Genomic DNA, 114,929 nt, shown 5'->3' with positions numbered 1-114,929 from the left:
TTTACACATATGAATATTACACCCTCCACCACTCTTGGCCCAGTAGAATTCAAGGAGCTTGGTAAGATGACTGTGCAGGCCTTCATAAAATGTCTTCTTGAGGTCCACAGGCACCAGTCTCATGAACTCCAGAGCAACCTGTTTGAAGAGCATAACATACCAGGACATTAATTTTAGGGACAAGATGTCTTAAGGGGGTGACTAATCTGCCAGTGGACCAAAACAATATGCCAGGGCACGAAGGCCATCAAGCATAATAGCCAATTACATTGCTAAAAAACTCAAACACTTGTTAAAAAACCCTATAAATCTTCTTTGGGATCGGTGTCCCTTCCACGGGATGATTGAGCTAACGTAGGCTAATGCGATTAGCATGAGGTTGTAAGTAACAAGAACATTTCCCAGGACATAGACATATCTGATATTGGCAGAAAGCTTACATTCTTGTTAATCTAACTGCACTGTCCAATTTACAGTAGCTATTACAGTGAAAGAATACCATGCCATTGTTTGATATCTGATGTTTGACTAGCAAGTCCCCGAATACAACCACAATAGTAAAATAAACTGATAACAGTGCATTACCACCAGATCTAATAGTAATTGTAACTATAAGCATAGGTACAGTAGCAACAGTTGGCTGTTGTAGCTAACTACTGTTATGCAGGTTATCAAACAAATGACAAGTTAGTTAGTTAGTCAGCAAGTTGGCGCCGTGTGTGCTGCTAGCTAGAGCGGTACTATTTAACAGCGTGATAACAGCAAGCTTAGCTACAATTATACTACAGTACACATAGCAGAATTGCACAAGTGATCTGATTTCAACTGATATAGTAAAATACTATTTGCCAAACACCTGATTTTCTTTCTTAATTTAACCAAATTACCATTTTAACATGGTGTGTGTGCGGTGCTAACCAGCTAGCTAGCATGTAACATAATGGCTAATGCCCTTGCTATTCTTGTGCTGAAAAGTTATCATTATTCTTATAAAGGGAACTTGTTAACTTACCCAATAAATATTTATACCGTGTAGGTTTTCTAAGTAGGTAAATAGCATGCTAGTGGTTGTATTGTTTTAAAGGAGATACTCACATTTTGCCAAGCTACTCACTCCTGCTTGGAAAGATGTTGAATGCAGTTGAGGAGTTGCCGAAGCACGGTCTTGATCAAGCCACTTCCTGAAATGCGCCGCCACCTATAAATTACCACTGAATTCTAAAATAAATTGTACTAGTATGACACTTTTGTTTAAGAATTAATTGATTACTAGAATTACAAGGAGAAAGTGCTAAACCAAATTAAGTTTGATCTATATCCCCTATCAATCAACGCTCTTATCCAGAGCGACTTACAGTTAGTCTTACAGGAATAAGGAATAGGCCTACTTGGTAAGCAAGCAGCTTGGCCTTAGTTACACATGTGTAGACCTTCATGAGGTAAAATCCTGTAACCCTCAGCTAACACAATATGAACCCATACAATTGGCACAGTTCATGCTATGTGGCTCCATATTCTTTAACATGTGCTGCAGTGGTGTCAGAAATGAGAAAATGAGATATTGCATGTGACTTTTGCCCTCAGAGACAAAAAAATGAATTTATTGGCTGCAAGGAATATGGGGGAAGTCACTCCAGCAAAGTTACACCAATCAAATTCCATTTAAAACAAACCATCCACAAAATGACAATTGTTGGCACCCAATAGGGATTCTAACTTATGAAAAAATGAACAGTATTATGGCCTTCCATGGCTCCCTTCAACTGGGGTATAAAAATAAGGCCTTTTTCATCAATCACTATGTGGAAAGGCAAAAACACTCACAAATTCAAAATAAAAAAATAGCTTCCACTATTTAACAATGGGTACACTATTCGGGCTATAATTAAGAAGTTCAAACCCAGGCTCAAACCCACACCACAGGACATGTGCACCGGAGGCAGTTGCACAGACCACTGATTTGACTTCTTGGTTCTGACTTAAAAGTTAAATAAGCACATAGGTCTTAGCCAATTTAACTTAATTTTGTAAGTTAAGTTAATGTACAGATTTGTAGTTAACCTGACTTGACATTTAAAGTCAAGACAACTTTTGTCTTCATTTAGTTAATTTGACTTATTGGATCTAATTTGAAAGTTGAGGGACTTATAAAATCAAGTTGAATCGGCTAAGACAATGTAATGACTTGTAGTTATTATAACTTGCCATTTTTCGTCAACACCACTAGGATCGTGTTTTAGTTTATTTGACTTATTAGTTCTGATTTGAAAGTTGACTGAGCAAATTGTTCTTTGCTAACTGAACTCAATTTTTTTTTACAGCTTTTGTTGAGTTGAAGTCAACTTAACATGATTTGTCAAATCAACACATTTTTCACATTTAGTTGACTTGAATAGATGAAATAAGTTATTTTAACTTAATCCCCAAAACTTTTTTTTACAGTGTAGTTAAATAAAGGTAAAAAAAAGAAATATGTAATATGTGGTAGCATCATCACGCATTAAGGTACATGATTTTGTGTTGCATGGATCTATATGGTTGTCATTTTTAACAGTTTCTTATCCAGGCAATAAGATCACACCAATTCAAAGTCCTTAACAAATAATTAGACTGATGACTGCGTACGCATCTCAAATGGCACCTAATTCCCTATATAGTGCCTATGGGCCCTGGTCAAAAGTAGTGCACTATAAAGGGATTAGGGTGACATTTGGGACTGTATGTCCAGGTAGAGGGTTCATGTTTGTTAAGCTCAAAATGTCTTCAGAAAATATTCATATACCATACAACTAACTTGGGTATGTTTGTGAAGGAATAGGGGAGGCTTTGGTGCACTTTTTGTTCATAGTGTGTGCACTCATGGAGGATAGTTTATGTTATCCTGATGAGGACAGAGGGCGCTGTTGTCACTTTGGGGGAAAAACGTGCCCAATTTAAACGGCCTCGTACTCAATTCTTGCTCGTACAATATGCATATTATTATTACTATTGGATAGAAAACACTCTCTAGTTTCTAAAACTGTTTGAATTATATCTGTGAGTGAAACAGAACTCATTTGGCACAAACTTCCTGACCAGGAAGTGGAAAATCTGAAATCGATGCTCTCTTCTGGGTCCTGCCTATAAATGGGCATGAGACCTATTAGTATACATGCACGTCATACACCTTCCCCTGGATGTCAAGATGCAGTGAGAGAAGAAATTGAGTGTTTATCTTGGTCTGAGATGGAATACGTCCTCTTGGAATGACGTGTCACCGATTTCTGGTTTTCAGGAAGGCGCGAGGAGGACAGTGGGATTGCCTTTTGAAAAGCTGTCGTTATAGGCGACTACTATCTCCGGCTTTGATTTTATTTGATACATGTGACCATATTATCGTAAAGTATGTTTTTTCAATATAGTTTTATTAGATTTTTGAAATTTATTCGGGACGTTAGGCGTGTTGCGTTGTGTGCCTTTGTTCAGAAAGGAGAGCTTCGAGCCACTTGGCCAGTGTGCTTGCTAATTCAAGAGGGAAAAACGATGTTCTAAATCCAAACAACGACTGTTCTGGACAAAGGACCCCTTGTCCAACATTCTGATGGAAGATCACCAAAAGTAGGACCCATTTATGATGTTATTTCATATATCTGTCGAACTGTGTACTAGTAGTTTTGCGCCCAGGTTTTGGCCACTCTCTCGCTATAACATAAGCCTTATGTCGTAATGAAGATATTTTTAGAATTCTAACACTGCGATTGCATTAAGAACTAGTGTATCTATCATTTCCTATACAACATGTATTTTTTTGTAATGTTTATGAATAGCTATTTGGTCAGAATAGGTGAGAGTCTAATAGAAATATCCGCACATTCTGGGAAAAAGAGGCTACGTTAGCATAATGGATAACCACTGATTTCAGCTCTAAATATGCACATTTTCGAACAAAACATAAGTGTATGTATAACCTGATGTTATAGGACTGTCATCTGAGGAAGGTTTATGAAGGTTAGTGAAAATTAATATCTTTTGCTGGTTTATTCGCTAACGCTAACGTGCCTATTGCTATCGCTAACGTGCCTTGATGAATGAATGCGGAAGTGTGGTAGGCTATTGTAGTAAGCTAATATAATGCTATATTGTGTTTTCGCTGTAAAACACTTAAAAAATCGGAAATATTGGCTGGATTCACAAGATGCTTGTCTTTCATTTGCTGTACATGATGCATTTTTCAGAAATGCTTTATGATGAGTATTTAGGTATTCCACGTTGGTCTCTATAATTACTCTGGCTGCTTCGATGCTATTTTTGACGGTAGCTGTGATGGTAGCTGCAATGTAAAACTGATTTATACCTCAAAGATGCACATTTTTCGAACAAAACATAGATTTATTGTGTAACATGTTATAAGACTGTCATCTGATGAAGTTGTTTCTTGGTTAGTTTGGTTGGTTCTTGGTTAGTTAGGTTGGCTTTGTGCATGCTACCTGTGCTGTGAAAAATGTCTGTCCTTCTTTGTATTTGGTGGTGAGCTAACATAAATATACGTGCTGTTTTCGCTGTAAAACATTTAAAAAATCGGACATGTTGACTGGATGGAACTGTTAATGTGTGAAAGTTAAATATTTCTAAAAAATATTTTTTGAATTTCGCGCTCTGCCTTTTCAGTGGAATGTGGGAGGAGTCCCGCTAGCGGAACGCCTGGGCCAGAGAGGTTATGATACATTATCAAGAGGGAGGAGGAGAATGAAGAGAAGAAGCGGCAAGAAGAAGAGGGAAAAGGTGATGGAGGGGAAATGAGAGGAAGATGGGTCTATTTGGGTCTGGTAAGGAAAGAGGTAAGAGGGAGGAGGAGAAGGAGTATTACCTGTTTAGGGCTATTGAGGGCTGGTGCTGCCCAAGACTGTTGGAAAAGCATTCCAGGTGAATCTGATTGAGAGAATGCCAGGAGTGTGCAAAGCTGTCATCAAGTCAAAGGGTGGCTACTTCGAAGAATCTCAAATATAAAATATATTTTTGATTTGTTTAACACTTTTTGGGATATTACATGATTCCATATGTGTTATTTCATAGTTTTGATGTCTTCACTATTATTATACAATGTAGAAAATAGTAAAAATAAAGAAAAACCCTTGAATGAGTAGGAGACCCACTTATCCATACAGCCCAAATATTCCTTCTACATGACCCGTAACTGTAGATAACTTTGACCCAGTCCTCGTTAGCGCGACTGTATAATTAATCACCATGACGGCACTAACAAGGCCAACTGACTCTGGGATGCATGGCCTTCTAATCACTGTCAACAGTGTTACCATGGAAACATAATTGTCTGTCTGCCCTCGATTTGCTCGCTCACTCTGGTCACCTCACCTCTCTACCCAAATTCCCCCCCACCTGGAGATGTAATGGAGTATGATGATGATACCATTCACTACCACTGTTTTGATGACATCATCACCCTGACCCTCCAAAAGTTGTCCTGGCCTTTGACCAATGAGGGCTCGGTCTTATTCCACTGAGCCACTCAGGATAAGAACCAGGTTGCGGCTGTAAATACACACGGTAAGGATTACATAAAACAGAGTTGTGAACTGACCGGCAGTTCACTGTGGTGACTGACAGCGTGTGGCTTTTAGTTGTGTAAGGATCTAATGAAACAGACATACACTGTCTGAAGACCACACACACTATAAATACTACAAAACTATGTGGATTCCCTCTTCACGACTGTCTTGGTGTGTTTGGAACATGATAGTTCGTTGATGTGGACACCAAGGAACTTGAAACTCTCGACCCGCTCCACTGCATCGCCGTCGATGTTAATGGGAGCCTGTTCGGCTGTCTTTTTCCTGTAGTCCACAATCAGCTCCTTTGTCCTGCTCACATTGAGGGAGAGGTTGTTGTCCTGGCACCACACTGCCAGGTCTCTGACCTCCTTCTTATAGGCTGTCTCATCGTTTTCGGTGATCACGATTGCGTGGCCAAAAATGACTCCAACACCATCATTAAGTTTGCTGACACTGTTGTGTCGTCAGCAATCTTAATGATGGTGTTGGAGTCATTTTTGGCCACGCAATCGTGGCTGAACAGGGAGTACAGGAGGGGACTAAGTACACAACCCTGAGGGACCCCAGTGTTGAGGATCAGCGTGGGAAACATGTTGTTGCCTACCCTTACCACCTGGGGGTGGCCCGTCAAGTCCAGGATCCTGTTGCAGAGGGAGGTGTTTAGTCCCAGGGTCCTTAGCTTAGTGATGAGCTTCGTGGGCACTATGGTGTTGAACGCTGAGCTGTAGTCAATTAACAGCACTCTCACATAGGTGTTTCTTTTGTCCAGGTGATGAAAGGGCAGTGTGGAGTGTGATTGAGATTGCGTCATCTGTTTTGTGGCTTTGTCTGTTCAGACCCTCTGGGATGAATACACTTGGTTTAAGCTTTCATAGTGTCCCTGTCGAGTTCTGACTCTGATATTTAAAGCCTAACAGTTGGCGCTGCGAGCAGGGTTCACCACGATTTACAGTCCTACTAAAGATTCTGAATCAGTGAACAGGAGCCGGCACCAGAAACAAGGTAACCTGGTTTAGGAACTCTGCCTATCACTCATTCTGAAATCTTGGGGAGATTAGAGTCACAGGCTGAACCACTTACAGGATACGGACATAGAAATCTTGAGCTTATTCAGTAGTCCCATTGTATTACGACTGGTCGTAGCTTTGTGGTAGATGGTAAGTCCCGGAAGGTAAGCCTGAACAGGTTGGTACCTGTAGATGGTAAGTCCTAGGGGGTAAATCCTGAGTGGGTTGGTTCCTGCTAGTACCATAAAGTATAGGGTAAGGCCTGGACGGTAAGCCCGAGCAGGTTAGTACCTGCAAAGGGTAAGTCCTAGGGGGTAAGTCACGGACGGGGTTTGTTCCCTGCTAAACCTGTAACGAGAGGGTGAAAGTCTCAGACGCAGTGGCTGTGAGGCAGTATAGTGTGTGTGTGGATGGATGGATAAAGTGTCATGCTTGTGTACTTGGAAAAAAGTTTGCCTGTAAATTCTGAAGGAGAGCCACATTCAGGGTTAAAAGAAAAGCAATCAGACATTTGAACGCCGTTTGATTTGGGTGTATTAGCCGTAGCAAAAAAAGAGAGGTTGGTTTTATGACTTGTTGGGGAAGGGAACCATGACAGATTATGTGGAAGTAGGAAGACAAGTGTGAATAATTTTGGTAATGTGTGTTATCAACAACAACGATATTTGAGGCGCAACACTGGAATAAGACATTAGCTCATCCATATTCTCCAGTAATGCATTTGCAGATGCTATGTATTGATTCTAATACAAGGTATTAAGTGCCGTGACCGATAAAAGGCACAAATATCATAACTATTCTCCGGGGGAAGTGGGTAGTGCTACCTTGGAAAATAGTTCATTAAAAGTTGTGTATTATAGACGGGAGTGAAGATATCTAAAACACCCTGGACACCGTCGGGAGAGGTTTCAGAATAATAACTATTGAAACTGTGACAGACGGCCCCAATTCTCCCTGTAAAGCGTGGCTGCGCTGAAAGAAGTGCACGCGCATTCCACCAATTCGGTTTGAATATGGGAACAATTGAGCAAACTGGATAAAATTGGGCAGCATTTCCCTGCTGACAGAAAATTCCAATCAAATAAAGAACTTAGATGCTGTTGTGGTATGGCACAATGACATCAATGAGAAATCACAAGCTCCATATACAAGTGTTTTGATGTTGACGTTTTATCAACAGAAGAGTATAACCGATAAAAACTAAATTAGATGTCTTCAGCTGAAAAAGACTGGGTACGTGAGTACATTGATAGAATGTGTACGTCGGCTCTGATGGCAGGTTTGAAGCCTGTGATCAAAACGGCAATTGCGGGGGTAGTGGATGAAATAGAGCAGAATGCTGTGAGAGTGGAATATATCTCCGGTCACTTCGCAGACGTGCGAGTGGTTAATGCGGCCACAGTGGAAGTCATTAACAGGGGTCTAAGTGACTGAGGTAGGAAAAAGAAACAGAGGAAAGGGTAGCAAACCAGTGCTAAGGCACAGGGGGTTAGCTCCCTGTTTTAGACGTGGGGCTATCGGTCATTGGAAGAATGAGTGTAGACCTGCAATGTTGACCACTGCACCCGCTGCATTCGGGGGTATGCTGACATGCAAGCCTTTGCATCTTTGTCAAAACAACAGCATCATACACTCCTGAAAGTAGCGGGACAGGGAACATTCACATAGTTGTGTATGGCCTCGGTTCGATCGATAGTGGTTCATGGAGGATACAGTTTGTATGTGAAGGGAGACGTAGGAACCCACGTTTCAAAAAAACGTTTTAATATATGCCTGGGTTCAAATATCGCGGATGTCTTATGAAAAACTGAATGAATTTGCTACAGGAAAAAGTATTTTGGGTTGAAGAATCTAGGCAAAATGCCAGGGGGATGGATTCTAAAGAGGCAACAAAGTAAAATTCACTGGCCAAACACTCCTTGCAAACTCAGAAAACTTTGGGGTGGTTTTAATCTCATGAGACATTTTATGTTGTCTTATTCTGAAAAAGATTTTTAGAGTGGACGATAGGGAGGAGGATTCATGAGAAATTATCATTAGGGTTACAAAACCTAAAATTAAGTTTTAAAATGTTTAGTTCAAGAACATTATGGTACGGTGGTTATGGACAATCATGGGGAAAGAGACCAGTGAACAGTTAGACTCGGTGGCGAGATAATGTTGCCGTGTCTAAGGGTAGTAGATGCTAAATAAAGGATACATAAATCATGGGGTGGATTCAAACATTTAATGATGGGAGTAAGGACAGTGGATTTATCATGGTTGGTTTATAATTAATACTTTTGGATTGCTGATTAAGATGTAGCATAGTAAATGCTAATGAAATGTACACTTTCTTTTCCAGAAGAGGAGGGGGTTTCATTATCTCTCGTTGCAATGTTCCCTGAGACTGTGGTCTTGGGGAGAGCAGTTAGTGATATTCAGCAGTTTTAAGTATAAATGTATCTGGATTAGGCCATAAACAGTTCCCAGATAAGTAAGGCCTGTTCATTGGGTGTTTTTGACCTACGGTTTACCACACCCACACCAGCATGCACACACAACTCACCAGGTATGAATATTTGTTATTGGTGTTAATACCGTGGGGTTAATTGTGTGGGGTCTTTTCAATTAGGTTTAAAATTGGGTAGGCAGTGAGATGGAAATGTTTTAAATGGTTTCTGAAGGACAGGGAAAGAAAAGGGAAAGGAAATATTTAATGGTGTCGAATGCCCTGTATCCTGACTTTCTGGTGAGGCTTGATCAATCTCACTAGAAATGATCGAAATAGGTGGGATTTAATAATAAAATGAATGAGAAACACCTATTTTTCCATTACTTTATGAGATATTATTATTTCCTTATGGGTTATCAAGAGTTGTAATTCTAAGTTGATTGCTTATTTGAATCTGTTTTATTTTTTATTTAACATGTTGTTTTTGAATCATGTGTTCGAAGGGAAAATTACCAGTTCCCTGGGGTTATGGTCTTTGGGTAAATATACAAATGTACTTTGTTGAGTCTGTATATAGAAGGAAATATATATGTTAATAAGGGATGACAGTTACTCCAAATGGATTGTGATATGTGTATTGCTGATTTCGTTTTTGTCTTTGTTTCGATACAAATTTCACCAGATTGGGTCTGCTGGATTGTTGGGATTCCCCCTTGGGTTGGGGTACTAACTCCCTGATCTGGTAACTCTTCGGAGACGTCGGCAGGTAAATAAGGGAGTATGAATCAATTTTGAAAATGGTTTCAATAGTAACAGTGTGTTGTTATACTCTTTGACATGTCTTAGAGATAATGGTATTAATAAAATTGAGAATATAATAATTCATCATAATGGATGGTCTGGATTTCCAAATTAAGAAGCGTCTTAAACTGATTGTTTTGGCAAATGTGACATCAGATGTTATCTTATTGCATGAAAGAGATAATTGGACCGAACAGTGTGTGAACCTAAAAACCCTCCCTAACCGGCTGAAGAAAGAACCAAGGCGTTCAATGCGACAGTGACTTTTCACACTCCTATCTGTAACCTGGATACGGGCGGCAGGAGTGCACCATGAGTCCTGAGACCACGCATGTGGAGTGAGTATGGAGAGAGATAACATTCAAACTTCTCTCATGCTCCTGGTGTACTGGTGGGAGAAATGGACCAGACAGAATAGTGGTAGGGCTCAGGTGAGAGACTTGTGTATGTGGGAAAAACAGATTACTTTATATGTGACCTCATTCAGGAAACTAGGCGTATGTCGCAATTCACGACTTCACAGGAGAGCCTTTTGAACATAATTTTTTTTAAATCAAAATGCGCACTTTCATTTGCCTTAATATCAAACTTGTATGTCATCTGTAAATACAATGGTTAAATTATGAGCCTAGTTGATTTAGCCACAGAGAAAGATGGCAACCTTCCCGCTAGCCATGATTGGCTGAGATAATGAGTAGGCTGGACATGCCGAGAGATGAGTTTGGATTGGTCTGCAGTGTTGCATCTTGTGTCTATAAAATGAGCTGCTCGTAATGCCTAGATAGTCCAATCTACTATATCTTTAAAAAGTTTATTTTGAAAAATATAACTTTAGACATGGAGAACTGCAAATATGTTGCTACTGCTCTCAATAACATTGCTGCCCTGAATTTATCAGGCGCTATCATCAAAGGTCAGTGGGAAAAAGTTGTGATGATAGGCTACTTTCTGGGCGATGATCGTGCCATGCAATGCTGACTCTCTCACTCTGAAAATAACACATTTTGATCAGTGGAACACAACCGGCCAAACAAGCTGTACCAACAAAACGGAAACGACACAGGACGTCTTATTTAATGAAAGGAGGTGCAGTCTGTCGTGAAGCTTTCATCCATGTATACGGGTAAGAGTCTAGCTACAGTTTCAGATATTATAAGTTTCTAATGTTGTCAGAAAGTTGTTTTCACTGCAAGCTAAAGCTTTCTGGTAGCTAGCCAGCTGGAGTTCGATGGCTGGCTTGCTAATTAACAATGAACCTAACGTTATTTGGTTAACTTTAGCTTGCTATGACAATCAGTTTTGTATTGCTAGTGACGTTACTCTATGGATTGGGATAATATTTAATATTTTAGCTTGCTAGTTAACGTGACATGTCTAAACAAAAAAAACGATTTAAAGCTTGCCGTTAGCTAGCTAATGTCAGCTGAGGTTAGGTGGCTGGCTTGCTAGCTAAAATTAACTTATGTGAATGAAGTGTGGGTAACGTTAGTGTAGTTTTCTCAGAATGGCATTTCACATTGCTAGGTATAGCCTAATGTTAGCTAGCTAACTAGCTAATATTGAACCTATTGTCATAGCTAGCTAAAGTTAACCAATCTGTTTGTATTGCTAGTTAAAGTTTGCTGTTAGCTAGCCAGCTGACGTTAGACGTTCTGTAATAGTCACAGACATGATTCAAACAGTTTTAGAAACTTCAGAGTGTTTTCTATCCAAATCTACTAATAATATGCATATCTTAGTTTCTGGGCATGAGTAGCAGGCAGTTAAATTTGGGCACGCTTTTCATCCAAAATTCAAAATGCTGCCCCCTATCCTAGAGAAGTTTTAGCATAAATATTCAATAATGTTCCAACCGGAGAAATCCTTTGTCTTCAGAAATGCAATGGAACGCAAGATAACTCTCACGTGAACGCGCATGGTCAGCGCATGGTCAGCTCATGGCAGATCTTACTCAATCCCCTCTCATTCGGCCCCCCTTCACAGTAGAAGCATCAAACAAGGTTCTAAAGACTGTTGACATCTAGTGGAAGCCTTAGGAAGTGCAACATGACCAATATCCCACTGTATCTTCTATAGGGAATGAGTTGAAAAACGACCAGCCTCAGATTTCCCACTTCCTGGTTGGATTCTTTTTCAGGTTTTTGCCTGCCATATGAGTTCTGGCAGTCTGACTGACCAATCTGGATTTGGAGGATGCCAGGAGAACGCTACCTGTTGGAATCCAGTAGGCTGCTCCAGCCGTAGACAACATTACATACATAAAAAATGATCGAGGATAAAAACACATTAAAGTCCGAATTCTGTTATACTCACAGACATCATTCAAACAGTTTTAGAATCTTCAGAGTGCTTTCTATCCAAATCTACTAATAATATGCATATATTAGCAACTGGGCCTGGGTAGCAGGCAGTTTACTCTGGGCACCTTATTCAACCAAGCTACTCAATACTGCCCCCAGCCATTAGAAGTTAAATATTTATATTGTACATATTCTATGTTAAGTTTTATCGAGCTCGCTAGCTAGGGTACCTATTGTAACTGGTGGTACTTGGGACAGTGTTTGAATGAGTTTCCATGTGCTCGCGCACATGCCTGAGATCTGTGACTGCGGCAAGGGCTAATATATTGTGCGTTGTCTCTTCGTGCGCAGGTATGTCTTTTATTTTGTCCGAATTATGTTTTATATAATTTTACTTGTATTGTATTGTGTGCTGTTGTGCACTGAATGTGTGCACGCAGCACCTGTCATTTCTTTTTGGGCTCTCTCTTGCCTGACCTTCAGTTAGTGAGGTGCCTTAGAGCTGTGACTGCGCCAAGGGCTAACATATTGTGAGTTGTCTCTTTGTGCGCAGGACAAATAAAAATCCAACAAGCAGACCTCCAGTTGTGGCAGTGTCCTCTATAAATTATACAAGGTGAGGGGAAAACTGAAAACTAGCTGTTATTGGCAGAGGTTTGGAACTCTCTTATTGGTCTGATAACTAATTTACTGCCTGGGGATGTCACCAAACTAGAATTCCACAGGCAAATCAAGCTTTTGACTGCACTGGGCCTTTAAAACGTCACTCCACCCTGCCTCAGATAGTTAGTAGCAGAACCATCTATTTGGTTAGTAGCATCAGAAGGGGTTTTAAGCCTAGTCATTGGGTGCAAGGTTTAGAACACAGATATATTCTAAATGGAATATATAAATGTAACAGTATAACTTTAGTACCGTCCCCTCGCCCCGACACGGGCGCGAACCAGGGACCCTCTGCACACATCAACAACTGACACCCACGAAGCGTCGTTACCCATCGCTCCACAAAAGCCGCGGCCCTTGCAGAGCAAGGTGCAACCCTACTTCTAGGTTTCAGAGCAAGTGACGTAACTGATTGAAATGCTACTAGCGCGTACCCGCTAACTAGCTAGCCATTTCACATCCGTTACACTCACCCCCCTTTCAACCTCCTCCTTTTCCGCAGCAACCAGTGATCCGGGTCAACAGCATCAATGTAACAGTATAACTTTAATCCGTCCCCTCGCCCATACCCGGGCTCGAACCAGGGACCCTCTGCACACATCAACAACGGTCGCCCACGAAGCGTCGTTACCCATCGCTCCACAAAGGCCACGGCCCTTGCAGAGCAAGGGGCAACACTACTTCTAGGTTTCAGAGCAAATGACGTAACTGATTGAAATGCTACTAGCGCGTACCCGCTAACTAGCTAGCCATTTCACATCCGTTACACTCACCCCCCTTTCAACCTCCTCCTTTTCCGCAGCAACCAGTGATCCGGGTCAACAGCATCAATGTAACAGTATAACTTTAGTACGTCCCCTCGCCCCGACCTCGGGCGCGAACCAGGGACCTTCTGCACACATCAACAACTGACACCCACGAAGCATCGTTACCCATCGCTCCACAAAAGCCGCGGCCCTTGCAGAGCAAGGTGCAACCCTACTTCTAGGTTTCAGAGCAAGTGACGTAACTGATTGAAATGCTACTAGCGCGTACCCGCTAACTAGCTAGCCATTTCACATCCGTTACATAAAGATTGAATGTAGAACACAATGATTCTTTACTGTTCTTTATGGCAGATATATATTGCTGTCTGATGAAGACAACGCATCTGTATCGTTTCGTAATGTTATGCCTTCATGAACAAGCCTTCTTTTTTTGTATGTAATGTAAATTTAAAGGCAGAATTAGGAATTTACATGGATATATATATATACAGTTGAAGTCGGAAGTTTACATACACTTAGGTTGGAGTCATTAAAACTCGTTTTTCAACCACTCCAAAAATTGAATAACAAACTATAGTTTTGGCAAGTCAGTTAGGACATCTACTTTGTGCATGACACAAGTAATTTTTCCAACAATTGTTTACAGACAGATTATTTCACTTATAATTCACTGTATATATATATATATATATATATAGTACCAGTCAAATGTTTGGACACTACTCATTCAAAGGTTTTTCTTTATTTTTACTATTTCGTACAGAAAGGAATGCCTTCAACTGAAATGTGTCTTCTGCATTTAATCCAAGCCCTCTGAATGAGATTCTTCAAAGTAACCACCTTTGCCTTGATGACAGCTTTGCACACTCTTGCCATTCTCTCAAACAGTTTCATGAGGTAGTCACTGGAATGCATTTCAATTAACAGGTGTGCCTTGTTAAAAGTTAATTTGTGGAATTTCTTTCCTTCCTTAATGGTTTGTTTTAGGGTAAGGAGTTAGGTTTAGGGTTAAGGCTAAGGTTAGGGTTATGTTATGGGTTAGGGTTATGGTATGGTTTACCATTAGGGGTTAGGGAAAACAGTATTTTAAATTGAAATTTATTTTACGTCCCCACGAGGATAGAAGAGCATAACGTGTGTGTGTGCCTGCGTGCGTGCATTTGTGTGTGTGTGTGTGTGTTGAATGTCTGTATACGGTAGAGTATATATATGGTCACAGAGAGCTCCTGCCATAGGCTTGCTGACTGTGCTTATCTCTTTGTCACGTCTGGGCTACTGCTAGCATCAGCAGAAACACACACACATTGATTTATACACATTCTAGGAGCAGAAGCCCTCCACACAAAACAACACACACACACACACATTGATTTATACACATTTAGGAGCAGACACCCTACACACACACACACACACACACACACACACACACACACACACACACACACACACACACTGATTTATACACATACTAGGAGAAGAGGCCCTCCACACAAAACATCACACACACACACACACACACACACACACACAAACACACACACACACACACACACACACACACACACACACACACACACACACACACACACACACACACACACATTGATTTATACACATACTAGGAGCAGAGGCCCTCCACACAAAACAACACACACACACACACATTGATTTATACACATACAAGGAGCAGAGGCCCTCCACACAAAACATCACACACACACACACACATTGATTTATACATATACTAGGAGCAGAGGCCCTCCACACAAAACATCACACACACACACACACATTGATTTATACACATACTAGGAGCAGAGGCCCTCCACACAAAACAACACACACACACACACACATTGATTTGTTCACATACTAGGAGCAGAGGCCCTCCACACACACACACACACACACACACACACACACACACACACACACACACACACACACACACACACACACACACACACACACACACACACACACACACACACACACACACACACACACACACACACACACGGAGAGAGAGAGGCCTGGGCAATGTGCTGACGTCAGTAAGCTGTTCCCTACATGTTCATTATTTGCTGAGGAGTGAAGTGAATGGATGCCGTAGCCTCTGTTAGATGTTTAGCATTGTACAGCCCTACCAGTCTCTCTCAATGCTGTTTTTTTTCTGTCTCTGCCTATTTGCTTTAGCAGCACAATTAAATACATAGAGAGTTAGAATAGGCTTTAGCATGCTACCATAGCACAGTCCTTTCTGCTCTCCCATTGTACCAGACAGAGCATGCCTGCCCTGCCTACGTATGGACGGGCAATACTGTAACGTACATGGAAATAATGGCAACGCCACAATTCATGTTCATTTAGATTCATTGTAAAAAACAAAAGGAAAAGGAGCTGAAATGGAAAATGCCTCAGGCATATTAGAAACTATTTCAAGACACAGTCCGTTATCGCTTATAGCACATCAGTGAATTTACTTAGAAGGACAGACAAATGTACATACACAAGCATGTAGACAAGAACAAAACATATCTAGGAAGAATCTTGCAGTTAGTGCTTTTTGAGGTCGATTCGGTTTTGGTTCCATTATTTTTTTAAATTAACGTTTTCATTTTTAACATTAAAATGCACTATACATTATGTGGGTTGAGTGCTGTAACAACACTGAATAAAACAATTAATACTATCACTTATTAACCATAAGTTATTCACTTTTCACATTTCCTTACTTTAATCAAATATTTGTATTATTTGATGACTTTATTATTTACATTCAAGTCATCGTTTCATCTCTAAAGAGTTGCTGCCTGCAACTGAAATGTTGATGGCCTATCATTAGGTACATCTTAACTATACTGTACACTATTTTACATCACAAACCAATGAACAAGGCTTCTGTAAACAGTAAGCAACATAATTGACAACGCTCTTCTGAATGTTGCTGCAGAGGAGGACAGATCTGTATCCATGGCTCGAAGAGTTCTTCTTTTTCATAACTTTTTCTCTTTTATACGACCCCCACAGCTGACATTTTATTTAATCATGGTCCATTCACATGGTCCGTTCATGCTGCCAATCAGAAATAACCAACCAATACCACAACAGTGCCAGTCTTTGCCAATGCATAGATCTGACTCTATCATCAGTGTGATGCAACAGAAACCGGGATTCGTCGGACCAGGCAATGTTTTTCAACTCCTCATTGTCCAGTTTTGGTGATCGCGTGCCCACTGGAACCGCTTCTTGTTGTTTTTAGCTGAAAGGAGTGGGACCCGGTGTGGTCATCTGCTGCAATAGCCCATCCTTGACAAGGACAAACAAGTTATGCGTTCCGAGATGCCTTTCTGCCAACCACTGTTGTACTGCTCTGTTATTTGCCCATGTGTGGCCCGCGTCTTAGCTTGCACGATTCTTGCGTCTCTCATCAGCGATCTGTTATCGCACAGAGGACTGAGGACGGGATGTTTTTTGTTTGTCACACCATTCTCTGTAAACCTTAGACACTGTCGTGCGTGAAAAGCCCAGGAAGCCAGACGTTTCTGAGATACTGGCACCGGCGCGCCTGGTACATTAGGTCATACCACGCTCAAATTCACTTAGGTCACTCGTTTTGCCCATTCTAACGTTCAATCGAACAGTAACTGAATGCCTCGATGCCTGTCTGCCTGCTTTATATAGCAAGCTAAGGCCATGTGACAGTCTGTAGGAGCTAATCACTGGGTGGTGTACCTAATAAACTAGCCACTGAGTGTTTTGTCCAAGTGTTTTGGTAACCAGTTTATAATATCAATAAGGTACATACAGCTAAGGGCTTTATCCAGGCACGACGTAAATCAAAGCCACGTGCCTAAGTACAGCTCTTAGCCATGGCCAATATATAACACCCCCTTTGGGTCTAATTGCTTAATTATATCCTATACAGTAGGTGTGTTTGTTTCACTGTATGTACAGGGTGTGAATTATGTTTATGTGTCTATATTGGTGTCTGTGTGTCTCTGTATGTCTGTGTTCCTGTGTGAACACCAGGTTTCTCTCTGTGAGCAAATGTGTGTGTGTGTGTGTGCGTATGTGTACACGGGCCAATGTAAAGACGTGCATTCATTATTTGTCAGTCTCTGTGTGTGTGTGTGTGTGTGTGTGTGTGTGTGTGTGTGTGTGTGTGTGTGTGTGTGTGTGTGTGTGTGTGTGTGTGTGTGTGTGTGTGTGTGTGTGTGTGTGTGTGTGTGTGTGTGTGTGTGTCAGGAAGGCTCAGGCCCAGTAACAATGGATCCCAAAGCAAAGTGCTGACAGTGAAGTAGGTGTGGCCGACCCCCTAGCTCCGAAGGTGTGTATATATACCCACACACACACCTCCCTGGCAGAGCGCTTAGTGGAACCCTACGAAACACACAGCTTACGTTTTAGGTAGGTTTATGTTTATCTAATAGATTTCATTTACTCCTATGTTTGGATAGGTCTGATCTGATGGGCCTTGGCACATAGCTTTATGTTTATCAAATAGTGATGAACCACAAAGTTATTTCATTGGAGATTCTCCATTGAGCATGTTTTTTTGAAAACGTAAGGCTTGATCTGGGTCCCGGAAACCGGCCCATAGATTTCTATTTGTCTGTGTGCTAGAGCTTCGCAGGGCTATTAGAACAGGGGACTATAAAATAATGTTTCCCAAATGATGGGTCTGGAACCAGTGGTGACTGGGAGTTGTTAGACTGTTAGTAGCAGGATAAGTTTTTTTCTCTTATCTTGTTTGGAGGATTAGAATACTATTTTTTGAAAGGCTTCAGTTTAGGTGGAATGGTATAGAATAGTCTGAGAACCATTGAGGACCGGGAGCTTCAGTGCAGAGGTATGACTGGTCATCATGCATAGATCACTCTGTTTGTTTAAAAGAGCTTACCAGGGCTTTGGTAGAGCAGCAGATGAACAGGGAGAACCTGGTGTATAGAACTGGTCAGGCGTCCTGCACATGTCTGTCTGAGGCTTTACCACAAGGTTCATTGAACTGTGTTGTTCTGTAGTTACTGGTCAGGGGACCAGTATGGGCCATTCACTGGGAGCTTCAAGGCAGGGTGGGATTTCTTGGTGTAGGCATAAAAAATGTTTTGGTCAAGAATTAACTTCATTATTTATATGTTCAGTTAATATCTCCCTCTGTATCCCTCTCTCCTATCTCTCTCTCTCCATTTCAGCACTGAGACAGAAGGACATAATGGCTCTGACCAACCCAATGAACCCTGTGAACCCCATGCCCATGGGCCCATGGAAGATCACAGTGTACGACCAGGAGTACTTCCAGGGAAAGCGTGTGGAGTTCACCGCCTGCTGCCAGAACATCATGGAGTGTGGCATGGAGAACATCCGCTCCCTGAAGATCGAGTGTGGAGCGTAAGTAGTCCCAAAACTTTTCCCAAAACATGGAAGACTTAGGAGGCTTTTCCAGCAGGCTAACATGAGCCAATGTGGGCACTGACTAATCTTTCTCTCTCTCCTTAGTCATCTCTTCTGTAATTTCTCTCTTTCTTTCTCTCTCCCCTACCTTCCTTTCTTTCTCCCTACATCGCCCTCTCTGTCATTACATCTCTCTCCATCACTGTTTCCCTCTTTCCATCTCCCTTTCTCTCCCTCCATCATTCCCTCCCTGTATCCCTCCTTTTGCCTCCCTCTAGCTGGGTTGGGTATGAGCACTCCAGTTTCTGTGGCCAGCAGTTTGTCCTGGAGAAGGGAGACTACCCCCGTTTTGAGGCCTACAGCGGCAGCAACTCCTACCGTATCGAGAGGATGATCTCGTTCAGACCCATCTGCTCCGCTGTGAGCCCTTAAATGCATCCATTATGGCACCTTATTCCCTATATACTGCACTACTTTTGACCAGGGCCCTTAGGGCTCTGGTCAAAAGTAGTAGCCTATATAGGGAATATTACAACATACAATACTGTCCCATCCCACATTATCATGGATCATCACATTACTATCATTATCAACATTATCTACAATGCATCAAATCACATTGTATTACCTTTTACTATAACAACTCAAGACAACATAACATTCTATGTCATTATCATGCAAAGGTTACCATATTATTCACATTGCATAATATTGTATAACCTTATGATGCACTCAATTATCAACAACAATACATGAAATACTATAATAATGTAAACTGCTGCTTAAAATGTCTCTCTCTTCATCCCTTCTCTCTATCTCTCTCTCTCTCTCTCTCTCAGAGCCACAAGGAGTCCCGTATGACCATCTATGAGAAGGAGAACATGATTGGTCGCCAGTTTGAGATGTGTGATGACTACCCCTCCCTGCAGGCCATGGGCTGGTTCAACAACGAGGTTGGATCCATGCACATCCAGAGCGGAGCGTAAGTACTAATGCCATGACATGGACATTGCCACTTCACGCTAAATATACTACCACTGCTACTTCTGCTATTACTACAAGTGCACAATTGCAGCTGAACCATCTATTCACTCAGCTTTAACTACAACTGAAATACTACTACTACTCTACTACTACTTGTACTACTACTACTAGTACACTACTGACACAGACTAATCTCTACTGCTAATAATAACTGCTTCTTCTACTGCTACTACTACTAGTACACTACTGACACAGACCAATCTCTACTGCTAATAATAACTGCTTCTACTACTGCTACTACTAGTAGTACACTACTGACACAGACCAATCTCTACTGCTAATAATAACTGATTCTACTACTGCTACTACTAGTAGTACACTACTGACACAGACTAATCTCTACTGCTAATAATAACTGATTCTACTACTGCTACTACTACTAGTAGTACACTACTGACACAGACCAATCTCTACTGCTAATAATAACTGATTCTACTACTGCTACTACTAGTAGTACACTACTGACACAGACTAATCTCTACTGCTAATAATAACTGATTCTACTAATGCTACTACTACTAGTACACTACTGACACAGACCAATCTCTACTGCTAATAATAACTGCTTCTACTACTGCTACTACTAGTAGTACACTACTGACACAGACCAATCTCTACTGCTAATAATAACTGATTCTACTACTGCTACTACTAGTAGTACACTACTGACACAGACCAATCTCTACTGCTAATAATAACTGATTCTACTACTGCTACTACTAGTAGTACACTACTGACACAGACTAATCTCTACTGCTAATAATAACTGATTCTACTACTGCTACTACTACTAGTAGTACACTACTGACACAGACCAATCTCTACTGCTAATAATAACTGATTCTACTACTGCTACTACTAGTAGTACACTACTGACACAGACTAATCTCTACTGCTAATAATAACTGATTCTACTAATGCTACTACTACTAGTACACTACTGACACAGACCAATCTCTACTGCTAATAATAACTGATTCTACTACTGCTACTACTACTAGTAGTACACTACTGACACAGACCAATCTCTACTATAATCATAACTGTTACTTCTGCTACTACTACTAGTACACTACTGACACAGACTAATCTCTACTGCTAATAATAACTGCTTCTACTACTGCTACTACTACTAGTACACTACTGACACAGACCGACCTCTACTACTAATAATGACTGTTACTACTACTACTGTTACTACTACTAGTACACTACTGACACAGACCGACCTCTACTACTAATAATGACTGTTACTACTACTACTGTTACTACTACTAGTACACTACTGACACAGACCAATCTCTACTGCTAATAATAACTGTTACTCCTACTACTAGTACACTACTGACACAGACCGACCTCTACTACTAATAATGACTGTTACTACTACTACTGCTACTACTACTAGTACACTACTGACACAGACAAATCTCTACTAATAATAATAACTGTTACTTCTACTACTGCTACTACTACTAGTACACTACTGACACAGACCGACATCTACTACTAATACTGACTGTTACTACTACTACTGCTACTACTACTAGTACACTACTGACACAGACAAATCTCTACTAATAATAATAACTGTTACTACTACAACACTACTACTACAACAACAACACTACAACTACTACTACAGCACTACTAAAACACTACTACTACTACTAATAATAATAATAATAATACGATAACACTACTACTACTAATACTTCTACACTAATACTACCACTACACTACTACTACTACTACTACTACTACTACTACTACTGCTACACTACTACTACTACTTCAACTACAACACTACTACTACTGACTACACTACTATTACTACTACTACACTAAAACCAATACTACTACTACTACTACTACTGCACTACTACTACACTAACACCAATACTACTACTACTACTACTACTACTGCACTACTACTACACTAACACCAATACTACTACTACTACTGCAACTACTGCACTACTACTACTACAACATTAATACCAATACGACTACTACTACTACGTCTGCACTACTACTACTGCAACACTAATACCAATACTACTACTACTACTACTTCTGCACTACTACTACTGCAACACTAATACCAATACTACTACTACCACTACTACTGCACTACTACTACTACTACACCACTAATACCAATACTACTACTACAACTACTACTTCTGCACTACTACTACTACAACACTAATACCAATACCACTACTACTTCTACTGCACTACTACAGCTGGCCAACCTTTACTCTATCATTTCAAACCTGAAGCTGCCACTCCAATAATACACTACACTGTAATAATTTTTACACTTTTATTGCCTGCAATACTCTGTCCTATTGCCAAGTTGATTCTCATCCTCATTCCCATGGCCCACTCTGACTTACCTCACAGTAACAGTGTATCTGATTGACCTGTTCTCTTCTCTCCCTCTAGCTTCGTGTGCTACCAGTTCCCCGGCTACCGTGGCCACCAGTACATCATGGAGTGTGACTGCCACGGAGGAGAGTACAAGTGTTACCGTGAGTTTGGCTCCCACGCCCAGACCCCTCAGATCCAGTCCATCAGGAGGATTCAGCACTGAGCAGGAAACACCTTCTTCATCCCTCCTCCACTCCTCCTCTTCTTCTACTTCCTACTCCTCATCCCTCTCTTCTCTCCCCTCTCCTACTACTCCACCTTCTCTCCCTCGCCCATCCTGGTTCCGCTGGTCCAGCTAGTCCAGGCAGGATTGCGGGCCGGGCCTCAGGTGCTTACCGGCGAAGTCACATGTTCACGGCACTTATTTTTTTAAACCATCATGAAAAACCAAAGGAAGAACGAATTGAAAGACAGAGGGAATGACAGAGATGAGAGAAAGAGTAATGAATCCTCGACACCTCCCGGAGGCTGGAACGCCAAACCTTTTTTGCTCCTCTTCGTCCACGACATCATCATTATCATCAGCTTCTTCTTCATCATCATCATCACTATTGCCTGTCACTGTAGTTGTGATGGTAAAACATTGTATGAGACTGACGAATAAAGAGAACAAGCAAAAGAAAGAGAGAGAAACGAGACAACGACTGGCTTGTAGTTGTGTAACTGTGTTTGTTTGTCCTGCACTTCCCACCCACACACACAGATATGGGGGAAAGAGGCTAGAGACAGATGAGGCTTGGACATGGGAATATAGTACCGTGATAAACAGAGTTTATAGACCATATGGCCAAGCACTTATTCATTCACCTGCTTGAGGGTAACTGGGGGGAACTGCGCAGGTGCAAGTGAGAAAGGACTCACTTGCCGGGTAGCAAACCCTGTTCTCTTGGTTTGGGGAACCATTGCATCGAGGACACTGTGTGGAGTGGCGGGGAGCCAAACTCTGCTGTTTCGGTATAGCATGCAGTTATAGCTGAGAGTATTGCTGTTTGGACAGTGCCCGAAGAAATGTGTGTTCATTTACGTACGGACAGAGTATTGAGCACTTACTGTAGGGCTGAAGAGTACCGCTATATGTAACGTAGCTTGGCTTATGCTGAAGATGTGTGAGTGCAGGTTTCGGTCAGTAGAAGCTGCTGAGGGGAGGGTTGGTCATAATAATGGCTGGAATGGCATCATGTATTTGATACCATTCCACTAATTCCGCTCCAGCCATTACCAATTAGGGTGCCATCAACCTCCTGTGGATTGGGCAGGTTACTTTCTAAATGTAATCTGTTACAGTTAGTAGTTACCTGTCCAAAATTGTAGTCAGTAACGTTACATTTGAATTACCCAAACTCAGTAATGTCATCTAATTCCTTTCAGATTACTTTCCCCTTAAGCGGCATTAGAAGACAAAAATGAATATTACCAATTGAATGACATCTATTTCAATATAAATCAATGTTAGAGTTTATATGGCCATAAATGGATGTTGCATTTTACTTCAAGGGTTATGTAGGCTTCTAAACCTTTGCTTTCTACTTCAATACAGATAATACAATGATTAGGCTAAATATATTTACATTAAAAACCAATGTCTTTCAGATTTCCAGTCATTCCAAATAATTAAATACCCCTTGGTCTTCAAGATTAGGTGTCAAAAACCCTCTCTCTATCATGACACTAGGCGAGACCCCAATGCAGACACAGGAGGCAGATGGTTGGAGTTTAAGATGTTGAATAAATCCAAAAGGGAATAATCAAGAAAATGGTCGTGGACAGGCAAAAGGTCATAACCAGATCAGAGTTCAGGAGGTACAGAGTGGCAGGCAGGTTCGAGGTCAGGGCAGGCAGAATGGTCAGGCAGGCGGGTACAGAGTCCAGAACAGGCAAGGGTCAAAACCGGGATGACTAATGGCAATCCGGGATGACAATCGGGATGACAATCACCACCTTCCGGAGACACCTGAAACCCCACCTCTTTAAGGAATACCTAGGATAGGATAAAGTAATCCTTCTAACCCCCCCCCCCTTAAAAGATTTAGATGCACTATTGTAAAGTGGTTGTTCCACTGGATATCATAAGGTGAATGCACCAATTTGTAAGTCGCTCTGGATAAGAGGGTCTGCTAAATGACTTAAATGTAAATGTAAATGTACTAAAAAAAGGAGAAAAGGCAAAGCAGGAAAATGGGAAAACCGCTGGTAGGCTTGGACATACAAGACAAACTGGCACAGAGTGACAGGAAACACAGGGATAAATACACTGGGGAAAACAAGCGACACCTGGAGGGGGTGGAGACAATAACGAGCACAGGTGAAACAGATCAGGGTGTGACACTCTCCTTAACCCTCTCTCTGGCCCTGGGAGAGACACAGACTTTGAGGCCTTTTACTGCTGAGATAGGCTACCATACCCCGCTTCAACCTGACCCCATTGTCCAGTTGCAGAGGCCACTTCACCTCTGTGTTAGGGACCAGGTTGCCAACTCAGTCAAATCAAATATTATTTGTCACATACACATGGTTAGCAGATGTTAATGCGAGTGTAGCGAAATGCTTGTGCTTCTAGTTCCGACAATGCAGTAATAACCAACGAGTAATCTAACCTAACAATTCCACAACTACTACCTTATACACGCAAGTGTAAAGGGATAAAGAGTATGTACATAAAGGTATATGAATGAGTGATGGTACAGAACGGCATAGGCAAGATGCAGTAGATGGTATCGAGTACAGTATATACCTATGAGATGAGTAATGTAGGGTATGTAAACATAAAAGTGCATAGTTTAAAGTGGCGAGTGATACATGTATTACATAAAGATGGCAAGATGCAGTAGATGATATAGAGTACAGTATATACAGTGGGGCAAAAAAGTATTTAGTCAGCCACCAATTGTGCAAGTTCTCCCACTTAAAAAGATGAGAGAGGCCTGTAATTTTCATCATAGGTACACTTCAACTATGACAGACAAAATGAGAAAGAAAAATCCAGAAAATCACATTGTAGGATTTTTAATGAATTTATTTGCAAATGATGGTGGAAAATAAGTATTTGGTCAATAACAAAAGTTTATCTCAATACTTTGTTATATACCCTTTGTTGGCAATGACAGAGGTCAAACGTTTTCTGTAAGTCTTCACAAGGTTTTCACACACTGTTGCTGGTATTTTGGCCCATTCCTCCATGCAGATCTCCTCTAGAGCAGTGATGTTTTGGGGCTGTTGCTGGGCAACACGGACTTTCAACTCCCTCCAAAGATTTTCTATGGGGTTGAGATCTGGAGACTGGCTAGGCCACTCCAGGACCTTGAAATGCTTCTTACGAAGCCACTCCTTCGTTGCCCGGGCGATGTGTTTGGGATCATTGTCATGCTGAAAGACCAAGCCACGTTTCATCTTCAATGCCCTTGCTGATAGAAGGAGGTTTTCACTCAAAATCTCACGATACATGGCCACATTCATTCTTTCCTTTACACGGATCAGTCGCCCTGGTCCCTTTGCAGAAAAACAACCCCAAAGCATGATGTTTCCACCCCCATGCTTCACAGTAGGTATGGTGTTCTTTGGATGCAACTCAGCATTCTTTGTCCTCCAAACACGACGAGTTGAGTTTTTACCAAAAAGTTCTATTTTGGTTTCATCTGACCATATGACATTCTCCCAATCTTCTTCTGGACCATCCAAATGCTCTCTAGCAAACTTCAGACGGGCCTGGACATGTACTGGCTTAAGCAGGGGGACACGTCTGGCACTGCAGGATTTGAGTCCCTGGCGGCGTAGTGTGTTACTGATGGTAGGCTTTGTTACTTTGGTCCCAGCTCTCTGCAGGTCATTCACTAGGTCCCCCCATGTTCTGGGATTTTTGCTCACCGTTCTTGTGATCATTTTGACCCCACGGGGTGAGATCTTGCGTGGAGCCCCAGATCGAGGGAGATTATGAGTGGTAATGTATGTCTTCCATTTCCTAATAATTGCTCCCACAGTTGATTTCTTCAAACCAAGCTGCTTACCTATTGCAGATTCAGTCTTCCCAGCCTGGTGCAGGTCTATAATTTTGTTTCTGGTGTCCTTTGACAGCTCTTTGGTCTTGGCCATAGTGGAGTTTGGAGTGTGACTGTTTGAGGTTGTGGACAGGTGTCTTTTATACTGATAACAAGTTCAAACAGGTGCCATTAATACAGGTAACGAGTGGAGGACAGAGGAGCCTCTTAAAGAAGAAGTTACAGGTCTGTGAGAGCCAGAAATCTTGCTTGTTTGTAGGTGACCAAATACTTATTTTCCACCATAATTTGCAAATAAATTCATAAAAAATCCTACAATGTGATTTTCTGGATTTTTTTTTCTCATTTTGTATGTCATGGTTGAAGTGTACCTATGATGAAAATTACAGGCCTCCCTTATATTTTTAAGTGGGAGAACTTGCACAATTGGTGGCTGACTAAATACTTTTTTGCCCCACTACAACATTCAACACCAATACTCCCATCTGAGAGAATTAAAAGAGAATCTGCGGAAAGAGGAGATCATCATGCATATTGACTTTGCAGAGAACTCAGGGTCGCAACTTTCACTGGGGATGGTGGGGACATGTCCCCCTCACATTCTGAAATTGCATTTTTGTCACCTCCAGTTTTATCATTTGAATGTGATACAAAATGAGCAACAGTGTGCTTTAGGACCATGCAAACATCTCCGAGCGGGCAGGTAGGCTGTTTGGAGTGTTTATCCGACTGGATAAAACAAATTATAATAATTATCCCCCCCCCCCACTTCTAAAACCAAAGTTGTGCCACTGAGAGAACTACCTGTGTAAATACACCAGTGAAATCCAGGCAGTTCACGTTGGTGATTCTCACATACAGGTGACCCTCCACACCTGTGTTGGACATACCACAAATGATACCGTTTCACTTTGCTCACTGAGCTCTTCTATGCGGATGACCCTTCTGCAATCTGGGCTCATCTCTCAAAAACACTGGCCTACTTCCTTGAGCTCTGCCCACTTCAGAACAAGGGTGAGGAAACAGACCACTAAGACAAAGGACACTGGCATCGTGAGGACAACCAGAGTGTTACACCCTGTAACCAGAGAAGTGCGTCATCCGAGAAGCCGAAATGGTCCATGCAGAGACCCCCATCGGAGACCTTCTACACGTAATTACATCATTATATTCTGACCAACAAGAGACCGGCAGTTCGGGGCAAGGTTAGGGTTAAAATAAGCATAGCTGACAAATGCACCCAAATGTATATTTCTCTCGTGTACTTTCTCTCTCTCTCTCTTTTGAATCCTCATTTTGGGTAACACGTGTCAAGTTCTAGTCAATGGCCTAGACTGTGTTTATGTGTATCTTATATTATCATTTTAGCTTGCTAGTAAATAAATAATCAACTAAATTGGTGTGGTACGGACTCATTGGTGGGACTCGGGTGTAATGGGTGCGTGTTGGTGGCAGGGAAGTCAGGCGCAGGAGAACAAACTTGGTATAAACGGAGTCGTTTAATAAGTGCTAACAAAACTCCAAAAACTAAAATATATAAAATAACAAAAGTGGGTTCAAAACCCGTCGCACACCAACACATAACTTGCACAACACATACAATCAAACAATCTCCGACAAGGACATGAGGGGAAACAGAGGATTAAATACACAACATGTAATTGATGGGATTGGAACCAGGTGTGAAGGAAGACAAGACAAAACCAATGGAAAATGAAAAATGGATCAGTGATGGCTAGAAGGTCGGTGACGTCGACCGCCAAACATCGCCCGAACAAGGAGAGGGACCGACTTCGGCGGAAGTCGTGACAGTACCCCCCCCCCCCCCCTGATGTGCGGCAGGTCGTCCACCGACCTCGGGGACGACCCGGAGGGAGAGGCGCAGGGCGATCCGGATGGAGATGGTGGAAATCTCGCAGCATAGAAGGATCCAACACGTCTTCCACCGGAACCCAGCATCTCTCCTCCGGACCATACCCCTCCCAGTCCACGAGGTACTGAAGGCCCCTCGCCCGACGTCTGTCGGATGCACTGCAGTACTTAATGCAGCTGGTGGCCACACCAGATACTGACTGTTACTTTTGATTTTAACCCTCCCCCTTGTTCAGGGACACATTATTCAATTTCTGTTAGTCACATATCTGTGGAACTTGTTCAGTTTCTGTCTCAGTTGTTGAATCTTGTTATGTTCATACAAATATTTACACATGTTAAGTTTGCTGAAAATAAACGCAGTTGACAACGTTTCTTTTTTTGCTGAGTTTATAACTTGTAGCTTTTTTTCCAAAGTACATTCGGTTCCCAGAGCATAAACCCTGTTCTATCCTGCAGCACGAGTACAGGACATTGCAAGGCTGCTTCGGACCGTTCTACGACAGCTGCTGTTAGCTGACGCTGTCGTAGTCCATGTGGGGTCAAACGACATTAGGAAGGCTAGCTCGATACTGCTGTAAATAGATTTTAAAGAACTGATTCTAGCTCTGAAAGATAAAAAGAAAATACCAATCATTTCCGGTCCGATACCATTGTTGGTCCACGAGTGTGAAAGATTCAGCAGGTTACAGGCATTACATACTTGGCTACAAGATTACTGTAGCTCTGTTGAAATAACTTTAATAGATAACTTTGACACATTCTGGAAGCAGAAGATGCTCTACAGGAATGATGGAGTCCATCGAAATCATCTTGGCTCCGGGACACTGTCCACACATTTCAAGGCTGCTTTGAGAAAATTACTTATCAATGACCCAAGCCCAGCTCAAATAACCCCTACCATTGTGTTGCTGAGTAGTCGTAAAGCAGCAGCAAATGTACATTATCCCAGGTGCGTTGGAAGTCACAATGTAAGTAATCTAATTTATGTCCCTCTAACTCTCCTGAATGCCTCTGTTGATCCTACAGCTATTGTATACTGTATATATTTTGGTATGTGAACAGTCAGTGTGTTTGACCTGACGAAGATCCGTTTCAGAATGAAACGTTGTCAATAAAGCAGTGAATTTGGAGCTTTAACAGTGTGCGGACCGTCTTGTTCTATATAGGCTCACGACCCTCACCTAAAGCTCATTCTTGTGGAAAGTTGCAATACACCACCAAGTGCAAACAGTCAGTATCTGGATATCCTGTTGTCAACAGAGAGGTATATTTTATGGGTGGCCTTAAAACTTCTTTGGGATAGGGGGCGCTATTTTCACTTTGGGAAAAAATTGTGCCCAATTTAAACGGCCTCGTACTCAATTCTTGCTCGTACAATATGCATATTATTATTACTATTGGATAGAAAACACTCTCTAGTTTCTAAAACCGTTTGAATTATATCTGTGAGTAAAACAGAACTCATTTTGCAGCAAACTTCCTATCAGGAAGTGAAAAATCTGAAATCGAGGCTCTGTTCCAGGGCCTTCCTATTAATTTGCCTGAAATCTATGGATCTACATGCACTGCATACGCCTTCCACTAGATGTCAACAGGCAGTGAGAGGTGGAATGGGGTGTCTAGCTTGATCTGAGGCCGAACAAGAGCTTTTGGAATGACGTGACCAGAATTTTCATAGTCTTGGAAGGCGCGAGAAGGGACCCCAGATTGTGTTCTGAAAAGCTTTCGGTATATCTCCGGCTCTGATTTTATTTGATATATGTGTTAAAAACATCATAAAGTAGTTATTTTAAAACGAGTTATATCAGTTTATTGAACGTTTATTGCGATTTTCGGCATTTTCTTTTCTTTGCGTTATGTGAAGTTGGGCACGTTTGCGCCATATGGCTAGCTTTGGTTGCTAATTCGACAGGAGAAGAGGACATTCTACAACCAAACAACGATTATTCTGGACAAAGGACAACTTGTACAGCATTCTGATGGAAGATCATCAAAAGTACGAACCATTTATGATGTTATTTCGTATTTCTGTTGAAAATGTTTAGTCATATTTTCCGCCCTCAATGCGGGGGCCGTCTCGCTATAACGTAAGCTGTATGTCGTACTAAAGTTATTTTAAAAATCTAACACAGCGGTTGCATTAACCTGTTTGGGCTGCAGGGGCAGTATTGAGTAGCCAGATAAAAGGTGCCCATTTCAAACGGCCTCGTACTCAATTCTTGCTCGTACAATATGCATATTATTATTACTATTGGATAGAAAACACTCTCTAGTTTCTAAAACCGTTTGAATTATATCTGTGAGTAAAACAGAACTCATTTGGTACAAACTTCCTGACCAGGAAGTGGAAAATCTGAAATCGATGCTCTCTTCTAGGTCCTGCCTATAAATGGGCATGATACGTATTAGTATACATGCACGTCATACACCTTCCCCTGGATGTCAAGAGGCTGTGAGAGAAGAAATGGAGTGTTTATCTTGGTCTGAGTTGGAATAAATCGTCTTGGAATGACGTGTCACCCATTTCCTGTTTTCAGGAAGGCGCGAGGTTGGACCTGGAATTGCCTTCTGAAAAGCTTTCGTTACAGGCGATTACTATCTCCGGCTTTGATTTTATTTGATACATGTGACAATATCATCGTAAAGTATGTTTTTTCAATATAGTTTTATTAGATTTTTGAAATTTATTCGGGACGTTAGGCGTGTTGCGTTGTGTGCCTTTGTTCAGAAAGGAGAGCTTCGCGCCACTTGGCTAGTGCGCTTGCTAATTCAAGAGGGAAAAAGGACGTTCTAAATCCAAACAACGATTGTTCTTGACAAAGGACACCTTGTACAACATTCTGATGGAAGATCAGCAAAAGTAGGACCCATTTTATGATGCTATTTCATATATCTGTCGAACTGTGTACTATTAGTTTTGCGCCCAGGTTTTGGGCACTCGGTCGCCATAACGTAAGCCTTATGTCGTAATGAAGTTATTTTTAGAATTCTAACACGGCGATTGCATTAAGAACTAGTGTATCTATCATTTCCTATACAACATGTATTTTTTAGTTATGTTTATGAATAGCTATTTGGTCAGAATATGTGTGTCAGAAAAAGTGTCAGAAAAAAATCCGGACGTTGTGGGAAAAAGTAGCTACGTTAGCACAATGTATAACCACTGATTTCAGCTCTAAATATGCACATTTTCGAACAAAACATAAGTGTATGTATAACCTGATGTTATAGGACTGTCATCTGATGAAGCATATCAAGGTTAGTCAAAAATTATATATCTTTTACTGGTTTGTTACGATCGCTAACTTTTGCTGCTGGGAAATGGCTTGTGTTTCTGGCTATTGTGGTAAGCTAATATAACGCTATATTGTGTTTTTGCTGTAAAACACTTAATAAATCGGAAATATTGGCTGGAATCACAAGATGCCTGTCTTTCATTTGCTGTACACTATGTATTCTTCAGAAATGTTTTATGATGAGTATTTAGGTATTTGACGTTGGTGTCTGTAATTATTCTGTCTGCTTTCGGTGCAATTTCTGATTGTAGCTGCAATGTAAACTATGATTTATACCTGAAATATGCACATTTTTCGAACAAAACATAGATTTATTGAATAACATGTTATAAGACTGTCATCTGATGAAGTTGTTTGTTGGTTAGTTTGGTTGGTTCTTGGTTAGTTAGGTTGGCTTTGTGCATGCTACCTGTGCTGTGAAAAATGTCTGTCCTTTTTTGTATTTGGTGGTGAGCTAACATAAATATACGTGCTGTTTTCGCTGTAAAACATTTTAAAAATCGGACATGTTGGCTGGATTCACAAGATGTGTACCTTTCATTTGCTGTATTGGACTTATTAATGTGTGAAAGTTAAATATTTCTAAAAAATATATTTAGAATTTCGCGCCCTGCACTTGAAGTGGCTGTTGTCATATTGTGGGCGGCCTCGGGCTTGCAGCCAGAAGAAGATAACTCGGTTTAAAATAACAACATTATGATGTCTTTAACACCTATATCGAATAAAATCAGAGCCGGATATATCTAAGGCCTATAACGGGAGCTTTCCAGAACGCCATCCTGAGGTCTGTCTTGCGTCATGGCGAATGTTGAAAAGACTGCACCCCACGTTCTAAGACCCTTTATATGGCCTCAGATCTGCCTAGCAACTCCATTCCAATTCTCACTATTTGCTGACATCTAGGGGAAGGCGTATGCAGTGCATGTCGACCAATAGAAGACATGCAAATTAATAAACTGACCCCAGAACAGCCTGCCTGATTTCAGATTTCTCACTTCCTCACAGGAAGTTTGCTCCAACTTGAGTTCTGTTTTACTCACAGATATAATTCAAACGGTTTTAGAAACTAGAGAGTGTTTTCTATCCAATAGTAATAATAATATGCATATTGTACGAGCAAGAATTGAGTACGAGGCCGTTTAATTTGGGAACAAAATTTTTACAAAGTGAAAACAGCACCCCCTATTGAGAAAAGGTTCAGCACTATCAACAAGGCAGGTCCTACAAGCCCTATTTTTGTCACACCTGGACTACTGTTCAGTAGTGTGGTCTGAAAATTTCAATTGTCTCAGAACAGGGCAGCACGGCTGGCCCGTAAATGTACACGGAGAGCTAACATTAATAGAATGCATGTCAATCTCTCATGGCTCAAAGTAGAGGAGATCACTACTTTTTTTGTATGAAGTTTTGACATGCTGAATGCATGAGCTGTCTGTTTAAACTACTAGCACACAGCTTGGACAGCCATGCATACCCCACAAGACATGCAACCATAGGTCTCTTCACAATCCCCAAGTCCAGAACAGACTATGGGAGGCACACAGTACTACATAGAGCCATGACTACATGGAACTCTATTCCACAACAGGTAACTGATGCAAGCAGTATAATCTGATTTAAAAAACAGATAAAAATACACCTTATGGAACAGCGGAGACTGTGAAGAGACACACACAGGCACAAACACACGCACATACTCATTCCAGACCATCTCAATTTGGTTGAGGTCAGGGGATTGTGGAGGCCAGGTCATCTGATGCAGCACTCCATACAGCCTGGAGGTGTGTTGGATCATTGTCCTGTTGAAAAACAAATGGTAGTCCAACTAAGCCCAAACCAGATGGGATGGCGTATCGCTGAGGAATGCTGTGGTAGCCATGCTGGGTAAGTGTGCCTTGAATTCTAAATAAACCACAGACAGTGTCACCAGCAAAGCACCCCCACACCATAACACCTCCTTTTCCATGCTTTACCCATGCGAAGATCATCCGTTCATCCAAAAGAGAAGGTGGTTGGAACCAAAAACCTCAAATTTGAACTCCAGACCAAAGTACAAATTTCCACCGGTCTATTGTCCATTGCTCGTGTTTCTTGACCCAAGCAAGTCTCTTCTTCTTATTGGTGTTATTTAGTAGTGGTTTCTTTGCAGCAATTCGACCATGAAGGCCTGATTCACACAGTTTCCTCTGAACAGTTGATGTTGAGATGTGTCTGTTACTTGAATTCTGTGAAACATTTATTTGGGCTGCAATTTCTGAGGCTGGTAACTCTAATGAACTTATCCTCTACAGCAGAGGTAACTGTGTCTTCCATTCCTGTGGCGGGCCTCATGAGAGCCAATATCTTCATAGCTCTTGATAGTTTTATAACTGCACTTGAAGAAACTTTCAAGGTTCTTGAAATGTTCCATATTGACTGACCTTCATGTCTTAAAGTAATGATGGACTGTTGTTTCTCTTTGCTTATTTGAGCTTTTCTTGCCATAATATGGACTTGGTCGGCTATCTTCTGTATACCCCCCTACCTTGTCACAACACAACTGAGAGGCTCAAACGCATTAAGAAGGAAAGAAATTCCACAAATGATTAACCTTTAACCTCTCTAGGATATGTGGGACGGTAGCGTCTCACCTCGTCAACAGCCAGTGAAACTGCAGGGCGCCAAATTCAAAACAACAGAAATCCCATAATTAAAATTCCTCAAACATACAAGTATTATAGAACATTTTAAAGATACGCTTGTTGTAAATCCAGCCACAGTGTCCGATTTCAAAAAGGCTTTACGAAAAAAGCACACCAAACGATTATGTTAGGTCAGAGCTAAGTCACAGAAAAACAGCCATTTTCCCAGCCAAAGAGAGGAGTCACAAAAAGCAGAAATATAGATAAAATGAATCACTAACCTTTGATGATCTTCATCAGATGACAGTCATAGGACTTCATGTTACACAATACATGTATGTCTTGTTCGGTAAAGTTCATATTTATATCCAAAAATCTGAGTTTACATTGGCGCGTCATGTTCAGTAGTTCCAAAACATCCGGTGATTTTGCAGAGAGCCACATCAATTTACAGAAATACTCATAATAAACATTGCTAAAAGATACAACTGTTATGCATGAAATTTTAGATCCACTTCTCCTTAATGCAACCACTGTGTCAGATTTCAAAAAAACTTTACGGAAAAAGCACACCATGCAATAATCTGAGTACAGCGCTCACAGACCAACACAACCCAAACAGATATCCACCATGTTGTGTAGTCAACAGAAGTCAGAAATAGCATTATAAATATTCACTAACCTTTGATGATCTTCATCAGAATGCACTCCCAGGAATCCCAGTTCAACAGTGTTTGTTTTGTTCGATGAAGTCCATCATTTATGTCCAAATACCTCCTTTTTGTTTGCGCGTTTAGCCCAGTAATCAAAATTCATGACGCGCGATCACTAGGTGCAGACGAAAACTCAAAAAGTTCCGTTACAGTCCATAGAAACATGTCAAACGATGTATAGAATCAATCTTTAGGATGTTTTTAACATAAATCTTCAATAATGTTCCAACCAGAGAATTCCTTTGTCTTCAGAAATGCAATGGAACGCAAGCTAACTATCACGTGAACGCTCATGGTCAGCTCGTGGCTCTCTGGCAGACCTCTGACTCAATCCCCTCTCATTCGCCCCCACCTCACAGTAGAAGCCTCAAACAAGGTTCTAAAGACTGTTGACATCTAGTGGAAGCCTTAGGAAGTGCAATATGACCCCATTTCCACTGTATCTTGGATAAGCAAAGAGTTGAAAAACTACAAACCTCAGATTTCCCACTTCCTGGTTGGATTATTTCTCAGGTTTTTGCCCTGCCACATGAGTTCTGTTATACTCACAGACATCATTCAAACAGTTTTAGAAACGTCAGAGTGTTTTCTATCCAAATCTACTAATAATATGCATATCCTAGCATCTGTGCCTGGGTAGCAGGCAGTTTACTCTGGGCACGCTTTTCATCCGGACGTGAAAATACTGCCCCCTACCCTAGAGAAGTTAAAAAGACACACCAGTTAATTGAAATGCATTCCAGGTGACTACCTCATGAAACTGGAAAGCTGTCATCAAGGCAAAGGGTGGCTATTTAAAGAATCTCAAAAATAAAATATATTTCCATTTCTTTAACACTTTTTTGGTTACTACATGATTCCATATGTGTTATTTCATAGTTTTGATGTCTTCACTATTATTCTACAATGTAGAAAATAGTAAAAAATAAAGAAAAACCTTTGAGTCGGTGTTCTAAAACTTTTGACCGGTAGTGTAAGGGAATATAAAGTGTATACAGTAATCTGTAAAATTGTTTTTGTTTAAAGTTTGGACTCCCTAGTAGCGCAGCGGTCTAAGGCCCTGCATCTCAGTGCAAGAGGTGTCACTACAGTCCCTTGTTCAAATCCAGGCTGAATGACATCTGGCCATGATTGGGAGTCCCATAGGACAGTGCACAATTGGCCCAGTGTCGTCTGGTTTTGGCTGGGGTAGGCCGTCATTGTACATAAGAATTTGTTCTTAACTGACTTTCCTAGTTAAATAAAGGTTAAACAAAGACAAACCAACATGCTAAACCAACAAAAAAGAATAACATAGGGAGAGGTTTTTTTCTGATAAGTGATACTTCATGGCCATGGTACTCCTTGATGTACCTTTATCAATCAATCAATAAAATGTATTTGTAAAGCCCTTTTTACATCAGCCGATGTCACAAAGTGCTATACAGTACTGAGTTTGGGAAATCCTGGTCTAGAATAATCTAGATATAGGAACTCCAAAGCCGTCCTCCATGCAATGTAAGGCTTTGCTTTCCATAGGGATTGCACTACCGGGCATTCCCACAGTGCATGTAGGACAATTCCTGGTTCTCCCTTACATCGCTAACACACATCATCTTGTGAAAAACTCATTCTATGTAACCTAAGGTGAGTAAAATAAAATCTCTGAAAAACTTTCAACTGCATACTTTTTCCCTGGGCTTCTCTGACATTTTGTCCAATATTTGAAATAATATACAGCGAAGTACAGTGCTTAATTTGAGCCGATCAACACCAACAAATTCACTGTTTGCAATGTAAAAATTTGAATAAAGCAATTAGAGTTAATTCAAGACGACTCCTCTGCAATTCTCCTGGCTGCCCCCTAAAAAACATAATGTGAAAACAGTGCCTGATATTCTAACATTGATTTGTGATGGGCTGCTCCAGGTGTATGGTTTGCACAACATTGTATGCAGCCCATATAGACCAACAAGTGGCTATTGCTGTGGTGAGAGAAGCGCGCCTGTATATCTCACAGAACTAGAATGAGATGCACTTTCTATTATCTTTCTCCCTCTCTCTACTCTGATAGACATGCGTCTGCAACTCATCTCTCCAGCGTTGCACTTCATAATACATTTCCTTAAAGGCTCATAGCCACGGGAAGGTTGCTGAAGATTCCACAGCACCCCTGATAAATTCAGATACATTTTCCAAAGTCATAGAATTACTGCTGTCTGTTCAGAAATAAATGAAATAACTGTACAGCAGGAGTAGGCCTATAATTTAACTACAGTCGCTGGAAAACACAGGCTGGAAAGCAAATTAATCCTGCTGAGAAGAGAAGACTAATCTGTCTTTAGGCTGCCATGTTATCAACTTCCACATAAACGCATTGAGCGAACAGCATTGTGAGAGTTAAGCTTTTGGCACGAGCGCATTGGCCATTGCTGGAGCTGCGCATCATTGTTAGTCAAACTGGAGAGCTTTTTTAGGACTATAATTTCCTCATACAGTGCCTTGCAAAAGTATTCATCCCCATTGGCAGTTTTCCTATTTTGTTGCATTACAACCTGTCATTTAAATTGATTTTTATTTGGATTTCATGTCAAGGACATACAGAAAATAGTCCAAATTGGTGAATTGAAATGAAAAAAATTACTTGTTTCAATAAATTTAAAATTTAAAATTAAAATGAAAAGTGGTGCGTGCATATGTATTCACCACCTTTGCTATGAAGCCCCTAAATAAGATCTGGTGCAACCAATTACCTTCAGAAGTCACATAATTCGTTTTTTTAAGTCCACCTGTGTGCAATCTAAGTGTCACATGATCTCAGTATATATACACCTGTTCTGAAAGGCTCCAGAGTCTGCAACACCACTAAGCAAGGGGCACCACTAAGCAAGGGGCACCACCAAGCAAGCGACACCATGAAGACCAAGGAGCTCTCCAAACCGTTCAGGGACAAAGTTGTGGAGAAGTACAGATCAGGGTGGGGTTACAAAAAAAAAATTATGTGGAAATTCTTGAGGGAAACCTGTTTCAGTCTTCCAGAGATTCGAGACGGGGACAGAGGTTCACCTTCCAGCAGGACAATGACCCTAAGCATATTGCTAAAGCAACTCTCGAGTGATTTAAGGGGAAACATTTAAATGTCTTGGAATGGCCTAGTCAATGCCCAGACCTCAATCCAATTGAGAATCTGTGGTATGACTTAAAGATTGCTGTACACCAGCGGAACCCATCCAACTTGAAGGCGCTGGAACAGTTTTGCCTTGAAGAATGGGCAAAAATCCCAATGGCTAGATGTGCCAAGCTTATAGCCCAAGAGACTTGCATCTGTAATTGCTGCAAAAGGTGGCTCTACAAAGTATTGCATTTGGGGGGAGTGAATAGTTATGCACGCTCAAATTTTCTGTTTTTTTGTCTTATTTCTTGTTTGTTTCACAATAAAAAATATGTTGCAAACTTTGCCAAAACATTTCAAAGTACTTTTGTAATACAACTTAAGGTATTTGTAAACGTTAATAATCGATCAAATTGAAGACGGGTCTATCTGTTTTCAATACAGGAGATCAACAAACTAACGCTACTTTTTTAGTCTTGCGCAACTCTCAAACAGTACACATGATGTTGCACTGCTTCCTGATGGCCTTCTTCTTCATTCTGTTATACTTACAGATATGATTCCAACAGTTTTAGAAACTTCAGAGTGTTTTCTATCCAAATCTACTAATAATATGCATATCTTATATTCTGGGGATGAGTAGAAGGAAGTTGAAATTGGGCACGCTATTTTTCCAAAAGTGAAAACTCTGCCCCCTATCCTAGAGAAGTTTAAAAAAGATTCTGCTAAAGTCTCCAGTCATCTAAAATGAAAAGCATTTTTTTTTTTATTCCCAAACCCTAGGTTACAAACAAATTTCCCCATGTGTGCAACTTCTGCAAGCACCTCTCTCTACTTTACTACTCTATGCCAGTATGCAAAAGCAATGATAATGATTGCAATGCTTTATTGTAAAAGTTTTTTAAAAAATATGCGTTACGGTACCTCGGAGCCCCTCTCGGGCTCACATTCTGTTCTGACACCTCCCAATTTACAAATTAAGCACTGCATGATTTCTTATTTATTTTACATTATAAATACAGTTCCAAAATGTTCACATCATTATTCACTTTTAAAAGCATTTTGAAACGTAACAAATCTGATTGTACTTTGACATTGCACCACCTAATGTTGACACACAGCTTTTAAAGTGTACATACTATATCTCCATACATAATTATCACACAATTTATACTTATTTCCAATTTCTTCAAATGACAAAATACCTCACTCTTGTGCAAGACTCCCAGGGTATAAACCCTTTCTCTTACCAATTTCCCCCAAACTATTGACTTCTTCCCATCCCAAATAGTGGGATTATATCAGACAGAAGCATCTTTGTCTATGGGGAGACTCTTTGATCCTTTTATGTATTGACAACCAACCACACTGACCTAGAGTGGCGTAGAATTATACTGATGCCCTTCATTAAATATATGTCATTGGTTCTTTTTTGGAATAGACCCTGTAATGGTCCAAAAGTATATGCCAAACTTCTCTCCATCGTAACCAAGCTCTCCTCTCCCTCCTCTCTCCTCCAGTGCATAGCCAGTCTGGATAGCTCGAAAGCCATACTGTAAATGTCTACATCTCGGTGTCCTAACCCTCCTTTTTCTTTAGGGGCATGTATTTTCTGTGGTAGATGTGCCACCTTTGCCTTTTATATGTAAACTACTTGATCTGATAACTGATTAGTTGGTCTGGCCACCAGACTGTTGCTGATTGGTGATGTCTCAGAGACCACTACTGCATGTTTATTTAACACCAATAGGGGGCATGCTCTCCTCTTCCTCCTCCTCCTCCTCCCTGACATTTTTCATCTCTCATTCATTTCATTTCTTCCCTCTTCTCTCTCCCTTTCCTCTCCTCTCCATCCACATAATTGTCCTTCTCTCTCTTGCTCTTTGTCTTCCTCTCTGTGTTTTTCTTCCTCCTAGCCTCTCTCTCTCTCTCTCTCTCTCTCGGGATCCCAGTCCTAAGTGCCTTCTCCAGTAAATCAAACCACAAAGCGTACATTCAGCGAGAGTGGCTGACTGACGTCTTCAACTTCAAAACTGGTTGAAAATACGTCTTCTGAATCAGTTTTGCTCACTGGGCTGTGGCTGAGCTTCCGACAGAAAGATGGAGCTAAAGGGAGAGAGGAGGAGATGGATGGGGAGATGGAACAAGAGACAATGAACAAGAGAGATAGATGGGGGAAAGGAAGAGAGAGAGAGAGATAGAGATTACCAGAGTAAAGAGAAAGATGCAGATGGTAGGAGAAACGGTGGAAGGATAAGGGAGAGTCTTGGTGTGAAACAGAAAGTTGAGATGTAAAACTGAGATAATTGCTTAAAAGCCTTAATGCAGGAAGTCCATCGGTGTCAGCTTCCAGTAAAATGAGGAAAAAGAGGGAGGAGGGGAGGGAGAGAATGAGAGAGAGGAAGGTAAAGTGGGAGTGAGACAGGGATATAAATGGTAAGACAGAAGAGGAATAAGAGAGAGAGCTAAAGAGAGGAAGATTAAGAGCAGAGTGAAGTAGTATTGATTTGTGTATGGCCCTGTAGGATCCCTCCTTCTCAATGAATGTGCATCCCATATGGCACCCTATTCCCTATGGGTCCTGGTCAAAAGCAGTGCACTATATAGGGAATGTGTTCCCATGTGGGATACATCTCAGCTCAGCCTCCTGACTGAAGGCATCTCCTATCTGTTTGCCTGTCTGTCTATCCTGAACCACAACCACTCAATCAGTTTGGCTCGTGAGCAGAAACTGGCCCCCAGGCTAGTAAGAGAGCAGAAACAGACTGGCCCCCAGGCTGGGATGGGTCTAGAGATTATGTACATGTATTTTGTTTATATGGTGGTTCACAGGAAAATTCCAAGAGCTACTAGTGAGTCATAGCCCTAAATGCATAGGAACCCGAACCAGTCACTTTTAAATGTATCTCTCTCAGTTTAGGTCTCCAGTGTTAGTCAATCAATCAATCAAATGTATTTATAAAGCCCCTTTTACATCAGCAGTTGTCACAAAGTGCTTATATAGAAGCCCTGCAACAACAAAAAACAAAGAGCAGGCAATGCAGATGTAGAAGCACAGTGGCTAGTAAAAACTCCCTAGACAGGTAGGAACATAGGAAATAACCTAAAGGAACCAGGCTCCGAGGGGTAGCCAGTCCACTTCTGGCTGTGTCGGGTGGAGATTATAATAGTACATGGCCATTAAGCCCATATCGTTCTTCAAGATGTTCAAACATTCCTAAATGACCATCAGGGTCAAATAATAATACCAGTGGTTGTAGAGGGTGCAACAGGTCAGCACCTCAGGAGTACATGTCAGTTGGCTTTTCAAAGCTAAGCATTCAGAGGTTGAGACAGCAGGTGCAAAAGACAGAGAAAGAGAGAGAAAGAGGGACAGCATCGGAGAATGACAGTCCCAGTAGAGAGAGGCGAGCCGGCCAGGCAGAGACAGGTGGTTCATCACTCCAGTGCCTCGCCGTTCACATTTGCACCCCTGGGCCAGACTACACTCAATCATAGGATCTACTGAGAGGATGAGTCTTCAGTAAAGACTGAAAAGTTGAGACCGAGTCCACATCTCTGACATGGATCGGCAGACCATTCCATAAACATTTAGCAGAAAGTTCTGCCTCCAGCTGTTTACTTAGAAATTCTAGGAACCATAAGGAGGCTTGCATGTGACCGTAGCATACGTGTAGGTATGTATGGCAGGACCAAATCGGAGAGATAGGTAGAAGCAGGTCCATGTAATGCCTTGTAGGTTAGAAGTAAAACCTTGAAATCAGCCCAAGTCTGGAGAGTACAGCATTGCAGTAGTCTAATCTTGAAGTGACAAAAGCATGTATTCGTTTCTCTGCATAATATTTTGACAAAACGTTTCTGATTTTTGCAATGTCATGAAGGTGGAAAAAAGCTTATTTTCAAATATGTGTTATAGGTTTGGTCAGGGTGTGATTTGGGTGGGCATTCTATGTTCCTTTTTCTATGATTTGTATTTCTGTATTTGTATTTCTGTGTGTTTGGTGTGGTTCTCAATCAGAGGCAGCTGTCTATCGTTGTGTCTGATTTTATTTGTGGGTAGTTATTTTCTGTTTTGTGTTTCTGCACCTGACAGGACTGTTTCGGTTTTTGTTCATTTTCTCTTTGTTATTAGTGTTCAGTTGAAATAAAAGCATGAACACTTATCATGCTGCGCTTTGGTCCACACCTTCTTCAACTGGAGCGCCAAGTCTAGGTCCAAGAGGCTTCGAAACAGCTTCTACCCCCAAACCAAAAGACTCCTCAACAGCTAGTTAAATGGCTACCCAGACTATTTGTATCTTCTACGCTGCTGCTACTCTCTGTCATTATCTATTCATAGTCCTTTTAATAACACTACCTACGTGTACATATTACCTCGACACCGGTGCCCCCGCACATTGACTCTGTATCGGTACCCCCTGTATATAGCCCACTATTGATATTTACTGCTGCTCTTTAATTATTTGTTATTCTTATCTCTTACTTTTTTGGTATTTTCTTAAAACTGCATTGTTGGTTAAGGGTTGTAAGTAAGCATTTCACTGTAAGGTGTACACCTGTTGTATTCGGTGCATGTGACAAATAACATTTGATTTGATTATATTTAATGAATTTATTTAAATTGATTAATTTCTGTAAATGAACAGTAACTCAACTGAAGCAATGGTGCCCTTGGTGACCTCTGACTGTTTCTGTCACGCCCTGACCTTAGAGAGCCTTGTTATGTCTCTATTTGATTTGGTCAGGGTGTGATTTGGGGTGGGCATTCTATGTTTTTGTTTTCTATGATTTTGTATTTCTATGTTTTGGCCGGGTATGGTTCTCAATCAGGGACAGCTGTCTATTGTTGTCTCTGATTGGGAACCATACCTAGGTAGCCCTTTTCCCTCCTTTCTGTGTGGGAAGTTAACATTGTTAGTGGCACTATAGCTCTGTTTAGCTTCACAGGCTTTTTCTTCGTTTTCTTGTTTTGTTGGCGACATTTACTCAAATAAAAGAAAATGTACGCTGACCACGCTGCACCTTGGTCTCCTTTCGACGACGGCCGTGACAGTTTCATCCTAACTTCGTTGGTGCCAACGTGGATGACAATATCCCTCTAATCTCGACACTCACCAGTTTTAGTCTCAGCCAGTACCATTTTAAGAATAGCCTAGCGGTGCTCAAACTAGGGGTTGCGACTCCATGTGGAGTCGCCTAAAAATAAAATGGGATCATAGGAAAATTTCAAAAATCTTGAAAAAAATATATACTGTACATTCCATTCTGAAGTATTCAGACCCATTGACTTTTTCCACATTTTGCTACATTATAGCCTTATTCTAAAATGTATAAAATAAAATAAAATCCCTCATCAATCGACACACAATACCCCATAATGACTTAGCCAAAACAGTTTTTTAAATGTTTTGATAATTTATTAAACATAAAAAACAGAAATACCTTATTAACATAAGTATTCAGACCCTTTGCTATGAAACTCAAAATTGAGCTCAGGTGCATCCTGTTTCCATTGATCATCCTTGAGATGTTTCTACAACTTGACTGCAGTCCACCTATGGTATGTTCAGTTGATTGGACTTGATTTGGAAAGTCACATGCCTGTCTATATAAGGTCCCACAGTTGACAGTGCATATCAGAGCAAAAACCAAGCCATGAGGTCGAAGGAATTGTCCTTAGAGCTCCGAGACAGGATTGTGTCAAGGCACAGATCTGGGGAATGGTACCAACATTTTTTTGCCATATAGAAGGTCCACAAGAATACAGTGGACTCCATCATTCTTAAATGGAAGAAGTATGGAACCACCAAGACTCTTTCTAGAGCCAAACTGAGCAATCCGGTGAGAAGAGCCTTGGTCAGGGAGGAGACCAAGAACCCGATGGTCACTCTTACAGAGTTCCTCTGTGGAGATGGGAGAATCTTCCAGAAAGACAACCATCTCTGCAGCAATCCAACAATCAGGCCTTTATGGTAGAGTAGCCAGAAGGAAGCCACTGCTCAGGAAAAGGTACATGACAGCCCGCTTGGAGATTGTCAAAATGCATCTCAAGACTATCAGACCATGAGAAACAAGCTTCTCTGTTCTGATGAAATCAAGATTGAACTTTTTGGCCTGAATGCCAAGCGTCAGATCTGGAGGAAACCTGGCACCATCCCTACGGTGAAGCATGGTGGTGGCAGCTTCATGCTGTGGGGATGTTCTTCATCGGCAAGGACTGGAAGACTAGTCAGGATAGAGGGAAAGATGAACGGAGGAAAGTACAGAAAGGTCCTTGATGAAAACCTGCACCAGAGCGCTCAGGAGCTCTGACTGGGGTGAAGGTTCACCTTCCACCAGGACAACGACCCCAAGCACACAGCCAAGACAATACTGGAATGTCCTTGAGTGGCCCAGCCAGATCCCGGACTTGAACCCGATCGAACATCTCTGGAGAGACCTGAAAATAGCGGTACAGCGACGCTCCACATCCAACCTGACAGAGCTTGAGAGGATCTGCAGAGAAGAATGTGAGAAACTCCCCAAATAGAGGTGTGCCAAGCTTGTAGCGTCATACCCAAGAAGACTAGGCTGTAAAACATGCCAAAGGTGCTTCAACAAAGTACTCAGTAAAGTGTCTGAATACTTATGTAAATGTGATATAAACATTTACATTTTGTTTTACAAATGCGCAAACATTTCTGATAACCTGTTTTAGCTTTGTCATATGGAGTTTTATGCATAGATTGATGAAGGATTTAATTTTTTTCCATTTTAGAATAAGGCTGTAACTTAACAAAATGTGTAGAAAGTCAACGGGTCTGAATACTTTCCAAACGCACTGTATACATGTATATTATAATATCGTCTTTGTATCTCAAAATCATTATGTGGTTAGCCTTAAAAATCTGAATGAAAATTATTAAATTCTAAAAGATACATTTAAACCAGAGAGCAGCATTAGATCATAGGAAAAGGCTGCACTTGCCCGTTGCACTTAAATCATTCCCATAGTGAATGGCTAGGCCTTCTACGCTATGAAACCACACACTACTACAGAGACATGATATTACCGGACGAAATTGATATGGTGAAAACAATGTGTGCAGAGGCACAGAAACTCACATGAATACCTTTGTAAGATATTACTGTAAAACAAATAATTGATGCTATAGCAAGCAATCAAGAGGAAACTGACCGAAATTCTCACAAACCCAGCTTATGCTTTCCAAATGGACGTTAGCTGTGAGGGCTAAGATGTATTGACTTTTGTTCGCTATACATGTTGGGGAACGTTATTCACGTTGACATACTGTACTGATGAGTGAAGGACAATGGCGCCAGATGAGACGGTTGCCGTTTTAGAGCTCCTAACTAATTGTGCTATTGTGTGTTTTTTCACGTTATTTGTAACTTATTTTGTACATAACATTTCTGACCGAAAAGAGCTTCTGGATATCAGAACAGCCATTATTCACCTCATACTGGACAATTATTTTTTTCTTTAACAAGTCAGACTCAAAGGATTTACTTCAGACACCGGATAAGGCCAAAATCCCCGTCATTCGCATGAAGAAGAGACGGAGATATAGGGGTCGTACGTTGGGGTGCCTTGTCAGAATCCGACGGCGAGGGGATCACGTGACCCTTGAACAAGATGAACCAAGGTGGGCCACCAAAAAGTCCAGGGTCCGACGGGAGCCAGGATGGCAGGCCAATCGATGGGAATGAGCCCATTCCAGAACCAAGGAACGGGCAAAGTTCAGGACCCCCCCCCCCCCCCCCGGGTCTCTATACCCCAGATGAGTGCAGCCACGAGACGAGAGGTAGGGAGGATGGTCTCGGGGTCCGATGGTGTAGTAGTGAGGCAATAGAGGCGTGACAGCGCATCCGGCTTTAAAGCACTCACCTTGGAAGAGGTAGTGCTGACAGGGAGGAATCCCAGGTGCTGTAGCCCCGGATGAACCGGCGGTAAAAATTGGCGATCCCCAGGAAGCATTGCACTCTGGAGGTGGGTTGCGGCCAATCCACCACCGCTCTCAGTTTTTCAAGATCCATCTGGATGTTGTCTGCAGCTATGATGTACCCCAGGAAGGAGATTGTGGAGCGATGGAATTCGCATTTTTCCGCTTTGACATACAGCTGGTTCTCCAGAAGACGCTGGAGGACTTGCCTGTCATGGAGGACATGTTCTTGTGCTGAGTGGGAAAACACGAAGATATCATCAAGGTAGACGAATATGAACCGGTTCAACATGTCCCAGAGAACGTTGTTTACCAGGGTCTGGAACACAGCAGGAGCATTAGTCAGTCCGAACGGCATCACCAGGTATTCGTAGTGCCCGCTAGCTATATTAAAGGCGGTCTTCCACTCATCCCTTTACCGGATCTGTACCATAAGATAGGCGTTCCATGGGTCCAACTTGGTGAAGATGGTAGCCCCTGGAGATGCTTGAATGCCGAGGCAATGAGTGACAGGGAATAAAGCCACCCCCGAGCCTGGTGTAGTGCACGGGAGAAGGTTGATGGCGCAGTTAAAAGGCTGATGCGGAGGAAGTGCGATGGCATGGGCCATGCTGAAAACCTCCCAGAGGTCATAGTATTCCGGCGTAGAAGTCCGGGGCTTTTCCCAAGCCTGCAGGAAGACGTTCCGGGGCAGGCAGCGCCAACTTCAGGCAATGCCCATGGCAAAACGGGCTCCACCCCAGGATAGAACCAGTAGCCCAGTCGATCAGGGGATTGTGCCTCTGGAGCCAGGAAAACCCCAAAACCAAGGGTGCATGAGGGGATGCGATGGGCAGGAACTACATATACTCACTGTGATTACCCGACACTCTCAGGTTAATGGGATAAGTGGTGTGGGTGACTCTGCCAATAAAGCGCCAATCCAACGCTTTGCCATTCATGGGAATGGAGAGGGGTTGTATGGGGATTCCCAGCTTTGACACCAGGGTAGCGTCCATAAAGCTCTCGCCGGCCCCACAGTCTATGACTAACCGGAGAGATTCGGGCCGGTCACACCACAAAAGGGTAGCATGGAGAGGGGTATGAGCAATGGAAGATGGGAAACTCCCCGTATGGCTCACCAGCGTACTCGTACTAGTACCTACTTGATGATCCTGGTTCTTTAATGGGCAGGTAGAATAAAAAATGTCCCATAGCTCCACAATACAGACAGCTCTGGGTGTTAAGTCAGCGTAAGCGCTCAGCAGGAGACAATCTAGCCCTGCCCAGTTGCATGACCTAAGAGACTTTGGCCAACATCAGATCCACTTGGAAATATAGGCTTCAGGGATATCTGGGATTCCTTGGACGCGAAGTGGAATTCGAGGACGAACGTAGCCGCCCATTTATCCAGATGGTCAAGGTTATGAGGGAGTCGAGGTCCAGGGGCAGCTCCCCGGCTGCGAGCTCATCTTTAATCCCCTCCGACAACCCGTGAAGGAACACGTCGAACAGGGCTTCTGGGTTCCAGGCACTCAGCCGCCAACGTGCAAAATCCACCGCATAGTCAGCCACACTACGGGAATCCTGACGTAGATGGAGCAGCTTACAAGCAGCCTCTCTCCTGGACAACGGAGAATCGAACACTTTCCGTACCTCCACCACAAACTCTTCCAATCTGAGGCAAATGGTGGATTGTTGCTCCCACACCGCCATAGCCCAGGCAAGAGCCCTACCGGACATCAGCATTATCACGTGCGCTGTCTTTGAGCGAGCCGAGGGAAATTAAGAGGGCTGCAGCTCAAAGATGAGAGAACACTGGGAGAGGAACGCCGGCAGGATCCAGGATCTCCAGTGTAGCGCTCTGGAGGAGGTAAGCAGGGTTTTTGGGAAGCCGGGGTAGATTGGGGAGAAATGCCGCTGGTAGTGGGATAATTGACAGTCAGGGGGGTTACTGTAGCGGCTGGCTGCCTCACAGACAATCCACGGAATTGCACCAATAATTTGTTGAAAGCACGGTCCTGGCGTTCTGGCAAGGTCTGGAATCCTTCCATAAGACCTTGAAGTAACTCCTTGTGTCTTCCAATGGTGGCTCCCTGGGAGGAGACGGCGTTGCGGAGCTGTTCTGAATCTGCTATGTCAGTCATGGCCAGTTCGTACTATCACGACTCAGGATATGACCTAGATGCGGATAGTACAGTTCTCAGATTATTTATTAGAGACACGGGGCAGGCAAAGGACCGGTCGAGGGCAGGCAGAGGTTCGTGATCAGATCAGAGTCAGGCAGGTACAGGACGGCAGGCAGGCTCGGGGTCAGGGCAGGCAGAATAGTCAGAACCGGGAAAAACTAGGAAACATAACTAGAGAAACAGGAAGGCGGAAAAGATCGCTGGTAAGACAAGGCGAACTGTCAACAGACAATCAGAGAACACAGGTATAAATACACAGGGGATAATGGGAAGATGGGCGACACCTGGAGGGGGGTGGAGACAAGCACAAAGACAGGTGAGACAGATCAGGGTGTGACACTATTGGGCATCAGAACAGCGGTAACTCAACAGTATTACCAGCATTACGACCAGGAATACGACTTCCCCGAAGCGGATCCTTTGTTCGCACCACCCAGGGCAATTGAACTGACTCTAGAGGCCGACCCAAAACAACGCCGGCAGAGAAGAGGTAGTCGGAGCGGTCTTCTAGTCAGACTTAGGAGGCGCTTACAACACCCACCTCTTCCGAGTATATTACTCGCTAATGTTCAGTCCCTGGATAACAAGGTGGACGAGTTCAGGGTAAGGGTTTCTTTTCAAAAAAACATCAGAGATTGTAACATACTCTGTTTCACGGAAACATGGCTCTCCCGGGATATACTGTCGGAGTCGGTCCAGCCATCTGGATTCTCAGTCCATCGCGCCGACAGGAATACACATCTCTCCGGGAAGAAGAAGGGCGGGGGTGTATGTTTCATGATTAACGACTCTTGGGGTAATTGTAATAACATACAGGAACTCAAGTCCTTTTGTTCACCCGAACTAGAATATCTCCCAATCAAATGCAGAACGCATTATCTCCTAAGGGAATTCTCTTCTGTTATTGTCACAGCTGTGTAAATCCCCCCTCAAGCCGATATCACGACAGCCCTCAAGGAACTTCCCGCAAACTGGAAACCATATATCCTGAGGCTGCATATGTTGTAGCGAGAGATTTTAACAATCCAAATTTGAGGAAAATTCTATCAGCTTCCTAAATTCTATCAGCATATCAACTGTAACACTCGCGCTGGAAAAACACTAAACCATTGCTCCCACCCTCCTTTCGGCAACTCTGACCACAACCCGTGTTAAAGACTAATCAACACTTGTCTGACCAATTCTTGAGAATAGCACAGTGCCACCAACGCGGCCAGCTACCAAGGACATTTAAACGTGTTAACCCTCGCAAGGCTGCTTGGAGGACTCGTCATCCCTAGCCACGTCTTCAAAGCATTGGCAGACCAGCTTGCTGGTGTGTTTATAGACATATTCAATCTCTTCCTGTCCCAGTCTGCTGTCCCCACATGTTTCAAGATAGCCACCATTGTCCATGTTCCCAAGAATGCAAAGGTAACTGAACGAAATGATTATCGCCCCGTAGCACTCACTTCTGTCATCCTGAAGTGCTTTGACAGACGAGTCAAGGATCATATCACCTCCACCTTACCTGCCACCCTAGACCCACTCCAATTTGCTTACTGCCCCAATACGTTCACAGACGATGCAATCGCCATCACACTGCACAATGCCCTATTCCATCTGGACAAGAGGAATACCTATGAAAGAATGCTGTTCATTGACTGTAGCTCAGCATTCAACACCATAGTAAACTTCGAGCTCATCATTAAGCTTGAGGCCCTGGGTCTGAACCCTGCCCTGTGCAATTGGGTCCTGGACTTCCTGACGGCCGCCCCCAGATGGTGAAGGTAGGAAACAATACCTACACTTTGCTGATCCTCAATACTGGGGCCCCACAACGGTGTGTTCTCAGCCTCTCCTGTACTCCATGTTCACCCATGACTGCGTGGCCTTGCGAATAACACAATCATCAAGTTTACAGACAACACAACAATAGTAGGTTTTATTACCAACAACGATGAGACAGCCTACAGGGAGGAGGTGAGGGTTCTGGGAGTGTGGTGCCAGGAAAATAACCTCTCACTCAACGTCAACAAAACAAAGGAGATGATCATGGACTTCAGGAAACAGCATAGGGAGCACCCCCCGATCCACATTGATGGGACACCAGTGGAGAATGTGGAAAGTTTTAAGTTCCTTAGCATACACATCACCAACAAACTTTGGCTTGTCACCTAAAACCCTCAAACTTTTATAGATGCACAATTGAGAGCATCCTGTCGGGCTGTATGACCGCCTGGTACGGCAACTGCACCGCCCACAACCGCAGGGCTCTCCAGAGGGTGGTGCGGTCTGCGCAACGCATCACCAGGGGTAAACTACTTGCCCTCCAGGACACCTACAGCACCCGATGTCACAGGAAGGCAAAAAAGATCATCAAGGACAACAACCACCCAAGCCACTGCCTGTTCACCCCGCTATCATCCAGAAGGCGAGGTCAGTACAGGTGCATCAAAGCTGGGCCTGAGAGACTGAAAAACAGCTTCTATCTCAAGGATCAGACTGTTAAATAGCCATCACTAATACAAAGAGGCTGCAGCCTACATACACAGACTTGAAATAGTTGGCCACTATAATAAATGGAACACTGGTCACTTTAATAATGTCACTTTAATAATGTTTACATATCTTGCATTACTCATCTCATATGTACAGTTGAAGTCGGAAGTTTACATACACCTTAGCCAAATGCACTCAGTTTTTCAATATTCCTGACATTTAATCCTAGTAAAAATCCCTGTCTTAAGTCAGTTAGGATCACCTCTTTATTTTAAGAATGTGAAATGTCAGAATAATAGTGGAGAGAATGATTTATTTCAGGTTTGATTTTTTTATCACATTCCCAGTGGGTCAGAAGTTTACATACACTCAATTAGTATTTGGTAGCATTGCCTTTAAATTGTTTAACTTGGGTCAAACGTTTCGGGTAGCCTTCCACAAGCTTCCCACAATAAGTTGGGTGATTTTTGGCCCATTCCTCCTGACAGAGCTGGTGTAACTGAGTCAGGTTTGAAGGCTTCCTTGCTCGCACACGCTTTTTCAGTTCTGACCTCACATTTTCTATAGGATTGAGATCAGGGATTCATGATGGCCACTCCAATACCTTGACTTTGTTGTCCTTCAGTCATTTTGCCACAACTTTGAAAGTATGCTTGGGGTCATTGTCCATTTGGAAGACCCATTTGTGACCAAGCTTTAACTTCCTGACTGATGTCATGAGATGTTGCTTCAATATATCCACATTATTTCCATTCTCATGATGCAATCTATTTTGTGAAGTGCACCAGTCCCTCCTGCAGCAAAGCACTCCCACAACATGATGCTGCCACCCCCGTGCTTCACGGTAGGGATGGTGTTCTTTGGCTTGCAAGCCTCCCCCTTTTTCCTCTAAACATACCGATGGTCATTATGGCCAAACAGTTCTATTTTTATTTCATCAGACCAGAGGACATTTCTCCAAAAAGTACAATCTTTGTCCCCATGTGCAGTTGCAAACCATAGTCTGGCTTTTTTATGGCGGTTTTGGAGTAGTGGTTTCTTCCTTGCTTCGCTGCATTTCAGGTTATGCCGACATAGAACTCGTTTTACTGTGGATATAGATACTTTTGTACCTGTTTTCTTCCAGCATCTTCACAAGGTCCTTTGCTGTTGTTCTGGGATTGATTTGCACTTTTCGCACCAAAGTACTTTCATCTCTAGGAGACAGAACGCATCTCCTTCCTGAGCGGTATGACGGCTGCATGGTCCCACAGTGTTTATACTTGCGTATTATTGTTTGTACAGATGAACGTGGTACCTTCAGGCGTTTGGAAGTTGCTCCCAAGGATGAACCATACTTGTGGAGGTCTACAATTTTTTTGTGAGGTCTTGGCTGATTTCTTTTGATTTTCCCATGATGTCAAGCAAAGAGGCACTGAGTTTGAAGGTAGGCCTTGACATACATCCACAGGTACACCTCCAATTGACTCAAATTATGTCAATTAGCCTATCAGAAGCTTCTAAAGCCATGACATAATTTTCGAAGCTGTTTAAAGGCACAGTCAACTTAGTGTATGTAAACTTCTGACCCACTGGAATTGTGATACAGTGAATTATAAGTTAACTTCTTCTGGCTGCAAGCCCGAGGTCGGTACACTTATGACAACAGCCAGCTCAAGTGCAGGGTGCGAAATTCAAAATATATTTTTTAGAAATATTTAACTTTCACACATTAACAAGTCCAATACAGCATTTGAAAGATAAACATCTTGTGAATCCAGCCAACATGTCCGATTTTTAAAATGTTTTACAGTGAAAACACCACGTATATTTATGTTAGCTCACCACCAAATACAAAAAAGGACAGACATTTTTCACAGCACAGGTAGCATGCACAAAACCAACCTAACTAACCAAGAACCAACCAAACTAACCAAGAAACAACTTCATCAGATGACAGTCTTATAACATGTTATTCAATAAATCTATGTTTTGTTCGAAAAATGTGCATATTTGAGCTATAAATCAGTTTTACATTGCAGCTACCATCACAGCTACCGTCAGAAATGGCACCGAAGCAGCCAGAGTAATTACAGACACCAACGTCAAATACCTAAATACTCATCATAAAACATTTCTGAAAAATACATGGTGTACAGCAAATGAAAGACAGGCATCTTGTGATTCCAGCCAATATTTCCGATTTCTTAAGTGTTTTACAGCGAAAACACAATATAGCATTATATTAGCTTACCACAATAGCCAGAAACACAAGCCATTCCCCAGCAGCAAAGGTTAGCGATCATAACAAACCAGCAAAAGATATATAATTTTTGACTAACCTTGATAAGCTTCATCAGATGACAGTCCTATAACATCAAGTTATACATACACTTATGTTTTGTTCGAAAATGTGCATATTTAGAGCTGAAATCAGTGGTTATACATTGTGCTAATGTAGCATCTTTTTCCCACAACGTCCGGATATTTTTCTGACACTCACATATTCTGACCAAATAACTATTCATAAACATAACTAAAAAATACATGTTGTATAGGAAATGATAGATACACTAGTTCTTAATGCAATCGCCGTGTTAGAATTCTAAAAATAACTTCATTACGATATGCAGCTTACGTTATGGCGAGAGCGTGCCCAAAACCTGGCCGCAAACTACTAGTACACATGTACGACAGATATATGAAATAACATCATAAAATGGGTCCTACTTTTGATGATCTTCCATCAGAATGTTGTACAAGGGGTCCTTTGTCCAGAACAATCGTTGTTTGGATTTAGAATGTCCTCTTCTCCAGTCAATTAGCACGGAAAGCTAAGCAAGTGGCGCGAAGCTCTCCTTCCTGAACATACGCAGACAAAGCAACACGCCTAACGTCCCGAAAAAAATTCAATAATCTAATAAAACTATATTGAAAAAACATACTTTACGATGATATTGTCACATGTATCAAATAAAATCAAAGCCGGAGATATTAGTCGTCTATAACGACAGCTGTACAGAAGGCAAAACCAGGTCCCTTCACGCGCTCTCCAGAAAACAGGAAACTGGTGACACGTCATACAAAGAGCTTTTATTCGACCCCAGATCAAGTTATACACTCCATTTCTTCTCTCACTGCCTGTCGACATCTAGTGGAAGACGTATGAAGTGCATGTATACTGATATATATATCAAGGACATTTATAGGCAGGCCCTAGAACAGAGCATCGATTTCAGATTTTCCACTTCCTGTCAGGAAGTTTGCTGCAAAATGAGTTCTGTTTTACTCACAGATATAATTCAAACGGTTTTAGAAACTAGAGAGTGTTTTCTATCCAATAGTAATAATAATATGCTTATTGTACGAGCAAGAATTGAGTACGAGGCCGTTTGAAATGGGCACCTTTTATCCGGCTACTCAATACTGCCCCTGTAGCCAGAAGAAGTTAAATAATCTGTCTGTAAACAATTGTTGGAAAAATGTCTTGTGTCACGCACAAAGTAGATGTCCTAACCGACTTGCCAAAACTATAGTTTGTTAACAAGACATTTGTGGAGTGGTTGAAAAACGAGTTTTAATGACTCCAACCTAAGTGAATGTAAACTTCCAACTTCAACTGTAGCCTGTCGATTAAGACACATTTACAGACCTAACAAGAGCCTCAGTGTGTCAATTCTATGTCTATGGTTATGACCGCTTATTCCTGTTGATATTCTGTTTTAATAATAACAAACAACTTATCCTATAGATCCCTCTTAGGGATTCGCTCCATCATTTCTGTTTTATTTAGTCCAAACGATTAGGCCTATGTCCTTTGGGCGATGTATTTGTAGGCTGGGCTATTGATTATATTTTATCCCTCTTTTTTCCTGTGGTCTCGGCACCGGCGCTACGTTGTCACTTACTTAATGCGGGGCGGAGAGGATGATCGTTTACATTTTTTTCTTTTGTGGGGGGAGACGTCGTGCGTCCCGTTTTTCGGAACACAGAATTGGGACTGAGCGTGGGGTTTACAGATCCAACAGGATATGTCGAATTGTTTGGGAACTCGGCTGGGGTGTTCAGAGATTGTTCTTTTACGTACACAGTTTATTTTTGTTTTATATGATCGCAGCTGTAACTATTATCCACCTATACCCAGAGATGACTTGCACTAGAGTTCGATTACTGTTCGATGACGTTGACTAGTACCTTAAATCTACTGCCATGGGCTAGGTCATGCAATAAACGGAAAAAGATACTACGTGCTCTCAAAAAAGAAAAAGCAGACCTAGGGCTATTACAAGAGACACACCTCTGTGATGCCGAACATGCTAAACCCCGCAGAGCTTGGGTGGGACAGGTGTATTTCTATTTTTCAAATCAAACAGTAGAGGCACAGCCATACTTATTCATAAGCATCTTCCATTCATAATTGAAAAACATATCTGATCCGGAGGGGAGATTTATTTTGATAACTGGGTCACTGTATGGGCAACCAATTACTATCTTAAACATATATGCCCCTAACACAGATACTCCTGCTTTCATGTTGAAAATGATAACCCTGTTCAATGAGCATTGTGTTTCCTTTGAAGTGCTGGCTGGAGATTTTAATTGTACCCTCAACCAAACCCTGGACAAATCATCTCAAGTCCCCACCACAAACCCTATATCCATAACACCTACTCTCGTATAGATTACATTTTTATCCCAAAGATATTCATAAACTATGCCACTTGTACAATCGGACTCATAGCACTTTCAGATCACGCCTTTGTCCAACTCCGCTTTGAACTCTGTAAAAACAAGTTCAAAGAGCTGGAAATTCAATACCTCCATGTTATGTAATTAAGCATTCCATACATTGGTTACTACATGGATAGACAACTACACACAAGACAACAAAGACTCTCCTGTTTCTCTGGCCACAATGTGGGATGCTGCCAAAGCCACACTAAGAGGTCATCTAATTGCCAATGCTTCCTCTAAGAAAAAAGCAATGGAAGCACACAGGATAGATCTTGAGAGGGAGCTGGAACGTTGTGAAAAAGCACATAAACAATCCCCAGACAGCGCCTCCTGGAGTCAACTTAAAGCAGCCAAAGCCAAACTAAACTTGGACTATACTCGGGAGATAAAAAATTAAAATAGCAATAGGCCTAGTAGATTGCTTGCTTACCAATTTAAAAAAAGAGCAGTCAGAGCGTATAATCATGGCCATCCGAACAGCAGATGACAATGTCACATATGATCCAAATAAAATAAATATAACTTTTCATGATTTTTACTGCAAACGATATACTTCTGAGTGAAAACATACGGAGGCAGAACTCCGTTCCTTCCTAGAGGGAATCTCGCTACCTAAACTATCAGAGACCGACCAAGAAGATCTCAACTCCCCCTTCACTCCTGAGGAGGTCCTGGAGGCAATTATCTCCATGCCACCTAACAAGTCCCCAGGCCCAGATGGATTCCCCAGAGAGTTCTACAAAGCTTTTTGGCCCCAGCTCAGCCCTACTTTCATGCCAATGCTGGCTGATTTTTGCAAACACTGAGCTCTCCCAGACTCTATGTAAACAACCTGCATTACAGTGTTGTTAAATCGGAGCTCTCCCAGACTCTATGTACACAGCTCGCATTACAGTGTTGCTCAAAAAAGACAAGGACCCTCTATCCTGCTCGTCCTTCCAGCCAATAAGCTTGTTGGATTTCTACTACAAAATAATTACCATATTGCTCTCCAAAAGACTAAACACTCTTCTTCCCAAAATAATAAAAGCAGACCAAACTGGATTTTTTTTAGAGACAGTTACTCTTCTGATAACATTGTCCGTCTTTTTGATATTATAGATCAAGTAAACGCACAGAAGACCCCTTCAATACCTTGGGATCTTTGTCACACCAGGTCTGAATTGCCTTTTCAAGGAAAATTATCTCCCACTCCTGGATCGAATCAAGAATGATCTCTGAACCTGGATCTCCCTCCCAATCAGCTTATACGTATGAAAATCCTCCCTAGATTGAACTATTTAATTCAGATGCTCCCATGCTATCTCCCAGTTTCTTTCTTCAAAACAACCAACCAAAGCATCACCAAATGTTTTTTGGGCAATACAAAAACCTAGGATCAAGTTCTCCACTCTATCGAAACCTGCATCTGAGGGTGGTCTTGCTCTTCCCTGCCTTCAATTGTACTACTGGTCTGCCCAAATCCGCAACATGCTAACATGGATCACAGACTAGACTCAATGTGGATTCAGAGAGAGGCCCAATCCTGTGGTTCATTGCCCCTAAGCTCAGTGAAGTGGGAAACATAGCCAAAACCTTTGTGATTTACAGCACCCTACTAGCATGGAAGGACTGTAAGAAATACCTTGGCTTTTCCTCCCAAATATGCTCTCACTCGCCTATAGTATGCAACCCAGACTTGCCAAAAGCCCTGAATGATTCCAACTTTAATCTTTGGCATACTCTAGGGATCAGGACCTATTCACACCTGTTTCATCAGAAAACAACTACACTGAAATCCTTTCAAGAGCTCTGCAGTGAATTCAATGCGCCAAGATCCATTAAAAAAATATATATATCTTCAAACTAGACACGTAATTTCCTCATTCACTTCCAAGGAGAGGCTTAGAGCTCAGCTGAATGAAGTTCAGACCTTTCTTGCTACAGCACAATCTCCTATATCTATAGACTCCTTTCTGAGAATGTGGACCTTTACTTCTTTAAAAATAATCTAGGAAAGGGACATTTATCTGACTATCAGTAATGAGTTATGGGCGGATGTTTGCGACAGGGTATATTGCTCCTCTACTAATGTAAAAATGAAAGAATCGAATTATACATTTTTGTACACATTTCATTACACCCCACACTACATAGAATGAATACATGTACCTATATGCATGTATTTTGGAGTTGTAGAGAGATTTCCAGATTTTGGCAATCTATACATACTGCTGCATAGAAAATATTAGATGTACAGTTTGATATGACAGGACTTTGTTCTTGATCCAGAAAGAGAAAATGTGTTCATGACTGTCACATACTTTGCTAGGAAATGTAGTTCCTTACTGTGGGCTTCTAATTATTCTCCTACATTTAAAATGTGGATTGACCAGATTGTTGACTTTCTCCCTCTTGAAAAGCTCACTTATGACCTCTGCAAGAGACAGCCCAAGTTTGATAGACTCTACTCAACTATATTTCAAATTGGACAGAGTGAGGGGGGTGATTAGCATAATGAGTGTATACAGTATATATGTTGTGTAAGGTGCTATAAAAAACGAATTATTTGCTTGTTGTCTCAGGTAAGGCTGGAAATAGCTAACAGGAACACTGATAGTGCTGCTGCAAGTTTGTTTGTTTTGTTTGACATTTTATTTTATTTTATAATTTATGTCTGCCACATCTGTGAATCTGGAATGTGTTTTGTTGGTCGATTGAAAAACAATCAAACTTAGTAAAACTTTAAATTGAAAAAAAAAGAGAATCTTATGGCAAGTGGGTAACCTGCATATACCATCAGTCCTATTAGCCAACGTGCAAACATTGGATACTAAACTGGATGATCTCCGATCAAGATTATCCTACAAACAGGATATTAAAAACTGTAATATCTATGGTTCACAGAGTTGTGGCTGAACGATGACATGGATAACATACAGCAGGCTGGGTTTTCCGTGCATCGGCAAGATAGAACGGCTGCCTCCGGTAAGACAAGGGGTGGCGGTCTGTGTGTATTTGTCAGTAACAGCTGGTGCACAAAATCTAATATTAATGCAGTCTCAAGGTTTTGCTCGCCTGAGGTAGAGTATCATGATAAGCTGTAGACTCCATCTATGGCCTTTCCCCCACAAAAAGAGCTTTATTACAGACAGAAATACTCCTCACCATATACTCCTCACCACCCCGCGTCATTTTAATTATGACAATTGCATAATTGTGTTGTGTGACAAAACTGCACATTTTAGAGTGGCCTTTGATTGTCACCAGCACAAGGTGCACCTGTGTAATGGTCATGTTTAATCAGCTTCTTGATATGCCACACCTGTCAGGTCGATGGATTATCTTGATAAAGGCTAAAATGCTCACTACCAGGGATGTAAACAAATTCATGCACACAATTTGAGAGAAATAAGCTCTTTTGCGTATGGAACATTTCTGGGATCTTTTATTTCAGCTCATGAAACATGAGACCAACACTTTATGTTTATATTTTTGTTCTGTGTACATCAAACCATATACACTGTGTGTTACCTGTTCGGAAAGCGGAGCTATGGGATCAGAGCATGACAATGTTCTATTTCATACCCGAGGCTTGGTGGTTATCATATTGGAAAGATTTTTCGCATTGACAGGGAAACTGTTGTCATTCACAATGGATGTAAAAAAAAAAAAAAAGAGACTTGGTTTACGTTCTGTCTGTAATGAAAAGAAAATGTGTCTCCTTGCCTTTGTAACAGAAATATTTGGGAAACAACAGAACGAACTGAATGCAATCATGCATGGGAAATACAAAAACATTCTACAGATGAGTGACAAATCAGTGGATTCAGAGGAAATATTTCTTATTGGAGAGAGTCTTTCAAAAGCGAACCATGCTCCCTTCCCTCGGCTGTGCATGTTTATAACAGAAAACAGCATCAATTTGCAACTTTTCAGGGAAGTCAGGAACCAATATACACAGTCAGTTAGGAAAGCTAAGGCTAGCTTTTTCAAACAGAAATTGAGCATTAATTCCAAAAAGTTTTGGGACACTGTAAAGTCCATGGAGAATAAGAGCACCTCCTCCCTGCTGGGAGTGCAGTGCAGCTGCCCACTGCACTGAGGCTAGGAAACAATGTCACCACCAATAAATCTACGATAATCGATCATTTCAATAAGCATTTTTCTACAGCTGGCCATGCTTCCATCTGGCTACACCTACCCCGGCCAACAGCTCTGCACCCCCTGCAGAAACTTGCCCAAGCACCCCCCGCTTCTCCTTCACCCAAATCCAGACAGCTGATGTTCTGAAAGAGCTGCAAAATCTGGATCCCTACAAATCAGCTGGGCTAGACAATCTGGGCCCTCTCCTTCTAAAATTATCTGCCAAAATTGTTGCAACCCCTATTACTAGCCTGTTCAACCTCTCTTTCGTATTGTCTGAGATCCCCAAAGATTGGAAAGCTGCCACGGTCACCCCCCTCTTCAAAGGGGGAGACACTCTAGACCCAAACTGTTATAGACCTATATCCATCATGCCCTGCCTTTTCTAAAACCTTCGAAAGCCAAGTTCACAAACAGATTACCGACCATTTCGAATCCCACCGTACCTTCTCCACGTTGCAATCTGGTTTCCGAGCTGGTCATGGGTGCACCTCAGCCACAATCAAGGTCCAAAACGATATCATAACCGCCATCGATAAAAGACAGTAGTGTGAAGCCGTCTTCATCGACCTGGCCAAGGCTTTCGACTCAGTCAATCATCACATTCTTATCGGCAGACTCAATAGCCTTGGATTCTCAAATGACTGCCTCGTCTGGTTCACCAACTACTTCTCAGATAGAATTCAGTGTGTCAAATTGGAGGGCCTATTGTCCGGACCTCTGGCAGTCTCTTGGGGGGCCTGTGTTAACAAACATCTATGGGGGGGCTGTGTTAACAAACCTCCAAACCAGCGACAATGCCATTCAATACTTCTTCCGTGGCCTACAACTGCTTTTAAATGTTAGTAAAACTAAATACATGCTCTTCAACCGATTGCTGCCCGCACCCACCCGCCCGACTAGCATTACTAATCTGGACGGTTCTGACTTAGAATATGTGGACAACTACAAATACCTAGGTGTCTGGTTAGACTGTAAACTCTCCTTCCAGACCCACATTAAGCATCTCCAATCCAAAATTAAATCTATAATCGGCTTTCTATTTTGCAACAAAGCCTCCTTCACTCATGCTGCCAAACATACCCTCGTCCTTGACTTCGGCGATGTCATTTACAAAATAACCTCCAACACTCTACTCAGCAAACTGGATGTAGTCTGTCACAGTGCCATCCGTTTTGTCACCAAAGCCCCTTATATTACCCACCACTGCGACCTGTATGCTCTCGTTGGCTGGCCCTCGCTACATATTCGTCGCCAAACCCACTGGTTCCAGGTCATCTATAACTCTTTGCAAGTTAAAGCACAGCCTAATCTGAGTTTACTGGTCACCATAGCAACACCCACCCGTAGCACGCGCTCCAACAGGTACATTTCACTGGTCATCCCCAAACCCAACACTTCCTTTGGCCGCTTTTCCTTCCAGTTCTCTGCTGCCAATGACTGGAACAAATTGCAAAAAATCACTGAAGCTTGAGACTTATAGCTCCCTCTCTAACTTTAAGCATCAGCTGTCAGAGCAGCTTACCAATCACTGTACCTGTACACAGCCAATCTGTAAATAGCATACCCAACTACCTCATCCCCATATTGTTATTTATCTTCTTGCTCTTTAGCACCCCAGTATCTCTACTTGCACATCATCATCTGCACATCGATCACTCCACTGTTCATCTTGTGAATAGGGGGGCGCTATTTTCACTTTGGAAAAAATTGTGCCCAAATTAAACGGCCTCGTACTCTGTTCTAGATCATACAATATGCATATTATTATTACTATTGGATAGAAAACACTCTGAAGTTTCTAAAACCGTTTGAATTATATCTGTGAGTAAAACAGAACTCATTTTGCAGCAAACTTCCTGACAGGAAGTGGAAAATCTGAAATCGATGCTCTGTTCTAGGGGCTGCCTATAAATGTCCTTGATATTTATTAGAATACATGCACTTCATACGTCTTCCACTAGATGTCGACAGGCAGTGAGAGAAGAAATGGAGTGTATAACTTGATCTGGGGTCGAATAAAAGCTCTTTGTATGACGTGTCACCAGTTTCCTGTTTTCTGGAGAGCGCGTGAAGGGACCTGGTTTTGCCTTCTGATAAGCTGTCGTTATAGATGACTAATATGACCTCCCGGGTGGCGCAGTGGTCTAGGGCACTGCATCGCAGTGCTAGCTGCGCCACCAGAGTCTCTGGGTTCGCGCCCAGGCTGGGCTGGGTTCGCGCCCAGGCTCTGTCGCAGCCGGCCGCAACCGGGAGGTCCGCACAATTGGCATAGCGTCGTCCGGGTTAGGGAGGGTTTGGCCGGTAGGGATATCCTTGTCTCAGTATGTAAAATGTAATAAAAATGTATGCACTCTACTGTAAGTCGCTCTGGATAAGAGCGTCTGCTAAATGACTAAAATGTAAATGTAATATCTCCGGATTTGATACATGTGACAATATCATCGTAAAGTATGTTTTTTCAATATAGTTTTATTAGATTATTGAAATTTATTCGGGACGTTAGGCGTGTTGCGTTGTGTGCCTTTGTTCAGGAAGGAGAGCGTCGCGCTACTTTGCTAGCTTTCCGTGCTAATTGACTGGAGAAGAGGACATTCTAAATCCAAACAACGATTGTTCTGGACAAAGGACCCCTTGTACAACATTCTGATGGAAGATCGTCAAAAGTAGGACCCATTTTATGATGTTATTTCATATATCTGTCGAACATGTTGTACTAGTAGTTTGCGGCCAGGTTTTGGGCACGCTCTCGCCATAACGTAAACTGCATATCGTAATGAAGTTATTTTTAGAATTCTAACACGGCGATTGCATTAAGAACTAGTGTATCTATCATTTCCTATACAACATGTATTTTTTAGTAACGTTTATGTATAGTTATTTGTTCAGAATAGTTGAGTGTCATAAAAATATCCGCACATTCTGGGAAAAAGATGCTACGTTAGCACAATGTATAACCACTGATTTCAGCTCTAAATATGCACATTTTCGAACAAAACATAAGTGTATGTATAACCTGATGTTATAGGACTGTCATCTGATGAAGCTTATCAAGGTTAGTCAAAAATTATATATCTTTTGCTGGTTTGTTACGATCGCTAACTTTTGCTGCTGGGGAATGGCTTGTGTTTCTGGCTATTGTGGTAAGCTAATATAATGCTATATTGTGTTTTCGCTGTAAAACACTTAAGAAATCGGAAATATTGGCTGGAATCACAAGATGCCTGTCTTTCATTTGCTGTACACCATGTATTTTTCAGAAATGTTTTATGATGAGTATATAGGTACTTGACGTTGGTGTCTGTAATTACTCTGGCTGCTTCGGTGCCATTTCTGACGGTAGCTGTGATGGTAGCTGCAATGTAAAACTGATTTATAGCTCAAATATGCACATTTTTCGAACAAAACATAGATTTATTGAATAACATGTTATAAGACTGTCATCTGATGAAGTTGTTTCTTGGTTAGTTTGGTTGGTTCTTGGTTAGTTAGGTTGGTTTTGTGCATGCTACCTGTGCTGTGAAAAATGTCTGTCCTTTTTTGTATTTGGTGGTGAGCTAACATAAATATACGTGGTGTTTTCGCTGTAAAACATTTAAAGAATCGGACATGTTGGCTGGATTCACAAGATGTTTATCTTTCAAATGCTGTATTGGACTTGTTAATGTGTGAAAGTTAAATATTTCTAAAAAATATATTTTGAATTTCGCGCCCTGCACTTGAGCTGGCTGTTATCATATTGTGCCCGACCTCGGGCTTGCAGCCAAAAGAAGTTAAAACTCGTTTTTCAATCACTGCACAAATGTCTTGTTAACAAACTATAGTTTTGGCAAGTCGGTTAGGACATCTACTTTGTGCATGACACAAGTAATTGCATGACACAAGTAACAGAAACATTATTTCACTTATAATTCACTGTATCACAATTCCAGTGGGTCAGAAGTTTACATACACTAAGTTGACAGTGCCTTTAAACAGCTTGGAAAACTCCAGAAAATGATGTGATAGCTTTAGAAGCTTCTGATAGGCTAATTGACATCATTTGAGTCAATTAGATGTGCACCTGTGGATGTATTTCAAGGCCTACCTTCAAATTCAGTGCCTCTGTTTGACGTCATGGGAAAATCAAAAGATATCAGCAAAGACCTCAGAAAAAAATGTAGACCTCCACAAGTCTGGTTCATCCTTGGGAGCAATTTCCAAACGCCTGAAGGTACCACGTTCATGTACCTTGTGAAGATGCTGGAGGAAACAGGTACAAAAGTATCTATATCCACAGTAAAACGAGTCCTACATCGACATAACCTGAAAGGCCGCTCAGCAAGGAAGAAGCCACTGCTCCAAAACCGCCATAAAAAAGCCAGACTACGGTTTGTTACTGCACATGGGGACAAAGATCGTACTTTTTGGAGAAATATCCTCTGGTCTGATGAAAGAAAAATAGAACTGTTTGGCCATATTGACCATTGTTATGTTTGGAGGAAAAAGGGGGAGGCTTGCAAGCCAAAGAACACCATCCCAACCGTGAAGCACTTTTTATTTTATTTTATTTGAGTAACTACTGCCTTTGCAGCAGCTAATGGAGATCCTTAATACCACACCGGCTCCGACGGAGAGGTGTAGAGACAGACGGAGAGGTGGGCGAGAGTGCCAAGATGAAGAAGAAGAGTACTGTAGTAATACTAGTACTGTAGTATGTACTAATATCCTTCATAAAAACAAATACAAATAACATGACGCAAGCCACCATTATGCTTGAAAATATGAAGAGTGGTACTCAGCAATGTTTTGTATTGGATTTTCCCCAGCCAAACCACTTTGTATTCAGGTCAAAAAGTGAATTACTTTGTCAAATGTTTTGCAGTATTACTTTCGTGCCTTGTTGCAAACAGGATGAATGTTTTGGAATATTATTCATTCTGTACAAGCTTCCTTCTTTTCACTCTGTCAATTAGGTTGTGGAGTAACCACAATATTGTTAATAATCCATCCTCATCTATCACAGCCATTAAACTCTGTAACGGTTTTAAAGTCACCATTGTTCACATGGTGAAATCCCTGAGTGTTTTCTTCCTGTCCGGCAAGTGAGTTAGGAAGGACACCTGTATCTTTGTAGTGACTGGGTGTATTGATACACCATCCAAAGTGTAATTAATGACTTCGATATGCTCAAAGGGATATTCAAGTTCTGCTTTTTTTTTTACACACACACACACACTAATAGGTGCCCTTCTTTGTGAGGCATTGGAAAACCTCCTTGGGTTTGTGATTGAATCTGTGTTTGAAATTCACTGCTCGACTGAGGGACCGTATAGATAATTGTGTGGGATACAGAGATGAGGTAGTAATTCAACAATCATGTTAAACACTATTAATGCACACAGAGTGAGTACATGCAACTTGTTATGTGACTTTTTTAGCAAATGTTTACTCTTGAACTTATTTAGACTTTCCATGACAAAGGGGTTGAATACTTATTGACTCAGACATTTAAACTTAATTTTTAATTAATTTGTCAAAATAAAAAAACATTATTCAATTTTACATGAGGTATTATTGTTTGTAGGCCTGTGTCCAAAACAATCTACATTCAATACATTTCAAATTAAGGCTGTAATTTTTATTTTAGAAAAAGTCAAGGGGTGTGAATACTTTCTGAAGGCACTGTATCTAGAATTTTCTGTCAAAATGGAGTTATTGAAATAGCCTTGTTTAAAAAATAAATAATGTATTTAACCTTTATAGTACCTTAAATACCCAATTCATGCTATTAAGTTCAAAATAATACAAGATAAAAATCGTTGACACCAATTGTCTCAGAATCATATTTATGCAGATATAACCTTATGGTCCCAAGCTCTCGATCTGCCATGTTGGTACCACTCCCAAGAGAGCAAAGCTTAAATGACATGATAACTATGATAATCATCATTTTATCTGGAATACTGTTTAAGTTGAGTTCAATATTCATTTTGAATATTGAATCTAAAAATGTAAAAATCGAATTGTAAAAATGTATTTTTGGGCCTCACACGTGTTAATGTGTGTGGAGGGAGGTATTCCGTTGACAAGCTCACACACCAGTTCCCCATGCTTATTCAAGTTTATTTCAGACGTGCAAAAATATGGCATAGAAAACCATTCAAATAAATGTCTAGACAGAGTGCAGAGTGGATACAGAGGAATGGTGTAGTAGTATTAAACATGGTTGCCGTTACATATTTAGTATCATTGTCTCAATACAACAGAGATTTCAACTCTTAAGGTGTTTTAAAGGCCCAGTGCAGCTGTTTCTATATCAAAATCAAATCATTTCTGGGTAACAATTAAGTGCCTTACTGTAATAGATTTCCATTCAATTTGGCATTAATTGCTTTTTATGGGAGAACACAAATTATAGGACTGTTACGAGAGGTCTGAGTGGGGAAGGGAAAAATGAAAACTTGCTGGTTTTTGCAGAGAGGTTTGGAATTCTTTTTGTTTTTGGTCTTAACAAATTTACCACATGGTGATGTCACCATGGTAAGCCGAAATTCCAGCCAATTCAAACCTTTTGATTAGAAGGCCCTGTGAAAATTGTATTTTCAACCAGCAACTATTATGAATAACACTTATCAAAATTTTGCACACTTTTACAGTGTTAGTTTCTTCAGCTGTTGTACAGTATTATACAAAACACAGGGAAAACTTAATTTTAACTGCAATGGGCCTTTAACTTAGGGCCCCTTTGTTCTCAATTTCCGCCTGAATGATGTGCCCAAAGTAAACGAACTGCCTGTTGCTCAGGCTCTAAAGCCAGGATATGCATAAAGTTGGTACCATTGGAAAGAAATAATGTAGGAGAATATAACACAATAGATATGGTAGGCGAAAATCCAAAGAAAACCCTTTTTTGAGAGAGAGAGAGACCATGCTCTTACAATTGCAAGTATAAGGACATACTGGAAATTAGCTCCCAGGATGCGATTCCTATGGTTTCCACAGGGTGTCAGCAGTCTATGTTCAAGGTTTCAGGCTTGTAACTTCCAAAACTTATAAGAAATATCAGTTTTATTACGAGGACACAGTCTTGGAAATTCGTGTTGGCGCTCGCCATGAAGACAGGACACACGTGCTAAAATCGGTTTCCTATTGAACATACTTCTTTATCGCTTGATTACATTTTATGGTATCTGAGGAGTAAATAGAAATGTATTTTGACTTGTTGAAACCAAGTTTAGGGGTAGATTTTCGGATTCCTTTCTGTGCAAGTTGAACGAGTGGATTACGCAAATCGATGGCGCCAACTAAACTGACTTTTTGGGATATAACGACACTACATGTTATAGCTGGGACCCTTTGGATGACAAACCAGAGGAAGATTTTCAAAAAGTAAGTGAATATTTAATCGCTATTTGTGAATTTATGAAACCTGTGCCGGTGGTAAAATATTTTGATGTGTGGCGCCATCCTCAAACAATTGCATGGCATGTTTTCGCTGTAATAGCTCATGTAAATCCAACAGTGCAGTTAGATTAACAAGAATTTAAGCTTTCAACCGATATAAGACACTTATATTTACCTAAATGTTTAATATCCACAATTTTTATGATTATTTATTTGAATTGCGCGCCCTCCAGTTTCACAGGAAGTTGTCCCGCTAGCGGGACTCCTAGCCTTAAGATTATCATAGCTTGGTCCTGGATCTAGGACTAAAGGAAAGGTATTGTGATATGCCAGCATAGTAGTGCAAGATGACTGGATATTTTTTTTACTGAACAATGACAACCCAGCAATCCTCACCATGAAGAGTTAGAAAAGCTATTTATATATTCTTAGTTCTGGGAAACACCACAGGAATCAAACAAATACATGAAAACACACTTAACAAAACAGCCCCATCTATTCTCATGCCATCAGTCATAGCTAGTCCTCTAAGGATGCTTTCCTAATGTCACCTTATTCCCTATACAGTGGCTTGCAAAAGTATTCATCCCCCTTGGCATTTTTCCTATTTTGTTGCCTTACAACCTGGAATTAAAATGTATTTTTGGGGGGGGGGGTTGTATCATTTGATTTACACAACATGCCTACCACTTTGAAGATGCAAAATATACAAAACAAGAAAAAGACAAAAAACCTGAACTTGAGCGTGTATAACTATTCACCCACCCTAAGTAAATTTGTTGAGCCACCTTTTGCAGCAATTACAACTGCAAGTCTCTTTAAGCTTGGCACATCTAGCCACTCGGATTTCAAGTTGGGTGGGTTCCGCTGGTGTACAGCAATTTTTAAGTCATACCACAGATTCTCAATTGGATTGAGGTCTGGGCTTTGACTAGGCCATTCCAAGACATTTAAATGTTTCCCCTTAAACCACTCGAGTGCTGCTTTGGACTATTTTGTGTATGTCCATTACATGAAATCCAAATAAAAATCTATTTAAACTACAGGTTGTAATGCAACTATATAGGAAAAATGCCAAGGGGGATGAATACTTTTGCAAGGCACTGTGTACACTAATTTTGACCAGAGCTCTATGGGCTTGATGGGCCCAGGTCTAAAGTAGTGCACTTTATAGGGAATAGGGTGCCATTTGAGATGCAGCCTAAGAGACACTGGAGGAATGACGGCCATGACAGTCCATTGTGAGCCTCAGCAGCAGTTGAGACTTTTTTATACTCTTTAGAAAAAGTACATGGAAGCACACTGGTATATGGTACCTAGGTTATGAAATACATTTGTAATGCGTGTGAATAGATTACGGTAGTACTGTTACAATATTTGATCATAGAGTTCTTCCTGTTGTTCCAGAGTAGCCTTGCTTAGAGTCAAAGATATTTCTATTTCACTCATTCTACTTTCCTCCCTTTGGGTTTTGGTTCATAACAGAGCAGATTCTCGCAGAATGTAAGTGATGGCTTCTATTCTTTGGTTTGCCTTGAATTCATTCATGACTTCTGTTTTCAGTGTTGTTTTTCTTTGGTATTAAGCTTGTTCCACCTCTACTCAATGCTCATTTATTTTAATCTGAGGATGTCTCCTGAGAGAGAGAGAGAGAGAGAGAGAGAGAGAGAGAGAGAGAGAGAGAGAGAGAGAGAGAGTTAGAATACAGTAGATCTAGATGATACTAGATACAGTATGACAAGTGGTGTGTGTGTGTGTGTGTGTGTGTGTGTGTGTGTGTGTGTGTGTGTGTGTGTGTGTGTGTGTGTGTGTGTGGTTAACCTACCCGTGACCACTATGAAGATGATGACGGCCACACCCAGGAACATGGAGATACAGCTGAGCAGCAGAGAGACACGACCCAGCCTCTTAGCTCCGTCTACATCCCCGGTCTGGAGAACAGACTGCGACTAGAGAGCGAGCGAGAGACAGAGATGGGAGTGGGGTGAGAGAGACAGAGTAGAGGGAATGAGGGGCAATAAGAGAGGGTAACTAAAGCATTTATTTAAAGGGATACTTTGGGATTTTGGCACTTCCCCAGAGTGAGATGAACTCGTGGATATCATTTTTATGTCTCTGTGTTCAGTATGAAGGAAGTTCGAGGGAGTTTCGCAAGCCAATGCTAACTAGCATTAGTGCAATGACTGAAAGTCTATGGGTATCTGTTAGCATACTTATTGCCAAAATCCCAAAATATCCATTAAACTGATTTATGTAGAAGTGACACATGTAGGGCCGGCTCCAAGCATAAGCGACATCAGTGGTTGCTTAGGGCCTGTCATGCCAAATAATGTCCCCTTGCCAAATAGTGTCCCCCTCAACATCACAATGGGATTCGATGAGTTCTAACTTCTGTTGCTGGAGCTGTTGCGGATTATGTATTGAACCAAGGTGTCCGTTACTATGCTGGTTGCTTGGTTACCTCGTAGCGGTCGGAAAGGAACCAGGACACCAGCAGTTCTAGTTCACCTCAGAGGCGCTCGCTCAGTCCACGCAGAATTATTACCTCAGAATTGCTCTCCGAGGACTGTGTTTTTGATGGTGACAACCTGCTGACTACCTGCTGCTTCAGAGGACCGAGAACACTGGAAAGAGAACACTATTTCTTTACCAGGAAAATAACCTCACACTCAACGTTATCAAAACAAAGGAGATGATCGTGGACTTCAGGAAACAGCAGAGGGAGCACCCTCCTATCCACATCGACGGGACAGTAGTGGAGAGGGTAGTAAGTTTTAAGTTCCTCGGCGTACACATCACGGACAAATTGAATTGGTCCACCCACACAGACAGCGTGGTGAAGAAGGCGCAATAGCCCCTCTTCAACCTCAGGAGGCTGAAGAAATTTGGCTTGTCACCAAAAACACATTTACAAACTTCTACAGATGCACAATAGAGAGCATCCTGTTGGGCTGTATCACCGCCAGGTACGGCAACTGCTCCTCCCACAACCGTAAGGCTCTCCAGAGTGTAGTGAGGTCGGCACAACGCATCACCGGGGGCAAACTACCTGCCCTCCAGGACACCTACACCACCCAATGTCACAGGAAGGCCAAAAAGATAATCAAGGACAACTACCCGAGCCACTGCCTGTTCACCCCGCTATCATCCAGAAGGCGAGGTCAGTACAGGTGCATCAAAGATGGGACCAAGAGACTGAAAAACAGCTCTCTCAAGGCCATCAGACTGTTTAACAGCCATCACTAACATTGAGTGGCTGCTGCCAACATACTGACTCAATCTCTAGCCACTTTAATAATTAAAAATTGGATGTAATAAATGTATCACTAGTCACTTTAAACAATGCCACCTTATATAATGTTTACATACCCTACATTACTCATCTCATATGTATATACTGTACTCTATACCATCTACTGCATCTTGCCTATGCCGTTCGGCCATCGCTCATCCATATATTTCTATGTACATATTCTATTCATTCCTTTACACTTGTGTGTATAAGTTAAAACTTCTTGCCACTAGGGGGGTGCCATTTCGACATAGTACAAATTCGTTTCCAAATTAAACTGCCTCGTACTCAATTCTTGCTCGTACAATCTGCATATTATTATTAGTATTGGATAGAAAACACTCTCTAGTTTCTAAAACCATTTGAATTATGTCTGTAAGTGAAACAGAACTAGACTTAGAGCAATTCTCCTATGAGGATTTGAAAATGCTGAAATCTGCTTGCTGTTCCCAGACCTGTGGATAACTCTGACTGTCTTCTATTGGTTGAGATGCACTGCATACGCCTTCCCCTGGTTGTTAGCGAATAGGGAGTCTTGAAATGGCGTCTCTACGTAGTTCCCAAAGTTTATAAATTGATTGGGAACGAGGTGGCTGATTCTTTTCACCTTCGCTCGGGCGCATTGAGGACCTGGGGACGTTCTTTTGGAACCATCGGTTATAGATCTCAGACATTTCCGGCTGTGTTTTTATTCGATATAGGTGTTGAAGACATCGTAATGTTGTTATTTTGAACCGAATTATATCAGTTTATGTCAGTATATTGCGATTTTCGGGTATTTATTTCCTTGGCGCTGTAGGAATGTGGGTATCTCTCTCTTTCGTGCTAATGTTTACTGCTAATTGCAACTCTGAAGAGGACGTTCTCCAACCTATCAACGATTCTTTTTGACAAAGGACACTTTTCCCAAGATTCTGATGAGAGTTCATCGAAAAGTAAGAACTATTTATGCTGATAATTCATTGTTCTGTTGAAAAATGTCAAATGCATGAAACGCCATTGCTTGCAGTGTAGCATTGTGTTATCGCAGCCTGTATTGCGCAGTAAGGTTAATTTTAAAAATGTAATTCAGCGATTGCATTAAGAACTAATTTGTCTTTCAATTGCTGTCCAACCTGTATTTTTTTAGTCAAGTTTATGAATAGTTTTCGATAAGAGTAGGTGGCTTTCCAAGGTGGCGCCGGACAGATTTCTCGAGCTCTTGGCTACTTTTCTCATTGTATAAGCACAATTTGTGCCGCTAAATATGCACATTTTCGAACAAACTCTATATGCATTGTGTAATATGATGTTACAGGACTGTCATCTGAAGAATTCTGAGAAGGTTAGTGAAAAAATTTATATATTTTGGTGGTTTATACGTTATAGCTATTTTTGCCTTGAATCAATGCTGTTGTAATGTTCGCTATTGTGCTAAGCTAATATAACGCTATATTGTGTTTTCGCTGTAAAACACTTAGAAAATCTGAAATATTGTCTTGATTCACAAGATCTGTGTCTTTCATCTGCTGCACGCTGTGTATTTTTAAGAAATGTTTTATGATGAGTAATTAGCTAATACACGATGGTCTCTGTAGTTATTCTAGTCATTTTAGTGAGAGTTGTGATGGGGGCTGCAATGGTAAACTATGATTTATACCTGAAATATGCAAATTTTTCTAACAAAACCTATGCTATACAATAAATATGTTATCAGACTGTCATCTGATGAGGTTGTTTCTTGGTTAGTGGCTATTTATATCTTTATTTGGTCGAATTTGTGATAGCTACTGATGCAGTAAGAAAATGGTGGAGTATGGAAGTGGTGTCTTTTGCTAACGTGGTTAGCTAATAGATTTACATATTTTGTCTTCCCTGTAAAACATTTTAAAAATCAGAAATGATGGCTTTATTCACAAGATGTGTATCTTTCATTTGGTGTCTTGGACTTGTGATTTCATGAACATTTTATTATATGATATCCCTGTGGCTTTAGGCTAGGCTATGCTAGTCAGCTTTTGTGATGGGGGGGCTCCCGGATCCGGGTTTGGTAGGCGTTAGAGGTTAATTGTTGTGAAGTTGTTAGATTAGTTGTTAGATATTACTGCATGGTCGGTACTAGAAGCACAAGCATTTCGCTACACTCGCATTAACATCTGCTAACCATGTGTATGTGACCAATAAAATTTGATTTGATATATTTGTCTTTATGTAAGAAAATATTGTTAAATAGGAATAAATAATTGAAGTTGTTTTTAGATTGTTTTTATATTAACGTTGCTAGCTAATGGACTTATTTACCTCAGTTTTATTTAGTGAGCTAGCTAATTGTAGCTGCTTTCTGTTTGTATAGCTAGCTAACTGTTATTGTAGCAGCTTTCTGTTTGTATGTAGCTTGCACTTTAATGGCATCCCTCAAGGAGATTTTCTTTTATCTTTCCAACCAGGCGAAGTACTATGAAGGCACCAATGATCTCGACAAGAGGCGCAACATTCGTAGGGGGGCAGAGAAATTCACAATTCAGGGTAACATAAGAATTTCATTTCTATTACTGTTACTGTTAGATAACTGGAAGGATTTATGTACAACCATTTAACAACCATTTTTCATTAAATTTGTATGAAGATGTGTTTTCCTGTAGACATTGGCAGTGAAGTTGGTAAGTTGTTTGGTATGTATGTATATAGCATATGTATCTGTCTTGTATTTCAAGTAACGTTTACAAGCATGTAAATATTTGTATATTTTTCCATTTGTTTGCTGGTAAATATTTGAAACTTGCTCGAATTGGCTGTAAATGTATATATTTGCATATTAAATGTATTCATTGCAAGTAAAATGTTCAATTGACTGAAATTGACTGTTCAGTTGCCCAGTTTCTTACTGGTCCTTAAACCCCTTCTCCCTAGCCATTAATCTTTTGTGTCCAATTCCAAATCAAATTTTAGGCCGGGGTTGGTATGGAATTGGACATTGGTTTCTAGGTAGTGTTTGCATGTCTGGAGGTTCTAGATTTGTGTGTGTAATATGGCAAAAGTCTCCCAGAGTCCATTACACAGTAGGGTTGAGTCATCACCATATTGCTACACCTATCCAAGCCCCATGTCATGTATACTCCCCCTCTGGTCTCTAGGTCATCAGGCTGCTGATTATCCCACACACCTGTCACCATCGTCTCGCGCAGCTGCGCCTCATGACACTCCCCTGGACTCCATCACCTCCTTGATTACCTTCCCTATATCTGTCACTCCCCTTGGTTTTTTCCTCATGTATTCTTGACTCTGTTTTCATGTTGGTGCGTTTGTTTGTTGTTTTGGGTTCATTGTTTCATTTATTTAAACACTCACTCCCTGAACTTGCTTTCTGACTCTCAGCGAGCTCGTTACACCCCATCAGGTCAAACACTACAAAGATAGAGGAGGGGGTTAAAGGCCTTAATCAAACTGGGTAAAATAAAAAAGCATTGGCCTGTACCTTGACGTGGTGAGAGGGCTTCCAACTAAACCAGGCCCATGTTATTGAACCCCTGACTGCGACTGGCTGCCTGTCGAGGACAAGTGACAGGAAGAACTAGCCGCAGCACCTATCAAGCATCTCTTGATTCTGCCTCTTTCCTCTCTCCTCATCCTTTAACTCTTTCTCTCCTCTCCCTCCAGACAAAATTCTGCATCTAGTGACTTCTGATTGCCCAACAATCTGCCCACTCATCACATCCCCTCCGTAATCTAAAGCTACTGTTATTGTCATGTTATCGTTATATGCTAATAAAGTTTCCTAGCTGTATCATACTGGGCATATAATATGTGAGATACACAGATTAACCAAAAACACTAGCAATGCAAACACTCAGAACAAAGAGAGCAGCAGTGCCTGGACTTCGCAGTCTCCCTCTTCAAGTCCCACTTCCGAGACTGTCTGTTGAGAACAAGTGACAGGCAGAACCTCCCAACCCCACAGCACCCACCTCTTTATTCCACACACCAGAATTAAGTATTTCAGTCTGATTGCCATGTGAGTGTCCAAAGAAATAATCTGCTAAAATAAATTAATGGACACAACTGTACCAACAAACAAAGTTTATGTATTAAAATCTTAAATATTGCCAGGTTGCTTGGTTTTCACAGCTGTTTCACAAGGTGTTCATTGTTGTAAGTTGTAAGGTATCCTTTGATGGTGTTTATTTGTTCCACATGATTCATTGTTGTATCCCAGGACCTATAATAGATACATATATATTCAACCACAAGGGTGTACTAATGAGCTGTGCTAGATAGAATTTTTTTTATCATAATAGACAACTGAAATGATATTATTTCACTGTAGATAAGGGAAATATGACAGCCAGACAAACCAGTGTATGAATCAAACGGATTTGCAAAAGAATGCAGTGGGAATTAGCTGACCTCGTAAGGTAATTAACTTTCATGTGTCAAGGAGATTAAACGTTCTCTTTGCCATTTCCAAAACGTAGCAATGTTTAAGCCATGGATTTCGTGTTGTAATGTTAACAAGGTTCCAAAAAGTAGTTTGAATTCATGTTTTCATTTTATTAGCTAAACGAAACTTGTTGAAACAGCGAAATTGTTGCGGAAATCAGCCTCGTTTGCATAGCGATGATGACAAGAACATAATTTATGGTGAAATGATCTCCAAAATTCGAATCATTAGGTCATCACACGGTTGATATAGCAATGGACGCTAATAGTTTAACGAATTCCATTGTGACGTACAGGGGGACAATATTTGGCATGACAGGCCCCCGGATGCTAGTGGGCCCCCAACCCCCAGAAACACAGTTGGGGTTGTGCATTTGGTTGAGTATCATCAATTTTTCACTTGTTATGTCAGTCACTGACAGTCACTCACTTAGCCATGGCAGCAAACCATTTTTGGATTGGTAAGTTAGTCTAGCCAGCTATGTAAACTCTTAGTACTCATGCCCGAATACCATCCGGACACGCAGGGCATGTGCCCAGGGGCCCTGACTTCCAGGAGGCCCACATTGATTTAGTTTGTCACTCTAACTCAGATATAATTAACATGGCATAAGACTTGGCAAAATTTGTAGAATTACAGGAAATTTGTTTTAAAACTGCAAAAATGCCACTTCACCCCATTGCAAAATGGGTAGAATTGCAGGAAATTAGCTGCCCCATAGCAAACTGAGTAGAATTGGATGAAATTTGTTATAAAATTGCTAAACTTCTCTGCCGCATGGCAAAATGTGTAGAATTACAGAAAGTTTGCTTTAAAATGGCAAAATGTGTCTCTACTCCCCTTGGTTTGGAATTGCAGGAAATTAACTTAAAAACTAAGAAATGTCTCTCCAGCATTTGCCCACAAAATCTCATTTAGGGCCCCCAAACGTTTAGGGCTGGCCCTTCCCACACATACATATTACTATAGGTTGAAAGCAAACAATCTTAGAGAATGCACCGCACCATCTCTCAAAATATACCCAAATGCACTAATATATGGTGATGTTATTGGGTCAGCCTACAAGATTGGTGATTTTCCAGATACAAAGCACTAGAGAAGATGATTAAGTTATGTTGTTACCATACCACAGACCAAAGCAAGAAAACTTACCATGTGAGCATACCACAGCGCGAACATGTTCACCGGCACAGCAAGACAAAAGCACGACAACACCGCAAGCCACAGGTAGCTCGGCGGCTCTGAACCGGGTGGCACCGGGGAGCGGCGGAGGAGGAGGGGGGGTCCGAAGCTCAGCTGGGACACGGGCGCGGAGCCTGACCTTACTGGCGATCGGTGTCCGTTCTGCTCGGTATTCAGGGAATGGATGCTGCTTCTCAAGTTGAAAGATGTGTCACACGGTTTGAGGTTGCTTTCCCCGGTGGTCACGGCGCTCAGGAGTTTCTCTGTGTCTTGGAAGTCGGTGGGATGTGAGACTTCCCTCTCCCCCATGGCCCTTTTACCAAACGCGGCATCCGTGTTGATAGCCATTCTATAGATACAAATTTCTAGACAAGACAAGCGTCGGAAATCACTTTCTGAATTAAACGTTGTAGGAGCTTTTCTTTGATGAAATCAGGGTGTCAGATGAGTAACTCTCATTTGGGCGGTCGTCATCAGCATTAACAGTCGTTTGAACACATTCATTTGATTAGATATGATAAAATAACATATCTAATATCAATACAAAGTTATTGAATGGTACACTAAAAAAAACAAGCAATTGAATCTTGCCAATATGTCCAATGTACGCGTGATGAAATTGATGTATCTCTAGTTCCACCCGGGTCTCCAGTCTTCACTATGGTAAGTGCACGCCCTGCTTTTTCAAATGGAAACCCCTTGTGTGTATTACCACTCCCTATAACCATCAGCATCCCCTCAGTGTCTGGACCACTGCATTAGGCTACATAACACGACAGAGCAAAAACAATGTTTAAAAACCACGTCTGAAACTAATTGACCATTTTTACGTGCGCCAGAGACATTAGGGTGGATCACTAGCCTAGGCCTGTGTCTAAGACTAAACGATTAGTATTACAAATGTGTATGGGAAGAGATAGAGACATAGAGACAGAGAGATAGCAGTAAGATAGTTAGAGATGGAAACCGAGCTGCACTTTCTAACCTCCTGCCAAATGTAGGACCATATAAGAGACGCATATTTCGCTGAAATTACACAAACCCACAAAGATTTTGAACACAAATCAAATTTTGACAAACTGTCTTATCTGTTAGGCAAAATATCACAGTGTACAATCCCAGCAACAAAATATGTGACCTGCTGCCACAAGAGCAGGTCGTAACATTTCATTTTAAGGGGTCCTTATTACAGTGTAAGAATTGTAGTTCATTGTAATAACTCATAGTTACACTGTAAAAACATGTGACTGGTGGTAATTGCAGTCTATTTACAGAGGTGTAACAACAAATGCTTGTTACTATGCTTGTTACAATTGGGCAAGTTTCCACTAAATTCAAAAATGTAGTGTTTTGTTTCTTCTCAACTGCATCCTATTAAGTAATAACTAACACAAAGTTCTAATTTCTTGTGTACAGATGCTCTGGGTGTCCCGAGATTACATATGCTTGAATTACCTACCCGTGCATCCACACTCACTATTTCCACTCAATGTTGCTAGCACTTGCCCCCCAAAAGTATACCATCTGGGTTAACTTGCTTGAGTTTACAAAAACAGATAAGATGTAGGTCAACATCACTGACTGGGGTCTACCATACGGGTGTCATCCTCAATGTCATCCTCAAGTGGGAGGATAAACACACAAGTATAGTACACACAAGTACTAGCCATCCAGACAGTTTTATTTAGCTAACATTAGCTAGCTAGCTAGCAAGCTACTGTAGCTGTTACTGCAGCTTTCTGTTTGTATGTAGCTTGCACTTCAATGGCATCCCTCGAGGAGATTTTCTATTATCTTTCCAACCAGGCAAAGTACTATGAAGAGAGCACTGATCTCGACAAGAGGCGCAACATTCAGAGAAATTCACAATTCAGGGTAACGTTAAGCAGTTAACTTTTATTAGATAACTGGACGGATTTAGCTATGTACAACCATTTTTCAACAACCATTTTCCATCTAACGTTAGCTAGTTGCTAGCTATACACATAGTTCAGTGGAGCCTGCTGTGGGGAGGATGGCTCATAATAATGTCTGGAATGGAGTAAACGGAATGGTGTCAAGCACACGGTTTCCATGTGGTTGATACCATACCAATTGACTCCATTCTAGACATTATTATGAACCGTCCTCCCCTCAGCAGCCTCCACTGATATAGTTATATGTCTGTCATATTGAGGTGTCTAGCTATAAGTTAAACCTGATCAAGTTGTGTATTTCAACAACTCTTCTCTTCCAACTTGTTAGGCAATCATATCAACCTACGGGGGAAGAATGGCCAGCCACACAGGAGGGTGATTTTTACTAAGGAGGAGGAGGCCGTGTTGACCGAGATGCATGCTGACTATTTCGGAGTGAAGCACATGATTGAGGTCACCATCTGTTAAAGTGAATATATATATATTTTTTTTAAATCGCAGATAATAACTATTGGCATTTGCTCACAAAATAACCTGCAGCTAGTGTTAGTTTCCCTAACACTGACATTTTTCGCTTTGTCTTCCTAGGGTTACTTCAGTGGAAGCCAACAATCTTCTACAGTTGGAGCAGTTGGACGGTCGACCACTAGAAGCACAGACGCCCTACACTTCAGTGAATCCCAATAAACGAAGTATGTTAAACTTTGGTTGACATTTGAGAAAGCAAGAAAGGTAATTATGCTAAGCTTATAAAAATGTACCTCTTCATTTTACCTCTTCAAATGACTTTAGGACCATCGACTGTCTGAGCCCCCCAGGAGGTATCCCAACAACCAGAACCAGTGAGTTTGGATCAGTCTGATTCACTAGGTCGGGGGAGGACAAGCTTGAGGTAGGCTATACCTTCCAGAAGTGTTCAAAAGTACATTTCTCCCATTTATAACACAGCACTAAACCATCAAATTGTCTCACAGTAAAGTGTAACCTGTGTGTTTGCTTGTTTACGTCTCTGTCTCCTACCCTGTTCCCTGTAACTCTGCTCCTGTTCTCCAGGAGCTAGGGATTATGCACAACACCCAGATGTGGATCCACCTGATGTCCTCCATTACCAACCAACCTCCAACGTTTCATTACATCATCTACAGCTACTGTTGTTGTCATGATGTCATTATCTGCTAAGAAAGTTGTCTTGCTCTATCATACTGGGCACATAATATGTGAGATACACAGATGAACTAAAAACCCTAGCACTGCAAACACTCAGAACAAAGAGAGCAGCAGTGCCTGGACTGCCGTCTCCCTCTTCACGTCCCCCTTCTGATACTGACTGCCTGTTGAGAAAAGTGACATGTAGAACCTCCCACCCACACAGCAACCACCTCCTCTATATTCCACACACCAGAATTCAGTATTTTAGTCTATGATTGCCAAGTGCACAAAAAAACGATCAAATTTTATGTATTTAAATCTTAAATGTAAGGGGAAGGGCAGGTTCAAATAAAAACATGACAGCCAGACAAGCCAGTGTATGAATCAAATGGATTTGCATATGAATAGAGTGGAAAGTAGCTGACTTCGTGATCTGTAAGTTAAGTAACTTTAATGTGACAAGCAGATTAGGCCATTTCCGAAACGTAGCAATGTTTAAGACATGGATTTCGTGTTGTAATGTTATTAACTATTAACTATACACTATTTGGCCGGGAGACATTATTTGGCATGACAGGCCTATATCCATCCTGCCCTGCCTATCTAAGGTCTTCGAAAGCCAAGTCAACAAACAGATCACTGACCATCTCGAATCCCACCGTACCTTCTCCGCTGTGCAATCCGGTTTCCGAGCCGGTCACGGGTGCACCTCAGCCACGCTCAAGGTACTAAACGATATCATAACCGCCATCGATAAAAGACAGTACTGTGCAGCCGTCTTCATCGACCTGGCCAAGGCTTTCGACTCTGTCAATCACCACATTCTTATCAGCAGACTCAGTAGCCTCGGTTTTTCTAATGACTGCCTTGCCTGGTTCACCAACTACTTTGCAGATAGAGTTCAGTGTGTCAAATCGGAGGGCATGTTGTCCGGTCCTCTGGCAGTCTCTATGGGGGTACCACAGGGTTCAATTCTCGGGCCGACTTTTTTCTCTGTATATATCAATGATGTTGCTCTTGCTGCGGGCGATTCCCTGATCCACCTCTACGCAGACGACACCATTCTGTATACTTCTGGCCCTTCCTTGGACACTGTGCTATCTAACCTCCAAACGAGCTTCAATGCCATACAACACTCCTTCCGTGGCCTCCAACTGCTCTTAAACGCTAGTAAAACCAAATGCATGCTTTTCAACCGTTCGCTGCCTGCACCCGCACGCCCGACTAGCATCACCACCCTGGATGGTTCCGACCTAGAATATGTGGACATCTATAAGTACCTAGGTGTCTGGCTAGATTGCAAACTCTCCTCCCAGACTCATATCAAACATCTCCAATCCAAAATCAAATCTAGAGTCGGCTTTCTATTTCGCAACAAAGCCTCCTTCACTCACGCCGCCAAACTTACCCTAGTAAAACTGACTATCCTACCGATCCTCGACTTCGGCGATGTCATCTACAAAATAGCTTCCAATACTCTACTCAGCAAACTGGATGCAGTTTATCACAGTGCCATCCGTTTTGTTACTAAAGCACCTTATACCACCCACCACTGCGACCTGTATGCTCTAGTCGGCTGGCCCTCGCTACATGTTCGTCGTCAGACCCACTGGCTCCAGGTCATCTACAAGGCTATGCTAGGTAAAGTGCCGCCTTATCTCAGTTCGCTGGTCACGATGGCAACACCCACCCGTAGCACACGCTCCAGCAGGTGTATCTCACTGATCATCCCTAAAGCCAAAACCTCATTTGGCCGCCTTTCCTTCCAGTTCTCTGCTGCCTGCGACTGGAACGAATTGCAAAAATCTCTGAAGCTGGAGACTTTTATCTCCCTCAACAACTTTAAACATCTGCTATCTGAGCAGCTAACCGATCGCTGCAGCTGTACATAGTCCATCGGTATATAGCCCACCCAATTTACCTACCTCACCCCCATACTGTTTTTATTTATTTACTTTTCTGCTCTTTTGCACACCAGTATCTCTACTTGCACATGACCTCTGATGATTTATCACTCCAGTGTTAATCTGCTAAATTGTAATTATTCGCTCCTATGGCCTATTTATTGCCTACCTCCTCATGCCTTTTGCACACATTGTATATAGATTCTCTTTTTTTTCTTTTTTTTTCTTCTACTATGTTATTGACTTGTTTATTGTTTACTCCATGTGTAACTCTGTGTTGTTGTCTGTTCACACTGCTATGCTTTATCTTGGCCAGGTCGAAGTTGCAAATGAGAACTTGTTCTCAACTAGCCTACCTGGTTAAATAAAGGTGAAATAAAATAAAAATAAAAAAAACAAGGTACCCAAAAGTAGTTTGAATTCATGTTTTCATTTTATTAGCTAAACAAAACTTGTTGAAACAGTAAAGTTGTCATGGAAATCAGCCTTGTTTGCATATAGCGATGATGAAAAGAATGTCATTGAGGCTGTAATGATCTCCAAAATTCGAATCATTAGGGCATCACACCGTTGATATAGCAACGCACGCTAATAGTTTATCGAATCCCATTGTGACGCAGAGGGGGACACTATTTGGCCGGGAGACATTATTTGGCATGGCAGGCCTATTCAAGGTCATTGTAATTTCGAGCATGTTGCGCAGATGGGTAGATGTTGACTTGATGTCTTAATAAATAAATAATTGCACCAATGTAACCCATCCAAAAGTGAGAATGTTCCTCAACAGTGAAACCCTTGCAAGGTTACATGAAGGAAAAAGAGCTTGTCTGAAGAGCATTTTAAGTGCATTTATAAACCATTATTCAACCAAGATGAATAGGCTTACAATTTGGCAAGCACCAATGACTATCTCACAATTTTAACCATAACTGTTTATTAATGTGTCCATTTTTTTTTAAATTGGTGGTTAAAGTAGTTGACCCATTGTCAAATGCACCGTTAATTGATTTAACAATTTCAAGTATTTTCTGAACCGTTTGTGAACTTGTTTTTACCATTGCAGAATTGTGTCAATGGGGTGGTCATTTTTTAATTGGCTAACACTTATGACATGGTTTATGCAGGCTAACCCCCAACCAGTGCACACCTGATCGAATAACCAATGGGTGGAAGACAGACATGATCAATGATACCAGATACAATGTTGTCTAAAAATGACATATGCAATAACAAAAACAGTTTTTCCAAAATCATATTAACCACAGATTCTTACAACAAAAGGACGCTCGGGAAACATGCCTAGATGGTCTCCTCATCATCATGCTCAACCTGCAGCATAAAAAGATTCTGTAGTTGAATCCCCCCCTTTATAAAGGAGCTCTTGTCTGATGAGCAACCCCCAGCGATGCCATCCATGATTGGCCTCCCTCTAGTGAGGTTTAGGACTAGCTCCTCAGCTGGGGAGAACCCTTGAGCTGGAGGCCCCACTCAAGCCTTCCTCTGGTCAACCTTTTTTTTTGTTGCCTGAAGGAATACAGTAAAACAAATCATACAATCAGCCAAACTGGCATTTAGATCCATTAAATAAATGTGATTACTTTAAATAGCAGGTGACGTGATTTTAAGTCAGACGTTTTCATAGCAGTAGCCAGTGGGCCAGGTGAAACCATGGGCTAGGCTACAGTTTATCCTGGCACAGAGGCTACTTTCAGGGAAAGGAGCCATCTGATTAATATGAAATATCCCCAACTAATAATTAATTGCCTGTTTGTATGATGTTTGGTATTTAGTTGCCAGGTTCTTTTGGCTCCCATGGGGGTTACAACTAAAAATAGAATAGAGGCGTTGTCCTGAAAAGCATTATGAATTCAATAAATCATTCATCCTGGCTACATTGGCTAGCTACATTGGCATTGTGACATAGGCTGCTATACAACTTGCAAACTATAGCCTTGACACCTAATATCACCAGCATCAATAAAAATGCTCTCTAAAGTGAAGACATTATATCTAAAATCACCCATGTGTATAGGTATTACATATTGAAATTGTGTCACTTCACGCATTTACTCTGACAGTAATGTTCTGCCATGCTCCCTCTCTGAGTGTTACTTTTTTTGGTAAAGATTTCAACATGGTGATTGTAGTCAGTTACTATCGTCTGTTGTCTTTTGACTCCATGATGTCTATCATTGTTTGTCGTTAATATGAGGAGCTTTTTGTGAATGTTGCGTACGCGCGCCAGTTTTCAGATCAACCAATCTGCGATTTGCTTAAATGAGAAGCAGCCATTCTGGAACCATAGAAATCCTGGACTCCCACATCTGGTTAAGACAAGCCGTGTCACAGCCTGGTCTGTTACACCTGTCTTTGTGCTTGTCTCCACCCCCCCTCCAGGTGTCGCCCATCTTCCTCATTATCCCCAATGCATTTATACCTGTGTTCTCTGTTTGTCTGTTGCCAGTTCGTCTTGTCAAGCTTACCAGCGTGTTTTTCCGTGCTCCTGTTTTCCTAGTCTGTTTTTCTAGCCCTCCCGGTTCTGACCCGTTCTGCCTGCCCTGTCACTGAGCCCGCCTGCCTGACCATTCAGCCTGCCTTGACCTCGAGCCTGCCTGCCCCCACAGTACCTTTCGGACTCTGACCTGGTTTATGAACTTCTGCCTGTCCCTGACCTGCCCATTGCCTGCCCCTTGTATTTCAATAAATATCAGAGACTCGAACCATCTGCCTCCGGTGTCTGCATCTCCCTGTGTCGTTATTAGCCGGATATGTTCAGAAAATCCAAAAAGGTGACAATATGAGTTGGGTCTGTTTGCAGTATGCATGTTGAATGCGAAGGGGGTCTGTCGTCTACCATCATTCACTTCCCATCATTCACTTCTGTAAGTTTACTCGAAAGATGTGTAAACCATCGATTCACCTCGTTTTGCTAGAAATTCTTTGGTCTGACAGATGTTTATGTGACACCCAGAATGCATTGAATGGAATTAACAAACATGGCTCCACAAATAGCTTAGCATTAGCTAATCATAATCAGTGCAACCTTCAAAAAAGTATTTTATAAACGTGAAGGTTCAGTGACCAGCCGGAGGAAGACGAAACGACAGCACCCTCCTCGGGGATAGGTACTCTGTGTAAAGCCAATTAGTACACACCTGAGCCTACTAATTGGCTTGGTATCTCCTTCTATATAGGTGTGCCAGGAGATGAGCTCGAGGTGGATTGGGAGCAGACACGGGGACCTGTGAGGACGTCGGACTCTCCTACCTCAGAGAAAGCTTCTTCTGATGTAACTTGGCTCTATGGCTATAGATAGAGGGAAGTGTTCCCCCTGTAAATATGATGTGTAGACGATAGTCTAAAGACAAGGGGAGCCATTTGTTGTTTTGTGTTCCCTTTTTGGCCACGGCCTTTTGGTCAGCCACTTAGTTTCTATTTATTATTTTTACGCGGTTGTTTCAGCGTTGGATGCTACCTTGTACTGGAATTATTTGTTGCCACAGATGGCTTGTTTACATTTCTACCATGGTGGCTAGATGGAGTAGCTAGGCTTGCAACAGCTCTATCTAGCGGCCCCGTCGGGGACAGCCATTTTTGGCAACTGTAGCTAAGCCTAACCCTTTTCCTAACCTTAACCTCATTATCTTAACCTCCAACGTTAATTCACCTAACCTGCTGCGTTAGATCTCCTAACCTGCCATGTAAATTATCTTAACCTGCTATGTAAACAAACCATCTGTGGAGACAAATCATAAGTATCACCACACCGGCAGCCAATCACATCACCCTTGACACTTACTTGGAGCCATTCAGTGTTGTTTTTTATGTATGCAGCAAGTGGGCAAAGCTGTAGTATTAGCAATGTCTTTCAAAAGGAGACATCTTGGCGATTTTTGTCAATTCTGACAATAATTCTGAGTATGAAAGTGAGGAATCAGATTCTGACAGTGAGGAGCTGCCCCCCAATCTTGTGGTCATTGAGAACCCTGAATCTGAGGGCTCCTTGCCCACCTTTTGAAGTCCCAGATCCCTTTGAAGATGCTGGTGGTGATAGAGGCACACCAACACTGGGTGAAGTATGGGAGATCTGCGGGAGCTGGAAGGCCTCCAGCCATTTCACCCCTCCTGGTCCTGCTGTTGGCTTTAATGAGTCCTATTTTGGAGTGCAAAGCCCCTTGCCATCTCCCTCTGAGGCAGAGTGCTTCAAGCTGTTTCTGACAGAGGAGCTGGTGGGAGACATAGGGGAGGAGACCAAATCGCTATGCCTTGGAGCTACAGGAGAGGAGAGAGCCATAGGGAAGGTGGACCACCAGATGTGAGTGAGTGAGTGAGTGAGTGAGTGAGTGAGTGAGTGAGTGAGTGAGTGAGTGAGTGAGTGAGTGAGTGAGTGAGTGAGTGAGTGAGTGAGTGAGTGAGTGAGTGAGTGAGTGAGTGAGTGAGTGAGTGATCAAACCTGACTGTGTGCTTGACTATAACTGCAAAATGGGGGCAGTGGATACAGCAGACATGATAAATAACTTTGTGGCATGCACTCGGAAAACCAACAAGTGGTATAAAACATTTTTCCATCTGATCGACACTGCTTGTCTCAATGGCCAGTAGTTCACCGCCAGCTAATACGTGAGATGATTACTGAACAAAGTGTTTTGTAATTGGACATACAATTCACACACAAATCAAATACAGTTCCATTACGCAATTATATTGACTATCTCACCCACTTCCCTATTCCCTCATCATCCTCTCCCCCCCCCCCCCCAAAGGTGCGGACTCCGGCCGCACAACCTGACATTGAAGGGGAGGGTCCGGGGTGGGCCTTATTATGGCGGCGGCTCGGGTGCGGGACGTGGCCCCCACTCCACCATTGTCAATACCCGCTTTGGTGGCGCCTCTGGAGCGGCGACCCTTGTAGCAAGTCCCGGACTGAAGACCATCCCAGAGGGCGCCACCGGACGGATGGGTAGCTCCAGACTGAGGGGTAGCTCCGGACTGAGGGGTAGCAGCTCCGGACTGAGGGACGGCAGCTCCGGACTGAGGGACGGCAGCTCCGGACTGAGGGACGGCAGCTCCGGACTGAGGGACGGCAGCTCATGGCTGGCTGACGGATCTGGCTGCTCATGGCTGGCTGACGGATCTGGCTGCTCATGGCTGGCTGACGGATCTGGCTGCTCATGGCTGGCTGACGGATCTGGCTGCTCATGGCTGGCTGACGGATCTGGCTGCTCATGGCTGGCTGACGGATCTGGCTGCTCATGGCTGGCTGACGGATCTGGCAGATCCTGGCTGACTGGCGGCTCTGGCAGATCCTGGCTGACTGGCGGCTCTGGCAGATCCTGGCTGACTGGCGGCTCTGGCAGATCCTGGCTGACTGGCAGCTCTGGCAGATCCTGGCTGACTGGCGGCTCTAGCGGCTCCTGACTGACGAACGGCTGACGGCTCGGGACAGACGGGCGGCTCTAATGGCTCGGGACAGACGGATGGCTCAGATGGCGCTGGGCAGACGGATGGCTCTGATGGCGCTGGGCAGACGGATGGCTCAGATGGCGCTGGGCATACGGATGGCTCAGATGGCGCTGGGCAGACGGATGGCTCAGATGGCGCTGGGCAGACGGATGGCTCAGATGGGGCTGGGCAGACGGGCAGTTCAGGCGCCGCTGGGCAGACGGCAGACTCTGGCCGGCTGAGACGCACTGTAGGCCTGGTGCGTGGTGCCGGAACTGGTGGTACCGGGCTGGGGACACGCACCTGAAGGCTAGTGCGGGGAGAAGGAACAGGGCATACTGGACCCTGGAGACGCACATTTGGCCTAGTGCGTGGTGTCGGAACTGGTGGTACCGGGCTGGAGACACGCACCATAGGGCGAGTGCGTGGAGGAGGAACAGGGCTCTGGAGACATACTGGAAGCCTGGTGCGTGGTGTAGGCACTGGTGGTACTGGGCTGGGGCGGGGAGGTGGCGCCGGAAATACCGGACCGTGCAGGCGTACTGGCTCCCTTGAGCACTGAGCCTGCCCAACCTTACCTGGTTGTATGCTCCCCGTCGCCCGACCAGTGCGGGGAGGTGGAATAACCCGCACCGGGCTATGTAGGCGAACCGGGGACACCATGCGTAAGGCTGGTGCCATGTAAGCCGGCCCGAGGAGACGCACTGGTGGCCAGATGCGTTGGGCCGGCTTCATGACATCCAGCTCAATCCTCAATCTAGCCCTGCCAGTGCGGGGAGGTGGAATAACCCGCACCGGGCTATGAACACGTACAGGAGACACCATGCGCTCTACTGCATAACACGGTGTCTGCCCGTACTCTCGCTCTCCACGGTAAGTACAGGGAGTATGCGCAGGTCTCCTACCTGACTTCGCCACACTCCCTTTTAGCCCCCACCCAAGAAATTTTTGGGTTGTACTCGCGGGCTTCCAGCCTTGCTTCCGTGCTGCCTCCTCATATCGCCTCCTCTCGGCTTTAGCTGCCTCCAGCTCTTCACGAGGGAGGCGATATTCTCCCGGTTGTGCCCAAGGTCCCTTTCCATCCAATATCTCCTCCCATGTCCATGAATCCTTTATGCGCTGCTCCCGTTGCTGCTTTACACGCTGCTTGGTCCGATTCTGGTGGGTAATTCTGTCACGATCGTCTATGGGTGAGAGAGAGGACCAAGGCGCAGCGTGTGAAAAATACATCTTCTCTTTATTAGAAGAAGAACAAACGAAACAAAACAACAAACAGACGAACGTGAAGCTATCAAAGACTAAGTGCAAACATGCAACATAGAACATAGACAATTACCCACAAAACCCCAATGCCTATGACTGCCTTAAATATGGCTCCCAATTAGAGACAATGAACCACAGCTGCCTCTAATTGAGAACCAATCTAGGCAGCCATAGACATACAAACACCTAGACAAGACACTGATCCCTTTACCATACAAAACCCCTAGACAATACAAAAACACATACATTCCCCATGTCACACCCTGACCTAACTAAAATAATAAAGAAAACAAAGAATACTAAGGCCAGGGCGTGACACTGACAAAATAAGTAAGGAAGATCATTGAGTTTAATGTCTGTTTCTGAAAATGACTTGGCTTGGTGAAATTGTAGGTTACAGTAGTCAATAGATGCCTGTACGTTTATGCTGTGAAAATACTTTCTGTTCAGTCTCCTTCATTTTGTTCTAGATAGTCTTTGAATGGGGATATGTAATCCCAGCTTTAGTATCAATGACATTTAGAGAATGTCACGGACATTGTTGTAAGAATCGGACCAAAATGCAACGTGGTTTGGGTTTATCATCTTTTATTATGAGAACCGGCACAAAAAACAATAAAGAGTAAAGAAACGAACGTGCAGCTTTGTCGTGCTCAAAGGCAACAATACAAAAACAAGATCCCACAACAAACAGGTGGGGGAAAGGCTGCCTAAATATGATCCCCAATCAGAGACAACGATAGACAGCTGCCTCTGATTGGGAACCATACCAAGCCAACCTAGAAATAAAGAAACTAGAATGCCCACCCTAGTCACACCCCGACCTAACCAAAATAGAGAATAAAGGATCTCTAAGGTCAGGGCGTGACAGTACCCCTCGCCCAAAGGTGCGGACTCCGGCCGCAAAACCTGATTCTATAGGGGAGGGTCCGGGTGGGCATCTAAACGATGTTTGTGCAGCAGTCAAAGCGATTTGCTTTGTATGGGTTGAGTAAATGTACCAGGTATATGATTGATTGTGCGGAAAAACGATGACGTTTAAAAATAAATACTTCTGAATGATCTAAAGGATGTACTCGAGGTCCAATAATTTGTTCCCTTTGTAAAGCACTGTGAACAATACAGGCTCCAATGTCAAGTGGATTTTCCAAGAATGGACAGGCCATAGTGACATACAAGAATCTGATTGGCGGAGAAGTCCACTATTTATTCACCAGGACAGGCTAAGATCAAGTTAACCTAGTAGGTGGCAGGTTTGCTTCAGAGCATGCGTTACTATGGTTACTATGGACTACCTCGCCTGATGACTCCTGGCTGTCCCCAGTCCACCTGGTCATGCTGCTCATCCATTTTCTGCCGTTTTGTCTGTGGCTATGGAATCCTGACCTGGTCACCAGACATGCAACCTTGTCATGCTGCTGCTCCAGTTTAAACGGTTCTTTCTGTGGCTATGGAACCCTGACATGTTCACTGGACCCTCCCTCTCCCTCTTTCTGTCTCTTACTCCCTCCTTCACTTTCTCTACAGCCCCTGCAGTCTTGCAACTGACATTTACTCCTAAAGGTGCTGACCTGTTGCACCCTCTACAACCACTGTGATTATTATTTGACCCTGCTGGTTTATGAATGTTTGAACCGCTTGAAGAACAATCTGGCCTTAATGGCCATATACTCTTATAATCTCCACCCGGCACAACCAGGAGAGGAATGGCCACCCCTCGGAGCCTGTTTCCTCTCCAGATGCTTCTACATCTGCATTGCTTGCTGTTTGGGGTTTTAGGCTGGGTTCCTGTATAAGCACTTTGTGACATCTGCTGACGTAGAAGGGCTTTATAAATACATTTGTTTGATTGAATAAGATGGTACATTTAATCTGAATTGTATTGGAATTTTACACACTCAGCCACACTGTAAAAAACAATCTGGGGTGAATTGAAATTGAAAAACTTTTTTTTTTTTAATACGTTTACTTTTTTTAGGGGGTAGATCAGCTTTAATATTGCAGATCAATTGTGTGTTCTATCAATGTAATTGTCTGCATCATTTCCAGTTCCCCTTATATTTTACCCTTTATTATTTTCCCTTAAGCCTACCACTCCTCCCCTAATTGGAGTAAACTAATGGACAACAATACTTAGGCTTCTACTTCCATCTTAAAAATATATACTACAGTATATACATTGTAAGGACACAGTATATTTGACATTGCTTTTTTATTTGTTTTTAGTACCACCCTTCATCTACCCTCAACCCCTCCCATCTATCTCTAATTGCTATATATTTTTCAACTGTGCTGTAATGTTTCACAAAAGCTCCGAACCCTTCTATTCTCATAGTTCCTACAGATTATAAATTAAAGATTAACATTTTTAGATTAGTAATATATTATTGATCAATTGATTATGGCTTTTCAGGTCACCCAGCAGTGCTATTTGCAGAGTTAGCTCCAGGTAAATGTTGCAATTCTTTAGCCTTTCCTGAACTTGCGATCAAAACAAAGATGCATATGGTCAGTACCAAAACAAGTGATGAAATGATTCTGTCTCTTCGCAGCAAAATCTGCAGAGCTAGGATGGTTGTATGTAGGGCCGACAGACAAGTTCCTTACCGTCTCCCATGCTTCTTTCATTTTTGCGGTAATGCTGCAATCAGTTGGTTGTAATTTTGGATAGAGCAGACATTTCCATATATATTTTTTTGCTGCATGTTTGACAAATCCAACAGTCCTATTTATTATATCATTAACAAATATTATTCTTTTTTTTTATTGTTTAACCATAATATTTGTTCTGTATTTTCTGGTGGATTAAACTGAAATTGCAACCAGCTTTCTATGGCTTGTTTTAAAAATTGTGATATTCTGGAGATTTCATTTTCAAATAACCGAAAGTGAGAGGTTGTAATCTGAAAAAAGGGAAAAGGGCCATTTTTGAACACAAAATGAGCCATTCTTACTAATCTGCTGGAAAACCAGTTCAGATTTATGTACAACTTTAGTGAGAGTTTCAATGCTTTAATATTTAATAATTTCAGCCGTCCGAATTCATATGAATTATATTAATAGGCCCATTTAATTTTTTAGGACTTGCATTTGCAAATAAAGTGGGATTTAAAAAAAAATAAAAAATTAAACAAGTCATTCGGTGTAGGCAGGGCCATAAAAAAAATGGTAAACTGGGATATGACTAAATAATTAATCAGGGTGATTTTTCCACAGACAGCTATTTTCCATGGTAGCATCGTATCTATTTTTGCTAACTTTCTGTTAAAATGTATTGTAGTGAGATCTTTGCTTTCTTTTGGGATATGAATACCGAGTATGTCCACCGTCAGACCATATTATTGGTAAACTACACGGTAATGTAAAAGTTATCTTTTTTTGTGAACCAATACATAATGTGGTACACTTATCATAGTTCGGTTGTAATTCAGAGAGGTTGGACAAATGATCTAGATCCTCCATGAGGCTGTGCAGGGATCCATATTACAGATTTAAAAGAAAACATGAGTCGTCAGGGTACAATGACACCTTTTGTTTTTAAGCCCTGGATTTTTTTGCCCCTTGATATTATTGTTGGATTTAATTTTAATAGCTAACATCTCGATGGCCATAATAAATAGATATGCTGATAATGGACAACCTTGTTTCCCTCCTTTTTTTCTGAGAAGTAGTCATTATTTACTATTTTACAACATACTTAAAAATGAATGCAAGTCATTTGTTAAGATTTGTTATTTTCATTTTACCTACAAATTTAAGAATAAATCCAACTTAACAAAGTGTAAGTGTCATTTATGAAGATGACCAAAGACAGAAAATTGATGATTGAACTCATTGGAAGTCTGGTTGTAATCTCCTTGCACTTCCTATCTTGCCACATGACTCAGTTTTAAGAGGATTGTGGGTATTTCAACATTTTGACTTTATGATTATTATACACAATGTATGCACAGTTGAAGAACAAAAAGTATACTTCTATTTGAGTTTTATTCAGCTTGTTGTTGTGCCATGGGGTGTAATGGATCATGATGAACAATGGATCATGATGAACGGATATAAAAACCTACAGGAAAATGACATTCAATGATGAGACGACCCATTCTCACATTTCCAACTTTTAATGTTAGAGACAAATACACTATCCTGCAATGTTTGCTGTAAAACCGCTAGTTACTGCTGGTGGATTGAACACTGCTCAACAATGCCTGACAAAATGGGTTAAACTGGCAAATGATCAGATGCATAAATCAATGTTAAACATTCAAATGCTGCAGAAGAAGAGATCTAATTCTGCACTGAACAGAACTCTTCAACACCAAAACACTATTTTCAACCATTTCCAGTAGTGCTCTCAGTCCCTGGCACTTGATTAAGTGGTGTTTCAACACACCATTAAATGTTTCAAAACATCTCAGGAGGATGTGTTTAAATACTCCAGCAAAGTTAAGGTTTTGTCTCCTTCACGTTGGTGGCAACTCAATTGCCACTAGTTTGGTGTTAAAAATCCCTTAATTTTAACAGTGCACAATAATTGACTGTCATCCACCAGTCATAACGCAATTCAATGATCTATTAATAATGCATATTATACATTTAAATTATACATTTGCTATATCACATGATGGAGGAATAAATCTTTGAGGAATAAATCTTCAAGAAATCTAAATTGGCAACAGTTCACAATGCTGAGCAACAGAGTATAAGGTGCACAGCAGGCTATCTGTGTCACGTTCCTGACCTTATTTCCCTTGTTTTGTATGTATTTATTATGGTCAGGGCGTGAGTTGGGGTGGGTTGTCTATGTGTGTTTTTCTATGTTGGGGTTTTGTGTTCGGCCTGGTATGATTCTCAATCGGAGGCAGCTGTCAATCGTTGTCCCTGATTGAGAATCATACTTAGGCAGCCAGGGTTTCACGTTTGGTTTGTGGGTGTTTGTTTCCTGTGTCAGTGTTTGTGCCACACGGGACTGTTACGGTTAGTTCGTTTGTTATTTTGTATCGTGTATGGTTTTCGTGTATATTAAATATCATGGAAACTTACCACTCTGCACAATGGTCCTCCGATCCTTCTCGCCTCTCCTCGTCCGATGAGGAGGACAAAATAGACTGCCGTTACAATCTGTTTGAAATGTGTTGGTTCTCTTTCAATCATTAGTTTCAATATCTCACAGCGGGATTCATTACAATCTCGAAGCATCTCGAAGAACCAATCACACACATCTGTCGGAGACAGACAGGTCGAGTGGCGAATGAGGGAGCCCCAACCAGCACATACGTTTCCATGTGGAGCAACCATATCAGGCAAGGACACGCACCCCTTGTGTGTCGTGTGCTTGGATCTTGAACAAGTGGAAGCAACGTTCGACGACCCCCAGTCATGCGTCCATTGTAGGGATTTTTAGGGCAATTCGATGGCACCAGGGTACTGACCCCACAGCGCCACAGCAGGCATTGACCCTACAGTTTGAAATCACTAAACAGTGGCCGACAGTGGCGAAAACGGTCCTTCACTGCAGCCACAATAAGGTCCACTTATTTGATTCCCTTGGAGCGAAGACGGGGTGCCCGATCTATGGGTACGCCCCCTGCGGCAGAAGGGCAGTCAGCAGTTCACCCCATGTTCACAGCACCTGTGCTCCTAAAACCCTTCCTTGTGCTGTGACCCATTCTCATGTGTTCGCTCTCAAGGAAGACGGAGGGAATCGACTCTACCCCCGAGTGCCTAACGTGCTATGGCTCTCCCCCTGGCTCTAGTTGAAGCAGCAGGGGTAGGATGACTAATTGTCAGTCGCCACCAAGCACTGTCTCCATGTTCCAGTGTGTCAACACTGCCCTTTTCAATATAAAAAGTATCTGCTGTATCCAGCCGTTTGCTACCAACACATAGCAAAAATACAATAAAAACCCGAGGGTGCTCCGGCACCACAGGTGAGCGAGAGACTACCGACCCATGGGCTACTATCTGAAGAAGTTCACGTTCCGTATATGCTTACGTTCAACTTGCTGTCTCGCTCTATTCATTGAGGCGACTGGATCACAACAGCCGACCTGCAGGGCACTTATTGTCACATAAGCATGCTGCCAGCACACAGGAGGCTTCTAATGTTTGCTTTTCGACGCACAGCCTATAAATACCTCGCTGTTCCGTTCGGGCTAGCACGAGCTCCCCGAACGAAACAAGTGGCTGAGAGTCTCCACCTGCATAGAGGATTACCTGCTTTGCTCCCCATCACGGGAGCAAGCGGTATGAGACATGAATTCCCGAGTAACCCACCTCCCGAGCTAGGTTTCAAGATTAATCACAGAGAATAGAATCCGAGAGGAAGAGGTGAACCAAAAGGTTTTATTTTACTCCACCCAACATCTGTACATGAAAATAAGACCACGAAGTGAGGAATTTTTGTATGGAGGTCAATGAGTGTTGAATTTTGTCAACAAAAAATGTAATTGCTCATTTGCTACGTGAGGCTTATTTGACCGAATATAAGTTTTGTAATGTTGTTACGAATGCATTAATATAAGCAAGTGGGATTACTTTATATCGGACTTGTGCCTGTTGTTCACACATGTATCTGCCCTCTCATTGGCTAGATTGGTCCCAACTGATCTCGCCTCCTCCCGCCTGCCTTCCATCTTTGCGGACATGCATTTCCATTGTTAAAGCGGTCAATTGACTATTTTGTCAATATAATAGGTAATCTTTGATGGAATACCTAGTCGTAACGCCCGATTCTCTCTTATCAGGCAACACTCTCGGGCGACCGCATCGCGTCTTTTCGACAGTGCCTCTACCTGTTCCACAGGATGTGCTTCAGAGTGCTGGGGTTGATGGCATCCACCATCTCAGTAGTACCTCTTGGACTACAGAGGATGAGAGACTTCCAGCACTGGATGTTTGCCCAGGGTCTGTGTACACGGCGTCACCTCACCTTCATATAAATGTGACCTCCGCATATCTCTTGGCTCTCTGTCACTGGAAGAGCACCTCAATCTTCGTTCTTGTTACTCCCCTAGGGATAGTGGCAACAAGAAAAGTGGTGATGCCAGATGCATCACTCTCGGACTGGGGTGCAGATCATTAGGGCAATGCAATAAACGGAGTGTGGAACTAGGGGTCTTCATGGGTCCAACAAACCCGAAATTCTGAGATCCGGGTCCTGGTCCTAAATTCAGACTTTTGTCTGTGATCTGATTTGGGTCTGATATAATTACGACAGGTCTCGTATATGTGCAATTAAAATGTATTTACACACCGATTGGACGCGTTTAATGTGTGAGGTGATGAGAACTGCACAAGCTTCAGAAAGTATTCACACCCCTTGACTTTTCCCATATTTTGTTGTGTTACAAAGTGGGATTAAAATTGATTTAAATGTAATTTTTTCAACGATCTACACAAAATACTCTAATGTCAGAGTGGAAGACAAGTTCTAACATTAAAAAAAATATATATGAAAAATGAAACACTAATAATATATCTTGATTGAGAAGTATTCAACACCCTGTGTCAATACATGTTAGAATCACCTTTGGCAGCGATTACAGCTGTGAGTCTTTTGGTGTAAATCTCTCTAAGAGTTTTGCACACCTGAACTGTACAATTTTTGCACACTCTTTTTTTCCCAAATTATTCAAGCTCAAGTTGCTTGTTGATCATTGCTAAACAGCCATTTTCAAGTCTTGCCATATATTTTCAAGCCAGTTTAAGTCAAAACTCTGTAACTAGGCCATTCAGGAACATTCAATGTCGTCATAGTAATTGGCCTTTTGTTTTAGGTTATTGTCCTGCTGAAAGGTGAATTTGTCTCCCAGTATCTGTTGGAAAGCAGACTGAACCAGGTTTTCCACTAGGATTTCGCCTGTGCTTAGCTCTATTTCATTTATTTTTATCCACCCCCAGAAAATCCCTAGTCCTTTCTGATGACAAGCATACCCATAACATGATGCAGCCACCACTATGCTTGAAATATGAAGAGTGGTATTCAGTGAAGTGTGTTTTTTAGATTTTTGAAAATTCACGGCGTGTGAATACTTTATGAAGGCACTGTATCTGCGTCAGCCAATTGACAGTCAATAAAACATATAGTAGGTCCAGCTCAAACTTGTACCGGCCGCTAACTTCACGTGCACCTGCTGCTGAGGAGAGAGAGAGAACCTTGGCCTAGCCTAGGCTATTGCTGAATGCTTAGACGGAGGTATTTTTCATTGAAGTAAAACTAAAGTTAGTGGAGAAAGAGTATAGTGAAAAGAAGCCGATAAGGGGAATGTCCATGGGGACAAGTTTGAATATTGTAGTGGACAAAGTGAGAAGAACTTTGGTTTGGCCAAATGGACTGTGTGCAACTCACTATTCAGATTTGATGCAATTTTTTTTCTTTCATTTATTGTATATTATTATTATTATTGTAGGTATATTTATTAATCTAAACCTGTTCTTTAAATATGCTCAATGTGTTTTGTTTCATTCTGTTGAAAATGTTTTGTCATTTTAATTTTGTGCTCCGTATTTAGTTTAAGAAAGGTTATAAGTATGCCTGTTGTAAAACAAATATCATTAGCCTATTGAAGAATTTATGTAAATTCTTGGGTACAGTAGGCATTTGCCTTTGTTGATAATTGCTGCAATATAACCTGTTAAAACGTTTCAACCTGTAACGGCTTTCCTCCTCCTCTTCATCCGAAGAGGAGGAGCAGGGATTCGACCAAAACGCAGCGTTGTGAAATGACATGGTTTTAATGAACAAGACGAAAAAAACACGAAACGAAATACACTTGAATGATTAACAAAATAACAAAACGGAGTAGACAGACCTGGACATGGAACTTACATAAATACACGAAGAACTCACGAACAGGAACAGACTACATAAACCGAGACAGTCCCGTGTGGCGCGACAAACACTGACACAGGAGACAACCACCCACAAACAAAGTGTGAAAACACCTACCTTAATATGACTCTCAATTAGAGGAAATGAAAACCACCTGCCTCTAATTGAGAGCCATACCAGGCAACCCATAAACCAACATAGAAACAGAAAACATAGACTGCCCACCCAAACTCACGCCCTGACCGTCAAACACATACAAAAACAACAGAAAACAGGTCAGGAACGTGACACAACCAGTTCTTTTAATATGCAAAGTATTTTGTTTAATTCTGTGGAGCCATTTTCTTTGACCAAATTAAGTACCAGCAGTGCTGTTGTGTTTGTCACGATATAATAGAATTACTATGTTACTCGCATTCAAACCATGAAAAAGAAAAACCAAGGAGGCCGAGAAAATAAATAAAAGTAATTTAATTCTGCAGTATGGGCAGTACGCACCGGCACTCAAAACTGACTCCTACAGTTGTGCTTGAGGTGAGGAAAAATGTTTAAGGCCTACCAGAGTTACTCCTTTAATCGAACAATATAATGCTTATATAATGCTAATGATCTGTTTTTTTTTAAAGTGATTTATTCCTATCGGGTGGGAAAGCCACTTGTACATTTTGGAACGGGTCCAAATTTTTTGACCTGTGAAGAGCTCTATGTGGAACCCACAACTCCGCTTTCGTCATATAAACTAACCCAAATTGCTGACAGTGTTTCTTGCTCTGAGACACTTCCGACCCTCCCTTCGGAATTGTCACGTCTTGATCAAAACGGACAATACGATTGTGGTGGCGTACATCAACGGCCAGGATGGCACTCGCTCCATGCGGTTACACAGGTTATTTGTCAGGATTAGTCTGTGGAGCAGAGCACACCTACTGCCACTATGCGCGACTCATGTCCCAGGTAGGTTTGTGGAGGTCACGAAATTTTGTCAGACGGTGATTGTCAAGCAAATAACTGTCAGGTCTCATGGTAATTGACCATTAATTAACATAAACACATCTAGCAGCTCCTGGCTTCCACACAACCCACTGATGCAGACCTTTGGAACATCTACATTTTAAAAAGTCTAATAAATCCATGTAATATAGCCCACACCTTAACAACAAATCCATTATTTATTTTAGACAAGTCTAAAGAAACATGATATGAAGAATAGAATAACATACTCTGAGAATAACATACTCTCATATGGCTGTGGGCTACACTAGTTTATTTTATTTAACTAGGCAAGTCAGTTAAGAACAAATACTTACTTACAATGATGGCCTACCCCAGCCAAACCCTTCCCTAACACGAACAACGCTGGGCCAATTGTGCGCCGCCCTTTGAGACTCCTGATCACGGCCGGTTGTGATACAGCCCGGGAACGAACCAGGGTCTGTAGTGACGCCTCTAGCACTGAGATGCAGTGTCTTAGACTGCTGTGCCACTCGGGAGGGTTAGTTCATTTAGTAGACAAGATTTGCTTAGAATTCCATGACATTATTTTATATTATTTTATAGTATGAAGAATACAATTGAACAAAGCTGAATTAATTAGAAAGGATATTTTCTCCAAACGATTTTCGCACATGCAGCTATTCTGTATTGAGTTAGATGTGCTGATGTCACTCAGGCAGTTTAAATGATTGATTGAGGACCTCTATGTAGTTGAATGTGATTGCTTTTATTAATTATGTTTATTTTGGTTTATTGTGTGCTGAATAATATTGTTTTATACACATATATGTCCATGTTGTTTTATTATTCAGTTGTTATTGTAATCTATACAGGGCTCTCTTGTAAAATTGAGGAAACAATGGGAAAGTAATTCTGCTTTGAAAGTGGACTTCCAGACACATAATGAGAGAACACCCCACTCTAACCATTTAATCACCTTAGCAGAGCTGGTTAGGCTTTTTTCATGTTATCCAGAGCGTTGGTGACTGCAACTGTGCTGCTAGCATTAATAGAATTACGCTTTGTTGCCGATGTTTACTGACACCGGACATATTCAACGGGTGTTGAGCGTTCAAAAATGCATCAGTTATTCTGTGCTCTGGCACACTTAGACAGAGTCTTTTGTTATGAAACATAACTAGATAGGTAAACAATGAATCCCAGCGCATGACGTAACGACGTTAGTTAGTGAGCCAGCCAGCTAACATTAGCTAGCTAACAGTACACTTTAACTTCAAATAAAAATACTTTGTCAAAATTAGAGTGTAATCTTTTATTAAGACATGTAGCTAGCTAGCTAGCTAAACGATGGACCATAATCACAACTCATGACGTTACTACCCTGCATGGATCTGCATGTAGCTAACCAACAAGGTTCTATGGCTATAACTAGTCATGCAAATGTGTCTGAGATACGAGAATAAGATCACACACATGAAATTAGCTAGCAACCCAGCCAGCTAACGTTAGCTAGCTAACAGTACAGTTGAAATGAAACCACTTTCTGTCAAAATTAGAAACATGTCATATCTGAAAATCTTACCAGTATACATCATGGTTGCACGCGTCTCCTGTCTGATGTCATGCATGGTTGCCTTAGTTTGACGATGTAATCGAGACTGGTGTTTTCTCCATCTCCTTAGCTATCATACTCGAATTCCACTGATTTCAAAACTTGGTCCTCCAGAAGTGGAGAGCATACACATAATGTTAGCTAGCGAGTCAGCTAACGTTAGCTAGCTAACAGTACAATTTAACTTGACATTAGGTTTATGCAGTTTTACTACACAATCATTTCTTTAAAGCGGCGTTCGACATGATTACCTAAACATACTGACCAGCTCCAGTAGACAGACGCATGCTATATTGTATACCAATCCAAACTCATCCTCGGCATGTCCAGCCCACTCATTATTTCAGCCAATCATGGCTAGCGGGAAGGTTGCTCACTTTTTTTGTGTCTAAACCAACTTGGCTTGTAATTTAACCATTTTATTCGTATTTACAGATGGCATACAAATTTGATATTAAGCCACGTAAAAGTTCACATGTTTGAGAAGGCATTTCTGGCATTTCGATTAAAAAAATATTTTTTATGTTCAATCAGCTCTCCTGTGAAGTCGTAACTTGCAACATACGCCTAGTTTCCTGAATCGTGTCACATACGGTCCGTTGAGGTAATATGGTCACTGCCCGTTGTTCTTCACACTAATGGGGTGGATGTGCTGGCACACCCTTGACTGAGGGTATTGCTTTACACTTTTCCTCCTCAGCCCTCATCTTGGTAGCCCCTTGATGTCATGGCAAGCTCTGGATAGCTCTCTTGCTGTGCAATGAGCTTTGGCAACTCGTGTCACGCAAGCGAACCAAGCTAAAGGAGAGATTATCCACCCTCAGCACGACACCTTGGCCCTCTGAGCCTGGCCCGTGAGAAGTTAAATCTGGATACGACAGGCCTGCCTCTCAGAGTCATTGAGACTATCCAGAGTGCTAGGGCTCCTTATGCACGCTCACTGTATGGAAACAAGTGGATTTGTCTATTGTGCTTGATGTGATTTCACAGCAGCCTTTTGAGCCGTTGGAAAGCGTAAAGATTAAATATGTCTCCTTTAAAGGGGAATTTCACCCTGGCTCTGCCACGGCATATAGTCATTACTACATTAACAACATTACATTTCTATCATAAACATCACAATTATCCAAACCACAAGCTAGAACTAGCACATTTTCATTTGACTGGTAGAATCTGAAAGTTTCGACTCCCTGTGTATTCATCTGCTCATAGTGAACCATAAAGTCCGGCATTCAGAGTGAATGCTGATACCACCCCCTAGGTAGAGGGGGCGAGGCCACAAACTTGAATAATGTCGTTGTTTACCTTGAACAACCAAAACAGTCATCTCAGACAAGGTGTTTTTGAAAACATTTGATTTTTACTAATTTTTGTCATCATGCCCATGTGGTGTTCTGGGCCTTTGTGCTAATTACAAACAACATGTGTTGTCTTTCACCATTCTGCCTACCAGAGATTCACCCCGATTCTGCCAGTGGTTTGCGGCTATCAAGAATGATGCAGTGACAAAAGCTTATCAGAGGGATTTTAATGCTGAACTCATGGGGAATCCATTTCGACGACGGCTGACATTTTATCCCTTCACAACAAAAGTTACCTAGCTTGCGAGCCTAGCTGGGTAAGTTAGCTAGCTAGCTAACGTTACGGTCCTGAACTCTGAAAGCCATCAGCTAAATAATTGAGCTATCTTTTGATATACACATAGTCAATCCATGTCACCTATGCCATGGTAGTCACTGCTAGACTGGTAGCTGCCATCATCGGACTAAACGTGTTTGTTTATTCGCTCTATCTTTGACTGATGTTAGCTAGCGTAAGCTAGCTAATGTTACCAAATAGCCATCTATTTCACCCTTGTCTGCATTATTTTTTGGGGGGGATATAGCTAACTCATTCTCTGTTTGTGTGTTGGTAGCAATGATGAATATGTACAGTTGAAGTCAAAAGTTTACATACACTTAGGTTGGAGTCATTACAACTCGTTTTTCAACCACTCCACAAATTTCTTGTTAACAAACTATAGTTTTGGCAAATCGGTTAGGACATCTACTTTGTGCATGACACAAGTAATTTTTCCAACAATTGTTTGCAGACAGATTATTTCACTTATAATTCACTGTATCACAAATCCAGTGGGTCAAGAGGTTTATATACACTAAGTTGACTGTGCCTTTAAACAGTTTGGAAAATTCCAGAAAATTATGTCATGGCTTTAGAAGCTTCTGATAGGCTAATTGACATCATTTGAGTCAATTGGAGGTGTATTGTGGATGTATTTCAAGGCCTACCTTCAAACTCAGTCCCTCTTTGCTTGACATCATGGGAAAATCAAAAGAAATCAGCAAAGACCTCAGAAAATAATTTGCAGACCTCCACAAATCTGGTTCATCCATGGGAGCAATTTCCAAATGCCTGACGGTACCACGTTCATCTGTACAAACAATAGTACGCAAGTATAAACAACATGGGACCACGCAGCCGTCATACCGCTCAGGAAGGAGATGCGTTCTGTCTCCTAGAGATGAACGTACTTTGGTGCGAAAAGTGCAAATCAATCCCAGAACAACAGCAAAGGACCCTGTGAAGATGCTGGAGGAAACAGGTACAAAAGTATCTATATCCACAGTAAAACGAGTCCTATGTCGACATAACCTGAAAGGCACCTCAGCAAGGAAGAAGCCACTGCTCCAAAACCGCCATAAAAAAAGCCAGACTACGGTTTGCAACTGCACATGGGGACAAAGATCGTACTTTTTGGAGAAATGTCCTCTGGTTTGATGAAACAAAAAAGGAACTGTTTGGCCATAATGACCATCATTATGTTTGGAGGAAAAAGGGGATGGCTTGCAAGCCGAAGAACACCATCCCAACCGTGAAGCACGGGGGTGCTTTGCTGCAGGAGGGACTGGTGCACTTCACAAAATGGCATCATGATGGCATCATGAGGAGGGAAATTATGTGGATATATCGAAGAAAGGAAGGAAGTTAAAGCTTGGTCGCAAATGGGTCCCAAACATACTTCCAAAGTTGTGGCAAAATGTCTTAAGGACAACAAAGTCAAGGTATTGGAGTGGCCATCACAAAGCCCTGACCTCAATCCTATAGAAAATGTGTGGGCTGAACTGAAAAAGCATGTGCAAGCAAGGAGGCCTACAAACCTGACTCAGTTACACCAGCCAAAATTCACCCAACTTATTGTGGGAAGCTTGTGGAAGGCTACCCAAAACGTTTGACCCAAGTTAAACAATTTAAAGGCAATACTACCAACTACTAATTGAGTGTATGGAAACTTCTGACCCACTGGGAATGCGATGAAATAAATAAAATCTGAGAAATCATTCTCTCTAATATTATTCTGACATTTCACATTCTTAAAATAAAGTGGTGATCCTAACTGACCTAAGACAGGGGATTTTTACTAGCATTAAATGTCAGAAATTGTGAAAAACTGAGTTTAAATGTATTTGGCTAAGGTGTATGTAAACTTCCGACTTCAACTGTATGAATCGTCTATGGTTGATTAATTGGTTCTCAGACAGTCTCAGCTGGCTATCAATCTTGCTGCCAATTTAGTGATGCTAGTTAGCCAACAGCAAGCTAACAATATTGAAATATCCATGTTAGGTATGCTTGGCTAGCCAGTCTAATAGAGATCAACAATTGGATATATTTTGTATCTTGATTGTAATACCTCTTCTCTTTTTAGTTATAGGTGTGGCTAGCTACTAAATACCAAGCTACAATGTTACAACCAGCCACCTAAATCTTAGTTTACCAGCAAATGTTAGCACATGGCTGGAGTTGGCTAGCTAGTTAGACTGGCTCCTACTAACTTGTTATGAGCCCATGTACTTCTACATCTGCATTGCTTGCTGTTTGGGGTTTTAGGCTGGGTTTCTGTACAGCACTTTGTGACATCGGCTGATGTAAAAAGGGCTTTAGAAATACATATATTTGACATTTTATTCATTGCATCTGGTCAGTTCTTTCAGTTTTGCCCAAAGGATTGTTGTAAGTGTCCACCTCTTTTTCAAAACAGCCCGCCTTGGGGGAGGGACGGGGGCTACAGCACGATGCACCGCCCAATGCAAGTTGTAGTCTTTCAGAGACTGGAAAAAATGTTTGTACATGCTTGTACATTTAGCAATGAATCCACCAATAGGAACATCGCTGAAAGACATCCAATTGCTCTATCAAACAAGAACAACCATATCGACACCCGCAAAAATAGTAGTTTCATCAGTATAACATAGAGCCTTCACGAAATGCCACAAAGCAGGACTACATGTATTTTTAGACACCCCCCCCCCCCCCCCCCCCAAATCAATCACCGAAAGCCATCATAGGGTGTATCATTCAGTGCGCTAAGCCCTGACCAGCCTTCCTCTTGGGCAATTATGTGTGAAACACATCACACTCTCCTATAAATGCCTCAGACATGATGAAAATAAGCGCCCTTTAAGACTGCTTCACTTGTGCCCTTATGTTGGCAAAGTGAGTGAGTGAACTAGATGCACTGTCAGTTCACCATTCGTGCCTACAGTTTGCCCAGGTTACCTTCTTATCCAACCCTGCCTTAATGCATAAGGTCAGTGGCAATACAATTGTCTCACCTTGGAGATTGTGGCTTTTGTGAGATATTGAAACTAATAATTGAAAAATAACTTAAGGTTACTTGCGTTACCCAGGTTCTCTGATATTATGAGTGAGATATCTCACCACATTTCCCTACTTGCAAGAGTGTGAGGAAGTTCGGCATGCTCGGGAATGATCAGAGATTAAGCAAATGGCTCTTTAGTATGAGGGGAGGTAATCCCTCATTCGTCACTCGACCTGTCTGTCTCCTACAGACGTGTGTGATTGGTTCTTCGAGCTGCTTCGAGATTCTGGTAAATCCAACTGTGAGATAGCAAGTCAACTTTTAGTAATAAAGGTTTTAGTAATAAACACACACTTTTTAACTGAATTCTCTGGAGCTGAAAATGTCTGGCGCATAGTTTGTTCTATTTGTTCTATTCATGCTTCAAGGGTGGACGGTCAGCAGAGGAGGCGGGTGAGGGGAGGCTGGCTCATAATAATGGCTTGAATGGAGTTGATGGAATTGTATCAAACACATGGAAACCATTCCGTTTACTCCATTCCAGCCATTATTGTCAGCCCATCCTCAGATTTGAAGTCCACCAGCCAGTACTGACTGTCAGGTAGGATCAGAATACTATTTTTCCCTGCTATCTGTTGCCCATGAACTGAGCAACCAGGCTCTGTCTCTGCTGGTTGTCCTGCTCCTGTGTTCCCCCCTGTAGGTGACTCATGCTGGGCAGGGCCACCGGCTGGGGTGGTACCCAGGTCTGGTAGTAGGGACAAACCTTCAGGTGTTCCGACATGGACGGCACGTTGTCTATAAAACGCCACAAATCTACTGTAGAGAACAGATGACTGAACTCCCACACCTGGGTAGCGATACAAGATGAGAGGAAAGGAAAGAGAGGAGAGGGTAGGCAGGGAGAAAGAGGATAACATGGGAAATGTGTCACAGAAGGGGGTTACGTTTCCATTTCACTGCATTTAACTTACTCGACAGACTGTTGTCATTGTAAACTCCAGTGCTCTTACCGTTTTGGCCTTCCATTTGGCCACACCAGACTTGTAGGTCTTCTTTTCCCAGAGGAGGGACACCATCCCCCTGTCCTGCAGCAGAGAGGAACACACCTCTCTCATGAGGCGGGACACAAGGGCCAGTTGGGACAGGGACAGGCTGTCCAGGAAGCTGGCCATGTGGCACAGCACCTCGGATGGCAAAGCACTCAGAGAATCGCAGTCTCCTTCTCCCCTCGACCGCCTCCTCCTGGGGGTTGGGTCAGGTTCTGGAGCAGACTGTGACTTGGAGGGTTTAAGGGGCTCTGGTCCTTCCCCTTGAGAAGCTGGGACGGTGGGTCGGAGGTTGAAGATGCTCAGTTCCTGGCTGTAGGTAAAGGGTCAGAGGCCAGGATTAGGGTATGGTAATGAAAACACCTCTCCAAAAAACACTTGCAATTGGAGGGGATGTACTGAATGACTGTAAATACAAATACTGAACTATATACAAACACTGGTTCTTTCACAATCAGAGCATGAGTTGTGAGTAGACAGTTGAATGGTTCTTACTTGTAGGTGACCGTGGCAGGTTGTTTGAAAGGCTCTAATCTTCTCTGGCTGTAGGTGCAGCCCAGGTAGGCCAGGGGACACCTCTGCTCAAACCAGCCACTAGCACACGTCTGAATGTCTGTGTGCACGTTCCTGAATAATGATAACAATGTTTCATTTTAGTTGTGTGGAAACCATTACAATGGAGGCTATACAGCCATATCAGGGCAACTACTCAAGGCTACATGACATCACAGTGGCCCAGGTACCTGAAGTCTTTGGGGAACTCTTTGCATTGGAAGTGTTTGGGGTACCTGTAGTTTTTGGGATACCTGAAGTGTTTGGGGAATTCCCTTCGTTGGAAGGAGTGTCCACAGAGGAAGGTGAAGGCGGAGCTAGCCTTGTTGTGTCGGCTGGAGGTGCTGCCCGCATGCAGCTGGAGGCGGAGCTTCAGAGGCCTGTCCCTTGTCAGGTCTGCTAACGTCGTGTCTCGTCTGAACGGTGCCGTCTTGAAGGAGTGGGTCTGCATCCCCATGTCCACATAAAGCCCGTCCTGTCCACGCTCCTCACTGATCTTAGAACCAGGAAGACAGAGAGAAAGACATCTCAGCTCGCTCAAGAACAGCTCCAAGAACCTTATCTGGGCAGAGAGAGTGAGAAATCTCCACCAATTGTTTATCAGTGGGTACTCCCAACTGGGGATGGAACCCGGACCTTGGCTTGTCAACCCAACACCTTAGCTGTTACACCAACAGATCCAAACCACTTGATAAAGTAGCCAAGTGTTGGATTAACATCGCTATAATATCTTTATGTGTTGTGGATGTACATATTGTATTTCTGTTCTGATAGCTGTGAAACGTATGCTCTTTTGTTGTACAGCATTTTATTGCACCTAGCACTGGCACTTATTTGAACCTGCTGAGCTCTTCTGATACCTGATGCCCCATGACCTCTCTCTCTGCGTATCCCAGTAGTGTGCTGTCAGCCTCGTCCGTCCACCAGGACTCCTTTAATGCCCCCAGGTCAGACGTATCCACACAGGCCCAGGTACTCTCGGCACGGGCTGATGCGTCATAGTAGTGGACACTACGTTGCTTCTCACGGTAGCTGACAGGGACCTGCAGGGGAACAATGATTAATAACACATACAGTAACATGGCTACATGACATTACTTTACAGAGATTTGTGTATGTAAGTGTTTGTATCTGTGTGTACGTGACCATGCATATGCCTTAGAGAGAAAGATATCAACAGAACTGCATCATGTTTCTGCTTGCCCTTATTTTTTACATTGTGTGTGAAGTCAATGCAGGCCTCACTTCTACCTTCCACCCTTACCTTGAAGGAGTACAGTGTCTGAACAGGGATGGGCTCTATGTTTCCATAGACAAAGTCTTTTTCCCGTGGCGTGCAGGCATCCATCTGGCCAAAGGTGAGCAGCATGCGTCCGTGGTGCACTAGGTACATGTTGAATTCCTGGGGGGTGACCTCCTTGGCCATGCGCTGCAGGACCCCGTCCTGCCACGGGGCCATACCTGTAGTCCCTGTGGCATTACGGTTGGCCTCGGTCCCCCTTGGTCTCCCTGGAGCTTCTGGAGCTTGCAGAGCGCCCATCAACCCTTCTGCATCTCTTCTCTCCTTCTTCTCTCTGCACGACTGCTCCTCCAACTCCATCCAATGGTTCCACTCCTTCCCTTCCCTGCCCCGGCTGTTTTTGGTGTCCACATTACAGCCTCCTTTATCCATATTGAACATCCTCTCATACCTGTTGTATCTGTCAGAGCTGATGTCTCCCCCTGGTTCCTCCACACCCACATCTCCCTCCTCCTTCTCCAAAGAAAAGTCTGAAAGGTCTGTCACTGCTGTTTCTGGAACGCCTGGCGTGGAGAGAGAGGATACTAATGAGGGAAAACAAGTTATTGTAATTTATAACAAAGTTGAAATAAAGTTCAAATAACATTTTGGATTTGTCCAGAAAATCCAGTTACCAGATAGGACAAATTATGGCCTATCTTCACTCCACCCACCATCAGCACCCGTACAGAGAGTGGAGGCCCCATTTCTTAGATGCACTGTGGCCCAGTCTTCTGTCTTCTCCTTTTTCTTATCTTCTTTCTTCTCCTCTTCCTCTCCCTCCACCTTCACTATCATCTCTGGGTAGAGAGTCTTCATCTTCATACGTGCGAACAAGTGTCTCTGATCATCCAGGGCCATGGCCAGGTCCAACTGTTCTCCTGCCTTCTCCTCCTTCAGCAGGTTCTCGTGCAGGGTGTGTGTGTGTGCGTGGACATCGAGGTGTGTGTTTGCGTAGGCTTCATCGGCTGGCCAGCGGATCCACTCCATTGAGCAGCACACCACACTGGCGGGACAGACCTGCAGGTGGCCCGCCTGCCAGGAACGGGGCATGATGATTGGACAGCCGAAGGCGGCGTTGAGGCATGGCACCTTCTCATTGGGGCAGAGGAGCGCATGCTCCTCCTCTTTGCACATGTGGAACAGGGCTCCACACAAAAGGCGGCAGGGGATGAGCACACAAGACACGGAGATCTCCACGGGGGCCTTACACCGCCGGCTGTAGCAGCTGTCACAGTGGCGATGACCGGCAGGACGGGGTGGACGAGAGGAAAGGCAATGACGTCTCTGATGGAAGAGGGATGGAAAGAGAGAGAGAATGAAAGAAAGTGTGAGGGGAAGAGAACACAGTCAAAACTACTTCACCTCTCACATATTTTAAGTCATGGGATGGCATAGTCTCCACTTGTACACTAAACATGAATTGTAAACACGCATCTAAAGTCTTGTGGGCGAGACATGGTTAACTATTTTTATAGGGAAACAGAATCAACTGTTTCACAGAAGCTCCATAGTACACATTCCCCACAAAAACATAATGACTAAATCAATTCAATGAAAACATTGAGAAATGTTGTTCAATTTGGTTGTATTGTGGTTTTTACTTTAACATGCCATAAAGTAAGCTTCAATTTAAATAAAATGAAACATACCATGTTCTTATTCTTCAGTTCAACATTGATCAACTCAAATCCCTTTAAACAGAAAGACATTTTGAATGCAACCTTTACTTTATACTTAACCTTATATTATAATGTAAAACTAAAAAGTTTAAAGCTTTCAAACCATAGAATCAATTGTTACACAACTGTCTTATAGTCCATAGTCTCAAAATTACCTGAAGTAAACCATTTCCCTTGTGCCGCTACAGTACTACTGCATGGTATCTGTCCCTTCTGAAGATCATGTGTTAGTGCTATAAATAGGCCAACGTGCTGACTGAGAAATGCTACACAGCCTGTTCAAAAACATGCTCTGGTTACCAGACAAGGGCTGACCCTGGGTCAGCTGAGAACTCAGTTATTCAACCAACCAGTGCGACTGAGTGATAGGGAGAAACTTGTGAGGAACCATAGCGATAGAGATCCCTACTTGGAAATAACCTGTTTTTGCATGGACATTGCCATTGAGGACTTCCACCATTTTAAATTAGTCAACTGGGTGGGACTAAGGCTTAAGGAAGGATCAAAAGTTACGTATGTAACCATGGTTATGTAAGCTATTTGGATCACTCCAATATATTGGTATCACTCTGCGGCAGAGGGATACATCTGCGAGGTGAGGATTTACAGATTTACTCCCATGTACACACATTCTCTACATCATTTTTGAGGTGCCTCTAGCACCGTAGAGGATTGGAGTGATCCAAATTACTAACATAACCATGGTTACATGCGTAACCTTCCTTATGTTTCACTATACTGGATGCCACAGAGTTCCCCCGGCCTGAGACAGCAGGTCCGGTCTCGGGGGAAGTTGATAAGGTGTCCCAGACAACAGCGACAAGAGAAGGCTGAACCAGGGTCGTCTGGGTCAGTATTTGGCCACCAGAAGCAGACGATGCTCTGCCAACCTGGTCCTGTCCAGCACAGCCTGGATCAGGGGAAAACGGGGGAATGCGTAAGCTCCAGCCCTGGCCAATCGTGAGCCAGAGCATCCAAGACTGGCTCCGACATGGAGTACCACAGGGGGCAGTGTGTTTTGTCCAGGGAGGCAAACAGGTCCACCTGCGCCCTCTCGTACTTGTACCACAGGTGCTGCACCACCTGGGGATGTGGGCTCCAGTCCCAAGGTGGCAGGTTCTCCCTCGAGAGCATATCCACTGCCACATTCAGGATGCCAGGTACGTAGAGATGCTAGACGTCCCTGAGCCCAGAGAAGGAGCTCCCGTGCCATAAGATGGCGGTGGTGCGACCTCAGTCCACCCTGATGGTTGATGTAAGCCACTACTATGGTGTTGTCCGTTCTCACCAGGACATGTCTTCCCTTCAGATGTGGAAGGACAGACTGCAGGGCCAGCAGTACAGTTCGGAGCTCTAGTGTGTTGATGTGCCTGCTGCAAAAAGGGGATAGCCAACAGCCGCTGGCTGACCTGCCCTTGGTCACACCCCTCCAGCCAAACTGGGAGGCGTCTGTGCTGACCAGCTCCCGCGGCACATCCTCAGCATCTCCACCCCACATGAGAGAAAGGAGTGACAGTGCCACCTCAACAATGCCCAGAAGCACTGTGCGGTCACCCGCAGCTGGCGGTGATGGTGGTGCTTCCGGGGCAGCCGGTGGGAGTTGAACCACCGTTGAAGAGGCCAGAGATGGAGCAGGCCCAGGTGAATCAACAACAAGGCCGCCGTCAGCAAGCCCAACAGGGATTGGCAAGTTAGGACGGATACCATCCGCCCCTGCCGAAAGTGGTCGAGGCAAGACAAGATCGCCTGAACCCTTCTGGTGGGCAGGCGTGCTCTCATGCGGACTGAGTCGAGTTCCATGCCAATGAAGGCCACCCTCTGGGTGGGCGTCAGATTACTATTCTTGTCGTTTACAGTAATGCCCAGCCCGCCGATGTGGGTCAGGAGCATGTCTCTGTCTGACAGGACCTGGGTCCTGGTTGGGGCACAAATCAGCCAATCGTCCAGGTAATTGAGGATCAACAACCCTCGGGACGTGAGAGGTGCCAGGACAGTGTCCATGGACTTTGTGAAAGTGCGTGGTGCCAAGGAGAGGCTGACGGGAAGAACCATGAATTCGTAAGCCCTGCCAATGAGCTGGGTGAACAGGAACATGGAAATACGCATCCCTCAGGCCCAGCGTCACAGACGACTGGTCCCTGGACACGGCCTGCGACACGTGGGTTGGGGACAGCATGTGGAACCTCAGTACCTTTAAGTACCTATTGAGGTTGCGGAGGTCCAGAATCGGTCGAAACCCTTCTCTTTTTGAGTAGAATCCACCTAGACGTTCTGAACTCTCAATCCTGCGGATGGCACCCTTGTCCAGGAGTGAGGAAATCTCCAGGCGCAGGGTTTTCTTCTGGGGGTCGGCCACCGTGGTGACACGAAGGCCCCTGAAGGACGGGGCCTGGACCAGAATTGGAGTCGGTACCCCTCGGTAGCCATGGGGACTCCACACACTCATCCCACTTTGCCCTTTGAGACCAGGAGAAGCAGCCGAGGCTGGGGAAGGGTGTGTCAGGGCTCCTGCCGGAGCCCGCCTTTCCTCTGGTGCCCCGAGTGCCTGGTCCCCCAGGCACGTCCCTATGGCAGTGACGGTTGACAGGTTGTTGTTCCACCGCACGCTGTGCCACTCCCCGCTGTCTTTCCTCAGCACGAGGCGAGGAGGCAGGAGAAGGACCCCACCGTCATTCGGGTGCAGGTGGGTGGCGACGGTCCCGCCTGTCTTGGACCCGGGGCCTGAGGAGGCGGCATGAACTGTCTCTGGGTCTCCCGGTCCCTAAGAACCTTATCGGTCTGCTCCAGAATGTCATTAACCGCTGTGCCAAAGGTCAGCCCTGGGGTGATGGGGAGAGTGGCAAATGTGCTCTGGAGAGCAGCTGGCAGAAGGGATTGGGCCAGTCAGAGAGGGCGCCGGGAGGTAACCACCTGCGCCATGGCCCGTCCGTCGGAGCGGGCCACATCCCTCTGGAGCAGGAAAAGCAGGCGAGACACCTCCATCGCTTTCCGGAGGAGCTCCTCTGTACCCCCCTGCAGCCGGGGCAACAGAGTCTGCAGGTAGGCCTGCAGCAGCATGGTAACATTGGTAAGGTGGCCGAGAGAGCAGAGGGACCCATATGTGGCTTTCAAGTCTGCATCAAAGACACTGGGGGGGTCCTGGCTTGAGTCGCAGGTTCCGCCCTATAATCTCCCGTAACGGGAGGACCATGGCAACTTTCATGGTGTCCATGGTCGGGTACTCCCGGAGGCTGAGTAACTCTGCACCCGCCACATAACTCCATGGTCCAGTCTCTGCTGTGAGTCTGAAGCGCCCCCTGGCAGAGGCTCAGCTCTCCTGCAAGGCCTCGCAGAATTCAGCAGAGATGGGGACAGATGAAGAGTCATCACTGTCCACCAGTTTGATGTCCAGTGCAGTGGCTACCCGAGTGAGTAGGCCCCTCATAGCCTCTCGAGCTGCTGGGGGCGATGAAGCCCCACCGCCGGCTTTCTGATGACCTGTCAGCCTGGTAACTCCGCTCATGTGGGGAACGGTGCCATCATCGTCCCTCAGGAACAGCCTATCACTGCCCAACAGGTAACAGCTGTCGTCGCCATCGACACTATCAACCTCCTGACGCAGGGCATGCGCCTTCCGTTCAAGGTGGTCCCAGCGGTCCGACTCCCACCCCGTCCAGGACTGGCAGCAGATGGGCTCTGAATGCGGTGGCTCCGGCCACACTTCCTGGGAGGGGTACTGGGCCCAGTAGAGGGACTAACAGCTTGGTGGTGCACCACTCCTGAGGGAGGCAGCTCGTCCCCAGCCTGAGCCCGAGCCTGACTGACCTACTCACACATTGGCCTCCAATCTCGCCAGGTGCAGGCGTTCTGAGAACACCACACAAAACAGGCATCTAGTAGGGAGCTTCACCGCCCTCTCCACGTGGCTGAAACCCAGGCAGTGCATACATGAGGTATGCGGATCTCCAAGGGGATGTCACCGTCACACCTGTCACAAAGGGAAGCCATAAACTCAGCCAAGCCAACAAGGCCACTTAGCAGGGGTCCGACGCCCTGGGAAAGCTTATGTCGTGACCCGCTTGGAGGAATAGGAACTCGGTGAGGGATAAATTGTAACGCTAATGTAGTGTAACGCTAATGAAACACAAGCACGACAAACCACAGGCGGAAGATACAGATGAACCGCGAGCAGCGAGTGGAGCACTCAAGAAGAGGGGCTGGCCATGTGGTCCAGCTGCTCCATGCTGCAAACAGCCAGTGAGTATACCTCCAGTGAATATACTTGTGAGCAAACACTCCATAACTGCAGGTGTCAGGAAATCGCCAATCTTGGCTTTATACCTGTTCAAACAACACACTCTAGGTGGCAGTATGCACCCTTTAAATTTGTTTATCAACTCCTAGAAGTAGTAGAATTTGTTTTAGATTTAGATTTATTAGGATCCTCATTAGCCGACGCCGATGGTGACAGCTAGTCTTACTGGGATCGGCACATAACGAAAAAGACATTACAAACAAAATAATTTACAATTTACATAGATTTAAAAACATTAACGTGTGTGTGTGTGTGTGTGTGTGTGTGTGTGTGTGTGTGTGTGTGTGTGTGTGTGTGTGTGTGTGTGTGTGTGTGTGTGTGTCTATCAGTTTCACATAGATGTCAGTATATACACACAACAAGTAGCTCACATGGGGGAGAGGCATTGTGCCATGAGGTGTTGCTTTATTTGTTATTTAAACCAGGTCTGCTGTTCACTTGCGCTACATAAGATGGAAGTGAATTCTATGCACTCATGGCTCTGTTATAATATTGTACTTTCCTTGAATTTGTTCTGGACCTGGGGACTGTGAAAAGTGTGTGTGTCGGTGTTGTGTGTAATTTGACTATTTGGAATTTCCAACACATTCATGTTTCTTATAAAAACAAGAAGGCTAGAAGAAGAAAATGGACTACTACAAAATGGAGATGGCCTTAATGGCGCTGCCCATGCCCTCACATATGCCTTAATGGGACAGATACAAAGATGTGCAATCTAACTAAGTCTATGTGAGTAACATTTTTTCAACTTCCGGCGCCGACCAAGATGGCCGCCTCGCTTCGCGTTCCTTGGAAAATATGCAGTATTTAGTTTTTTTATGTGTTATTCCTTACATTGGTACCCCAGGTAATCTTAGGTTTCATTACATACAGTCGGGAGGAACTACTGAATATAAGAGCAACGTCAACTCACCATCGTTCCAACCAGGAATATGACTTTCCCGAAACGGATCCAGTGTTTTGCCTTCCACCCAATACAATGGATCTGATCCCAGCCGGCGACCCTATGCGACGCCGTAAAAGGGGCAAACGTAGCGGTCTCCTGGTCAGGCTTCGGAGACGGGCACATCGCGCTCCACTTCCTAGCATACTACTCGCCAATGTCCAGTCTCTTGACAATAAGGTTGATGAAATCCGAGCACGGGTAACATTCCCCCCCCCCCTCCTTTCGGAAAAGCTGACCACGACTCCATTTTGTTGCTTCCAGCCTACAAACAGAAACTAAAACAACAAGCTCCCTCGCTCAGGTCTGTTCAACGCTGGTCCGACCAATCTGATTCCACGCTTCAAGACTGCTTCGATCACGCGGATTGGAATATGTTCCGCATTGCGTCCAACAACAACATTGACGAATATGCTGATTCGGTGAGCGAGTTCATTAGAAAGTGCATTGACGATGTCGTACCCACAGCAACGATTAAAACATTCCCAAACCAGAAACCGTGGATTGACGGCAGCATTCGCGTGAAACTGAAAGCGCGAACCACTGCTTTTAACCAGGGCAAGGTGACCGGAAACATGACCGAATACAAACAGTGTAGCTATTCTCTCCGCAAGGCAATCAAACTAGCTAAGTCCCAGTACAGAGACAAAATAGAGTCGCAATTCAACAGCTCAGACACAAGAGGTATGTGGCAGGGTCTACAGTCAATCACGGATTACAAAAAGAAAACCAGCCCCGTCGCGGACCAGGATGTCTTGCTCCCAGACAGGCTTAATAACGTTTTTGCTCGCTTTGAGGACAATACAGTGCCACTGACACGGCCCGCTACCAAAACCTGCGGGCTCTCCTTCACTGCAGCCGAGGTGAGTAAAACATTTAAACGTGTTAACCCTCGCAAGGCTGCAGGCCCAGACGGCATTCCCAGCCGCGTCCTCAGAGCATGCGCAGACCAGCTGGCTGGTGTGTTTATGGACATATTCAATCAATCCTTATCCCAGTCTGCTGTTCCCACATGCTTCAAGAGGGCAACCATTGTTCCTGTTCCCAAGAAAGCTAAGGTAACTGAGCTAAACGACTACCGCCCCGTAGCACTCACTTCCGTCATCATGAAGTGCTTTGAGAGACTAGTCAAGGACCATATCACCTCCACCCTACCGGACACCCTAGACCCACTCCAATTTGCTTACCGACCCAATAGGTCCACAGACGACGCAATCGCAACCACACTGCACACTGCCCTAACCCATCTGGACAAGAGGAATACCTATGTGAGAATGCTGTTCATCGACTACAGCTCAGCATTTAACACCATAGTACCCTCCAAACTCGTCATCAAGCTCGAGACCCTGGGTCTCGACCCCGCCCTGTGCAACTGGGTCCTGGACTTCCTGACGGGCCGCCCCCAGGTGGTGAGGGTAGGTAACAACATCTCCACCCCGCTGATCCTCAACACTGGGGCCCCACAAGGGTGCGTTCTGAGCCCTCTCCTGTACTCCCTGTTCACCCACGACTGCGTGGCCATGCACGCCTCCAACTCAATCATCAAGTTTGCGGATGACACTACAGTGGTAGGCTTGATTACCAACAACGACGAGACGGCCTACAGGGAGGAGGTGAGGGCCCTCGGAGTGTGGTGTCAGGAAAATAACCTCACACTCAACGTCAACAAAACAAAGGAGATGATTGTGGACTTCAGGAAACAGCAGAGGAAGCACTCCCCTATCCACATCGACGGGTCAGTAGTGGAGAAGGTGGAAAGTTTTAAGT

The 114,929-nt window shown here is 42.8% G+C and overlaps 3 protein-coding genes across 3 annotated transcripts; 1 reads left to right on the top strand and 2 right to left on the bottom strand.

Annotated features, from left to right (window-relative positions):
• The first annotated feature begins 18,343 nt into the window (after positions 1 to 18,343).
• On the top strand, positions 18,344 to 22,990 carry LOC120056690 (beta-crystallin A1-like). The gene is made up of 4 exons (XM_039004897.1): positions 18,344 to 18,915; positions 19,197 to 19,338; positions 19,758 to 19,900; positions 22,414 to 22,990. Exons 1-4 carry the CDS (start codon positions 18,569 to 18,571, stop codon positions 22,559 to 22,561), a joined length of 780 nt encoding a protein of 259 aa, XP_038860825.1. The 5' UTR covers positions 18,344 to 18,568; the 3' UTR covers positions 22,562 to 22,990.
• A 25,278-nt stretch (positions 22,991 to 48,268) lies between these two features.
• Positions 48,269 to 76,041, bottom strand: LOC120057630 (trafficking regulator of GLUT4 1-like). The gene is made up of 3 exons (XM_039006194.1): positions 75,664 to 76,041; positions 68,628 to 68,751; positions 48,269 to 48,315 (listed from the first exon to the last, which is right to left on the bottom strand). The coding sequence occupies exons 1-3, from the start codon at positions 76,039 to 76,041 to the stop codon at positions 48,269 to 48,271; spliced, it is 549 nt and encodes a 182-aa protein (XP_038862122.1).
• A 27,950-nt stretch (positions 76,042 to 103,991) lies between these two features.
• LOC120057629 (F-box only protein 40-like) lies at positions 103,992 to 109,059 on the bottom strand. Its single transcript, XM_039006193.1, has 8 exons — positions 108,907 to 109,059; positions 106,918 to 107,530; positions 106,229 to 106,767; positions 105,825 to 106,007; positions 105,219 to 105,460; positions 104,908 to 105,039; positions 104,377 to 104,725; positions 103,992 to 104,213 (listed from the first exon to the last, which is right to left on the bottom strand). Exons 1-8 carry the CDS (start codon positions 109,057 to 109,059, stop codon positions 103,992 to 103,994), a joined length of 2,433 nt encoding a protein of 810 aa, XP_038862121.1.
• Positions 109,060 to 114,929: the final 5,870 nt, after the last annotated feature.

Source organism: Salvelinus namaycush, chromosome 12 (genome assembly GCF_016432855.1).
Source record: "Salvelinus namaycush isolate Seneca chromosome 12, SaNama_1.0, whole genome shotgun sequence".
NCBI classification, from domain to species: domain Eukaryota; kingdom Metazoa; phylum Chordata; class Actinopteri; order Salmoniformes; family Salmonidae; genus Salvelinus; species Salvelinus namaycush.
This window is presented reverse-complemented; position numbering and strand designations above follow the sequence as displayed.

Excerpts from the sequence above, each read along its gene's own strand:
- LOC120056690 (XM_039004897.1), top strand. The coding sequence starts at position 18,569 with ATGGGCCATTCACTGGGAGCTTCAAGGCAGGGTGGGATTTCTTGGTGT. Across the intron at positions 18,916-19,196 it reads CTGAAGATCGAGTGTGGAGC|CTGGGTTGGGTATGAGCACT; the intron begins GTAAGTAGTCCC and ends GCCTCCCTCTAG. Across the intron at positions 19,901-22,413 it reads ATGCACATCCAGAGCGGAGC|CTTCGTGTGCTACCAGTTCC; the intron begins GTAAGTACTAAT and ends CTCTCCCTCTAG.
- LOC120057630 (XM_039006194.1), bottom strand. The coding sequence starts at position 76,041 with ATGGCTATCAACACGGATGCCGCGTTTGGTAAAAGGGCCATGGGGGAG. Across the intron at positions 68,752-75,663 it reads CGCTGTGGTATGCTCACATG|TCGCAGTCTGTTCTCCAGAC; the intron begins GTAAGTTTTCTT and ends CTCGCTCTCTAG. Across the intron at positions 48,316-68,627 it reads CATCTTCATAGTGGTCACGG|TTCGCCTTGTCTTACCAGCG; the intron begins GTAGGTTAACCA and ends GTCTGTTGACAG.
- LOC120057629 (XM_039006193.1), bottom strand. The coding sequence starts at position 109,059 with ATGCTCTCGAGGGAGAACCTGCCACCTTGGGACTGGAGCCCACATCCC. Across the intron at positions 106,768-106,917 it reads TCTCTGTACGGGTGCTGATG|GCGTTCCAGAAACAGCAGTG; the intron begins GTGGGTGGAGTG and ends TCTCCACGCCAG. Across the intron at positions 104,726-104,907 it reads CCTGCCACGGTCACCTACAA|CCAGGAACTGAGCATCTTCA; the intron begins GTAAGAACCATT and ends CTTTACCTACAG.